The sequence below is a fragment of the Salvelinus alpinus genome, chromosome 5 (genome assembly GCF_045679555.1).
Source record: "Salvelinus alpinus chromosome 5, SLU_Salpinus.1, whole genome shotgun sequence".
Classification (NCBI taxonomy): domain Eukaryota; kingdom Metazoa; phylum Chordata; class Actinopteri; order Salmoniformes; family Salmonidae; genus Salvelinus; species Salvelinus alpinus.
The window spans coordinates 31,933,805-32,077,983 of NC_092090.1; the positions used below are offsets into that span (position 1 = coordinate 31,933,805).

At 42.9% G+C, this 144,179-nt stretch overlaps 2 protein-coding genes across 12 annotated transcripts; both read left to right on the plus strand.

Annotated features, from left to right (window-relative positions):
- Nucleotides 1–36,327: 36,327 nt before the first annotated feature.
- LOC139575925 (synaptotagmin-9-like) lies at nt 36,328–79,822 on the plus strand. The gene is made up of 7 exons (XM_071401385.1): nt 36,328–37,049; nt 51,165–51,669; nt 53,067–53,625; nt 73,048–73,168; nt 73,359–73,530; nt 75,095–75,224; nt 77,280–79,822. The coding sequence occupies exons 1-7, from the start codon at nt 36,902–36,904 to the stop codon at nt 77,346–77,348; spliced, it is 1,704 nt and encodes a 567-aa protein (XP_071257486.1). The 5' UTR covers nt 36,328–36,901; the 3' UTR covers nt 77,349–79,822.
- A 27,664-nt stretch (nt 79,823–107,486) lies between these two features.
- Nucleotides 107,487–143,842, plus strand: ppfibp2a (PPFIA binding protein 2a). Of its 11 annotated transcripts, XM_071401388.1 has the most exons (25): nt 107,487–107,580; nt 109,044–109,267; nt 113,479–113,565; nt 119,227–119,340; nt 121,776–121,907; nt 123,451–123,633; nt 124,104–124,196; nt 125,024–125,132; nt 125,355–125,387; nt 125,973–126,034; nt 135,355–135,430; nt 135,582–135,706; nt 135,973–136,040; nt 136,159–136,219; nt 136,367–136,408; nt 136,606–136,735; nt 138,239–138,374; nt 138,528–138,656; nt 140,423–140,573; nt 140,891–141,002; nt 141,177–141,265; nt 141,425–141,547; nt 141,683–141,808; nt 142,003–142,191; nt 142,385–143,842. In XM_071401388.1, the coding sequence occupies exons 1-25, from the start codon at nt 107,517–107,519 to the stop codon at nt 142,586–142,588; spliced, it is 2,862 nt and encodes a 953-aa protein (XP_071257489.1). In that variant the 5' UTR covers nt 107,487–107,516; the 3' UTR covers nt 142,589–143,842. The 11 variants fall into 11 exon arrangements, with proteins under 11 accessions (XP_071257489.1, XP_071257487.1, XP_071257492.1 ...); XM_071401386.1 differs by lacking the exon at nt 125,355–125,387 and having other exon boundaries at nt 123,451–123,738; XM_071401391.1 differs by lacking the exon at nt 123,451–123,633.
- The last annotated feature ends 337 nt before the right edge of the window (nt 143,843–144,179 follow it).

The window sequence follows — 144,179 nt, forward strand, 5'->3', positions numbered from 1 at the left end:
CCAAGGTAAACGGACTATTTCTCAGGTCCAGATCGTAGAATATGCATATAATTTACAGATTAGGATAGAAACCACTCCAAAGTTTCCAAAACTGTTAAAATATTGTCTGTGAGTATAACAAAACAGATTTTGCAGACGAAAACCTGGGGAAATCTAACCCGGAAGTGATTTTTCTTTTTTTAAATCTGTGTTTCATTTCCCGTCTTTCTTCCATTTAAAGGTGTATCAACCAGATTCCTTTTCCAATGGCTTCCTCAGGCTGTGACCAGGCTTTAGACATAGTTTCAGGCTTTTATTTTTTTAAATTAGCGAGATTTTTCAAAACTAGTCAGGTGTCCTTTGATTAGTTCCTGCGCGTGAGAGGGGTAGCTCTCCATTTTCTTTCTTTCTTTTATTGAATAGGTTACGGTCCGGTTGAAATATTATCGATTATGTATGTTAAAAACAACCTGAGGATTGATTATAAAAACATTTGATATGTTTCTACAAACATTACGGATACTTTTTGGAATTTTCGTCAAACGGAACGAGGCTGTATTTTTCTGAACATAACGCGCAACCCAAATGGCGTTTTTTTGTTATAAAAGTAATATTTATCGAACAAAAAGAACATTCATTGTGTAACTGGGAGTCTCGTGAGTGCAAACATCCGAAGATTATCAAAGGTAAGCGATTCATTTTATTGCTTTTCTGACTTTCGTGACCATGCTAATTTGGGGCTAGCTGTTCTAGCATTGATTGATACACTCACAAAAGCTTGGATTGCTTTCGCTGTAAAGCATATTTTCAAAATATGACACGATAGGTGGATTAACAACAAGCTAAGCTGTGTTTTGGTATATTTCACTTGTGATTGCATGATTATAAATGTTTTTAGTAATATTTGGCGCCCTGCAATTCAGCGTTTCCGCTAAAGGGATCCGTAGCGCAGAGAGGTTAAACAATACTTGCATGTTATGAATTGTATTCTCATAAATAATAAGGTAAACAGTAGGACAAATTACGTTGAAACTGATGCCATTTTCGATGCCTCAGTCAGGCAGATACGAGTGCACAGTTTCATATATTGTTATCACATGTTCGTTGCGCAGAAATGTCAATGTGATAATGGCCCTGTCATTGTCAGTTACAATTGTCAGTTACAGGGTAATCAGGGTAATTGACAATCAAATGGGTGGGTATTTAAAGGCATGCCATTACAATGTGTAATGATACACAATGGCTGCTTTGGCACTGTTGGAAGATTTGGCGAATGGAATAATTCGGAGAGAGTGAATTTTCAGAGACCAGCAAGATTTACTGGCCAATGATGATGAGTGGCTTATGAGCCGGTTTCGATTACCAAGAGCTGTTCTCTTGGATCTCTGTGCTGTAGTGGGCTCAGCTTTACAGCGAAACACCCGCAGAAACCAAGCCGTGCCTGTCCCACTTCAACTCATTGGCAACCTCTAATAGCACCGATGGTGTCTCTTTGCATTTGCAGGACTGCATCTGTGAGGACACGGCCGCTGGAGGGTTGTGGAGACGACGGGGCTGGGCGCACTCAGCTCCTGCTCAGCTGCAGCACCACCGACCCCGCTGGAACACGCAGCAACTAAAAAAACAAAAGAAAATGTCACAATTGTTTGTGTAAATAAATATTTAAATACAACTTGAATGCATTTGGTTTACTCTTTTCAAACGAGGGAATACTAATTACATACCTGAATCATCCGGTGCGTCTTGCATGTCCATGTCCCCTCCACCTCCGTCACTACTCCACTCAGGAGGGATTCCCCTATAATACCGGAAAGTCACTCATCAAGGGGGTTGAGCTCTGGTGTCCCCTTTCCCCCGCCCCTGGCACAAACCCTTTGTCTGTGTGTGACCATGTGCCTTTTGGCCTCCACTTTTATGTCGGAGAGGGTCCGACCTTCTGAGTCAGCAGCATTCACAGCGTCCGCCACATGCTGCCACTCTAACGCCTTTTTGGCATTTGTAATGCCCACACTGTGTCCACTGAACGATATATTTTTTCTTGCTTCAACCTCCACTACAAGAACTTTCATTTCACTCTGGGTGAAATTTCTTTTTTTAGCCTTTCTGTCGGGATTTGCCGTCATTGTTGTCATGCAGTCCGTATGGATTAATATTAATTAGGGGTGTTTCACTGACTATTTATAGGCAACTATGGGCGTTAAGAGGGTGGGGCAAGACACTCGCTCACGTGTGCCAAATTTCGAGTTGATTGTGATTTATAAAGGGAAAATGGCGTGGGACGTGCGTGCGCACTGTTATAAAATCTGAATATTTTTGTGCCTAAGCACTTTCTGTGTTTCGTCCGTAAGCCACCGTTTGACATGATTCCTCCTCACAGTTTTATAAATGAGGCCCCTGGCCATCTGATGAAGCACTCCATCACTCTCCTTCAAATATCCCTTACACAGGCTGGAGGTGTGTTTTGAGTCATTGTCCTGTTGAAAAACAAATGATAATCCCACTAAGCGCAAACCAGATGGGATGGCGTATCGCTGCAGAATGCTGTGGTAGCCATGCTGGTTAAGTGTTCCTTGAATTCTAAATAAATCACAGACAGTGTCACCAGCAAAGCACCCCCACAACATCACACCTCCTCCTCCATGCTTCACGGTGGGAACCACACGTGCAGAGATCATCTGTTCACCTACTCTGTGTCTCACAAAGACACAGCGGTTGGAACCAAAAATCTCACATTTGGACTCATCAGATCAAAGGACAGATTTACACTGGTCTAATGTCCATTGCTCGTGTTTCTTGGCCCAAGCAAGTCTCTTCCTTTAGTGTCCTTTAGTAGTGGTTTCTATGCAGCAATGAAGAACTGATTCACGCAGTCTCCTCTGAACAGTTAATGTTGAGAAGTGTCTGTTACTTCAACTCTGTGAAGCATTTATTATTTTATTTCTGAGGCTGGTAACTAATGAACCTATCCTCTGCAGCAGAGGTAACCCTGGTTCTTCATTTCCTGTGGCGGTGCTTGATGTTTTATGTGACTGCACTTGAAGAAACTTTCAAAGTTCTTGAAATTCTCCGGATTGATTGACCTGATTGTTGTTTTTCTTTGCTTATTTGAGCTGTTGCAATAATATGGACTTCATCTTTTACCAAATAGGGCTATCTTCTGCATACCACCCCTATCTTGTCACAACACAACTGATTGGCTCAAAAGCATTAAGGGAAAAAAAGCTGTCATCAAGGCAAAGGGTGGCTACTTTGAAGAATCTCAAATATAAAATATATTTTGATTTGTTTTACACTTTTTGGGGGTACTACATGATACCATATGTGTTATTTCATAGTTTTGATGTCTTCACTATTATTTTACAATGTACAAAATAAAGAAAAACCCTGGAATGAGTAGTTGTGTCCAAACATTTGACTGGTACCCCCCCCCCTCTCTCTCTCTCTCTCTCTCTCTCTCTCTCTCTCTCTCTCTCTCTCTCTCTCTCTCTCTCTCTCTCTCTCTCTCTCTCTCTCTCTCTCTCTCTCTCTCTCTCTCTCTCTCTCTCTCTCTCTCTCTCTCTCTCTCTCTCTCTCTCTCTCTCTCTCTCTCTCTCTCTCTCTCTCTCTCTCTCTGATGAATGTAAATGGAATGCATAGTTTAAAAAGTAATGATTGAACACTTGACCTTTCCTTGATGTATTAAACGTGGAGTATAACCCTTTCATACTTATTCGGAATGTGGTATATTTGATTGAACGCACCCCACATATCTCTAAATCATATTATGACCACTGCGCTATGTGTTAAGACAAATGACTCACTCAATTCAACTTGCCAACAAATCTACAATCACATAATCTGGACTGATATAGGAAAGGCATATGATCCATACTATACTTTCTCAGCCAATACAAAACAGTTCCCATCATGTGCCAACGTGTGTTTGCATCTTTATTTCCATCTAACTTTCATTTAACCAGGACTTTAAGGTCTTGACTGTTTCACAGCTGGTTAGAATGGTCTGGTGTTGAAGTGATTTATACATACAATTGGAGAGCTTTGAGATTCTGATCTAACATTTTAGCGGCAGGTTTTTTCCATGACAATATAACCTGTGTTATACTGTGTCATATCCATGTTATTAAGCACTGTACATGTCCCATGTGGCTCAGTAGGTAGAGCATGGCGCTTGCAATGCCAGGGTTGTCGGTCTGATTCCCATGGGGGACCAGTACGTACAAGTATGAAAATGTGTGCACTCACTACTGTAATTCGCTCTGGATAAGAACATCTGCTAAATGACTAAAATGTTATGTAAATATAATAATCTAGCACTCATCTGCAGTACTTTTCTAAGAAGAACCTGTATATTAATACAACTTCACATTTACGCATTATTCATAACAAGTGTAAAAGGAGTCCTGTCCAGAATAATTACATTTGAATGATTGGATCTAGCTACTCTATAACAAAAATGTAATCTTATGCAATATTGTGATTGCAATTGCAAATTGAGTCCAACCCAATCATGGTCTTTCTTTGATGGAGACTGAACATCCATTGTTATGAGACATTGCATCAGTTATGAAGACATTACACCATGCATCTCCCATCAGTCATCCTGTTATTTTGTGATGAATGTCTTCTTTTCCAACTGATTCATGTTCCTGAGAATCATGTTGTCTTGAGTGTACCGCACAATCAAACAAGCCCAGCTCTACTCTGCGGCTTGCACCCCTTGGTTTGTGTTTCCGTGGCAACAGCTTCCCTTCTGCCAGAAATTGCGGTGTGTGGGTGTGTCTAGTGGGTGTGGGTGGGCGTATCAATGTGCGTGTGTGTGGCATGTGTCCGTGGGTGGGAGTGCATGTGTGGGTGGGAGTCCGAATATCTGTGTGTGTCCAAACATGCATAGATGTGTGTGTGTGTGTGTGTGTGTGTGTGTGTGTGTGTGTGTGTGTGTGTGTGTGTGTGTGTGTGTGTGTGTGTGTGTGTGTGTGTGTGTGTGTGTGTGTGTGTGTGTGTGTGTGTCATTGAAGAACACATCTCCGTGTGCACTATTCCACACAGAGGGAGTGTTGGAATCCCACACACCCATATGGAGGCATCGATCAGCTGCTTCCTACGGGTCGGGCTGCCATAGTTCTGAGACAAGGTCACAGTGAATCAGCCCAGCTAAGAGTAGGCAGGAGAGAGAGAGGGAACCAGAACACACTCACGCACACACACACTCATCCATCAAACTGTGATCCACTTAAATGGAGCGGAAAAAGAGGGATAACCTCTTAACTGGCCCCCACGGCCTGTAGTGAAGCCATAAAAAGGTATCATCCGTCCTTCGATAGATTGCTGTTGCTGAGGAAGATTAACAATTTATAATATTGATACATTGAAGGAGGTGGAACTGTCTCCAAAGTTAAGTTACCCTAGGTCATTTGGAAACTTCAGTATTGGGATTTTGCCTACCCTTTCCATCTTTTATTTCCATTCATCTGTGTCACAAACTGCCAGGCTCAAGCTCACACTCTCTGTACTGTCTTTGTAAGTCACAGAACACTCCAACAGGGAACTAGCAACAGGACACTACAGAGACAGCCTTTGGACAGAATATCACTCCACCATGCTGTTACTGTACTATCTTCTATGAGTCATAAAACATACTCCCTATGCAATAGAACACGCTCCCCATGCAAGGCCTGTTTCTCCCTCTGTAAGTTCTCCCTGGTTGTGTTCCCCTGCTGTGGTGTTCTCTCCTTTAGGTTGCCTCTTCCAGTATCCCCTGTCTCCATAGTGTTTCCCCCATTAACCCATAGTCTCTGCATACTGCTCCCGACACCCCTAATGTCCCCTAGTCTCCCCTACTTTAACCCAGCCTTCCTCAGCCTCACCTTGCCACCCCAGCCTCCCTCATCCTCCCAGCCTCCCCAGTCTCCCCTACTGTCCTCCATCCTCCCCCGGTCTCCTCAGTCTCCCCTACTGTCCTCCATTCTTCCCCATTGTCCCACAAGCATCCTCCTGCCTTCCCCAGCACCCCAGCCTTCACCCGCCTACAACAGTCTCTCCCAGGCTGGGTAGAGACAGACGGATGAAACATGGGCCATGACAGCTCGTGCCAGATTACATCAAGGCTCTGTCAATGTGGCTGGCAGGCAGCACAGGGATGGGAATGGAACCACACACTCAGCAGGTAGTCTACTGAGTCTACTCCTTACTAAACTACCAGACAGCATAGTAGCTGATCGGAGCTGTGTAGGGAATGACAATGGCTGTGTCTCATCGATCACAAGATCACCTGAAGAAGGCTTTCATAGTGAGATGAGATATGTGCAAAGAGTTCAAGTGAGGCATTTTGGAGTTTGGGGATTTTGAAATACATTTCTTAACCAGTAGTTATACTGTACCTGGCAGCCTGTTTAGGTGATGGTACTTGATCACGAATGAACACGTGTGGGGTGCGTTTTCAGTAAATGTGCCATGGAATATCAATTATAACCCTTATTATGTGAACATCAATGGGGTTAAAGATCCATCCCTTTAGATTGTGTAAAGGATTTTTGTTTAATGTTTACGTACATGAGACTTAATACAAAATTACTTATAATAGGTTGGTTGCTATACAGTTATAGTACAGTCCTTAAGTTCATAGTCTGATTTGGAAAGTTCTGGATGTCTGACTACATGTGCTCCTGCAGGGAGGGAGTGGAGGGAGATTATCTGTAAATCAAGGTGCAGAGCTCTGTAAAGGAATGGACTATTTTCACAAGGTAATGGCTTCCTTAGCAGAGCCTGGGGACATAAAGCTCTCACTAATGTGTTACTCTCTACTGTGGATAGGTCACTGTCTGTCCATCTGTTAGTTCCACGCGATATCTCAGACAGCAATGGCACGATTTTTATGAAACTTGGGTGAATGATGCGTATTGCCATTGTATTTACAAAATTACACTGATTGGCCCAAGGCGAGAGCTATAGTAATTAACAGAAATGTGTGAGTCACATCAAAGAGGATGAGGTGAAGCGAGAGCGATAACTGGGCCCAAAGTCTGTCTTCTCCAGAAGGTGGCAGTTTTTTTGGGGCACATGACATGGAGTACAGTCAGTGGATTAGCTCAAGAAACTGCAGGGCTCGACATTCAGAGCTGCCTGCTGGCCCGGCAACATCTGCCAGTTAATCAAGCTTTCATATGGCCTACTTGAGCCAGTAGGCTACATTTTCAAACTCCAAAACAAATATATTTGTATTTAATCCTTCACAATCTTCCCGACATCTGACACTTCACACTTGTTATCAACCAGCATTCCCGCTCCCTCTCAAGTGAGCCCCACCTCACAGTATGTTTTGACCAGATCCGGCGCCTCCGCTTGACAACACCTCGCTCCAGAAGATTGACCACTTCGTGGGTGTGTGCTTAGGCGTGAACCTATTCAAGTAAGTAAATGTATTATTAGCTAGCTAGCTATAACAGGCCACTGTGTGTAGGCTAATGAGCTGCTAGCTAGCTAGCCAACTTTACATAATGTACTAAAGCTAAGAAAAATATCATCAGCTAGCTAACTACACATTAGCTTGTTATCTTGACATAAGCCGATTTATAGTTGTAAATTATAAACACATGATCCAAATGCATTTGTAGATAACAACAATGTAAAAGGGTGTAAGGATTTGCTGTTCGAGCTGTCCGAAAAGGAAGTAGGTGTACTAGTTAGATAGGGCAGGTTGTGGGATGACATTATGAAAAGATTCTCAAGTTCTAGTCCCTAGAGAAGAAAACTATGAAGACAGAGAGAGATAATAGTCAGAACTGTCTAATTGTAATTATTATATATATTTTTTACTTTTTACCCCTTTTTCGTGATATCCAATTGGTACGGATGGACTCAGGAGAGGTGAAGGTCGAAAGCCATGCATCCTCCGAAACACGACCCTGCCAAGCTGCACTGCTTCTTTACACACTGCTCGCTTAACCCAGAAGCCAGCCACACCAATGTGTCGGAGGAAACAATGTACAGCTGGTGATCGAAGTCAACGTGCATGCACCCGGCCTGCCACAAGGAGTCGCTAGAGCTCTATGGGACGAGGTCATCCCAGCCGGCCAAACTCTCCCCTAACCCGGACGACGCTGGGCCAATTGTACGCCGCCTCATGGGTCTCCCGGTCTCGGCCGGCTGCAACACAGCCTGGGATCAAACCCTGGTCTGTAGTGACGCCTTTACCACTGTGACGCAGTGCCTTAGACCGCTGCGCCACTCGGGAGGCCTGTCTAATTGTAACATAATGAAGCCTGTTTCTTTGTGATGTTGTCTGTTCTCAGACCTGGAGACCTGCGAAAGCCTGTCTGCAGATGAATGGGTCACAGTGAATGCCCCAAGAGACTGCTGGCACATCATTTTATGCAATGGGTTGTATGTATACTTACAGTGCATTCGGAAAGTATTCAGACCCCTTGACTTTTTCCACATTTTGTTACGTTACAGCATTATTCTATTTTTGTTTTAAATATACCTCATCAATCTACACACAATACTCCATAATGACAAAGCAAAAACAGGTTTATAGAATGAACATTTATAAAAACTTGTAACGGCTGTTGGAAGGAGAGGACCAAGGTGCAGCGTGGTACGTGTCCATATTTATTAGGAAGGAACACTGAAATAACAAAAATAACAAAGATAACGACCGAAACAGTTCTGGCTGGTGCAGACACACAACACAGGAAACAAGCATCCACAAACACAGGTGGGAACAGGCTACCTAAGTATGGTTCTCAATCAGAGACAACGATAGACAGCTGCCTCTGATTGGGAACCATACCAGGCCAAACACATAGAAATACAAAACAAGGACAACATAGAACACCAGACAGAATGCCCACCCAAACTCACGCCCTGACCAACCAAAATAGAGACATAAAAATGATCTCTACGGTCAGGGCGTGACAAAACTAAATAACCCTTTACGCAGTACTTTGTTGAAGCACCTTTGGCAGAGATTACAGCCTTGAGTCTTCTTGTGTATGACACTACAAGCTTGGCACACCTGTATTTGGGGAGTTTCTCCCATTCATCTCTGCAGATCCTTTCAAGCTCTGTCAGGTTGGATGGGGAGTGTCGCTAAATAACTATTTTCAGGTCTCTCCAGAGATGTTCGATCGGGTTCAAGTCCGGGCTCTGGCTGGGCCACTCAAAGACATTCAGAGACTTGTCCCAAAGCCACTCCTGCGTTGTCTTGGCTGTGTGTTTAGGGTCATGGTCCTATTGGAAGGTAAACCTTCGCCCCAGTCCGAGGTCCTGAGCACTCTGGAGCTTGTTTCCATCATGTACTTTGTTCTGTTCATCTTTCCCTCAATCTTGATTAATCTCCCAGTCCCTGCCACTGAAAAAGGAATGGAATGGTGCCAGGTTTCCTCCAGACATGACATTTTGCATTCAGGCCAAAGAGTTCCATCTTGGTTCCATCAGACCAGAGAATCTTGTTTGTCATGGCCTGAGAGTCCTTTAGGTGCCTTTTGGCAAACTCCAAATGGGCTGTCATGTGCCTTTTACTGAGGAGTGGCTTCCGTCTAGCCACTCAACCATAAAGGCCTGATTGGTGTAGTGCTGCAGAGATGGTTGTCCTTCTGGAATGTTCTCCCATCTCCACAGAGGAACTCTGGAGCTCTCTGAGTAACCATCCGGTTCTTGGTCACCTCCCTGACCAAGGCCCTTCTCCCCCGATTGCTCAGTTTTGCCGAGCGGCCAGCTCTAGGAAGAGTCTTGGTGGTTCCAAACCTTTTCCATGTAAGAATGGTGGAGGCCACTGTGTTCTTTGGGACCTTCAATGCTGCAAAAATGTTTTGGTACACTTCCCCAGATCTGTGCCTCAGCACAATCCTGTCTCAGAGCTCTACAGGCAATTCCTTTGACCTCATGGCTTGGTTTATGCTCTGACATGCACTTTCAACTGTGGTACTTTATATAGACAGGTCTGTGCCTTTCCAAATCATGTCCAGTCAATTGAATTTACCACAGGTGGACTCCAATCAAGTTGTAGAAACAGCTCAAGGATGATCAATGGAAACAGGATGCACCTGAGCTCATTTCGAGACTCATAGCAAAGGGTCTGAATACTTATGTAAATAAGGTATTTCAATTTTTTGGTCTAAAAACCTGTTTTGCTTTGTCATTATGGGGTATTGTGTGTAGATTGATGAGGATTTTTTATTTATTTAATACATTTTATAATAAGGCTGTAACGTTACAAAATGTGGAAAAAGGGAAGGGGTCTGAATACTTTCCAAATGCACTGTATGATAGCAAATGTTGTATACAACATAAAAGTCACACAATGTAGGCTACAAGCGTATTACAACTGTAGCAGTTCAGTCCTGCTCCTGGAGGTATGCTGGGTTTGCAGACTTCTGTTCCAGCCCAGCACTAACATACCTGATTCAAATAATCAAACCTAATGAGTTGACAATAATGTGTATTTTTGCTGGGCTGGAATAGACGTCTGTTCACCCATTAGATCAGGTAGTGGTACCTGAACCCCAAAAAATGATGTTCACCTGAAATTATATTTTAGTTATAATAGCCTTCTTACTAAGATGTTTAACGTTTAACTTATTTGTCCATTTTGAAATGATATGTTGATTCATTGAAGTCAAGTGTTTAAACTTGTTTTAATTGTTAACTTAAAAATAGTATTCAAGATAAACTCGTGTCAATGTTCATTAATCACAGATCACATTTCTGCTATAAAAAGGGTGAAGGAGATATGTCTCTAATTTGTCAGTTTTTCTGTGTTCCTTTCTCAAATGAACATGACCTTTTTGTCCAGTTGTGAGCTCTCCAATCTGTTTAATTGTGTCACTCTGTCTCAGGATATCAGCCATGTGAACCCATGTTGCAGCTTATCATAATGGCATGCATCACCAATGCAGCCATAGGCCTACAGTATGCTGGCATTACTGGCATAATAGTCATGTGCCATTGTACATCTGAAGCAGAGACTAGCTAAACTCACACATCATTTGCATATTGTTGAGCTAGCTGCTATATGTCCTCAATTTAAAATGATACCAGTAGATAATGTACATGAAGCTAACCATAAGCTAGATATTCTTCATGATCTTTCTGACATATTAAATTGTTTAGTGCAAATCCAACCCTTGTATTCTAGGTACAGTACTGTACATGTAAATAAGGAGCTGAGAATTTGAAGGATAACATGTCAACAAGGAAAATAATGGGGCGTGGGTAGCGTTGTAATTCTACCTCGTTTATTTGCTGAGAATGAATTTAGAATACAGACACAAAATCAGAAGGTCAATGGCCTGGAGGATGATTGCAAATTGTTAGTGTTGATGGTGTGTGAAGAGAGATTTCCACAACAATTTTGCAAGTCAAACCACAATTTCCTTTACCCAAAGTACCCATTCGTGTGCATTTTACAAACAGGCCTATGTATTTTACAGAAAGTGAGGTATAATCATCAATGTCATGACACAGGTATAATGAAAGAGCCATAAGATATAATATATGAGAATCATAATGTTAAAATACCATAATCCAATTGGTAGCATATTACATGGGAAATGTATGCTTAGTGTATAGTTTGCAATGTTATAATGTGTGCTACTGGTGACCTTTGGTGGTCAAATGTCACAATTTAATTTAGTCAACACATTCACAATGGTGGCTTTGATCAGAAGCAAATCTCTCTTCACACTTCATCAACAACAACAATCTCTGCAATCCTCCTCCATGTCATTGACCTTCTGATTTTGTCTCTTTATTCTAGCAAAGCGACATTGTTGCTTTTCATCAATATGGTTTTGGGCTCATAATTTCAGGAGGGAATATTACATTTTAAACGGATTAATATAAGCTATATGTCAACATTGAGAGGGGGATGGTTTAATTTTTGTTTTCCAAACAATCAGTGTAAATATCAGATTTGATGGTTGGATATAATAATATAATGTATTTGCCCAGACTGCAAATGAAACATGAAATCAACCACGATTGAAATTCTGCGTGCATAACTTGCCGTGATCTTGGCCCAGGCCAGTATTCTGTGGTCACACAAGAAAGTCACATGTGATATCTTAATTGGGGGGGGGGGGGGGGGTGCTGAATCCTTCGTGAGGGACGACACTTTACTTGTTATCTCTGTCTCTCTCTTTCTCTCCCTCTCTCTCTATTTCTCTCTCTCTCTCTCCCCCTCTCTCTTTCTCTTTCTCCCCCTCTCTCTTTCTCTCTCTCTCTGTTTCTCCTCTTCTCTTTCGCACTTCCCTAGCACGCATACTGTATTATATATAAACATATTACTATTATTATTGATATTTCCCTTGTTTATGTCCTTATTTGGTTGTGTAATGAAATGCAAAGGGGAAGTCAAAAGAAATGGAGGGGGTTTACGTGGGCTTATAGTCACATTCTTAATCTAATTTTTTATTGTTGGAGGTGTTTATATCCTAGAATAACGTTGAAGTTAATGCCTCTACATAATGGCCCCCAGCACCCACTCATTTGTTTATCTTTTATTTATCTGGAACTACGATTTGTCCCTTTGAGGGCTGGTTATTAACAGGAATTAAGGTGTGTGTGTGTGTGTGTGTGTGTGTGTGCATTCCACATGCATTCCACATGTGTCCAACGTCATGACACATGCATTCCAGTGGAGAGAATTCAGTGTTTGCCATCCTAGCCCAAGGGCAAACTATTTCCTACTATACCCCCTGGGGAGTCTGTCACACACAGGTCAATGTGAACTGGAGAGGTGTTAAGCCAGGGTGTTGGGCATCAGCAAAATGTCATACAGTCCTCGCTCCATCCACTGACTGTCCTCAGATCAGTTGTGATACAATATTAATGCCCTGTTCCTGTGTGTGAGGCATAAAGCCTAATGTGTGCTGTGTTCAGGAACGTGGCCAAATTATTCATAGGCCCATGTTTGTCTACAGAGATATATAGTGACATGAGATGTAGAGTATCATCACATGATAAGGGAAGTGCGTGAACCCTGGCAAAAAGGCGTCATGTAGCCTAGCGGTTAAGAGCGTTGTGCAAGTAACTGAAAGGTTGCTGGTTTGAATCCCAGAGCCGACTAGGTGAAAAATCTGTTGAGGTACCCTTGAGCAAGGCACTTAACCCTACTTGTTCCTGTAATGTAAGTGGCTCTGGATAAGAGCATCTGGTAAATGATGTAAATATAAGGACACAGGGAAAGGCTAGACATTAATTCAGTGTCAAACTCAAATGTTGCCTGACCGTTGTTTCATTGTTGCTTCAGTGTCACACTATGGTTGTGTTGAATTAATCAGACATAGCACATCATGGGAACGCCACCTGAACATACAGGCTGTCTTTGTTCGTCAAAGCAAACTGCAGTGGCCTTTTGTTAGCTAGAACAGATCTGTGAAGGTGGGTAAGGACAAGGACACGTTGTCTTCCCTTCATCCATATGGTTCTCTCATCTTTTGCAATGTTTTGAGAGGAGTGTGTATTTTTACATGCTATGTGATGTTAGAAACAGAAGGCTTGTTGTTTAGAGGTATGGTTCCTTTGGTTCCTTTATGAACATAATTGGTTTCCGCCAAATGTCTCAACAATGCTCTGAATGTCAAAATTCAATGTCCCTAATCGAATTGTGTTTCATGCTATTTCCATCACAGCATGTAGACTATGTCCTACTGTATGTGACTATAACTAATCCATTGGGCCTAACAATGGAAAACACACACAAACACACAACTCCCTAATCACATGACATTTTACATTTCGCCAAGCAGTCTCAATAGCAAGGGAGCCCAAGTAGCCATATTTTAAATAAGAAATTACACTGCTCACCTCTTGCACTTCTTACACAGCCAGACACGGCTTGTACCGAGCCCACACTACTCCATAACACCATGGTTGGAAACATATTATAGAGGCAATCTCAGAAAGTATGATTTTATCAGTCAACACCTCTCTACTTCAATCTCATATGGTGCCCATTCCTGAGCGTTCTGCATCAGTGGTAACCTGTGTCTACCACTTAGAGAGCGGGCCAACAATCACTTCAACTCGGAATGGAAAGAGACAGGCTTTACTGAGGGGGATCTGGGAGACAGACTTTACTGAGGGGGATCTGGGAGACAGACTTTACTGAGGGGGATCTGGGAGACAGACTTTACTGAGGGGGATCTGGGAGACAGACTTTACTGAGGGGGATCTGGGAGACAGACTTTACTGAGGGGGATCTGGGAGACAGACTTTACTGAGGGGGGATCTGGGAGACAGACTTTACTGAGGGGGATCTGGGAGACAGACTTTACTGAGGGGGGATCTGGGAGACAGACTTTACTGAGGGGGATCTGGGAGACAGACTTTACTGAGGGGGGATCTGGGAGACAGACTTTACTGAGGGGGATCTGGGAGACAGACTTTACTGAGGGGGATCTGGGAGACAGACTTTACTGAGGGGAATCTGGGAGACAGACTTTACTGAGGGGGATCTAGGAGACAGACTTTACTGAGGGGAATCTGGGAGACAGACTTTACTGAGGGGGGATCTGGGAGACAGACTTTACTGAGGGGGATCTGGGAGACAGACTTTACTGAGGGGGGATCTGGGAGACAGACTTTACTGAGGGGGATCTGGGAGACAGACTTTACTGAGGGGGGGAACCTGGGAGACAGACTTTACTGAGGGGGATCTGGGAGACAGACTTTACTGAGGGGGGATCTGGGAGACAGACTTTACTGAGGGGGATCTGGGAGACAGACTTTACTGAGGGGGGGAACCTGGGAGACAGACTTTACTGAGGGGGATCTGGGAGACAGACTTTACTGAGGGGGAACCTGGGAGAGTGAGTGAGGTGCCGATGGTGGTGGTGGTTGCTGGGTTGCTATGGCAACAAGAGTGTGGGAAACAACATACAGCGGTTTATGGAGTTTTACATGGGGTGTTTGAGGAGATGTGTGACTCCTCTACACTCTTAGAAGAAAGGGTTCCGAAAGGGTTCTTCGGCTGTCCCCATAGGAGAACCCTTTTGGGTCCAGGAGAACCTTATTTGGTTCCAGATAGAACTTTTTGGTGTTCCATGTAGGACCTTTTGGGGTTCTATGTAGAACCCTCTTTGGAAAGGTTCTCCTATGGGGACAGCTGAAGAAGCCTTTTAGGTTCTAGATAGTAAGAATTTAACGGTAAGGTCTACACTTGTTGTATTCGGCGCATGTGACAAATGGAATTTGATTTGAGATGGCACCTTTTTTTCTAAGAGTATAACTCATTGGTGGTAACAAACCCCCAAATGTGTAGAATTTGGCCAATATAGTTTTCAATTACCCCTTCACTGTTTCATAGGAGCTGAGGTCCAGGGTTGGAGAGGGACACTGTCACACTGTAAAACTAATCTCCCAAACTGAATAATAATTGATGCTGGCCATGGGGATACTGAATAATAATTGATGCTGGCCATGGGGATACTGAATAATAATTGATGCTGGCCATGGGGATACTGAATAATAATTGATGCTGGCCATGGGGATACTGAATAGTAATTGATACTTTTTACAGACAGTTCCAGCATACCTTAAATCCTGCGTTGACACTGGTGAGAAGATATAATTGTTTCTGAGGCTCATGGTAGCCTGTATCATGCAAGAACATGCACACTAAAACCGTCCATTCGATACGGCACATATTTTATATAGCCATTAGACCAACTGACATCAGCTTGATTAATGGGCGCTAATGGGCTATTCCATCCCGAACAAATCAAAACCACTAAATTAAAATGATGTGAATCTATATGAAATCATAATTAGTAAATATTAGTAATATAGTAATATACTCGTGCTGCCAAACATACCCTCCTAAAACTGACTATCCTACCGATCCTTGACTTCGGCGATGTCATTAACAAAAATGCCTCCAACACCCTACTCAGCAAACTGGATGTAGTCTATCACAGTGTCATCTGTTTTGTCACCAAAGCCCCATGTACTACCCACCACTGCGACTTGTATGCTCTCGTTGGCTGGCCCTCGCTACATATTTGTCGCCAAACCCACTGGCTCCAGGTCATCTATAAGCCTTTGCTAGGTAAAGCCCCACCTTATCTCAGCTCACTGGTCACCATAGCAACACCCACCCGTAGCACGCGCTCCAGCAGGTATATTTCACTGGTCATCCCCAAAGCCAACACCTTCTTTGGCCGCCTTTCCTTCCAGTTCTCTGCTGCCAATGACTGGAACGAATTGCAAAAATCACTGAAGCTGGAGACATATCTCCCTCACTAACTTTAAGCATCAGCTGTCTTAGAAGCTTACCGATCACTGTACCTGTACACAGCCAATCTGTAAGTAGCACACCCAACTACCTCATCCCCATATTGTTATTTATATTGTTGCTCTTTTGCACCCCAGTATCTCTACTTGCACGTCATCATCTGCACATCTATCACTCCAGTATTAATGCTAAATTGTAATTATTTCACCTCTATGGACTATTTATTGCCTTACCTCCCTAATCTTCTACATTTGCACACACTGTACATATCATTTTGTATTGTGTTATTGACTGTACATTTGTTTATGTGTAACTCTGTGTTGTTGTTTTTGTCGCACTGCTTTGCTTTATCTTGGCCAGGTCGCCGATGTAAATGAGAACTCAACTGGCCTACCTGGTTAAATAAAGGTGAAATTTAAAAAATATATAATGACAAACATCTAGTTCATCGTAGATCAGCAGGGCCAGTTTAAGGGACAGACAGTATTTAGCTGTGTACTCCCTAATTACACCATTATGTCATGTCCCAGAAGCTGAACTGTCTTGTTGATGTAGCTGTCTGTGTATCCTCCTCTACAGTATACTGGCCCATAGGGACACATAGCTTCGACTCAATGAATTATTACTGATACATCAACACACACACACACACACACAAGCATACACACAAGCATACACACAATTGTACATCTAGCTCCATAGCCCATCCCCATGAGGCCATTTAGAATGCTCTCTCAGTCAGAAGCCATGAGCCCAGTGATGTGGAGTTGGGAATGTGTCAGACTAACTGAGAGGAGTGTAACTGCACCACTCAGACTACTAACCATCCTTAGGATTAGGATCTTACTTTCTGTAATTAACCCCACACACACACACACACACACACAAACACACAAACACACAAACACACACAAACACACACACAGTGGGTGGCAGGTAGCTAGCGGTTAGAGCAATGGGCCAGTAACCGAAAGGTTAGTAGATTGAATCCCCAAGCCGACTAAGTGAAAAATCTGTCCATCTCCCCCTTGAGCAAGGCGTTCAACCCTAATTGCTCCAGGGTAGCCTAATTGTTCCAGGGTCGCCATCAATAATGGCTGATCGCTGGCTGTGTCCCCATTATCAGGGATATGCAATGTTCATGTCACACCACACACCTGTAAAGGTTACCTTTACTGACTTTATTGTCCCCATGGGGAAATTTTGTTGCAGTGTCATGTACACGTTTAAAGTGACATTTTAAATACAAAAAAATTGACAATACAACTTTCATAACAGTTACATACCAATAAAAAGAGACTCGCCTGCTGGCCTTACTGGGTCGATAGGAACATTAGCCTGAGCTATTTAGGAGGGATATCACACCAGGCACAAATGTTTGTCTAGTTGTGTTTTTCCTGATGAGGGGTGCCCTATACCTGCACCCAGAGGGGAGTAGTTCAAAGTCCGGGTACAGGGGGTGGCTTGGGCCTGAAATGATTTTATGAGCCTTGTAGTCTGACATTGTAACGGCTCTCTTTCGGTGAGTGAGTAGACCAAGGCGCAGCGGGTGATGAATACATAATGTTTTATTGACAAGACGGAAAAAACACGAAACGAAATACACTTGAATGATTAACAAAATAACAAAACGAACTAGACAGACCTAAACTATGAACTTACATGAAACGAGGAACACATGAACAGGAACGACCGAACGAACGAGACGAGACAGTACCGTGTGGTGCAAAATACACAGACACAGTGACAATCACCCACAAACAAACAGTGAGAACAACCTACCTTAATATGACTCTCAATTAGAGGAAAACGCAAAACACCTGCCTCTAATTAAGAGCCATACCAGGCAACCCAAAACCAACATAGAAACAGAAAACATAGACTGCCCACCCAAAACTCACGCCCTGACCATCACACACATACAAAACAGGTCAGGAACGTGACAGAACCCCCCCCTCAAGGTGCGAACGCCGGGCGCACCAGCACAAAGTCCAGGGGAGGGTCTGGGTGGGCATCTGACCACGGTGGTGGCTCAGGCTCCGGACGCTGTCCCCACACCACCATAGTCACTCCCCGCTTCTGTATCCCCCTCCCAATGACCACCCTCCAACTAAAACCACCTAAATGAAGGGGCAGCACCGGGATAAGGGCCAGCACCGGGATAAGGGGCAGCACCGGGATAAGGGGCAGCACCGGGATAAGGGGCAGCACCGGGATAAGGGGCAGCACCGGGATAAGGGGCGGCAGGTCCGGGCTGAGGGACTCTGGCAGGTCCGGGCTGAGGGACTCTGGCAGGTCCGGGCTGAGGGACTCTGGCAGGTCCGGGCTGAGGGACTCTGGCAGGTCCGGGCTGAGGGACTCTGGCAGGTCCGGGCTGAGGGACTCTGGCAGGTCCGGGCTGTAGGGCAGCTCATGACTGTTGGGCAGCTCATGACTGTTGGGCAGCTCATGACTGGAGGGCAGCTCATGACTGGAGGGCAGCTCATGACTGTAGGGCAGCTCATGACTGGAGGGCAGCTCATGACTGGAGGGCGGCTCTAGCGGCTCCTGACTGATGGACGGCTCTAATGGCTCGGGACAGACGGGCGGCTCTAATGGCTCGTGGCAGACGGATGGCTCAGAAGGCGCTGTGCAGACGGATGGCTCAGAAGGCGCTGGGCTGACAGATGGCTCAGAAGGCGCTGGGCTGACAGATGGCTCAGACGGCGCTGGGCAGACAGATGGCTCAGACGGCGCTGGGCAGACAGATGGCTCAGACGGCGCTGGGCAGACAGATGGCTCAGACGGCGCTGGGCAGACAGATGGCTCAGACGGCGCTGGGCAGACAGATGGCTCAGACGGCGCTGGGCAGACAGATGGCTCAGACGGCGCTGGGCAGACAGATGGCTCAGACGGCGCTGGGCAGACAGATGGCTCAGACGGCGTTGGGCAGACAGGCAGTGCAGAAGGCGTTGGGCAGACGGCCGACTCTGCCCTGCTGAGGCGCACAGTAGGCCTGGTGCGTGGTGCCGGAACTGGAGGTACCGGGATGACGGCACGCACTTCAAGGCTAGTGCGGGGAGCAGGGACAGGGCACACTGACTTCTCGAAGCGCACTATAGGCCTGGTGCGTGGTACCGGAACTGGAGGCACTGGGCTGGAGACACGCACCATAGGGAGAGTGCGTGGAGGAGGAACAGGGCTCTTAAAACGCACTGGAAGCCTGGTGCGTGGTGTAGGCACTGGTGGTACTGGGCTGGGGCGAGGAGGTAGCGCCGGAAATACCGGACCGTGCAGGCGTACTGGCTCTCTTGAGCACCGAGCCTGCCCAACCTTACCTGGTTGAATGCTCCCCGTCGCCCGACCAGTGCGGGGAGGTGGAATAACCCGCACCGGGCTATGTAGGCGAACCGGGGACACCATGCGTAAGGCTGGTGCCATGTAAGCCGGCCCAAGGAGACGTACTGGTGGCCAGATATGTAGGGCCGGCTTCATGACATTTGGCTCAATGCCCAATCTAGCCCTACCAGTGTGGGGAGGTGGAATAACCCGCACTGGGCTATGCACCCGTACAGGAGACACCGTGCGCTCTACTGCGTAACATGGTGTCTGCCCGTACTCCCGCTCTCCACGGTTAGCCTGGGAAGTGGGCGCAGGTCTCCTACCTGCCCTCGGCCCACTACCTCTTAGCCCCCCCCCAAGAAATTTTTGGGTAGTACTCACGGGCTTTTCGGGCTTCCGTGCTAGACGCGTCCCCTCATAATGCCGGTTCCTCTCTCCGGTCTCCTCCGCTCTCCGAGCTGCCTCCAGCTGTTCCCATGGGCGGTGATTCACCTCCACTTTAGCCCATGGTCCCTTTCCTTCCATGATCTCCTCCCAAGACCATAAATCCTGCTTCGTGCGCTGTCGTTGCTGTCCATTAACCCGCTGCTTGATCTGGGTTTGGTGGGTGATTCTGTAACGGCTCTCTTTCGGTGAGTGAGTAGACCAAGGCGCAGCGGGTGATGAATACATAATGTTTTATTGACAAGACGGAAAAAACACGAAACGAAATACACTTGAATGATTAACAAAATAACAAAACGAACTAGACAGACCTAAACTATGAACTTACATGAAACGAGGAACACATGAACAGGAACGACCGAACGAACGAACGAACGAACGAACGAACGAACGAACGAACGAACGAGACGAGACGAGACAGTACCGTGTGGTGCAAAATACACAGACACAGTGACAATCACCCACAAACAAACAGTGAGAACAACCTACCTTAATATGACTCTCAATTAGAGGAAAACGCAAAACACCTGCCTCTAATTAAGAGCCATACCAGGCAACCCAAAACCAACATAGAAACAGAAAACATAGACTGCCCACCCAAAACTCACGCCCTGACCATCACACACATACAAAACAGGTCAGGAACGTGACAGACATGATAACAAAAATCTGAGCAACAGGTAACTCCTCCAAATCGATGCATCCCCAAACCTTCCCACCACCTCATCTACAAAGGGCCAATGTGATACTTCAATAAGTGATGAGGCCTTTTTGAATGATGCATTCATTTGTTCAGTGAAATATACATAGGCAGAACAGTTTTGTTCGCTGTCGCATTTTAGCCCTGAAGAAAATGACTAGGTTGACATCCTGGATTTGTTCCAGTCTCATCCTCTCTAAATGGTTTTAGAGAACAGTAAATAATACATCTATAGAACTAGAGACCATGAGCTTCTAGTGCTTTCTATCAAACCTAGCTGCTAATTAGCTACAAATGTGTCCAACATAATGGTCTGTTTTTGACTAAATGTTTCTATCATGGACAATGATCATAGCTAGGGTTGCAAAAATCCGGTTACTTTCCCAAAATTCACAGGTTTTCCAGAAATCCTGGTTAGAAGATTTCCAGAATCAGGAGGGAACAAGAAGGGAATCCAAAATTTTTGGAAAACCTGAAGATTTTGGGAAATGTATTGAATTTTTGCAACCCTAATCATAGTCGTTGGTTGTTGGCGGGAATCAGCTTACTATGTAATCTATACATAAAACTCTAGCAACATTATCACCCAAATCAAAACTAACATTGAAAAATAGTCATCAATATATAGAAAAAAACAGAATCCCAAACACCAAGCATGATGTTCATAAATCTGAGTGTTGTGTAGAGTATACACTTATTATGTGTCATTTGAACATGTTTATTTGCTAATTGCAGTTGTACACAATGAGAGAATGAGACAGATCTGGGTGTCTGCTGTAGACATGAAACTGCCTGTAATTTGCATGTTTCATCATAGAGATACAATGTAATATATTGAACTATGTGGTTTTCATAGTAAAGTGCAGTACAATAATGATCAGTAATGCTGGCTTGTTCCCAGAAACCCCTCCCACTCCCATTCACATTCAAATTTCAGTTATTGTCCACAAATAAGTAACTTCATTTTCACAGCTTGAGGAAAACAACGAGACGCAGGAGAAACAACAACCGGCAATTTCCCACAAGGCATTTCAGAATTCCAAGTAGAAGCAAACAATAATGTTCCAAATGATTCACTGCAGTTGATCTAAAATTCCTACTTGGACCATATTGCATCAGAGATATCCATATTAAACCGATAGCATAGACTAGAAACATGTCTTCTAGCTAGGGTAAGACACTGATTTATGTTGTCATCTGGTATCCCAGTCTGTATCCAGTGTCAAGGATTACTTTTGTATTGACATATCGAGGTTCAGAGATCCACAGTTAAGACACTGAAGCCTCCAGCCAGCAACTCCTGGCTTTACAGGCTAAACTACTCCACTGCAGCCTTAGGTACCCCCACAGCGAGACTAAGACCTGAGTCAATGTGAAGAGATACAGTAAACAATTGGAAGATGATGTGTGAGCAGAATAACCTTAACTGCAATGTTTCCTCACTCCGTAAGAGAAGATTTCGTGCTGTTTGTAATCTGCTGTTTGTAGAGATGCCGTCAATCGGGGGAGGTGAGTTCCCTGAGACAGAGGATTGTTGCTTAATGCTTTGAGGTAGGGTATAGCAAAAACCTACACACACACACACACACACACACACACACACACACACACACACACACACACACACACACACACACACACACACACACACACACACACACACACACACACACACACACACACACACACACACACACACACACACACACACACACACACACACACACACACACACTCCCCCAACACAGCTTTATCCTGTATCCTCCCATGAGGGCCAGGTTTCTGCAGGTCTAACAGGTGTGTTCCAGTATCAGCAGGGTTCCCTAACCCCCATCAAGGCTGCTTCCCCCTGGGGTAACACCTAGCCTAGCGGAGCACCAGGTCTCATCCCTTCAGCAGCTCTCGTTCCGTCAATCACCTAGGTGGAGCCAGGAGACAGGCAGAGGGATAGGAGATGGGGGTCTTCCTCTCTCAGTATGAAAGCTGTGGGACTCCCAGAGTGGATGGGAGGTAAGCCAGTGGAACAGCATCAGTTTCAGCTCCTATTCAGGCTTTCTCATTAGCATACTCCCAAGCCAATACTGACAACCACACACACACCATGTGGGCTAGCAAGTATAAAGAGAGTACATAGTCATTATGGGTACGAAGATGCTAAATGTTTTGGGAAAACTCCATATGAGTGCTGAACAACTCATGTCTGTACAACTCACATGACCCTCAATCTGCTGGAACATGTGTACTTGTTGTCCATAGAGACAGGACAGCATCAAGGTTGGTTATTTTGATCTCTATGCAGATGCATCAGTTTTTGTATTACGCACTGCGGACGTGACCAAACTCATGAATTAAAAATGTGAATGTGAACACGAGCAAAGGGACTTTAACTAACATGAACATGATTTCCCTCCATTCAGCCTCATGTGTCTCCTTTTCATGTGCACATTACACGTCTGCATTCGCCGCTGTAATATGGATGGACACTCAAAAGGTTTGGGCCAGAGCCGAGGAAAGGAAGGTAAAATCATCCCCAGGGATAGGTTTCCATTGTCCTGTCTGCTGTTATGATATAGAGTTGAGTCCAGTACAGTACAGTTATGATATAGAGTTGAGTCCAGTACAGTACAGTTATGATGTAGAGTTGAGTCCAGTACAGTACAGTTATGATGTAGAGTTGAGTCCAGTACACTACAGTTATGAATAAAGGTGAGTCCAGTACAGTACAGTTATGATATAGAGTTGAGTCCAGTACAGTACAGTTATGATATAGAGTTGAGTCCAGTACAGTACAGTTATGATATAGAGTTGAGTCCAGTACAGTACAGTTATGATGTAGAGTTGAGTCCAGTACAGTACAGTTATGATATAGAGTTGAGTCCAGTACAGTAAAGTTATGATATAGAGTTGAGTCCAGTACAGTACAGTTATGATGTAGAGTTGAGTCCAGTACAGTACAGTTATGATATAAAGTTGAGTCCAGTACACTACAGTTATGATATAGAGTTGAGTCCAGTACACTACAGTTATGATATAGAGTTGAGTCCAGTACAGTACAGTTATGATATAGAGTTGAGTCCAGTACAGTACAGTTATGATATAGAGTTGAGTCCAGTACAGTACAGTTATGAATAAAGTTGAGTCCAGTACAGTACAGTTATGAATAAAGTTGAGTCCAGTACAGTACAGTTATGATATAGAGTTGAGTCCAGTACAGTACAGTTATGATATAGAGTTGAGTCCAGTACAGTACAGTTATGAATAAAGGTGAGTCCAGTACACTACAGTTATGATATAGAGTTGAGTCCAGTACAGTACAGTTATGATATAGAGTTGAGTCCAGTACAGTACAGTTATGATATAGAGTTGAGTCCAGTACAGTACAGTTATGATATAAAGTTGAGTCCAGTACAGTACAGTTATGATATAAAGTTGAGTCCAGTACACTACAGTTATGATATAAAGTTGAGTCCAGTACACTACAGTTATGATGTAGAGTTGAGTCCAGTACAGTACAGTTATGATGTAGAGTTGAGTCCAGTACAGTACAGTTATGATATAGAGTTGAGTCCAGTACAGTACAGTTATGATATAGAGTTGAGTCCAGTACAGTACAGTTATGATATAGAGTTGAGTCCAGTACAGTACAGTTATGATATAAAGTTGAGTCCAGTACAGTACAGTTATGATATAAAGTTGAGTCCAGTAGAGTACAGTTATGATATAGAGTTGAGTCCAGTACAGTACAGTTATGATATAGAGTTGAGTCCAGTACAGTACAGTTATGATGTAGAGTTGAGTCCAGTACAGTACAGTTATGATATAGAGTTGAGTCCAGTACACTACAGTTATGATATAGAGTTGAGTCCAGTACACTACAGTTATGATATAAAGTTGAGTCCAGTACACTACAGTTATGATATAGAGTTGAGTCCAGTACAGTACAGTTATGATATAGAGTTGAGTCCAGTACACTACAGTTATGATGTAGAGTTGAGTCCAGTACACTACAGTTATGATATAGAGTTGAGTCCAGTACACTACAGTTATGATGTAGAGTTGAGTCCAGTACACTACAGTTATGATGTAGAGTTGAGTCCAGTACAGTACAGTTATGATATAGAGTTGAGTCCAGTACACTACAGTTATGATATAGAGTTGAGTCCAGTACACTACAGTTATGATATAAAGTTGAGTCCAGCACATTACAGTTATGATGTAGAGTTGAGTCCAGTAGAGTACAGTTATGATATAGAGTTGAGTCCAGTACACTACAGTTATGATATAGAGTTGAGTCCAGTACACTACAGTTATGATGTAGAGTTGAGTCCAGTAGAGTACAGTTATGATATAGAGTTGAGTCCAGTACACTACAGTTATGATGTAGAGTTGAGTCCAGTACACTACAGTTATGATATAGAGTTGAGTCCAGTAGAGTACAGTTATGATATATAGTTGAGTCCAGTACAGTACAGTTATGATATAGAGTTGAGTCCAGTAGAGTACAGTTATGATATAGAGTTGAGTCCAGTACATTACAGTTCAGTAGCAGATGTAATAATAGTGGCCTGGACTTCCTGCTATGTCCCCTGGCTTGTTCACTCAATTATTTAAGAGAGCTCTCTATCTGTGTTTTGTCAAAGGGTCAGAGGACACACAGCAGCCTGACTACCGCCTGTTAATAGTGCCAGTCTCCTGTTTCACATAAGTCAGACAGGCGGCAGAGTGGACACACACATGCCCATATGCAGTTAGGCAATCAGACTGACAGGATGCACACACTCACACACACACACACACACACACACACACACACACACACACACACACACACACACACACACACACACACACACACACACACACACACACACACACACACACACACACACACACACACACACACACACACACACACTGAAACCATTATACAGGGTAACATTTGTTTGACTGATGGATGTTTATAATTCTCTTATCAGAGAGGGATGAACTATGCCATAAAACTTAGTCTTTCAGTTCCACCATGGAATGCTATTTAGCTCCTTTCATCACAGGCCCATTGATACTGTGTGGAGGTATCTTCCACCCAAGTACAGTAGAAATGGAGAGTCATCTAAATGGTGTCTATCGCTATCAGGTAATGGCATTGAAAGGAGAGATCTAAGGGAGATAGTGTGTAATATCAAATGATATCTAATTATCTCTGCTTGTTACACAGAGAATAAAAGACGCTGGGTCTATTTTTAGCATCATTCAGGCCCTTTCCTCCGCGCTGCGCCCTGATGACACTACTACCATGTGTGAAGAATGCATCCATTCAATTAGCATTGGGCTTTTCAGGGTTGACGGCTGTTCACGGCAAGTTAAAATTGCTTATTTTTTATTTGCGTCTTTGGTGCTTCCACGTTCCCGTGTTCCCATCCCATCCCCTCCCTCTACCAACCCCATTCTCCTGAAAATCTGATAATGAGGGTTTCATTTAAATTTTTTAAGTGGCCTAGTTTTTAGCAGAGAGCCGAGGAAATGGGGATGCATTGTGTTGCTCGCTCTAACACAAAACTACAGAATGAGAATGGTGGGGGAGGGATTCTGTGTGTGTAACTGTGTCTGTAACACTGGGGTATATCCACATACTTTCTTAGTGTTGAGTGTGGGTAGTGTGGGTCCAGCAAACCCCGGTCTGTTATGAGGGTATTGTGTCTGGTAAATGGCCAGGAGAGGAGCTGGCCTGGGGGACTCATAGATTAAGCCTTACAATACAGTGGTGGTCATCTCAGAATGTAAATGAGGCAGTTTTCACTCAATTTTCACAGCTATCTAAAGCCTGGGTTAGTTTGAGTCTCTTCTCTGATTTCTCAGCTCTTGTATAAGGTAGTAAAATGCCTGTTGGATATTTCAAGATGGTTGTGTGTAAGCATGTTATTATGCAATTAATATACAAATTTCACAATAGATATCTTCATTGTTTTACTATACATTATTCATAAATGTGTTATACATCCATACTGTACTGAGAGGTATGTATACCTGGTGTAGAAGCGTAAGCATTATATACAATGGAGTAAGCACATAAGCTACTGTGAATGGTGAAGGTTGTGAGATGAGAGAGTGTACCAATCTGCCACACCTCAGGAAGATGGGATAATGAGTGGGCTACAGGAAAGCTCAGGCCAGCCAGACGATTACTGATAGATCACAGGAGGCTCAGAGTGCTTTACTGTAGAACACAAGGGAGCCATTTTACATCTCTCAGTCTCCTGCTTGCTAAAAAGCCTAGCGCTGGAGATGTGAGTGAAATGCAAACAGGTTTGCTAAGACGTGAGGTGAGATGCTAGATAATGTTTTATAAAGAAATAGTCATCAGTTTCCACCAATGGAGGAACGACTCATACATGGAGGAATGTGATGGTGATGTTTGGTTTGCTGGAAGTAATAGACGTTTCATTCAAGATATGAACGCTAAAGTGAAAAGGTTATCTAAAGCTTTCAGGGATGCAGGTCTCTGCCATGCATACTAACTACAGACAATACAGCACAGTTATCACAAGCCAAATCAGTAACAAACAGAAACAGCTCTTGATGAAGTCTCAATGAGACAACAGTGTCTTTCTTTAGGGCTGAGACACAGAGAGAGGTATCTGCCTACTCATTTGCTTCAGATGTAAAAGAAATTCACGATTGTCTGGCACATGAGTTTGGATTGCCTCAGAGAAGTGCTCGATGTAGTGTTTTACACAAGGGGATTCAGGCAACCACAGAGAGAGAGGAGGAAGTAGAGCCTGCTATGCAATGCTCTCTCCCCTGGAGAAGATTGTGTTCCTCATCGCAGCTTCGCTACTCCTTCTCTCTGTCTCTCCAGGGAATACGTTGATGAAAAATATAAATATGTTTATGGCTAAAGCTCTTTGGTTGCGTGTGTGTATTCCCTGGGGTTCCCGCTTTAGCGTGCTGGTCTTCTGGAGGGAGAGAGCAGACGAGGCGGGTGGCGCCAACACGTGCTTGTCAAAACACCCTCAGGGCGACCTCTTAGTCCTAAACCACAACGCATGTTTCTTAAATCCACAAGCACACATACATACATACACGTAAAGACAAACAAACATGTCTTTTGAAATGTATTCCCATATAAATAGGGCATTAGCACCTCGGAAGATGGCATGTCCTGAAGCCTACTGTGTCTTTGTCCTTTATCAATGTAACTGATAACAGATGTTTGCACACTGGCCCAATGCATGTGCATAGCATAGAGTGAAGGCTCTGAGACCAGCAGGAATCAATGGTAGACTATATTTGTATAATTTTGCATTCCGAGCTAGGGAGATAGACAGGTGCGATGTCGGCCAGATACTCTGAATGGTGATTGGGAGCAAATCACTCAAATTAACTGCAATTACGGCACTGGCACAGCCAGATGAAGGTCTCATCTCCCTAGTTAATCAGGCAAGGGGGTTGTGGCGAAATGACCATAATGCCTCTAGCCAGTGGGCTCTGAGCATGGACATGGTCATGACCAGCTGTGGTCAATGGTTAATGACTGCCTGCTGCCAGACCAGTGGTCCTAGGCTAAGCAGAACAGGTTACCTGTGGAATTCTTCTTCACATATAATTATTGTGATAGAGAACCTGGTGGTTGTGTAACACCAACCTTTGTTTTAAGACATGGAGTTAAGAGGCTTGGGCACCGCTTGTGCGCTTCTGCTCCCAATAAACAGCAATGAATCATTTGAGTGATGAGATGCAGAACCTTCTCTCTCTCTCTCCTCACTCAACCCCCTCTCCCTCTCTCCTCCCTGCCTGCTGCAGATAGACCCTCTGCCAATGGGAGGCTTCTAATCCATCCTCTCTTTTTTAGAATGAAAGAGAAGAGGAAAGCCTAGTCAGGCTCTGACAGTGACACCTTTTCATGGCTTCCAGAGATGCTTCTCTTAGTCACTGCCATCCAAAACATTTCAATTTCTCCATTTGACATTTCAGAATCCCCTCACTCCGTCCTACCTTCTGACAGTGATGGCTTAATTGTGTACTGCACAGAACAGCACAGCAATTTTGGAAAAACGTTGTATTTGGAGGGATTTTAATTTTTTTTTAATTATCCTTTTTCTGCAATTTGCATATGGGTTATATCAAAGGGATATTTGTCATCAACTTTATTTTTGGTATTTTATGTTTATTTGATGCGGTGATGCATCAGAGTATTTAAGATTGAACACTTAAAACCATACAGACCAATTGCAACAGAAAAGAGCCAGAGGCACAATTCAGCCTAGCTTCCTAGCATAACACACCTTGAAATGGTTATAGTGCTCAATAGTGCTTAAACCCTATCCACCACTGGCCCACAGGATACGAGAGAAGGAAATAGAAAAGGAGAGAGATCCATAAAACAAGAGAAAAAGAGAGAGATCCATAAAACAATATCAACCACTCATTACAGAACGTCGCCATCACAGCCGAATCATTCAGAATGTGTTTAGAGATGGGCCTGGGGAGCCAGTCTATTGGATTAATGTTGCAATAATCAAAACACATGGTCAAAACACTACAGAAAGAGCCATATATCCTGGTTGTATTGTGGCACTGTTTAGTTTTGAATTGATCATGCCATATGCCCTTGTTTTAATAAACAAACACCAATTGAACTGCACAATCTGTACATTTATTTAATTGATACAGTAGGCTGAGCTTTTTATAATGTCTTCTTGGTTTCCCCTCATATGATTACAGCTTAGATCATCACTTTCTATAATGGCTGGAGCCAAATGCTTCCAGTGCCCAGAGTTAAATGTTCTCTTAAAATAGAAACTCCCGCTATCAGCCGAGCAGGGCTATCTCATAGCCTTTGAGAGACTACAGTATGAATGTGGGTTTGAAGGCTTTCTCCTCTATTACTCCATTTCTCATACCTTCCCCATTGCTGGGGTGGGCTGGAGGGGGTTAAGGGTCGGGGTGAAGCGGCGATGAGGATGGGGATGCAGGCTGTGTGTGCCCAGGGGCTCTGTAATGGGTGTGTGTGTGTGTGTGTGTGTGTGTGTGTGTGTGTGTGTGTGTGTGTGTGTGTGTGTGTGTGTGTGTGTGTGTGTGTGTGTGTGTGTGTGTGTGTGTGTGCGTGCGTGCGTGCGTGCGTGCGTGCGTGCGTGCGTGCGTGCGTGCGTGCGTGCGTGCGTGCGTGCGTGCGCTTTGCGGGTGCAATCCACCAGCCTTTTATCACTGTGATGCTCTGCCCCATTGAGCTGCTTCTCAGCTACAGACTGTAACACACTGCCATTACTGGAGCAGGAGAGAGAGGGGTGGAGATTGAGATAGAGAAATAGAGATATGGATAGAGATGGGATTATGGGTAGGAAAGAGTTGATGAGAAGAAAAGGGAGACAATGTGGATGATTGAGCCTTAGAAAAGCTGGAGGGGTGATGGGAGAAGGTGCAGAGGGATAGATAGAGTAAAGAGGAAGAGAGAGGAGGCAGGGTAGATATAGAGAGGAGGGAGATATGGGAGTATGGGATCAGGTGCAGAATATGCTGTAGAGGAAAAGAAGAGGAGGAGGAGGAAGAGAGGGTAATGGAAGATGGAAGGGAGAAGAGGTCGATGAGAGGAGGGAAAACAGAAAGTAGAGTGGGAAGAGGAGTGGGAGTGGGAGGGTAATTCCCCACTTGAGCTACCTCATTTCCCTAAACCCAACCATCATATTGGCTGAACAATAAAGGAGGATAAGTAGCTTACTGTAATAGACAGATGCACATACACATATTTTCTGTGAAAAAGAGAGAGGAAGAGAGAGTGAGAGAGACACTATAGAAGAGACAGACAGAGATTCACAGAGAGGCCCTAGTGTCTCTTAGTTGCCATGGACACCAAGAAAGCTGACTTGAGGCTGTGCAGAAAGAATGTCTCACAATTAACACACACCAACACACACACATACACACAGCACCATTGCCACCACCCACTTCTCTCTTCAGCTTTCTCCCCTCCTTCAATGGGGGATGGTGGAGTTTTGACACAGAAAAATACCTGTATGAGAAAGAAAAAATGGTATACAAATGATGTGCTTTTAACAGAACGACTGCGGTAACCGGCGTACAGTTCTCTGCTGTTGTTGTGTGATAAGTATGCATTGTATGATAAAACATTTCTTTATTGAATGCAGGAAAGCACAGCACGCCATTGGAGAAGCAGAGGAGGGCAAAAGTGGGAGTGCGAATACAAACTGTTTACAGTTTACTGTGAGTCGTGCATGTCTTTGATGGCATGAACACTGCTGGAATCTGTGTTCTTATTCGAGAGCAGGCAGAAAGCACATAAAGGCTCACTCATCTCTCCTATACTCCCTCAAATTCTTATATATTCTGTGTGTGATTGTGAGTGTGTGTTCACGTGTACGTGTTTGTGGGGTGGGTGTGGTATGTGTGTGTGGGTTGGGTGTATGTTTGTGTGTGTGTGTGTGTCTGTGTGGGGCGTGTGTGTGTGTGTGTGTGTGTGTGTGTGTGTGTGTGTGTGTGTGTGTGTGTGTGTGCGTGCGTGCGTGCGTGCGTGCGTGCGTGCGTGCGTGCGTGCGTGCGTGCGTGCGTGCGTAAAAAACTATTCAAATGTCACCATATTTGCAAAGCTTATACCTTCACTGTATATCCTACTCGACAAACGGGGGCCAAAAAAATCATAATTGAAAGATGATCATATTGTTTTCTCAATAGTGATACTGCAGTTAGTGTGGATAGACTGAGATGGAAGGCTCTGATCATGTGAACTTCATACAGGCTATGAATTGACCCCCTGATCATTCAGTCTGTTCTGATCTAGGCCTTGATTGGATCTCCTGATCATTCTGTCTAGTCTGATGTAGGTTATGATTGGATCTCCTGATCATTCTGTCTAGTCTGATGTAGGTTATGATTGGATCTCCTGATCATTCTGTCTAGTCTGACGTAGGCTATGATTGGACCCCCTGATCTCTCAGTCTGTTCTGATGTAGGCTATGATTGGATCTCCTGATCATTCTGTCTAGTCTGATGTAGGTTATGATTGGATCTCCTGATCATTCTATCTAGTCTGATGTAGGTTATGATTGGACCCCCTAATCATTCGGTTCAAAGTAACTGACATACCTGATAGTTATTTTTATCCTGTCAACCATGTTTTCATACTGGTGTTCAGACAAATGGTCAGCATAGTTGTTTCTTTGCAGCACATCATGTATAACAAAGGCAACCTACAAAGACACTATGTCAGAAGTGTAATCCAAATTAGTGCTGTGTCTGCTTCCTATACTGTGGACTGTTTCATCATGTCTTCCTTCATCTCCCAACAACCTCACTAAAGATGTGGTTTCTCTCCCTTCCTGTGATGTAGAAGAATTGTTTGATGCGCTGTTGCATGAGAAATTATTGCACATACTGTAGATCATAATTTTTCTATTTATTATCCCTTGTGGTGACCTATGTTCTAACCAAATTATTACAGTGGCTTAGTAAGTAAACTGTAGGTGTTGTATGTACAGTGCATTCGGAAAGTATTCAGACACTGACTTTTTCCACAATTTGTTACGTTACAGCCTTATTCTAAAATTAATTAAATAGTTTCAATCTACACACAATACCCCATAATGACATTTTTTATTTTTTTATTTCACCTTTATTTAACCAGGTAGGCCAGTTGAGAACAAGTTCTCATTTACAACTGCGACATGGGAAAGATAAAGCAAAGCAGTGAAATAAAAACAACGACACAGAGTTACACATGATATAAACAAACGTACAGTCAATAATACAATAGAAAAATCTGTATACAGTGTGTGCAAATGAAGTAAGGAGGTAAGGCAATAAATAGGCCAATAGTGGCGAAGTAATTGCAATTTAGCAATGTACACTGGAGTGATAGATGTGCAGATGAGGATGTGCAAGTAGAAATACTGGTGTGCAAAAGAGCAGAAAAACAAAAACAAATATGGGGATGAGGTAGGTAGTTGGTTGGATGGGCTATTTACAGATGGGCTGTGTACAGCTGCAGCAATAGGTAAGCTGTTCTGACAGCTGACGCTTAAAGTTAGAGAGGGAGATGTAAGTCTCCAACTTCCGTGATTTTTGCAATTCGTTCCAGTCATTGGCAGCAGAGAACTGGAAGGAAAGGCGGCCAAAGTAGTTGTTGGCTTTGGGGATGACCAGTGAAATATACCTGCTGGAGCGCGTGCTACGGGTAGGTATTGCTATGGTGACCAGTGAGCTGAGATAAGGCGGAGCTATACCTAGCAAAGACTTATAGATGACCTGGAGCCAGTGGGTTTGGCAACGAATATGTAGCAAGGACCAGCCAACGAATGCATACAGGTCGCAGTGGTGGGTAGTGTATGGGGCTTTGGTGACAAAACGGATGGCACTGTGATAGACCCCATCAAATTTGCTGAGTAGTGTTGGAGGCTACTTTGTAAATGACATCGCCGAAGTCAAGGATCGTTAGGATAGTCAGTTTTATGAGGATAAGTTTGGCAGCATGAGTGAAGGATGCTTTGTTTTGCGAAATTGGAAGTCGATTCTAGATTTAACTTTGGAATAGAGATGCTTAATGTGAGTCTGGAAAGAGAGTTTACACTCTAGTCAGACACCTAGATATTTATAGTTGTCCACATATTCTAAGTCAGAACCGTCCAGAGTAGTGATGCTAGTTGGTTGAAGAGCATGCATTTTGTTTTACTAGCATTTAAGAGCAGTTGGAGGCCACGGAAGGAGTGTTGTATGGCGTTGAAGCTCGTTTGTAGGTTTTTAACACAGTGTCCAAAGAAGGGCTCGATGTATGCAGAATGGTGTTGTTTGCGTAGAGGTGGATCAAAGAATCACCCGCAGCAAGAGCGACATCACTGATATATACAGAGAAAAGAGTCGGCCTGAGAATTTAACCCTGTGGCACCCCCATAGAGACTGCCAGAGGTCCGGACAACAGGCCCTCCGATTTGACACACTGAACTCCATCTGAGAAGTAGTTAGTGAACCAGGCGAGGCAGTCATTAGAGAAACCAAGGCTGTTCAGTCGGCCGATAAGAATACGGTGATTGACAGAGTCGAAAGCCTTGGCCAGGTTGATGCAGACGGCTGCACAGTACTGTCTTTTATTGATGGCGGTTATGATATCGTTTAGGACCTTGAGCGTGGCTGAGGTGCACCCGTGACCAGCTCGGAAACCAGATTGCATACCGGAGAAGGTATGATGGGATTCGAAAGACTTTAGAAAGGCAGAGCGGGATGGATATAGATCTGTAACAGTTTGGGTCTAGAGTGTCTCCCCCTTTGAAGAGGGGGATGACTGCGGCCGCTTTCCAATCTTTAGGAATCTTAGACGATACGAACCGATACGAAAGAGAGGATGAACAGACTAGTAATAGGGGTTGCAACAATGGCGGCGGATAAATTTAGGAAGAGAGGGTCCAGATTGTCTAGCCCAGCTGATTTGTAGGGATCCAGATTTTGCTGCTCTTTCAGAACATCAGCTGTCTGGATTTGGGTGAAGGAGAAGCGGTGGGGGGGGGGGGGGGGGGGGGCTCGGGACAGTTGCTGCGCGGTGTGCAGAGCTGTTGGCCGGGGTTATGGTAGCCAGGTGGAAAGCACGGCCAGCCATAGAGAAATGCTTATTGAAATTCTCGATTATTGTGGATTTATCAGTGGTGACAGTGTTTCCTAGTCTCGGTGTATTGGGCAGCTGGGAGGAGGTACTCTTATTCTCCATGGACTTTACAGTGTCCAAAAACCTTTTGGAATTGGTGCTGCAGGATGCAAATTTATGTTTGAAAAAGCTAGCCTTTGCTTTCCTAACTGACTGTGTGTATTGGTTCCTGACTTATTGTATGGGGTATTGTATGTAGATTGATGAGGGGAAAAACAACGTAATACATTTTAAAATAAGGCTGTAACGTAACAAAAATTTGAAAAAGTCAAAGGGTCTGAGTACTTTCCGAATGCACTGTATATGACAATGTTCCATTGAAATACACTTGGATCATGGGAATAACCAAACCCTGGTTCCTCTTCAAATGAATCATACGAAACAAAGACCTCTATGATTTCACTGGATGCCTATTACATACATTTTTTTGCCCTTTGGTGCAATTTTCACTCTTTGTACAAAACTCAAAACAGATCATCAAAAAGGCAGTTGTTTCAAAACTCTAAGCACAATTTCAATTGACAAAGTACAATACACAAAATCATACGTTTTTTTTTTTCACCTAGAAATACATGTTTGACGTTCCAATACATGTTAATAGAAAGTAATACATTTTTACAATGCAGTGATCACATTACTTTTGATATGATTATATTCTATTTTGTTAAAATTCATTTTACTATTACTTAATCCGACTGCTCTTAATTGATGATCACTTAAACGTTTGGTTTAAAATTGCATTACCATGTCGTCCAAAAAGTTATACGTTTGACTCATCTGTCCATAGAACATTCTTCCAAGTGTCTTGATGATTATCAAGGTGCTTTTTTGGCAAACTTGAGTCAGCATTTTGGACTAGATGGTTCCCATTATGTCTGGCGAAAACCAAACACTGCATTCCACAGTAAGAACCTCATACCAACTGTCCAGCATGGTGGTGGTAGTGTGATGGTTTGGGGATGCTTTGCTGCCTCAGGACCTGGATGACTTGCCTGTAGCATATTACATCCAAAGGGCAATTTATCTTAAAAGTTTTGCTGTTGGATGAACTGGTTCTTAAAATAACGACATTGAGAAGATATCATTATGTTGTGTTTTGGTGATTAAACCAATATACTATTTATATTTCACATTAAACATTATTTTGGATTGTTAAGTGTTAAGTGAAAACTTCTTAAGTGAAAATAGTACCAAAGCGACAAAAACAATGTGAACATGTATCCAATGGTGCTAAGCTGTGCAGGTCCAATTGTTGCTCTTTAGGAGGTAACCCTGCCCTCCGGCATGGAAAGGGTTTGCTCTCATTCATTATGGAGTCTGATTCTACTCCTGTATAAGGCTCTATGGGACTGGTAGCTTTACCTCCAGTGTGCTGCTTAAATAACTCTTTGGTGCTGTTTTCATTCATCTTTACAAAACTGTCTGGACAAGGGTTAGACAGGAATGCATTACATACACATCAATCCCCCTATAGTTCCATCTTTAGATCTATAGATCAAATACATATACTGTACATGCATGCACACACACGCGCACACGCACACACACGCACACTCATACAAACACACATTTCCACATGGTTAATACAGTGCCTGTCAATCACTGAAATGGATTGAGAAATTATTAAATTGACTGCACAATAAAAGAGGTGCATACTGATCAATTGTGCAAATCTATAATAGAATTAGTTATCAACCAGCCTCCCAGCCACCATGCAGCCCTTAATGGTATTGACATACTGTATATCCCAAGATAAATAGGTAGAACAACAATCCTACCTGGCCAAAGCGATAAACAGAACAGTATAGAATACAACTGAGAAAAACAATACGAATTAATGCAGTAGCAGAAAACATGCACTTCATACTAAACAACGTGCACAGTCAACACCACTAATTAGCTCGTTCTCAGGGCCAGTTGTATGGAAAGCCAGTTGGGCGTCACTCTTGACGTGCATGTTGATGCCAGCCCAGGGGTCTCGGCGCAAAGAGAGCATTGGGGGTTTAGTGTTGGCGGTGCGGTTAATAAGCGGAGCGCTTTGAACCGTGGAGAGTCGGGATCGCGCTCGCTCATTGCGTTGATGGTGAATTGAGCGACTGGCTGCGCGACGCCGGTCATTCACGCATCGAGAGAGCGCATGCACTTTTTCAGCACCAATTGAGTGTGGACAGTGCACGGCGCCTCATAGCCTCCTATGAGTGGTCGGACATTCAACCTGTGGCTAAATTGTACGATAGGCTACTTTTGATGGGAAAACCCCACAATTGAATACTACACACTCGAAAAGGGATGCAGACGTTTGGAAAGAAATACAGGAATATTATGTTTTTTTGACCTAGTATACTTATACCTGTTCATCCTCCGCTACCCTGGTTGGTTTTTCAGACAGCCAGAGTGGTGCTGAGCTGCTGGGTGTTGGTGACTCCGCTTCGGGTGGAGTGGTGCGCTGCTACTGGGGCTTTAGTTGACTCTCTGCCGGGAGGATTAGTGGTTTTCTGCGGGGGCTAGTCGACTCTCTGGTGGGCGGGGTGGTGTGGTGGTGCCATAGGAGCCCCTCCATTCAGAAGGATGCTGGTGGGAAATGCCTGGCGACAGAGAGGACGAGATTTGTCAAAAAGCACTAGAACTACTGTCTGATCTGTGCTCTAAAGGGGAAGTACAGAACGAGAACTGTCTGGATTTCATTTACCATTTCCGGGACCTCGCCAGACCACGCTACACAGACTCAGGTATTAATGCACCAGTCAATCCTATCCAATTAATCAGCCCTGAGAGCAGTGTATGTGAATGCAATGCGTGTGCGCTTTTCGGTTTGCATTATACAGATGTAACTTGCTCTGAAACACTTTGATCTGAATAGATTGTTTTCACACATTAGGTTTGGAGAGATAGGGTTCCATTTCTGTACAGAACTTGTTGCATGGAGAATAGGAGTGGGGAAATTACTTTATATAGGGTTTTGCAGGAACAAATGATTGATAAAAATAAAAGTCAGTAGGTTATATTCAACCTTGCCAATACATGTAGTGTGGGATATGCAGTGCTCACTATGGATTTGTTTTATGTGCATTTATTTCTGGTGCACCTGAAGTGGATGGGGTGTTGAGAGTGGGGGATGGGGACTGGCGCGAGTTTGCGTAATCCTTGGTCGCATTCATTGAAGCTTGAGCTCGCGTGATACCCAATGCGATCTAATTGTTTTGCATTGGCACATGGGATGCAACACTCGGCCACACTAAAGTTCTCAGCGGATTCGTTTTGACCCATTTACCAAGGGTGAGTGGTGAGTGCATGCATATACGTGCTAGCCTCAGCAAGAGAGGGAGGCAGTGCTTATAGTGGAACGGGAATTTGGGGAAGCTAGCACGAAGTGCTAGCGCGTCTGGTAACGAGGGAGACGTGCATTCTTAGTAATACAGTATCACACTAACCCAAGCGAGCTGTTTGTGTGTGTGTTCGTGCGTGCGTGCGTGGACGTGTTTTTCACTCTACCCACTGATCCATGGCTGCCTGTTGCAGACCCTGGTGATTACTAGAAGGTTCACAGGAGGTTTCTGTAAGGCATAAGATGTTACATATTGTGAACCCAATGGCCTGAGCTTGATCTAATAACCCAACCTTCTGCATTTCTCACATGCCCCTGATTGATGAATGGTTCAAGATGTGGCCTGTAACCCCACCCCCATCCTTTCAGTCAAAACCTCTCTTCACTCTCCCATCTCCTTGCTCCCCTCTCCCTTCTTCTTTCTCCTCTCCCCTCCCCTCCCCTTCCCCCTATACCCCTTCTCCTCTCCCTTCTACTTTCTGCGTACTATCCGTCCCTGCTCCTCTCCCCTATGCACCATTTCTTCTCCCTTCAGCACTATTCCTTGTGCACTCTCCCTTCTCTCTCCATTCTCCCCTCTGCATTCTCCTCTAGCTCAATTCTCCCCTCTGCATTGACAGCCAGGTGGAGTGTATGGTGGGGTTATTGAACTGCGATCAGAGGCAGATTCCCTTGAGTCCACAGTCCCTGGTTTTATTAACATATCCAGCTGAGCCATGTCATCCTGTCCTGGATGACTGGCACCTCAAAAAAAACAGAGAGAAATACGGATGAAAGAGAGAAGAGAAAAAGATATAGGAAGATTGACAAGTATTTTTGCGTTGGTCTCTGGCATTCAAAGATAATATGTGTCCCAAACGGAGAGGAGTGTGTGTGTGTCTGTTTCTGTGTGGTGGGTTAAAAACCAACCACGGCTAACACATTTGCAGTGTTTGTACAGGCCAAGCAACTCCCTCACACCAGATCAGGTCAGAATGAATGTCTGCACCATACTCAATGTTAATGCCACTGTGAAGCTTACTATTTTAAATCATCTGGAGAATGAAAAATATATATTACAATAGATCTCTCAACTTTACCAAAATAACTTCACAGACATCTGCCTGCTGTCTATACATTCATGTAGTGCTGAGCATGTTGCTAAGCACTCAGACCCATTATGCACATGGATGTGATTCTGGGCTATATGTATAACATATGCCATGTTGAGTCCTCAGTAATAGCAGCCCCGGGGGAAATTAAGCTTTTCTATCTTAAGCCAGATCATGGCCACACAGCGAGTGGCTAGGGAAAGAGAGTTTTCCAGCAACATGTCCCCCTGCTGTGCTCACCTTGTAGACTTGATAGATAGACTGAGAGCCGGACTCCCAGCTACTCAACACTGTTTAGGTGTCACTGCCACGGTATTATCAAACTCTACTTATACAGTTGAAGTCGGAAGTTTACATACACTTAGGTTAGAGTCATTAAAACTCGTTTTTCTACCACTCAACAAATTTCTTGTTAACAAACTATAGTTTTGACCAGTCGGTTAGGACATCTACTTGGTGCATGACACAAGTCATTTTTCCAACAATTGTTTACAGACAGATTATTTCACTTATAATTCACTGTATCACAATTCCAGTGAGTCAGAAGTTTACATACACTAAGTTGACTGTGCCTTTAAACAGCTTGGAAAATTCCAGAAAATTATGTCATGGCTTTAGAAGGCTGATAGGCTAATTTACATCATTTGAGTCAAATGGGGCTGTACCTGTGGATGTTTTTCAAGGCCTACCTTCAAACTCAGTGCCTCTTTGCTTGACATCATGGGAAAATCAAAAGAAATCAGGCAAGACCTACAAGAAAAATTGTAGACCTCCACACGTCTGGTTCATCCTTGGGAGCAATTTCCAACCGCCTGAAGGTACCACGTTCATCTGTACAAACAATAGTACGCAAGTATAAACACCATAGGACCACGCAGCCGTCATACCACTGAGGAAGGAGACGCGTTCTGTCTCCTAGAGATGAACGTACTTTGGTGCAAAAAGTGCAAATCAATCCCAGAACAACAGCAAAGGACCTTGTGAAGATGCTGAAGGAAACAGGTACAAAAGTATCTATATGCACAATAAAACGAGTCCTATATCGACACTTAGCAAGGAAGAAGCCACTGCTCCAAAACCGCCATAAAAAAGCCAGACTACGGTTTGCAACTGCACATGGAGACAAAGATCGTACTTTTTGGAGAAATGTCCTCTGGTCTGATGAAACAGAAATAGGACTGTTTGGCCATAATGACCATCGTTATGGTTGGAGGAAAAAGGGGGATGCTTGCATCATGAAGCACAGGGGTGGCAGCATCATGTTGTGGGGGTGCTTTGCTGCAGGAGGGACTGGTGCACTTCATAAAATAGATGGCATCAGGAGGAAGGGAAAATTATGTGGATATATTGAAGCAACATCTCAAAACATCAGTCAGGAAGTTAAAGCTTGGTCGCAAGTGGGTCTTCCAAATGAACAATGACCCCAAGCATACTTCCAAAGATGTGGCAAAATGGCTTAAGGACAACAAAGTCAAGGTAGTGGAGAGGCCATCACAAAGCCCTGATCTCAATCCCATAGAACATTTGTGGGCAGAACTGAAAAAGTGTGTGCGTGCAAGGAGGCCTACAAACCTGACTCAGTTACACCAGCTCTGTCAGGAGGAATGGGTTTAAACTTATTGTGGGAAGCTTGTGGAAGGCTACCTGAAATGTTTGACCCAAGTTAAACATTTTAAAGGCAATTCTACCAAGAACTAATTGAGTGTATAAAAACTTCTGACCCACTGGGAATGTGATGAAAGAAATAAAAGTTTAAATAAATAATTCTGTCTACTATTATTCTGATATTTCACATTCTTAAAATAAAGTGGTGATCCTAACTGACATAAGACAGTGCATTTTTACTAGGATTAAATGTCAGGAATTGTGAAAGACAATGAGTTTAAATGTATTTGGCTAAGGTGTATGTAAACTTCCGACTTCAACTGTAGATAATGCCTGTGAGGTTTTGGTTGGTAGCAGCTCACTCATATTCACATACAGTAGCTAATATACACTGAGTGTACAAAACATTAAGAACACCTTCCTAATTTTAGTAAAAAAAACATGTTGTCTTGCCCATTCACTCTCTGCATGGCGCACATACACAATCCATGTCTCAATTGTCTCAAAACGTAAAAATATTTTTAAAACCGGTCTCCTCCCCTTCATCTACACGTATTGAAGTGGATTTAACAAGTGACATCAATAAGGATCATAGCTTTCACCTGGATTCACCCGGTCAGTCAAACTATGTCATGGATAGAGCAGGTGTTCCTAATGTTTTGTAAACTCAGTGCATATTGACTGCTATTGCTGCTGATGACTTATTGAGGAGAGGTGTAGGTCATGTAGATTATTACATATCAGTTTGCTATAGGGGCACACTAATTCAACACCGAACAATCTGTAAGGCACCTTAGAGCAACACAAGGGAATACTACTGTAGGTCCAAGGAAATGCTTAAATCGGCAATATCCCCCTCTCTCTTTCTGTTGGATGTTTTTGTTAGCTATCGGGGTTATTTGAGTCTTTTCAAATATACTATGAATCTCTACCTCCTCAGGCAGTACCAGGGCAATGTGCCAAGCAAACCACCACTAGGCCTCTGGATCAATGTGCTCTCAGGCTACAGGGCTGCCCATGTCAGTCTATCACCCTCATCTCTGAGCTCAATAGCCACAGTTCGATCAGATGCCACAGTGTGGTCTCACCCTTGGTGTACCATGTCTTTGGCTGGTTGTGACATGGCCTGTGGTTTCACTGATTTACTTATTTCATCAGGAATAGTGACTGATGCTATAAGTAGCTTTGTGATTCAGAGAATGCGATTTATGTGTTCAAAGCCTCCTTCATTCATGTTCAATAGTCCACTGCAGGTCTGTGACGGTCACATGTGCTGTGTGTACAGAGGACATCAGGTGGACATATGGACAATGCTCTCTATCACTCAAGTATCTCTGCACATTATACATATTGTATTGGAACTGTATGTAGCTTACTTACGTCTTGGGTGTTCTACCTTATGTTATTTTCAATACTACGTTGATATTGATTACTGCATTGTTAGGTTTAGAGCTTGCAGCTAAAGAGGAGGTTCAGCACAATGTTCACCCTGCTTAGTGGCATTTCAATGGCATTACTGTCATGAAGCACTCAATCAACTGATTAAAATAATGCAGGTAACATACAGTATATGGACACGGAGGTACATTTTCACACAGTTGGTTCTCCATATTGCAGTATTTTGTGATCCTGGATCATGTTTATAACAGCTTGGAGGAGCTTGAAAGGAGGGATCAGCCCAAGAAGATTCACGATTGTTTCTGAAGTTTTTTGATCTTCATAATAGCCTAGAAACACAAATTGAGATATTATGTGTGTGGTATGTTGGTATGACATCATCAAAGCAAGACAACAAGTCAGAGTGACCTTGTCCCATTTACCACCATGTACAGTGTCGACTGTACACACGTTTTGATGAAGTGTTTGCATGTGCTCTGAGAAATGCAAGAGCGGTCAAGGCTCTGAAGATAATATTTTGGGACAGACTTCATCATTCACCTTCTTCACACTATCACAACGTAGGCCAACTCACTGCAATATTTGAAGTGACTCAATTAAGGGTGCATTTATTTTAGACTGCTGTGGACTATAATCGATTATTTTAATCAACTGTTTGATTACTGATTGACGTGAGAGCTATCGGAACAGTATAATTATTGACTTTGATGTGTAAAAGGTGTTCTATCCCTGACATATTACCGCTACAAGACCATGGTGCTTGCCTACGGAGCTGTGAGGGGAACGGCACCTCCGTACCTTCAGGCTCTGATCAGGCCCTACACCCAAACAAGGGCACTGCGTTCATCCACCTCTGGCCTGCTCGCCTCCCTACCTCTGAGGAAGTACAGTTCCCGCTCAGCCCAGTCAAAACTGTTCGCTGCTCTGGCACCCCAATGGTGGAACAAACTCCCTCACGACGCCAGGTCAGCGGAGTCAATCACCACCTTCCGGAGACACCTGAAACCCCACCTCTTTAAGGAATACCTAGGATAGGATAAAGTAATCCTTCTAACCCCCCCCCCCTTAAAAGAGTTAGATGCACTATTGTAAAGTGGTTGTTCCACTGGATATCATAAGGTGAATGCACCAATTTGTAAGTCGCTCTGGATAAGAGCGTCTGCTAAATGACTTAAATGTAAATGTAAATATCAGAGGGGGCAGCATGGGTGAGGTTAAGGAGGAAGAGGGGGAGGGTAATAGAAAGTTAGTGAAGGAGCATGTGGAGGAGGAGACAGCAATAAGAGGAGCAAGAAGAGGGGTAGGGGGTGTGCAATACTAGGCTCATTAAGGAAGCCCCAGACTCCCAGCTTGCTTTGCCTCAACATTCTGAGGGAATATGTAATGGAAGGGGCCATGTCAAAAACAACCCCTTTGCTTTTTACTGCAATCAAAGGTGGTCAGCCTGGCCTTTTACCCTGCATGTGATTTCCTTTGGTCCGCCCAGCAGATTCCACATCCATTAGTGCTGAGCGATTACTGCTTTTTGAGGTCGGTTTGGTTTCTGTTCTATTATTTTGGTGGAATGCTGTAACAACACAGAATAAAACAATTAATAAAAGTCCCATGATGGTAGTGACTGCACATTACTGCTTATCACTTATTAACCATCATTTAAGCACATTACTTTAATAAAATATTTCAGTTGTGTATATTACGTTTGTTTTATTTGATGACTTTATTATTTCATTCCAAGTCATCCTCTCATCTCTGTAGAGCTGCTGCCTATGCTGTCTGACAACATCACTATTTTAGTCGTTCTTCAAAATAAATAAGGCATACTTTTATGACTGCTGAATACAAACTATCAATCACTTTGATCATGTATTTTCAGGTAGAGATACCTGGCTAAGCAACAGCTGCGCTTTATATCACCTCAGATCGCACATTCTTCTCTCTTCCGTAGCAGGAGTAAAAGAAACACAGATTGGCTAAGTAGATTCACAATGGATTATGGTCAGTGTAGTTAATTACTACTGTTCAAACTGAGCAAACATATAAATGCAAATGTAAAGTCTTGGTCTCATTTTTCACGAGCTGCATAAAAAGCTTATTTCTTTCAAATTGTGTGCACAAATTTGTTTACATCACTGTAAGTGAGAATTTCTCCTTTGCCAAGATAATCCATCCACCTGACAGGTGTGGCATTTCAAGAAGCTTATTAAACAGCAGGATCATTACACAGGTGCACCTTGTGCTGGGGACAATAAAAGGCCACTCTAAAATGTGCAGTTTTGTCACACAACACAATGCCACAGATGTCTCAAGTTTAGAGGGAGCGTGAAATTGGCATGCTGACTGCAGGAATGTCCAACAGAGAACAGATCATTTAATGTTAATTTCTCTACCATATGACACCTCCAATATTGTTTTAGAGAATTTGCCTGTACGTCCAACCGGCCTCACCATTTTTAATTTTTTATTATTCTGATTAGCTGGGCCTAGCTCCCCAGTGGTTGGCCTAGCTCCATGGCTGCGCCCCTGCCCGGTCATGTGAAATCTATAGATTGGGTGATAATGCATTTATTTCTATTGACTGATGTCTGTCTATGAACTGTAACTCAGTAAAATCTTTGGAATTGTTGGATGTTGTCTTTATATTGTTGTACAGTATAGAATATTGGCCTGTTGGAAACTACAACTCCATACTACATCGCACAGTTCAGGCTGGATCTGATATATCTTTAGAGAAATTGTGCAATTTGCGCATTGAGCTCACAGACAAAAAAACGAACTAAATGGAATTAAAATAATTGAACCGATGTTGTTTAAAAAATGAAAAATAACCAACATTTTGATTAATCGCTCAGCACTAAAATCCATGAAACAGACCTAGCATCAGTAGCCACAGCTCTCGACCTGAATGGTAATTACATTTCAAGAGATTTGCCATGTTTGGAATTTTGTCTTTCCACGGCTGTGCATCATTTTTACTGTTACTGATGATTGCCAAACAGCTGTCTTCACTATTTTCACTTTCACCCCTGTGGAGGTACAGTTTGTAAAAGGTCTACGATAAGATTTCATTAAGATGTGGTCACTGAGATCCAGAGAAACATAGTATCTCACAAACCCAGACCTTGTTTAAGACAAGATAACATCCTGAGTGTTCTCTTGCATAGCCCTATCTGTGCTTAGTCATTTAGCATACATATATAATTAAACAAATAACTAAAAAAGCTTTCTCTCAGTGGATTAATTACACAAATCATAATTTCATAATTTCCTACGCCTCAGTTGATGTAAACCCACAGGGTTTCATTAACAATGGACAAACAGGGCTGGAGAATGGAACAGCATATGGCAAAATATGGTGAACTACACGGTACAATACTGTATGGTGCAAAACAATTTACAGTTGAGTGGGTTTGTTTTATAAATGCCTCTAGACAATCTGGCCATTTAACTCCTATAAAGATAGTTAGGGAAAATGCCCGGCCTCTGTATGTTTGCCATTATGTGCAGTAGTAATGAGTGGGGGAGTGCTGATTTTCTCTGCAGTTCGGAAGGTGTACGTTAGTTAGGTGTCATGCATTGTGTTACATTGTGTGACCCTAATCTCTGAGAGTTTGCTAAGTCCTCCAAGTTCAAGGGGTGACAGCTGTGCCAAAATGATGAATTCTCAATGACACTGATTCATGTCTTTGAAGATCTCTCTTTGGCGGAACTTCATCTTCTTCAGAAGAATTCCCAGAGAGGGATATCTCATCATCACTTCACTTCCTGGGATTGCTTTGGAGGCAAATGCCAAGATGAATCAGAAGGCTCTTCGTGATTGTCTTTCTGTCCCCCCCCCCCTTCCGCAGTGACTGGGGGACCCTGTGCCAGTGAGAATGAGCACACTTAATTATTCATCACAACACTTTGAAATCTTAATCTTTCATTTGTGATAATTGAGGCTGCATTGATATGGCCAAAAAGTGCCTGCAACCGATGTTGCATGGAAACATGGGAACACAGTAAACCCTAAACAGTCTCTCTAGCTCTCATCAATAGCATCATCAACATACAACTACACAACATGTTGCAAGTCATGCTGTAAAAGCTGTCACATGAAAATATAATTACAGGATTACTTGCAGCATTTTCACAACGCTTCTCACACTTGTAGTATCTTAGTTTAAACCGTGTAGAGGATGAGGACCAGCCTAGATATAGGGAGATTCTCCATTGGGCATAAATCCATCCTCTCCTCGACTCCTCCGTCCTCCTCCCCTCCTGACCCGGAAGATCGTTACCATATGTAGGAGAATATCATTTTGTTAATAGGTGAACAGAGGAGTTTGCAGTTCTCCTCGATAGCCTCTCCCGGCTGAGAATTCTTACGTATATCCTGCCAGAGTCCTACCAGGAAGAGTTTTGTAATCCGCCACACATCCTTTGAATCAACAGTTTTTTTCTCAGAGGAGAAAAGCACGCACACGTTTTAAACGCCCACCTTTAGTCTATAAAATGTCTGGTACAACTAGCAAAATGTGTTTGAGCCACTTTATACACAGTTTGCCTGATGACGAGCTTGTGGAGGGGAGTCTCATTTCATCAAGCACATTTGTTTCCACGTTTCCTCTCCTCGATTACATTGACATTTTTCAAAAGGAGGCAGGAGAGGACGGAGAGAGGATGCATCCTTGCATGATTCACAATTTCTTCAAAAATAAGTTGAAATTGAAAACGTTGGTGTTCACATGTGTATTTGTCTGATTTACAACTACACAGGACCAAACGTTTTTATTAAAATAAGAAATTTAGATTTTTCACTTCAAAGTCCAAAAACGGCATGGATAAATTATTTAAAATTCGAATTAACTTGGTTGGAGGCAAGTGATTCTCAGCAAGTGTAATTTATCTCACCTGCGGTAATTTGCAGGGCCAACGGGGCAAAAATAGCCATTAAACCAGCCATTCAACCAGTTGGGTTGAAATCTGGTGACAGAGACGGCCATGGCATATGGTTTACATCATTTTTATGCTCATCAAACCTTAATTAACTCAGTTACCACACCAGTGTGGAAGCTCATGCTTTCAATATACTTTGTATCCCTCATTTACTCAAGTGTTTCCATTTACTTTGGCAGTTACCTGTATGATGTGGTTAGTTGGTACGTAAAATACCTATCCAGGCGTAAGATCTGGCATGCGTCAGCAACGCCTGGGCAGAGTAGCGTGCCCTTTACCTGCACCAACAGCTCTCCTTGGATGAGGAGGAGATGTTGGGCATCGTAAAAGGACCTGGCATAAAACATTCAAACCTCTAAACAGGTATTCTGTTCACTATGAACATAGCCTTCGTTAGTGTAAACATTTATACTGTATATACGGTCAATCTCTATGGCATAAACATTAGAGTTTCCAAATACTAAGGCTAAACATTTCAAATGAAATAACATTATAAGAAGACATATTCACCGTTTGTTATTTTATATTACCCTACAAAGCACAATGCTTTATCTTGAATTAGATATACAGTTGAAGTCGGAAGTTTACATACACTTAGGTTGGAGTCATTAAAACTAGTTTTTCAACCACTCCACAAATTTCTTGTTATCAAACTATAGTTTTGGCCAGTCGGTTAGGACATCTACTTTGTGCATGACACAAGTAATTTTTCCAACAATTGTTTACAGACAGACAATTTCACTTATAATTCACTGTATCACCATTCCAGTGAGTCAGAAGTTTACATACGCTAAGTTGACTGTGCCTTTAAATAGCTTGGAAAATTCCAGAACATGATGCCATGGCTTTAGAAGCTTCTGATAGGCTAATTTACATCATGTAAGTCAATTGGAGGTGCACCTGTGGATGTTTTTCAAGGCCTACCTTCAATCTCAGTGCCTCTTTGCTTGACATCATGGGAAAATCAAAAGAAATCAGCCAAGACTGGTTCATCCTTGGGAGCAATTTTCAAACGCCTGAAGGTACCACGTTCATCTGTACAAACAATAGGACACAAGTATAAACACCATGGGACGACGCAGCCGTCATACTGCTCAGGAAGGAGACGCGTTCTGTCTCCTAGAGATGAACGTACTTTGGTGCGAAAAGTACAAATCAATCCCAGAACAACAGCAAAGGACCTTGTGAAGATGCTGGAGGAAACAGGTAAAAAAGTATCTATATCCACAGTAAAAAGAGTCCTATATCGACATAACCTGAAAGGCCGCTCAGCAAGGAAGAAGCCACTGCTCCAAAACCGCAATAAAAAGCCAGACTACGGTTTGCAACTGCACATGGAGACAAAGATCGTACTTTTTGGAGGAATGTCCTCTGGTCTGATGAAGCAAAAATAGAACTGTTTGGCCATAATGACCACGTTTGCTTGCAAGCCAAAGAACACCATCCCAACCATGAAGCACGGGGGTGGCAGCATCATGTTGTGGAGGTGCCTTGCTGCGGGAAGGGCTGGTACACTTCAGAAAATAGATGGCTTCATGAGGAAGGAAAATAATGTGGATATTTTGAAGCAACATCTCAAGACATCAGTCAGGAAGTTAAAGCTTGGTCGCAAGTGGGTCTTCCAAATGGACAATGACACCAAGCATACTTCCAAAGTTGTGGCAAAATGGCTTAAGGACAACAAAGTCAAGGTATTGGAGAGGCCATCACAAAGCCCTGACCTCAATCCTATAGAAAATTTGTGGGCAGAACTGAAAAAGCGTGTGCCAGCAAGGAGGCCTACAAACCTGACTCAGTTACACCAGCTGTGTCAGGAGGAATGGGCCAAAATTCACCCAACTTATTGTGAGAAGGTTGTGGAAGGCTACCTGAAACGTTTGACCCAATCGAACAATTTAAAGGCAATGCTACCAAATACTAATTGAGTGTACAGACCCACTGGGAATGTGATGAAAGAAATACAAGCTTAAATAAATCAATCTCTCTACTATTATTCTGACATTTCACTATTATTCTGACATTAAAATAAAGTGGTGATCCTAACTGGCCTAAGACAGGGCATTGTTACTAGGATGAAATGTCAGGAATTGTGAAAAACTGAGTTTAAATCAAATCAAATCAAGTTTATTTTATATAGCCCTTCGTACATCAGCTAATATCTCGAAGTGCTGTACAGAAACCCAGCCTAAAACCCCAAACAGCAAGCAATGCAGGTGTAGAAGCACGGTGGCTAGGAAAAACTCCCTAGAAAGGCCAAAACCTAGGAAGAAACCTAGAGAGGAACCAGGCTATGAGGGGTGGCCAGTCCTCTTCTGGCTGTGCCGGGTGGAGATTATAACAGAACATGGCCAAGATGTTCAAAATGTTCATAAGTGACAAGCATGGTCAAATAATAATCTGGAATAAATGTCAGTTGGCTTTTCATAGCCGATCATTAAGAGTTGAAAACAGCAGGTCTGGGACAGGTAGGGGTTCCATAACCTCAGGCAGAACAATTGAAACTGGAATAGCAGCAAGGCCAGGTGGACTGGGGACAGCAAGGAGTCATCATGCCCGGTAGTCCTGATGTATGGTCCTAGGGCTCAGGTCCTCCGAGAGAGAGAAAGAAAGAGAGAAGGAGAGAATTAGAGAGAGCCAAGATTTTCAAAATGTTCATAAATGACAAGCATGGTCAAATAATAAATCAGGAATAAATGTCAGTTGGCTTTTCATAGCCGATCATTAAGAGTTGAAAGCAGCAAATCTGGGACAGGTAGGGGTTCCATAACCGCAGGCAGAACAGTTGAAACTGGAACAGCAGCAAGGCCAGGTGGACTGGGGACAGCAAGGAGTCATCATGCCCGGTAGTCCTGACGTATGGTCCTAGGGCTCAGGTTCTCCGAGAGAGAGAAAGAAAGAGGGAAGGAGAGAATTAGAGAGAGCATACTTAAATTCACACAGGACACTGGATAAGACAGGAGAAGTACTCCAGATATAACCAGCTGACCCTAGCCCCCCGACACATAAACTACTGCAGCATAAATACTGGAGGCTGAGACAATAAATGTATTTCGCTAAGGTGTATGTAAACTTTCGACTTCACCTGTAGCTAGTATGTTTGTGGAAAACAATTTAGCAAACAATGAGTTCTGTGAGGAGAAATGAACGGCATCATCACATGTCATCACATCAATTTAAACTCTTACAGAGGATCCATCACGTACTTTAATCGCTCAAAATGGCTGTTAAATATCACCTGCACCCCAGGTATATGTAAATATTGAAGATTTAAGCCTGAAGAGTGGCTTGAAACTTGTTCAAGGTGGGTCAATTGATTCCCATAGAATGTTTCTCCACAACACATTGTCTTGCTCTTTTCCTATCAGTCAAGGACAGTGGATTACAGCAGCACTACAATCAGGACCCTGGGACTCCAGAGGAGATAATTAAACAACTTCGGATAATTCCTAATTAAGTTTGTCACGCTCTCTCTTTAAGAGAATATTAAGGGAGAATGAGAAAAGTTCCCGCAAAGCACACTTGTAATTAACCAAGCCATTTAAAAAAAAAAAATTGTGCACTGTGATTTAATCAGTCTTAGGCCGTTCCTTGTGGTGTGTCTTTAATGGCACACAGCTAGAGAAGCCCAAAGGCAAACTCTGACATACACTACATGACCAAAAGTATGAAGACACCTGCTCGTTGAACATCTCATTCCAAAATCATGGGCATTAATATGGAGTTGGTCCCCACTTCGCTGCTATAATAGCCTCCACTCTTCTGGGAAGGCTTTCCACTAGATGTTTGAACATTGCTGCGGGGACTTGCTTTCATTCTGCCACAAGAGCATGAGTGAGGTCAGGCACTGATGTTGGGCAATTAGGCCTGGTTCGCAGCCGGCATTCCAATTCATCCAAAAAGGTGTTCGATGGGGTTGAGGTCAGGGCTCTGTGCAGGCCAGTCAATTTCTTCCACACCTATCTCCACAAACATTTCTGTATGGATCTCGCTTTGTGCACGGGGGCATTGTCATGCTGAAACAGGAAAGGGCCTTCCCCAAACTGTTGTCACAAAGTCGAAAACACAGAATCGTCTAGAATGTCATTATGTGCTGTAGCGTTAAGATTTCCCTTCATTGGAACTACGGGACCTAGCCCGAACCATGAAAAAGAAAACGAGACCATTATTCCTCCTCCATCAAACTATGAATTGGGGCAGGTAGCGTTCTCCTGGCATCTGCCAAACCCAGATTTGTCCGTCGAACTGCCAGATGGGGAAGCGTGATTCATCACTCCAGAGAACGTTTTTCCAATGGCGGCGAGTTAAACATTTTGTTAAATGATGATGTGATGATTAATTCTCTCCCAAGCCTCTGTCTTGTACATGTGTCATTGATCTTTGTTTGTCTCACTGTACCTCTCACATCCTTGTATAAGTAAAATTACCCTACTAACTCTCTCCCTTTCTTTCCTCCCTCTCTTCCTCTTTCCCCCCCTCCCTGCATTCTGTAGATGTGTCGGTGAGCCTGCTGTCCCTGGTGGTGACAGCCTGTGGCCTGGCCCTGTTCGGGGTCTCAATCTTCGTCTCCTGGAAGCTCTGCTGGATCCCATGGAGGGAGCGTGGCCTCTCCCCCAGCATCAAGGAGCCCACCCATGGGCACCACGATTCCCCCATGGCACCTCTGCAACCCTACGTCCCAGCCAGGGAGCCAGTCTATACGGCCGTCGACCCCCCCGTCCCTGCCCTCGACCGCCGTGAGTCCCATCGCTGCTCCATTGTCCCTGTGGCATCTGGGACCGTGACGGGGCCGGTGACCCCCGTATCACCGCCCCCCATAGCGGCAATCATCCCCATCCCAGAGGCAGCCATGAAGATTAGCCACACGTCTCCAGACATCCCCCTGGAGTCCCAGAGTAAAGGCCGCGAGAACGGGGTCCACACCAACCCTCGTACGCAGAGGCAGACCACTGAGCCCTCACCCTCCGTCCGGTCAATGTCTATACACACAGAGATTGGGTGAGTACTATATCACAGTCCTCTACTATGATGAAGTCACTATTGTGCTATGTACTGTGCTTGTATACTGTAGTACCAACTTTACCAGGGTCCCTTACAATATAAGACTGCTACTAAGACTGCTACTTTGCTTTCATAATACATCGTATTTAATTAGTTCACCACAATGGTTATCAAAGTAGGAATAAAGATTTCAATACTGTACATTGCCAGTACATGAGTAACACAGTCCACCAGGATTGGAGTTAATTCCACAAATGTAATTCTAATTCAATTCTTTCTCCCTTTAAATTCCATTTAATTTGATTTGAATTCCAGGTCAGTCTTTGAATTCAGAGATAATGACATTCCTCTAAATTCCAATGTTAGGTTTAAATTCCAAGAATTCCACAAATTAAAATTAAATTCTCTCAGGCTTTCAGGCTGATCATGTCAGAAATATAGGAATGCTGGTTGAAACTATTGCAAATAAATCCTACAGTAAATGTGTTTATTTGTGATCATTCCTTTAACTGCGTATTGTAATAATACTGAATTCCAATTACATTCCAGAGGTTATATGTTTTTATAATTACAATTCCATTCCAATTAAAGAAAGTCCCAAAAATATAATTCCAATTCCGTAACTTGAAGATTTTTAACATTTCAATGTAATTCAATGTCAATTATCCACCATGAGTGAACTTGTAAATTGAATTGGAATTTCTAATTATATTGGAATTTACCCCAACCCTACTGTACAAGTATTTATACTGTCCTTCTGAAGTACAGGCGTCATAATTGGTTTGCGACTTTGGTTTGCACAATATTTTGCATGAGTGAAATATACCCCGACAGCCCATTCATTCATTTGAAATAATTTTCTCCAGATTCTTAATTTCACCTTCAAAACATTGTAAACTCTTCCACACATAGGTAGAAACCATGACTCACTTCGTTGTTAAAGCCCTGTGTGACACAAAAAAGGCAGTTGGGAAGTTCTAGCATTAACCAGGTTTAGAACATTGAACAGAAGCTCAGACATAGCAACCCAGCAGCTGTAAGGCAGCTATCCCATTGAGTCTTGTGGAGTCACGTCCTCTACAGCAAACAATGTTCTATGAGCAATTCTAACCACAGACACTCTTTATATCAATGAGTTTCACTTTAGTTTTAAGTAATTTGTTTGTGTTTGAAGGAAAGTCTATCCACTGCTCAGCCAAAAACCGAGTACAGTGAATTGTTATTTTTGTCGATTGTTGCTTGAGCCGTAATGGTCATATTTGCAGAAAGCCTTTGTCTATTATATTCAGGTACTCTGTTGTTGTATCAAATACACATTTGCGGTCTCTCTGTGTGTCTCCTCTCACTTATGCTGACAATGGTAATGTGTCTCTTTCTGTCTGTCCTCTACACAGGTCTGACTCTATCCGTAGATTATCCGTAAACAGGTCCAACCCGGACTTTAACGTGGCCCAGTTCCAGAGACAGGACTCTCTGACTGGGATGGGCCTGGGTCTGGGCCGTCTCAAACCAGAGCTTTACAAGCAGCGCTCCCTGGAAGGGGATGAGGGGGGCCGGCGGGGCGGAGGCTGTGGACGCCTACACTTCATTCTCAAGTTCGACTGTGACCTGGAGCAACTAATCGTCAAGATCCACAAGGCGCAGGATCTCCCCGCCAAGGACTTATTGGGGACCTCGGACCCATACGTCAAGATCTACCTACTACCGGACCGGCAGACCAAGCACCAGACCAAGGTTCACCGCAAGACACTCAACCCCGTGTTCGATGAGGTATTCCTGTTCCCCGTGGAGTACGCTGAGCTGCCGACGCGCAAGCTGCACTTCAGTGTCTACGACTTTGATCGCTTCTCGCGCCACGATATCATCGGCCAGGTGGTGGTGGACAACTTCCTGGATCTGGTGGACTTCCCTGCAGAGACAAAGCTTTGCCGGGACATCCAGTACGTCTCCACGGTGAGTCAACACGTTCTGTTTGATCACTTCCTGTTTCCAGCTTGTAGGGGAAGGATTGTTCTGCTTAAATGCTGTAGATTTACTAAAATAAATGGTAAATTATAACTATAGCAGAATATTAATTTCAGATTAGCCATTTTTACGGCACTTTCCTCTGGTTGAATGCCTCATATACATTTTTTAAGATGAGCCACAGTAAGCTATCAGTGAGTCGCTTCATCTGCAATAGAGAAAATGGGCTCTATTTTCGGCAGCGTTAAGGCGGCGCTTGTGTCAAACGTGTGTTAGTTTGCAATTTCGTCATGTAAAAACTGGCGCACTGGCATTTTCCAGCCCTAATGCCGGGTTCGGCAATTTACCTGCCTTATATCAGCTTGCTTGTGCTCCGATGGGAGGGGTGGAAATATTTGTGTCCTTAAAAACATGATCCAAAGTGCTAATTTGAGGCAGCACTGTTAGGTATATGTAAGACCAATCAAAAGCTGGATTTAGCAGTTGGTTATGGCATGTATTTTGACAGCAGAAACGCAGCCTATCCAGCTGTGACACACACTGCCCATATGCGCATGGCACAAGTTTAGCCTAATGTGCTTTTGGCACCTGCATATACTTCGTATTTAGAAACAGAAAAATAACATTTATACGTTTTTCTCATTTTATTTTGTTAGAAACCAAGCATAGCCTCACCTCCTCTCAATCAAGACTTTTTGTAGTCCTGCCTAATGCCATTGCGAAGTAGTCAAAACTCGATAAAGGGTTTGGCTCCTGGGACCGCTTGGTTATAAATCTTAATTACCAAAACTTTATTAAAGTATAAAGTTTGAGAGGAGTAAAACTGTGAACTGACATTCCCTTTTCATCTATGCATTATAGGCAAGCCCACTTTATTTTAGCAATGCAAGTCCCGTTTGGACATGTTAAAAAAGAAATGTATGATATAGGCTATGTGTCAATGCCCATCATGAATAGAGAGATGAGAACCTTGGTGAATACCGGTGAACCTTGTATTTAGAAGTTATCTATCCCTGAAAATTGCTTGTTTTCCATTTTATATGTTCAAAACCCAAGCCCTCCCTTAGGCCTACTATAATGAAGGCTGGTTCAACTGCAATGTGTGTCTTTTTTATCCTGGAGATTTTATGATATAATTACATTTTATATTTATTTATTGTTGTTGTTTAAAAAAACGGATTGCTGTTTTCATTTTATTCCAACCGATCTTATTGGAATGATTCACCTGTCTGGTTTAATGGTTACAATGTCTGTGGCACACCTGCAATGCAACTTCTGCAGATGTGTGAGTGGGACCTGATCTGTAAGATGGATCCGATTATGTTCATAAAGCATAGGCCGATTTGGGAGCAGTATGACGGTGAATGGACATTCTCCCTTTCGCTCTATATTGGATCTTTGTCCAGCTACTGTGAAAAGTTACGATGTTCCGTTAAACCCTCCATAGTCTTCTTTGTTTTAATATTATATGGCCATGGGGAGAAATGATGGTGCCTGTAAGTGTGACATAGCCTATTTAAAACAAGTTGTTATTTCATTTTGTTTAGAATTTGATTATAATTATGTGTTCTATTTTTAGGCCTTTTAGGCCTTGCTTATTGACAATATTTGGCATGTCCCTGCTCAGCCATAAAGCAATTTACAGTAGGCCTAGCCCGTATATCACTGTGAATGCTTTTGAAGCCAAGCAATAACCCAGAGCAATGTAGACTGCAAATGGGTTCAAGTTAACGTGTTTAGCAAAGATAGGTCTACATTTAGTTATTTAGTTTCTGTAAGCTATTTAAGAAGCTTTAATGGACTAACATTGGAATTGGAGTTGATTCCAAGGCAATACATAAAATACAGTAAATACACAACTTGAAGCAACCACATATTTCACCAGGGAGCACGTTCAGGGAGCACGCCAAGACTCAACACACCCATAACTTGTTTATTCATCAAAACACAGCCCTTTCGCACCAATGCCAGCAAGTGTGCCGATAATTGTGATCGTGATAACAGCAAAAATATTATGGACACACCACTGAACCTATAGTGCTTAGATTTACCATTGCATTAGGTTTGTTAAAATTGAGCCCAATGTGTTTCATTTGTGGGAGAAATAAGTCGGCAGGAGACGTCTGACAGTGAAGACCTACTGTTGAAGTCGGAAGTTTACATACACCTTAGCCAAATACATTTAAACTCAGTTTTTCACAATTCCTGACATTTCATCCTTGTAAAAATTCCCTGTCTTAGGTCAGTTAGGATCACCACTTTAATTTAAGAATGTGAAAAATAGTAGAGAGAATGATTTATTTCAGCTTTTATGTCTTTCATCACATTCCCAGTGGGTCAGAAGTTTACATACACTCAATTAGTATTTGGTAGCATTGCCTTTAAATTGTTCAAATTGGGTCAAACATTTCGGGTACCTTCCACAAGCTTCCCACAATAAGTTAGGTGGATATTGTCCCATTCCTCCTGACAGAGCTGGTGTAACTGAGTCAGGTTTGTAGGCCTCCTCGCTGGCACACGCTTTTTCCGTTCTGCCCACAAATTTTCTATAGGATTGAGGTCAGGGCTTTGTGATGGCCTCTCCAATACCTTGACTTTGTTGTCCTTAAGCCATTTTGCCACAACTTTGGAAGTATGCTTGGGGTCATTGTCCATTTGGAAGACCCACTTGCGACCAAGCTTTAACTTCCTGACTGATGTCTTGAGATGTTGCTTCAATATATCCGCATCATTTTCCTTTCTCATGAAGCCATCTATTTTCTGAAGTGTACCAGTCCCTCCTGCAGCAAAGCACCTCCACAACATGATGCTGCCACCCCCGTGCTTCATGGTTGGGATGGTGTTCTTCGGCTTGCAAGCATTCCCCTTTTTCCTTCAAACGTAACAGTGGTCATTATGGCCAAACAGTTCTATTTTTGTTTCATCAGACCAGAGGACATTTTTCCAAAAAGTACGATCTTTGTCTCCATGTGCAGTTGCAAACCGTAGTCTGGCTTTTTATTGCGGTTTTGGAGCAGTGGCTTCTTCCTTGCTGAGCGGCCTTTCAGGTTATGTCGAGATAGGACTCTTTTTACTGTGGATATAGATACTTTTGTACCTGTTTCCTCCAGCATCTTCACAAGGTCCTTTGTTGTTGATTTGCACTTTTCGCACCAAAGTACGTTCATCTCTAGGAGACAGAACGTGTCTCCTTCCTGAGTGGTATGACGGCTGCGTGGTCCCATGGTGTTTATACTTGCGTACTATTGTTTGTATCGATGAACGTTGCACCTTCAGGCATTTGGAAACTGCTCCCAAGGATGAACCAGATGTGTGGAGGTCTACAATTTTTTTCTGAGGTCTTGGCTGATTTCTTTTGATTTTCCCATGATGTCAAGCAAAGAGGCACTGAGTTTGAAGGTAGGCCTTGAAATACATCCACAGGTACTCCTCCAATTGACTCAAATGATGTCAATTAGCCTATCAGAAGCTTCTAAAGCCTTTACATCATATTCTGGAATTTTCCAAGCTATTTATAGGCACAGTCAACTCAGCGTATGTAAACTTCTGACCTACTGGAATTGTGATACAGTGAATTATAAGTGAAATATTCTGTCTGTAAACAATTGTTTGACTAATTACTTGTGTCATGCACAAAGTAGATGTCCTAACCGACTTGCCAAAACTATAGTTTGTTAACAAGAAATTTGTGGAGTGGTTGAAAAACAAGTTTTAATTAATGACTCCAACCTAGGTGTATGTAAACTTCTGACTTCAACTGTACCCAAGAAAGAGTGTTTTAACGTGGAGAAAACAGAAATGACTGCTAGCCAGCTCACTGAGCTGACAGTTGGGGAGAAATTAGAAGAGTTAGCTGGTGCGTGGAGCGAATGGATCACCACTTTTTCAAAGAGGATTTCTCTTATGATTACTTTGTTCTGTCTTACTGTAGTTCTGGTGCTGGTCAATAGAACGTTTCTTCAACCTGGAGTATAGTATCAGATCATTGTTACTACACTGAGCCTAATGAGAGACGCTGATGTATTATTCTGATAGGTCTGGGGCAATATGAAGTTCATATATTTGGGCAAATATTTAAATACCTAGTGTTGGAATCCCACAAAGGAAAATAGGAGTCATTAATCCATATGGGGCAAACATGTTATTAAGTTGAGTCTAATTTCAGTTAGCCTACACATCATTGTGTTTCTCCTCAGATTTTATGCTGCACATATGTGACTGGTTACAGGATCCTATGCATTTGACACTAGTTCCCTATACAATTGCATATAGGGAGAAATACAGGATTCTTCCAGGCTAGCCATGATTGGCTGAGATAGTGGACGGGATGGAAATCCCGAGAGATTGGTGTGTTATGTCACAGGCTTCTATGTAAAAATGATTGGGGGCTCCCCTGGTCAGTATATAGATAATCTTTTCTACTACAGATTTTTGGGACTATATAGCTTTTTTTAATTTAACCTTTATTTAACTAGGCAAGTCGGGTAAGAACAAAATCTTCTTTACAATGACGGCCTACCCCGGCCAAACCCTAACCCGGACGACGCTGGGAGAATTGTGTGTTGCCCTATGGGACTCCCAATCACGGCCAGTTTTGATACAGCCAGGAATCAAACCAGGGTCTGTAGTGACGCCTTTAGCACTGAGATGCAGTGCCTTAGACCGCTGCGCCACTCGGGAGAAGAGACACAAAATAAATAGGAAAAGAGACAAAAAATAAAACACCACCAAAATGGGCAGGTGCTCCAGCACCCCTAGGGCCCTACCTGTACTCGTGCTTGCTAGTATCTCATCTCTCAGTAGTGAAGCATTGTCTCCTTCAGGAAGATAACTCATAATCACGTTCTCTGCATTGTTCCATCCAGTGGACCCTGGTGAAGGACACAGAGGCATTTCCATTAGTATTAGCATTAAGCACTAATCTTACCAATTCACCGCATCTCAGCTCCTTTCCACCAGGTCCTAACCTCATTCAGCAGAGCTAAATGGGCCCATGGTGATGATGCCTGAGGTCGTCAGGAATGAGTGCTCATCACAGTGCCGCGCAAATTAGACAACTGACAGCTCTGTGTGTGTTTGTGTGATGGAAAGTTCAGTGTGTGTTTGTGTAAAAATACAATACCATTCAAAAGCAGCCAACAAGTGCTAAGCATATGTGGGAACTCCTTCAAGACTGTTGGAAAAGCATTCCAGGTGAAGCTGGTTGAGAGAAGGCCAAGAGTGTGCAAAGCTGTCATAAATGCAAAGTGTCTACTTTGAAGAATCTCAAATATAAAACATATTTTGATTTGTTTAACACTTTTTTGTTACTACATGATTCCATATGTGTTATTTCATAGTTGTTTTATGTCTTCACTATTATTCTACAATGTAGAAAATAGTAAAAATAAAGAAAAACCCTGGAATGAGTAGATGTGTCCAAACTTCTGACTGGTACTGTATGTCTGTCACTCTTAGCACTGGCACAACTACAAGTACTGTATAACCTTGTAACCGACAGTTATGGATGAAGACCATGAAAATAAAATAACTGTCTAAAGAAAAAAGAAAATGGGACCGGACAGCCGGGCATTTGTGCGGTCGAGTCCATTTCTGCTGTAACATTTTTATTTATTTTTTATTTCGCCTTTATTTAACCAGGTAGGCCAGTTGAGAACAAGTTCAACTGCAACCTGGCCAAAACAAAGCAAAGCAGTGTGACAAAAACAACAACACAGAGTTACACATGGGACAAACAATCGTACAGTCAATAACACAATAGAAAAATCTATACACAGTGTGTGCAAATGTAGAAAGGCAATAAATTGGCCATAGTGGCGAAATAATTACAATTTAGCATTAACACTGGAGTGATAGATGTGCAGATGATGATGTGCAAGTAGAGATAGTGGGGTACAAAAGAGCAAAAAGATAACAATATGGGGATGAAGTAGTTGGGTGGGCTATTTACAGGTTGTCTATGTACAGGTGCAGTGATCGGTAAGCTGCTCTGACAGCTGATGCTTATAGTTAGTGAGGGAGATGTAAGTCTCCAGTTTCAGTGAATTTTGCAATTCGTTCAAGTCATTGGCAGCAGAGAACTGGAAGGAAAGGAGGCCAAAGTAGGTGTTGGCTTTGGGGATGGCGAGAGAAATACACCTGCTGGAGCGTGTGCTAGGGGGGGGGGGGGGGGGGGTTGCTATGGTGACCAGTGAGCTGAGATAAGGTGGGGCTTTACCTAGCAAAGACTTATAGATGACCTGGAGGCAGTGGGTTTGGACTCTACAACGTGAAGAAATATTGTTGCTCTTTGCTGAAACAAGCAAGGTGTTGTAGCAAACAAGTATTTGGTTGCTTAGGCAATGCCCCCCTTCCTGCAGCAGCACATGCAGTCGAGGAGAGGAGAAAATGTGCATGTACATTTAAAAAAAACTTTTTTTCTTTCTACTTTTTTCTGTAGAATGCTGTCTCCTGCATTTTTTTTATGACACCCTCAAACCTCTTCTCCCCATTATGTCTTCTTAGAATAGAGATGTTTAATCATCTCCTCACAGCAATCCTTTTCAAAGCTGTGTAAGATCAGACAGACCTGTCTTGTTGTGGACAATCGCAGGTAGGTCCTGTCTTCAGTGATTCCATTGATTGACCAGCGCCTTTCTCAGTGTGTGAGTGTGTGAGCTACAGTAGCTGGGATGTGACCATTGATCCTGTCTGTGTTTTTCATGTCATATGGAACTGGCATTTATCAGAGCTCTCCCCTCCCATTGATTATAAAATACGATTCATATTCTTCCAGGGAGGTCAGTGCTGAATCAATGAGGCGTAGCTGATGAAGAGAACACCCTCACACACACTGATATATGATGACATTTGTCACAGATGATTTAACACCCACTCAGAGCACTCCTGTACACACAGGTTTGTGATACAGTCACAGTGCAAGGAAAGCATGCAAATGTTGACAGCATGCATAATAATAATTCATGAGCCGGTTATTCTGTCCTCTGTGTTGGGGTTCAGGTGATTCTGTACCTTTAATAGTGATACAAGTCTTGTAGTTTGTTTGAACAGCGACCTTTTTGACTTTCATGAGTTTGGAACCCAGGTGACCTGACTCTAGGTGACTCATTATTCCTTCAGGATGACTGTGTTAGAGCCCTGTGCCCTGTTGCCTGGAGAATAATAGGGATAGCTAATGACCTGTCCTTCCCTTCAACCCATATCAATGGAACTCAAAGGCACTTAGACCAGGGGTCTTTTGTTCCAGCCAATGTGGCTGGTTGCATAGTGTAAGTCAGGGCTGGCCAGCCCTACTCCTGCAAAGCTACGTAGAGGGTGTGCAGACTTTTCCAGCACTGATTCCACCAATGCCCTGCTGATTGGTAGAATCCTGTGTTAGTGCTGGGCTACATTCACATAGAGATCTTATATTGAGGTCCTGGGGTTTTGGATGTAAAGGTTGGGCTTCAGAGTGTACTCAGTGGTAATTATCTGAATGCAGGCCCTCTGCTGCCTTGTTAACATCAGCCGTCCTCTCCTGTCCCCCCTCCTACTCTGCTCCCTCTCTTCATTGCTCTACTCTCCTCTCCCCTCCACTGCTATCTTCTTGTCTCACATAATTGGTTGTCTAACATATTGACCATGTGTGTGCGTGTGTCTGACTGTCTCAGTGTGGTTTAATTGGATGCTCTGTGACACAACTGAACCCTACCTCCATCCCCTCACCTCCTCTGCCTCCTCTCTCTCACCTCCTTCCTCCCCTCAGCTCTGCCTCCTCCGCCTCCACCTCACCTGTCTGGTAATCAGGCAATTGGTTCTCTCTCTCTGGGTGATGATGTTGAGATGACGGTGTACCCACCATCTCTGATGAGCTCTACTGTAACCATGAATACTAATGTTCGACTAAATAATAATATGAATACACTCTTATAAAAACAGTTCTAACTGGAACCAAAAAGGGTTCTAACTAGAATCCCAAAATATTTTTTTTCTAGTAGTTTCTAGGTAGTAGGCTGGGCAGAGAAATAAAAGTATATAGTGGAAGGCAGACTCAGTGTAGGTAGTAATTAATAAATGGTCACTCATATTGAGTCTTTGATAAGTTCAATTAAACTTTTAAATATCTTTGCCACTTTGATCGAGCCGTTATTTAGGAAGATGACCTAAATAATGTGCCAGTGAGGGGTTGTCTGGTAACATGGCTCATTAGCTCTGAGTGTATCTATATTTGGGAAGGACAAAAATCTCAGTCTCAAGCTCATGGTATTTCATTTGACAGCAGGCACACAATTGAGAGCAGTGGTATTTGTATGTGTGTGTGTGTGTGCATGTGTGTGTGTGTGTGTGTTTGTGTGCGGGAGTGTGAGTGTGCATGCATGCGCCACATGTGCTTTTGTGCATGTTTATGTTTGCATACACATAGCAGGATGGAGAGCTTCATTTCAGAGGGGAGTGACCTAAATCTCGGCTGTCAGTGAGAGGGAGGCAGCTTTGACAGGTTGACACAGAGATGGTGATGGCATCCATTAATCACTAAAGCCTGTCTAGGGCTGGACTGGGCCTCCCACTAAGTCTGGAGCCCCAGCAACAACAGGGAGCAGCCCTACCCAAGACCAAGACCAAGAAATCATACATCCCTCATGACTAAGACCAGGAGTTTTCCTGACCATGTAACCTGACCAGGAAAACTCTGGGCCTAGTTATAGCCTGTAAGTTATACATTTATAGTTTTTTATCTTTATATTTTATTTTCACAATGATATTACAATTGGATTGCAATAGTCTTGTTTGTGTTGAGGTGCTTGTTGTTAGCGTTCCTTAGCCTGAGGGCACATAAAGCTCTCTGGAACAGTTCAAACCCAAACCAAACCACATGATATCTGTCTAAGATGCTCTGTCAAGCTAAGGACCCTGGGAATAAACACCTCCATCTGCAACTGGATCCTGGACTTCCTGACTGGCCGCCCCCAGGTGGTAAGGGTAGGTAACAACACATCCGCCACTCTGATCCTCAACAAGGGGGCCCCTCAGGGGTGCGTGCTCAGTCCCCTCCTGTACTCCCTGTTAACTCATGACTGCATGGCCAGGCACGACTCCAAGACCATCATTAAGTTTGCCGATGACACAACAGTGGTAGGCCTGATCACCGACAACGATGAGACAGCCTATAGGGAGGAGGTCAGAGACCAGGTTGTATGGTGCCAGGACAACAACCTCTCCCTCAGCATGATCAAGACAAAGGAGATGATTGTGGACTACAAGAAAAGGAGGACCGAGCACGCCCCCATTCTCATCACCGGGGCTGTAGTGGAACAGGTTGAGAGCTTCAAGTTTCTTTGTGTCCACATCACCAACAAAATATCATGGTCCAAACACACTAAGACAGTTGTGAAGAGGGCACGGCAAAGCCTATCCCAGGGGACTGAAAAGATTTGGCATGGGTCCTCAGATCCTCAAAAGGTTCTACAGCTGCACCATTGAGAGCATCCTGACTGGTTGCATCACTGCCTGGTATGGCCTCCGACCACAAGGCACTACAGAGGGTAGTGCGTACAGCCCAGTACATCACTGGGGCCAAGCTTCCTGCCATCCAGGACCTCTATATCAGGCGGTGTCAGAGGAAGGCCCTAAAAATTGTCAAAGACTCCAGCCACCCTAGTCATAGACTGTTCTCTCTGCTCCCGCACGGCAAGCGGTACCAAGTCTTGGTCCAAAAGGCTTCTTAACAGCTTCTACCCCCAAGCCATAAGCTAATCAAAGGGCTACCCAGAACCCTCTTTTACACTGCTGCTGCTCTCTGTTTATAATCTATGCATAGTCACTTTAACTCTACCTACATGTACATACTACCTCAATTACCTCAACTAACCAGTGCCCCCGCACATTGACTCTGTACCGGTATACCCCCTATATATAGCCTCGCTTGTTATTTTACTGCTGCTGTTTAATTATTTGTTACTTTTATTTTCTAATTTCAATTTTTTTATTATCTATTTTTTACTTAACACTTATTTTTATTTATTTTCTTTCTTAATTAACTTCTTAAAGCATTGTTGGTTAAGGGCTTGTAAATAAGAATTTCACTGTAAGGTCTACACGTGTTGTATTTGGCGCATGTGACAAATAACATTTTATTTTATTTTATTTGAGAACAGTTCACAGACCCAGCCCAGTGAAATGGCTTTCTCTTGACTTTCATAAGCAAGCACATGGCCTCCAACACAACAATTTACTGCAAATGACAACCCGCTCATACAGAGTCTAGCTACAGTTTATTATGTACACTAGTGTTAACCGCTCACTGTGTACTGTGACATGAATACACATGCATATCGGAGGAGGTTGTTAGGGTCTTGAAGGTAAAACTGTTGTGGCTGATGAGGGGGCTTGAACCAGAGATCCTCCAGTTATAAGTAACGCATTACCTCCAAAGCTATCATCTAGCAAGTCAGAGTCTAGACCCAGCGAAAAATGTCAGAGCACACTTATATTATCATAGATCAGAAGAAACAAAGAAACCTGACAGGACTACTCCCTAGTGTCTATAACACTGTGTCCACCCAATATATTCTATCTTCCCTCTCTCTGCACCACTACTCAAGGGGAAAAGAAAAAGAAGAAAAAACAGAGTGAGATGAAGGGTGAGACAGTATGAAACAACCCCGCTGAAGTGTTACTGAGAAAGAGGGAGGAGTGTGTCTCATAAAGCTGACAAGATCATTCATCTCTTCCTTCTTTCACAACCTGAGGCAATCATATCCACATCTCCTCACATAGCTGACAGAATCACACAGGCAAATCCTCACTGACCAGCTGTATCAGTGCTCGGTATAATGGGGAAGATATACATGGGGACGGAATGTTATTCTTTACAACATGCCAGTTGCACTGAAATGTCACAGTTATTGTAAGATAACAACACGCCTCAATTACTTTGGAAATGTAGCAGGTTCTCTGAAATGGAACAGTTATTGTAAGATAGCAACTTGCCTTGAATGACAAAATAACTCCTCATCCCTTTCATCATTAGCTAGACATAGTTGTATTGTAGAGTTGTATAGATCAATGTTATTTTCACAGCCTTTTGGATCTGTTGTAAGCTGCTGTTATGTTTGAATAAGTGTAGACAGAGTGTGTGTTACTACTGCACTCTGATACCACTGCACACCAAACATAGACGACGTCGATGACAGTCATGGCTCCCGAAATAGTAGAGCAGTGATGTTGTTCAAATGACATCCCAGAAAGCGTCAGAGAAACAGTGAAAGTACAGTTTTACTTGTAGCTTGGCCTATTTCGAGTACGTCAAACAACACATTGTCGGTTGGTGGATATAAAGTCTAGGATCTTTGATAGGCTGATGAATAATTTGTGCCAGGAAATAATCAATGCCACCTATTGAGGTTAGGATAGGGCTAACGTGTGCCATATTATCTGATGGGACCAGCTGTAACTTACCGTTCTGTGATGTGCAAGTAAATCGACAATTTTAATTGGCTGATACGCATTTTGTGTCGGAGAACCTGTTTATATTTAAATGGTTCCTTGTGGTCGCAAGTTGCACCCTGTGTGTTTGCACTTATGTGATGAGCATTGCTATTGTGATTTTCTAACAGTTGAAAAAAGTAATTTTCACAAATCCATCTTTCTTGGAGGAATAGCCTTGTTAAGGCTAGATTGTGGTTGCCATTTAAAGACTATCCAAGGTGGTTGTGGGGAACGTGACCTGTTATTTGTGTTGTTGTAGATGAGTTGCCCCCATTAACTCCCCTATGATGGTGGGGTAGCGTGATGTATCTGTCTGCCTGACAACCAATCAGAGGGAAGGATTCCTGATGGAGGTCAATAAGAGTGACTGACAGAAAGCTGGAGCAGAGATGGGGTAGGAGGGAGATTCAGGGGTTACATCTGACCTCTGCTTATAGTTTGAGTACACAAATTGTTACTCGAACAGCCTCCTGTGGGATACATTTATTATGTTCATATTGATCTGTTACCCTGGATATTAAGTTTACCTGGGATTTTAAAGCAAAGTCATTCGAAATACATTGCTTGTTGTGTGGCCTTAGTGGCATTTCTGTCCATTTCTATTCACTGTCTTGGGACCAGCCCAGTTTGACAGGGATGATTGCAGACTGTAGAGGAAAACCGTAACAGAGACTGTAAAGTCATCTGGATGTATCCCTGTGTCTTCCTCTCACTGGTTTTCCTCATCAAGCAATGTGAACAAGGGAGGCTGGTGGGAGGAGCTGTAGGAGAACAGGCTCGTTGTAATGGTTGGAATGGAATATGTAACAGAGTCCAAACTGGTTTCATTATGTAGCATTCCATTCTAGCCAGTATAAATTTGTCCGTCCTCCTATAGCTCCTCCCACCAGCCTCCTCTAAATGTGAAACATCCTGTATTTTAGTCTTTGGCACATTCATTCTTCCTTATTCCCTCCTTCAGGTTCTCTACAATCCTTTGGGGGTTGTCTCAACCAAGTCTGACCTTCTGTTGTTTGCCAATGCATACTTTTATATTTTAGTCATTGAGCAGACACTTATCAAGAGCAATTTGGGTTAAGGGACAGATTTTTCACCTGGTCAGCTCAGGGATTTGAACCAGCAACCTTTCGGTTCCTGGCCCAATGCTCTTAAGCGCTAGGCTACCTGCCGCCCCACACACACATACACGCACGCGGACAGGAATGCGCACACACACGCACACAGACACACTCAAACACGCACATTCACTCACACACACACACACACACACACACACACACACACACACACACACACACACACACACACACACACACACACACACACACACACACACCCACACACACGCACACACACGAACACACATACATACACGAACACACACACACAAAACCAATATCCGCTTAGTTGACGTATAACTGATTGTTAGGCTCGCGGGAGAGCAGCCCTGCTGGTTATAGAGTGGTGTTTGCTTATCTGCTGCAATATTGGCCATTTGTCAAAATCACGGCACAGCATAGGCTTCTGTTGATGGTGAATGCAGAGTCATTGTTCTAAATGAAACAGAGACAGCTTGCCTGTATAACTGACTGGGTGCTATTTCAGGTTTGTGTTCCTCTGCTCAGGGAAGATGCAGCACAAAGGAGGCAGCAGCATTGTCACATTGTAATGATTTAGAGCTATGAGCACACAATAAGAAGACGTCTCTGACAAACACAGGATCCAGTACACTTGTTTTATGTCTCTAGTGTGAAGGGCCTATACAGTTCAATGGAAGTGCAGCTATATTCCACATCTGTGCTGAGGCCATGACCATAGAAGAAATCCTTTTATATGTAATTTTGATGTACTGAAACAAAGAGGAATGACTGCACAATTGTAGGACTCACTTAGCTTCTCCTAGGCAGAGTAGTAGCTACTGTAAGTAGATTATGTTACCTGAAACCATGGCTATTTCTTTGATCATTGGCGTTAGCAGTGTATTGTCTCTACGAGGCTGTACTTTAGCTGGGATGTGTAAAGCCAGTGAGATTTGGGGCTATGAGGCGACGTGATGACCAGAGACTCTCAGTGGAGCACAGTCGTCACCTTCTCCTACACCCGCTGTTGCCTCCTACACCTACTGTCACCCCCTTCCCACCCCTGCCCTCTTAAAATGCAATTTCCTGCTGGCGAAGGCCCTACGGGGGTCCCCGGGTGCCTGGGACACGGATCTAACCCTTCTCATCCTGCTTGCACCCCTGAGCAACCTGATAGGAAGATAATTAGGGAGAGGCGTGTAAATGTCACAGGACGCAGGGACCTCATTACGGAACACCACAGGGGGTTCTGGGAGAAAACAAACGCCCCCCCCTCGTGCATGGTAGACGGCAGAGAGAAACCAGGAGAACACACTGCTATTAACAGTCTGAGGGGCATTCTGTTTGTGTTCACTAATCTAGTTTGGGAAGGAGAAAGTAACTGTAAAAAAAAAATGCTTCCAAGTTTTTTGATGGAGTGCAAGGCTGCATACGCATCAAGATGCCTTAGGAATGCCTAGTGATATTCATTAGTAGGACTACAGTACTATATACAGTGGTTCCACCTTTAAAAGTTGAGAGCTTACACCGCGGGATTTAGAGGTCATTTGTGGTTTAGTACGGTACCCTGCGTCACCACTTCATTGCTCCAGACCAGCACAAGGGGGAGTTAGAGCACTGATTATGTTTTTGGGTCCTACTGTGTCTCTAACTGACAATGAACGGGCGACATAAACCTAAATAGAAACTGATAATTGTGCACGACTTCAGTATTACTTAGTAAAACTATTGTTACACTAAGGTTTTTATTATTTTATTTTGTTAGGATTATTTTGCTCTTACTGTAGTACTGTATGCCCCTCCCGACCAGTCATGTTGTTCAGCACCTGAGTGTGCAATGGTCTAAGACACTGCATAGCTGTCACGCCCTGACCGTAGAGAGCGTTTTATGTCTCTATTTTGGTTTGGTCAGGGTGTGATTTGGGTGGGCAGTCTATGTTCTATGTTCTATGATTTTCTATTTCTATGTGTTTGGCCGGGTGTGGTTCTCAATCAGAGGCAGCTGTCTATCGTTGTCTCTGATTGAGAACCTTACTTAGGTAGCCTTTTCCCACCTGTGTTTGTGGGTAGTTGTTTTCTGTTTTGTGTTGTAGCACCTTACAGGACTGTTTCGTTTTCGTTCATTCACTTTGTTATTTTGTATTTAGTGTTCAGTTTTTTTCAATAAAGCATGAACATTTACCACGCTGCGTTTTGGTCCGATCCTTCCTGTTCATCAGACAAAGAAGATCGTTACAATAGCAGTGCAAGCTGTGTTGCTACAGATGCTGGTTCAATACCTGAGGTGGCCTTGACTGGGAAACGCATGAGATGACTGTAGGTTTTTGGTTTTTCTCCGTCTAAAAACAGAAATAAATAATTCTAAATAACAAACTGGCTTTATTTACAAATTAGAAATAATGTCCAACCACATGTTCAAGAATGGCCTTTTTCTCGCTCATGTTACGTTATTTGAAAATGAAATAATCTCCAAAATATTGTTATTTTTTAAACAAAGCGATTATTATTATTATTATTCATTTAGAATTATATAAAATCCTATATATATATATATATATATATATATATATATATATATATATATATATATATATATATATATATATATTATTAACCCTGTTATTAGCAGGACAATACAGTATATATTGGTCATGGCTCCCGAGTGGCGCACATTGGGACTGCCTTGCAGTTCTCCAGCTGTATCTATTGAAAGAGTGCAAGAGGGTTTTTCGTTTTCCTTGGAATAGAAACACCATAATATTAATCAAATTAACCCCAAACTCTAAAAGTAATTGGAAAGGTATATACAAATTATTTGTGACATTGTGGTTACAATAAAGAACGTAAACAAGATGTAAACAATATGCTGTGTTTTTATTTACAGTCGTGATGGACAGCTGGGGGCATTTTGAAAACAGGCTTTCAAACACTTGTAGCCCGATTAGCAGGACAATAGACTCTTTATAGCCCGGCTACTGTAGGTGTGAACATCCCCCTACCTGCAATGTATTCGATGCTTAAGTACTCTGAAGTGTTACATTTCTAACTCAAAACAGCAGTACAGTATTTCTTCATCAACATCTTTATGCTTTAGTTAATAAAATAATGATAAAAATACTCTTTCAAAATGCTGATGTTTATTTAGTTATGGATCCATAACGAATTACTATGGGAATAAATATCACTGAATGACAGAAATATTGGAACAAAGTTGTTTAATGAAGGTTAACAAATGGTTGCTTACTGAATACTCTTTCAAACCCGTTGTACAGCACCATTATGGCTATTAGCAGGGATATATTTTGTGTAAGTTTGGTAACGTTTTTAGGAAACCTTTCATTGGGTTAATCAATTAAAATCTTGCATAGAAAGTTATTGCTCTCCCATTAAAATGTTCCAGTGGAATTCTCAGTGTGTAAGAGAAGATCACCAGGAGGAGATCTCACCAACTCTACGGAGTTATTTTCAGAACAGGGTGATAATTGAGCTGTTGCGTTTTACAGCCGAACAGAAGTCTTCTCTCTCGCGTAGCATCAATGTTTATTATTGGAATATGAGAGGGAGTTTTCCAGACCAATGACTGGGAAGGGTTTCAGATAAATCTATCCTGACATCTTTGCTACTACACCGTTACCTGTGAGTGAGTTTTTCTATTTTTTATGTCAGTGATGAGTTCTCCTATAAATCAACAACATATTAGTTATAAAGAGAGTGAGGGAATTTGCCATTGTTAATCTCATAAGAAAAAGCTCTTCCTACCCTTCACCGAAACCAACTAGCGAGTTGCCATGATGGGGTTTTTGGTCAACATGTTGGCTCAAGTCCTTGTAAAATCCCAAGGCAATGGTTTGAGCTTGATATGGTCAGAGCTTGTTGTGATGGCATTCTATTCCATCCTTATTCTAATGATATTGAGGGTAAGAACGATAAGTATCTTGTCCTTGACCGATCCTTGACCGTGTCGTGTCTTTGCTATCGTTAAATTGAAGACTTATAGTTTTTATCAAAGATTCCTGTAATTAGGGATTACACGATCACTTGAGTAATAGCGTAACTAATTAACTATGAATTCGAGGGCACCAGGGAAAGTTATCAGATTACAAAGTTATAATTTCCCAATATAACCTTTCAGATATTTTCATATCTGATCAGTAGTCTTCTAATTAATGATTTATTTACTTTACCTCACGTTAGTCTCATTCCAAACGTCGTAAATTGTTGATTATCTGCACGAACCCAGTCTTCAATATGAGTCATCCATACATCAATTGTCTTAAATCATTTATTTATTACTAACTAATTAATTCACAGAAATGCATAAACAAACAAACAAACTTAAAAATAGTTACATGAAATGATGGGAGAAATATGCCCTAGTGGGCTGAACCGGCATGGCGGCTTGTTAGACAAAGGGAAAGTTGCGTTCGACTAAGAATTCACTACAGAGTCCATAATTATAACAATTGACATGCTAATCCTTACACATAAACGCTCACTCATTCGGGAACAATTGCAATCAATATATATATAGTTACGCTCGGTGTGTGTCGTCTTGATCGTTGGAGAGAAGTTCGTTTTGGTTGGAGTTCCTTCTGTCCCGGTTATTGTGGATAGTTCAGAGTGACATTCGTTATAGAATGGATGTTTCGGCGGTTGTCTTTCTTCGCGTTCAATGATACCGAATTCCTAGCTGCAGACTAGTAGTCAATATCAAAGACTTGTTATTATTCGGCTAAGAGTTTAACCACGTGGTATGGTTAAAGATTCAGCAATGGTACTCAACCTTCGTTCTCCCCATGGAGGATAAACATGGTCTGGTGGTAATTTCTCAGAGTTTACTTTTATTCAGATAGCAGGAAGGGGCTGTCCTTGGATGTCTGACCCAACTGGCTCAGGGGCGGGTCCTCGGGTTTAGTTCAAATCAAAAAGGGATTTATATTTTTCTTAATAAAACAGTCCAAAATCATATTGCACAATTATACAAACAGTATCATACTCACTCATTCATTTTATACAACAAACAGATGTAAACCTCATATCTGAGGTTATTATATAAACAGCGGTATGGTAATGTAGTCCCACAGTCTCTCATGAGTTTCCCCCGTGGTGACCAATTGGCATGTTAATAGCTGGACTCTCCACCGATCTTTTATACTTTTGCAGGAACATGAAATATGTTCGTACCTCAAGTTCTGTGAGGTGGGAGAAAATTCCTTTGTCCTGAAAGTTTACCCTCTGTCTAATACTGTTGGGCCATGAGGAGATTCTCAGGAATTTACGACCTCTCTGTGACCACAGCATGGGTTGAAGGGGCAGGGAAAGGCAGGGAGAGGGGGATGGGGTTTGCAATACCCAAGCAGGCGACGTCATGACAACCGTATGTTGATTATTTTTAGATTATTTATTCAGTGGTTGATATAGTGGTGTTGTGTTTACACCCTGCAGGATACAGTGGTTGATATTGTTGTATTATGTTTCCACCCTGCAGGATACAGCGGTTGATAGTGTTGTGCTGTGTTTCCACCCTGTAGGATACAGTGGTTGATAGTGTTGTGTTTCCACCCTACAGGATAATGTGGTTGATATTGTGGTGTTGTATTGTGTTTCCACCCTGAAGGATAATGTGGTTGATATTGTGGTGTTGTGTTGTGTTTCCACCCTGCAGGATAATGTGGTTGATATTGTGGTGTTGTGTTGTGTTTCCACCCTGCAGGATAATGTGGTTGATATTGTGGTGTTGTATTGTGTTTCCACCCTGCAGGATAATGTGGTTGATATTGTGGTGTTGTATTGTGTTTCCACCCTGCAGGATAATGTGGTTGATATTGTGGTGTTGTATTGTGTTTCCACCCTGCAGGATAATGTGGTTGATATTGTGGTGTTGTATTGTGTTTCCACCCTGCAGGATAATGTGGTTGATATTGTGGTGTTGTATTGTGTTTCCACCCTGCAGGATAATGTGGTTGATATTGTGGTGTTGTATTGTGTTTCCACCCTGCAGGATAATGTGGTTGATATTGTGGTGTTGTATTGTGTTTCCACCCTGCAGGATAATGTGGTTGATATTGTGGTGTTGTATTGTGTTTCCACCCTGAAGGATAATGTGGTTGATATTGTGGTGTTGTGTTGTGTTTCCACCCTGCAGGATAATGTGGTTGATATTGTGTTGTTGTGTTGTGTTTCCACCCTGCAGGATAATGTGGTTGATATTGTGGTGTTGTATTGTGTTTCCACCCTGCAGGATAATGTGGTTGATATTGTGGTGTTGTATTGTGTTTCCACCCTGCAGGATAATGTGGTTGATATTGTGGTGTTGTATTGTGTTTCCACCCTGCAGGATAATGTGGTTGATATTGTGGTGTTGTATTGTGTTTCCACCCTGCAGGATAATGTGGTTGATATTGTGGTGTTGTATTGTGTTTCCACCCTGCAGGATAATGTGGTTGATATTGTGGTGTTGTATTGTGTTTCCACCCTGCAGGATAATGTGGTTGATATTGTGGTGTTGTATTGTGTTTCCACCCTGCAGGATAATGTGGTTGATATTGTGGTGTTGTATTGTGTTTCCACCCTGCAGGATAATGTGGTTGATATTGTGGTGTTGTATTGTGTTTCCACCCTGCAGGATAATGTGGTTGATATTGTGGTGTTGTATTGTGTTTCCACCCTGCAGGATAATGTGGTTGATATTGTGGTGTTGTATTGTGTTTCCACCCTGCAGGATAATGTGGTTGATATTGTGGTGTTGTATTGTGCTTCCACCCTGCAGGATAATGTGGTTGATATTGTGGTGTTGTATTGTGTTTCCACAATGCAGGATAATGTGGTTGATATTGTGGTGTTGTATTGTGTTTCCACAATGCAGGATAATGTGGATCTGGGAGACCTGATGTTCTCTCTGTGCTACCTGCCCACCGCCGGCAGACTGACCATCACCATGATCAAGGCCAGGAACCTTAAGGCCATGGACATCACTGGGGCATCAGGTAGAAGTCAACACTACCTCACACCATAACAACACTACCACAAAAACACATAATATCTCACTGTGTATTTCTATTCAATACTACCTAACATCAACATATGCTGTATACAACAAAAATAGCACAGCAGACTCTTTCTCAGTCTCTATGTCTCTGTCTCAGTCTCAGTCTCTTCCTCTCTCTCTCTCTCTAGACCCGTATGTGAAGGTCTCTCTAATGTGTGACGGTCGGAGATTAAAGAAGAGGAAGACCTCCACTAAGAGGAACACTCTGAACCCTGTCTACAATGAAGCCATAGTCTTTGATGTCCCCCCAGAGAACATTGACCAGATCGGCCTTATGATCGCCGTCATGGACTATGACCGGTGAGTAAATGAGCTTTAACTCAGAGATCCAGTAGTTGTTAACTCAGTGACTCAGTAGCTTTTAACTCAGTGACTCCATAGCTTTTAACTCAGTAGCTTTTAACTCAGTGACTCAGTAGCTTTTACCTCAGTAGCTTTTAACAAGTGTGACTCAGTATCTTTTAACTCAGTGACTCAGTAGCTTTTAACTCAGTGACTCAGTAGCTTTTAACTCAGTAGCTTTTAACTCAGTGACTCAGTAGCTTTTAACTCAGTAGCTTTTAACTCAGTGACTCAGTAGTTTTTAATTTGTGGTTCTTATGCAGTATATACCTTTGTGCTACTTGTCAGTCTATCAGGCTTCTTATAGTCCCTTGAGAGAGTAGATACCTCCAGTCAAGACAATACTTATTCAGAATTGATGCAAGGCCTATAGAGGGTTAAAAAGCTTTCAATGCCGATGCGAGTGAAATAGAGAAGGTTACGTTACTCCAGGGCCTCCTATCTGTGGGTAGCAGTCCAACATCTCCTCGTCTTTATCTTCCTTCTATTCTTGCTCTTATCAATTCTCATTTTAGTACCGCTATGTTTTTGCACCAAGGCAAATGTATCATCATTACTGTGAAGGTAGACATATTCACACGATCACCTAGCTTTGCAACACCCACCCATAGCACGCGCTACAGCAGGTATATTTTACTGGTCATCCCCAAAGCCAACACCTGCTTTGGCCGCCTTTCCTTCCAGTTCTCTGCTGCCAATGACTGTAACGAATTGCAAAAATCACTGAAGCTGGAGACTTATATCTCCCTCTCTATCTTTAAGCATCAGCTGTCAGAGCAGCTTACCACTTATCACTGTACCTGTACACAGCCAATCTGTAAAAAGCACAGCCAACTACCTCATCACCATATTGTTATTTATCTTTTTGTTCTTTTGCACCCCAGTTCTCTTGCACATCATCATCTGCACATCTACCAATCCAGTGTTAATGCTAAATTGTAGTTTTTTCACCTCTATGGCCTATTTATTGCCTTACCTCCCTAATCTTCTACATTTGCACACACTGTACATAGATTTTTCTATTGTGTTATTTACTGTACGTTTGTTTATGTGTAACTCTGCTTTATCTTGATCAGGTCGCAGTTGTAAATGAGAACTTGTTCTCAACTGGCCTACCTGGTTAAATAAAGGTGAAATTAAAAAAAAGTTAAAAAATAATGACTGTTCTGTCACATCGTTATTGAAAAGATACTCTCATTCTGTCACATCATTTAGCTCTGTCACACCATTCATACAGACGCAATATGAATGTTCTTTCCTGACATTTCACATCCCATCATACATTTTGGTTGATGCCCTATTTTTCACTGAATTCACACATTTTCAATGAGTCATGTGATTCACTTTTAGATCCACACAGGGTTACTGTAATGTTACTTTAATGTTCTATCTAAAGGTAGGAATAAACTTGTAGGTTTATCTTACTACCCAAATAAACGTTAAGTTTAGGTAGAGACAGTACTCCTTCATCTCCAGTCCAAAGGCAGGAGTAATGAAGGCCTCTGTGTGTTTCCCTATCCAGTGTAGGCCATAATGAGGTCATCGGGGTGTGTAAAGTGGGCAACGATGCAGAGCACCTGGGCCGAGACCACTGGAGCGAAATGCTGTCGTACCCACGAAAACCCATCGCCCACTGGCACCCGCTCATAGAGGTAAAGCCGGTGTTCGTTTGTGTGTGTGTGTGCCCACATACAGTGGGGTGAACAAGTATTTGATACACTGCCGATTTTGCAGGTTTTCCTACTTACAAAGCATGTCTGTAATTTTTATCATAGGTACACTTCAACTGTGAGAGACGGAATCTAAAACAAAAATCCAGAAAATCACATTGTATGATTTTTAAGTAATTAATTGCAAAATCGGCAGTGAAAACCTGCAAAATCGGCAGTGTATCAAATACTTGTTCTCCCCACTGTATGTGTCTTTGTTTCCAAGTGGAACATTTTCAAGGTTTGTCTCAGCTGAAATAGGTTTGTATTGCATATTGTCAAAAATGACTCAAATACCCGACATCTTGAAGTTGACTAGTTTGACCTATGTCTGGTGGTTTCAGACTTCAGATGGTAGAGTGTCGTTACCTGCCACAGAAACTCATTCATCAAAATTATCCTCCTCTTTTCTAAGGCCTCATTCTTCTCAATAATCAATACCCTAAGAGGCTCTCAACCTCTCTACCTCCCAGCGCAAAAAATCCTCCATTGTCAAAAACAACCACAGCTGAGAATGCCAAGGCTTTCAGCGAGTATAACTACCTTGATTTTTTGTTGTTGTTGTTGAGCCAAATTTACTCAGGAAAAATATAATTAAAATCAGACTTTCATGTGTATGGTAGTTACTTCCCAAGCATGGCAGCAAGAATACCGTTTCTTCTGAAGAAGAATCAAGGCCTTTCTACATTTCATGTCTACATTGCGTTGTATAAGATGTTGCTATGTACAAGGTAGCTGAACAACGGTATACATACAAAGCTGACATTAATTGGAAAGATATAATAATACATCTATTTTTATTATTATTATGGAGGATAGATTGAGTGTTGAGGAGTTGAAGGAGGGAGTGTGTAACCTGTGCACTCAGCCTTGCGTAATGGCTTTATTGTGTTGGCATCAAAGGAGACTGTCTTCCTTTAGAACACAGCTGAGTGAACCACCAATGTTTAGAGAGGGATCGAGGGAGAGAAAGAGAGAGTGAGACAGACAGATAGGGAGAGACACTGTAGATTAAGTGAAAGAGACAGTGCGAGAGCAAGAAAAGAGGTAGAGAGACAGACAGAGCAGGATTTGAGAAAAGGAACAATTAAGCAGTCTATTCTGTTTGCTTCAGGGTTACTTACTTAGTTAGTTACATTATGTGACTATGCTTTGAAATCCTAATTTGAGCCCCCAGGAAAGCACATCTATTATTTAGCAGTCTGCCTCACCAGCCATTTGAATCAATGTTGTTCTGCCTTCACAAGGCCCTCCCCCCAAAAATCACATATTCAAAACACGCCCGGGACGCAAAAGGACTTCAAACGCAACTATGTTTGTTTGTGTTTGTTTGCTCTGTAACCCATCACTCTCTCCCTCACTCTCTTTCCGTAATGGCTTCTGTCTTTTTGCTTTTTAGCCAGCAAACAAAACAATTACTGTCAAGAAGAACTGACCCTTTCACTGGAAAATAGATCTGACCTCGATGAGATGAAAAGAGAGGAAGACGTTTTTCTGCTTGCTTAACTAACCGATTCTGAGCGGCTAGATTTCTGCAAGCGAAATAATCAATCAAGTGCTTTCATGTTGAAGTGCTGGGAGTTTGAGAGAATCTCTGTTTTCACTACGGGTGTTTTAGAGAGTAGCTCTGTTTGGCAGTCCTCTAAGGAGGATTCAGAGGCAATAAAGATTATTCCCAAAACAGATTTTAGTTTGGCACAGCTTGTTGCTTATCACCTACAATTAGTGAGAGAGTCTTGAATTAGTGAGCTCTTATTAGTGTATTTAGGTCACAATTGCTGCTATTAAGCTTTAACTACAGTGCAGTGAACTTCACCTACAAACAGAACTCACAATTTAATCGGTTTATCAAAGTAGCAGATTTGGTCAATACACTGACCCGAAATGATCTGTTATCTTCATCCCCTTTACAGAATGTCTCTAGGACTACTAATCTACATGTACACAGCTATCTTTATTGGAGGTTTATCTCATCTCTCTTCTCTCTCTCTCCCACAGTACCAAGGCACCACAGGCGGGAGCCAGGCAGGGTCCTGTAATTCCCTGAAGACTCCTCCGTCTCCATAAGCTTAACCGTCTGGTCCCTCCCGGAATACGACCACAAGGAGAAGAGCCAGGCAGCCCAGCCCAACCGTAGGAGTACCGTCCTGCTGAGTGGTCGACATACTGTTATACGTCACGACCGTGTGCGGTCAATCTCCTGGTTATCAGAGACCAATTATTGTCTGCTCTGCGTCTCTGGGAAAGGACGTTTGCATGGGGAGTTGGATTGATTCAGTTGCATGTTGAGTGACCACATAATATGGTTGTTTTCTTTTTATTCAGTTCCAAAAAGAAAATCGATGACAAAAACAACCAGGAGGTTTTAACAGTTTGATCTAAGCCTGAGTTTGAAGTAACCGTTTTTTACATTAGTCTTGCTCTACCTGTTTTTAATGGGGTGTGTCTGTATTGCACAGTGTACTTAAAAACAACCAGTTGAACTGACATACATATTTCATTTGGAAACGGTGCATGAGGTCATGGTTTTTGGTGGAATATCTTCTCCTCAGTTTCTTTCGGTTTCTGTTCTTGGAATAGAATGTTCTGTCGGATGATCACATGACATGTGCAGTGGCAGTTCATTTCTTAGACTTAGTACCTGTACGTAAAAATGTCCTTTCAAATGTTATCAATAAATATTTATTAATAAAACACAGCTGGATGGTCAATGTTAATATTCCTCACCTGTTGCTATGACAACCACAGATTATCGTGAGGCGATAAAAGGCAAGTGTAAAACCATATGGTAATGAAAACCAACATGCCTAATCTGATCATGTAAATGAATACAATTATTGTGTGTAATTGTGGGACGGTGATTCTATTAAGTTATTACAGTAAGCTAAATGTCAAAATAAAATAGGAAAAGGCACAAACTGAGTGACTGTGAAATACTGTAGAGAGAGGGGGAGAGACAACCAAGACCAGAGAGAAGGGCTATCAAGAGATAGTCATATGACATAAAAAAAAATAAACAGCGAAATGTGTATGTGTGTGTGTGTGTGTGTGTGTGTGTGAGTCTAAATGTTTTCTGAGAGATGTAGATGGGGTCTAGTCATTTGTTTTGTACCTTGTCAATGATCCGTTGTTTATTTTTGCATATTACAAATCCAATAAATGAGATTGCAGCCGAGTGGATAACCATGACAGGAAGAAACGGCTGTATTTGTGAGAAGGTTACTAATGAATCCACATAGAAACCAATGCCAAATGAACATCTGCTCAGAACATTCACAGATTATTTATCATTATGGTTTAGAATAATCTGGATACATGCCTAGTTGCTAACTACTGTTTTCACTTTATCAGCTGGGTTCAGCCAATAATACTGTGTGGCTATGCATACCTCTTGGGGATACATGTACTTGTACATTTGAGGCTCTGACAGAATATTGACTCCACTGTTTCCTTCAGTGTCATACAGGCTCGTCAGTTTTAGAGCAAGCTGATTGGCTATCGAACCATTAGCTCCTTATTGTGTAGGCTGCATGTTCTGGGTTTAAATTGTTCCACCGTCGCTCTCCATGGATTAGCTGCCTCCAGTGATGATGAGCTGTGCTTTGTCACTGTCAGAGACGGTGTTTTCAATTAGACATGCCTGCCCCTCACAAAGTCAGAAATCAGAGTCTGATGAAGTTGTACCTACTCCATATGCTGTTCTCAGGTCAATTTAGCATGTTCCTCCTAATGGTAAAGTTAGGGATTAGGAGGGTAAACTGATCCTAGATCTGTGCCTACTACCCGCAGCACTAGAAATGCGGTGTTCTAATCTAATCAATTGTACCGCGTGTATTGAGCCAGTTTATCAGATATACTGTAGATCAGAAGAGGTCTACCGTGACTGTCTGTTGAATATCCATGTTTCATTATCTTATGCTTTTAGTGATTAATGACTTTACATGTTGAACTCTACCTGAATGATGGCTGCCATTGTATTGACTTTAGTCATGGGAATTACGTAACGTCTGTTGTACTCTGGACTTTTACCATTTCTGGAAATCACTCTTATGGCTACTGTGAAGGTTAACCACATTTACCAGCATGACTTCATAGCTCCATACACATCTATAACAAGCCAACATTGTGTATGTTTTGAATATGACAAGATAGAACAGTAGGAACTGGAGCCATCTATTTCGTTTTTAGCTGAGTATGTCATCAGCAGTGGTGTAAAGTATTTGAGTAAAAATATTTGAAATTACTACTTAAATATTTTTGACAACTTTTCCTTGACTACATTCCTAAAGAAAATAATGTTCTTTTTACTCCATACATTTTCCCTGACACCCAAAATACTCATTACACACAAAATACAGTGCTCAGCAGGACAAGAAAATGATCCAGTTCACTCACTTATCTAGAGAACATCACTGGTCATCCCTACTGCCTTTGATCTGGCAGACTCACTAAACATACAGTACATGCTTCGTTTGTTAATTATGTCTGAGTGTTGGAGTGTGCCCTGGCTATCCGTAAATAAAATAAAAAACTAGAAAATGGTGCCGTCTGGTTTGCTTAATATAAGGAATTTTAAATGATTTATACTTTTACTTTTGATACTTAGGTATATTCTAGCAATTACATTTACTTTTGGTACTTAAGTATATTTAAAACCAAATACTTTTAGAATTTTACTGAAGTAGTATTTTCTGTGTGACTTTCACTTTTACGAAAGTCATTTTCTATTAAGGTATCTTTACTTTGAGTTTGACAACTGGGTACTTTTTCCACCACTGGTCATCAGCCGATGCATTCCCTCCCTGCATATGGGACACTTTAGAAGATGACGTGTGACACCGTTTAGATGATGATGATGATGCAATGTTCGCTATAAACAGGGCAATTTCCCCGTTGTGTGTAACCTACAGGATGCTTTGGAAATAGAATTCGGAATTAGAACTCTAGAATGGTTCTGAACCTTCTTATGACGGTCTAAAGAGTCAGCCATTTTGGTCAGGGAGGTGGTCAAACATGGTTTGCCAGTGCTGTGATAAGATAGTGTAAAACAATGAATTTGAAGATTATCTGCATTGTATGTTTGTTAGCTATAGCCAGACAGTTTTATAGCAATGATTCCATACATTTTTCAAATTATGCTAATATGCCAACATTCCATTTTAACAATGCAGTCAATCCACAGCTATGCACTGGCTGAAATCAGTTGATGATAGGATTTAGACAAGTTGTAAATGCAACATGTACTGATATTGTATAATATAATAACAAACACAGGGAACAGCAGAGGGAGCACCCTCCAATCCACATTGAAGGGACAGTAGAAGGTGGAAAGTTTTAAGTTCCTCGGCGTACACATCACAGACAAACTAAAATGGTCCACCAACACGGACATTGTGGTGAAGAAGGCGCAAAAGCGCCTCTTCAACCTCAGAAGGCTAAAGAAATTTGTCTTGTCACCTAAAATTCTGACAAACTTTTACAGATGCACAATTGAGAGCATCCTATCGGGCTGTATCCCCCCTGGTAGGGCAACTGCACCGCCCTCAACCACAAGGCTCTCCAGAGGGTGGTGCGGTCTGCACAACGCATCACTAGGGGCAAACTCCCTGCCCTCCAGGACACCTACAGCACCCGAGCCACTGCCTGTTCACCCCGCTAGCATCCAGAAGGCGAGGTCAGTATAGGTGCATCAAAGCTGAGACCAAGAGACTGAAAAACAGCTTCTATCTCAAGGCCATCAGACTCCTAAACAGCAATCACTAATTCAGAGAGGCTGCCGCCTCAAATCATTAACCACTTTAATAAATGGATCACTAGTCACTTTAAACAATGCCACTTTAATAACGTTTACATGTCTTACATTACTCATCTAATATGTATATACTGTATCTTATACCATCTATTGCATCTTGCCTGTGCCGCTCGGCCATCGCTCAACCATATATTTACACTACCCTTCAAATGTTTGGGGAAGGAAAGAGAGTTTCAGAAGAAAGTGCTTTGTTTCTGGCCCTTTTGAGCCTGTAATCAAACCCACAAATGCTGATGCTGCAGATACTCAACTAGTCTAAAGAAGGACAGTTTTATTGCTTCTTTAATCTGGGCAACAATTTTCAGATGTGCTAAAATAATTGCAAAAGGGTTTTCTAATGATCCATTAGCCTTTTAAAATGATAAACTTGGATTAGCTAACACAACGTGCCATTGGATCACAGGAGTGATGGTTGCTGATAATGGGCCTCTGTACGCCTATGTAGATATTCCATAAAAAATCAGCCGTTTCCAGCCACAATAGTCATTTACAACATTAACAATGTTGACACTGAATTTCTGATCAATTTGATGTTATTTTAATGGACAAAGAATTTGCTTTTCTTTCAAAAAGGACATTTCTAAGTGACCCCAAACTTTTGAATGGTAGTGTGTTCATTTTCTTATTCCATCCCTTTAGATTTGTGTGTATTAGGTAGTTGTTGGGGAATTGTTATATTACTTTTTAGATATTACTGCACTGTCGGAACTAGAGGCACAAGCATTTCGCTACACTCACATTAACATCCTGTAACCAAGTGTATGTGACCAATACAATTTATTCAATTTTATTTAATTTCTATAACACATTTTCTGATATTTGTTGTGCCTTTTATTTTCTTGCAGAAGTAAAAACAGGAAATGCATCACCGATGCCTCTACGGCCATTCATTCTAATTAGACTGGTTTGGATTTCTCCCTGATGAGAGTAGCTGCCATTATCCCCCCATTCTATAACTTTGAGTGATTATGACATAGCCCCCTTAGCAATTTAATAGGATCTCTATGGAGTTGACCGCCAGACGACAGGGGCAGATAAACTGTCTTTCTCTCTGTGTGTGTGTGTGTGTGTGTGTGTGTGTGTGTGTGTGTGTGTGTGTGTGTGTGTGTGTGTGTGTGTGTGTGTGAGAGTGTGTGTGTGTGTGTGTATGTGTGTGTGTGTGTGTGTGTGTGTGTGTGTGTGTGTGTGTGTGTGTGTGTGTGTGTGTGTGTGTGTGTGTGTGTGTGTGTGTGTGTGTGTGTGTGTGTGTGTGTGTGTGTGTGTGTGTGTGTATGCGTGTGTGTGTGTGTTGCATGTTGTATGGAGAGAGCACCACTTTACTCCACACAAAACATTAATAAATTAGAGTACCATCGTTGTAGTGTTGCATCTCGTTGTATGATGCCACATTCTTTACATCAGCTCTGCTGTCTGAGCACCTACATGAACTTTACCACTGTCCTGTCCACCACAGATTAAGATTTTTACATGGCCATTTGGGGCTTCTTCATGCTCCACCTCCCACACAGTGATGATATCTCTGTTATCTTATCCCAGCTAGGGAGGCCAATGGAAATGTATTTTTTCTTCCATGATTTTTACTGTATCATTATATCAAGGCAAAACATTGCCTTTTACTTCAGGTCCCACATCCCATGGGATATAAAACACACCATCTCATGGTCTTACTGCTTTAACGCAGCTCGTCAATACTGCTCTTTCACAGGTCATTAACATACGGCTTTTACACAGCCATACACTATGCTGTATAACACATAACACTGCTAAGCAGGGCATTGACATGGACCACCATAAAGAGAGATCGTGTATCACCACTACCACGAGTGCTGTCAACAGACAGACTGGTGCTACTGCACTGTAGAACATCCTCTTCCATATCTGCTTCCCATTACATTCAGCTAGCTGCAGTCTGTTTCTTTTCTATTGTCCCTCTCTTCTCCTCTGTCTAGCATATAGCATCACTCAGGCCGTTGGTTAGAGTTGCTGTGATGTAGATAAGGCCTCTCATCCCTGACTGATATAAACCAGGCCATTAGCTAGCTGCGCTGCTGTTGGATGTTGCCGCGCTACAGATGAATAATTTAGTTACCATTAGTATGCACAGTGTCACAGGTCTCACTGAGCGCCTTTATGACAGCCAGCCTGCTGTCGCCTCTCGTCTGGTTAACAACCATGACCCATGGTCCCGCAGTCCACCTACACCAACCATTACTGTATAACAACAGGGTGTGTGAGTGTGACGTGTCTGTCTGTCTCTGTGTGTGTGTGTGTGTGTGTGTGTGTGTGTGTGTGTGTGTGTGTGTGTGTGTGTGTGTGTGTGTGTGTGTGTGTGTGTGTGTGTGTGTGTGTGTGTGTGTGTGTGTGTGTGTGTGTGTGTGTGTGTGTGTATGCTTGTGTGTATGCTTGTGTGTGTGTGTGTGTGTGTGTGTGTGTGTGTGTGTGTGTGTGTGTGTGTGTGTGTGTGTGTGTGTGTGTGTGTGTGTGTGTGTGTGTGTGTGTGTGTGTGTGTGTGTGTGTGTGTGTGTATGCTTGTGTGTATGCTTGTGTGTGGTTGTGCATGCATACCTGCAAACCTATCGTTAGTGGTCTGAGGGAAGTGGATAAACTACTGTGATCCATCCAGGTGCCTACAGAGGTGTTAGCCTATCTTGTTTTGTGAGCTTTTATCACTAATCGTCTCAGCGGATGACACAGAGTATTTATCAGGCTGACATGTAGCACTTAAAAGCTGACACTAACAGGCGCTGAGCCAGGGAGGCTTGCTATCTCTTACGCTACATGAGGCGGCGATCTGCTTTTAATAGTGCAGACATAGAGGAGGTATGAATAGACGTGTTGCCATGACTCTTGCCCACTGGGCTGCATGTATTCACTGAGTCGACTCTTGGACTACAACAAGCATTTATTCTGATTGCCAACAGTAGTAGTCTGTTGAATGTGGCACTTGATAATCAACTGTATAATCATACTCATTGTGGAGTGATTGACCTGTGCTCAGCCACCCTCTCCTTGCAACATGATGCAGGCAAATGATGAGAAAATAAACTGCTGCAATAGGGTGAAGGCAGAGGTTGAAAATGAGTACAGGCAGAGAGAGAGAGGTAGAGAGAAGGAAAGAGAGAGACAGACATACAGTTGTAGGATCTTAACTTGAGCCTGTTTGCTACAGCAGGAAAATAATTCTGCAGCAACAGGAAATGTGAATTATTATGTGGATTATAATCAAGGAAGATTTTTTGTAGGGGTTGATACATTGTTTATTTGGGCAAATCAAGTCTGACATTTTAAAATGGAAATTACAAACTTACAAAGCCTTTTGTAATACAATACAACTTCGCATTTCTTGTTCTGCAGTACAAATCTCAGAAACAAAAGAGTGATCAAATTAATATCCTTCATCTGTACAGACAGACAGACATACAGACATACAGGCAGACTAGGTCTATAGAAATAGGCTGTTCCAGTGTTCTGGGTGGATATGTGGATAGGTAACTAACCTGATGATGTCACAATGCCTCTTTACCAGGGATGGAGCACTAGTTATTATAAGGGAACATTATGAGGTAACATGTTGCCACGGAAACACACTTATGTCATAATCTCGGACCACATTAAAACTGTCAGACAAGCTCAGATAGAGCGCATTAGCTACATTTGAACAATCTCTCAACCAATAACTGATTTGATTGATTACAACAGTACACTACCCTGGCGTGACATGGGTCAGAGACTCAGTGACCCTGTCCCTGAGGTATCCCCTAGCGAGAAACCAAAGGAGACCCAGGAACATATAGATAAACCCAAGGAGAAGAGGATCCCTCCAGCCCTGAACTTTCTTCAGATGTTTACACTGCTGAGCTGCGTCAAGGTGAAGAAAACCCCCTTTGATCCCTCCCAGAGTGGTGAGGGGAGAAAGGGAACAACGATACACGATACGAACAACAATAATGACTCTGATACGGGTGAGTGTTAGGAGGTGTATATTGATTAGTGCTGCTACATAGTACAATTATTTAGGCTTCACTTGGAGAAAAAAAACACATCATGTGTCTTAGAAATGTTTCACTTACAGGCTTGGACAACTCTGCAGGTGACATGAAAAGGATCAAGGACAAGAGTAAAGGAAAGGTTAGGGGAGAAAAATATTGTATTGAATCTCAGGACCACAAATGCAGAACGACACCGGAAACAGAAAAAGACATTAAACAAAGACCTAACTCGGTAAGACATCCAAACTTGCTTATTAATGAGGATTAACCAATGCATTTGACAATTTATAATGACCACAATCAGGAAAACACAGCATATTGTGTTGAATTTGATACATTGACACGGCTTGACAAATGTGATGATGTTACAATGCCCCTTCGGATGGGGTAGGCCCTAATAGTTATTAGGAAAAGTCTAAACGGAATCCATGGAACGTCCCAACTCTGACCTTACCCCATTGACGTTGAAATTGAAATGGTTAAGGTAAGGGTTAAGGTTAGGGTAGGGGTTAAGGTTAGGGTTTAGGGTAGGGACCCCCCAAGGATCACAGACAGCACTAACGCTAGTTATTATGGTGTAACATTTTGACATGGAAACACACTTATGAAATAATATTTGCTGCTAACCAAGCTAGCTCATTGGCTACATATATTCAACATTGATATTGTAGTTTGAAATATCAGTAGATTTCTAACTGATGTATTGATTGCGACACTGAGGTCTCCTCTGAGGATCAAGCAAAGGAGACCCAGCAGAAAGAGAAGAAGAAGAGCATCCATCCAGCTGTGGCGGCCCTGCAGATGTTCACTCTCTTCTGCTGTGGTGGGAAAGTCAAGCTGAGGAAGACTGGTCCCTCTCAGAACAGACAGAGTAGAAAGGACCATGACAAAGACAATGCATCTGATACTGGTGAGTGTTATGGGGTGTCTGCTGATTAGAAATAGAATAAGATTGGCTCCACTTGGAAGAACGTGTCTTCAAAATCAAAATGTCTAATCTACACAGGCTCGGACGTGTCGGGAGGTGATGTTACAATCAAAAGGGTCAAGGACAAGAGTAATGGAAAGGTGGGGAGGGAGAAAGACCGGACTGAAGTTCAGCTGTTGGAATCATCTCAAGACCACAAACCCAGAAGTACAACACCAGAAACAGACAAGGGAACTAATTCGGGACAAAGACCTAACTCTGTGAGACAACCAAACATGCTGTATCATATTTTACTGTGAGCAAAATAACTTTCTCATAATGCAGCATTATCGTTGGGTGTTACAATTGTCTTATGCAGATAAATCGAAGGACACCACGGCAAGTGAAGACCCCTGTGGAGGAAATTTACATAATACCTGACTCTCCAACTTTACCACGTGCCCACGTAAGTTACTGAAACCTTAATTACTATGCGGACAGACAGAGATTCAAACATCCAGACAGTTTCCCCCCTGACTTCAACCTAACCCCCCTTTTCCTCCGTGTAGAGCTCCCTCTCCCAGTTATCCCTGGCTAGGAACCTGGCCGTCCTCCCGCTGGAGTGGCAGCTACCTGGAGTCCCTCTGACCACCTCATCTATGGCAACTAGGACAGAGAGAAAGCCATCCTCTACCAACACTTTGACACAGGCACAGACGGAAACACAGACAACAGATATGAACACAGACACACAGACTACTGCCACCTCTCAGAGCCAGATCTCCATGGTGACCACCCAGTTATCGGAGACCATGACAGAGGTTCACACATCAGACTCCATTACCCAGACCTCCACTCCTGACATGGCTCTGACTCCTGAGAGCACTAAGGACATGATCATTACTGATGAGGATGTGAAGGATGACTCTGCTAAAGATTTGATCTCCAACCTAACAGACACCTCTATGGAGAAATCCATCAGTGAGACCAGCCTGAAAGACCTCATCGCTGAGGATGAGGAAGATGACAATGAGCTGAACGATATGGCTGCCTCCTCTACACCTGCTACTGATAATGCCAATGAGGATGCAAAGCCGCTGGAGCATGCAGCACTTCATGACTACTGGTGACAGTAGAGACCGAGCTGCCTTTGGATCTCTGAAGAGCCAGTTGGCCTAATGAACATTTCAATATAACAAAAGCTATACTATGATCAATTAATTAAAAAAATAATTCTGCAGCAAATTTTCACTACTGTTGATATGTGAAGCAGCTTATTTAGATTAAGCCTATTTGTTTGAGTTCACCAAAAATAATAAATATTACTGACAAGGGAACAATCAAACCACTACAGGTAGGGGAGAGTGAATACATCAGCATAGAGTTCATTTGGACAATAATGATCCATAGGCATAGTACATTGTAATGTATGAAATAACATTCACCCACAGCGAAATCAGACGTGTTCTATTTTCTCCCTCTGTCCTTCCCTCCCACGTCCTGATGAGGTTTAGATTGTCATGTTATCCAGCCCTTAAACTGTTTAGCATTTTAATAACACCTCGCAAACTCAGGGCCTAATTACCTTTGTTACACATGCATCAAATAGAGTCCTCCTATCACCACATATCTGGGCCACCTGAAGGTGCTGTGTTACTGGTGGGGTTCCAACAGATTACAGGGAGATTGGTTAAGTAAGTCAACCTAAATAAGGATGATGGGAACATCCTCATAATACAGCACGTCATTTTCTTTGCCTATATTGCAGGAGGGAGGACATATTGGTGTCATCAGAGTATTAGCACACATACTGTGGAGCAGGATCTTGTTGTTTTATCACCTTGAATGGTGACAGAATAGAGAGCTTTGAAACTATTGAATTAAGTGTTAAAATACCAGGTGAAAAATGCTCTGTTAGAAAATCACTTTGAGAGTTTAGGTATTTTACGAATTCTCGCAGGTAAGATTTCTGTCAAACTGCACTTTTCTGTCTCTGTCATGCCTGCGGTCGCCAGCTGTACAGCCTCCCCAGAGCTGCATATTCCAGTGGCCTACATGCATGGATAATGAGCTGAGAGAAGTAGTAGCAGCACATCGGTTAGGGCTACAGCCAAGCTGTACTTCACCTGAGAAGACCCCTAGTTGTACATGAGTGCACTCTCCACAAAAAAGATCAGCCTGACATCAACATACAGTACTGTTGACAAAGTAGACATGGAATTAAATCAACATAACATAGATACTGTACATGTATGTAATTAAACATTATGTTTTTGATGATTTTTAATCTAGAAAAGATGCAGAACATATTAACTCTGAAAGGGGAGGGAGAGAAGAGAGAGGGGGATGAATGGGTGAATATAGAGGAGAGACAGTAGGAGGGATGGTGAGATGTATCCATCTATGAATTCAAATATTAATCTATCCAATAAGGGGATCAAATGTACACAAAGACATGCATGTACACACACCTACACACACACACACACACACACACACACACACTCATACCCAGTCCTCTATCCAAATGAAGTGGTCAGGGCATCACAGTGATCTAGTTACAAGGATATTGAGAGAAGCCATTTCTTTCCTCTAGAGACTAACATTGATGAGGTTCACTGGACACTCAAACACAACTCCAACAAGTCCGTGAAACAAAAGATTACATAATTTTACAGTTTTTTTTTACAAACGCTTGGACCCATTTCTCAATACTTAGGTCACTTTTTCAAAACTCTTCACACAGTTCTCCTAACTAACTTTCAGCTTGGCACAGCAGTTAATTTCACGTTCAAAATGCCCTAAAACTACCAAAACACTTCATACACGTCTCAAATCAACTCTTCCATAACACTAGCAAAGGTTGTCACCCAACAAGCACACGTTGTCACTCATAAAACAATGACCTAAACAACACTAACAACAGCTAGCATTACACAATGTTTTCTCTACAAAACAAGAATGACACCTCTCTACTGTTTAGAATTCACTGCAGTATATGTTACAGGAATGTATCAGACATGATGCAATATGCTTCAATATGTTTTATGTCATTTTATGGCATTGAGTGATTCCAAAATACAATCATTCGTATATATGTAACGATTGTTCTCCTCCTTGTCTGAGAAGGAGCATGGATCGGACCAAAACGCAGCTGGTGATGAATACATGTTGATTTATTAAACAAGACGAACACGAAGCACACTTGAATAACTACAAAACAACAAAACGACGTAGACAGACCTGAACATGAGAACTTATAGAACACAAAGAACGCACGAACAGGAACCGACTAAAACAAACGAAACAGTCCCGTGTGGTAACAACACTGACACGGAAGACAAACACCCACAAAACACACATGAAACCCAGGCTGCCTAAGTATTATTCTCAATCAGGGACAACGATTGACAGCCGCCTCTGATTGAGAATCATACCAGGCCGAACACAAAATCCCAACATAGAAAATCACACATAGGCAACCCACGCAACTCACGCCCTGACCAACTAAATAAATACAAAACAAGGGAAAACAGGTCAGGAACGTGACAGAACCCCCCCCCCCTCAAGGTGCGAACTCCGGGCGCACCACCTAAAACTCTAGGGGAGGGTCTGGGTGGGCGTCTGTCTGCGGTGGCGTCTCTGGCGCGGGACGTGGACCCCACTTTAACAATGTCTTTGTCCGCCTCCTTAATCGCCCTCCATATCAACCCCACTGGACCAAGGGGCAGCACCGGACTAAGGGGCAGCACCGGACTGAGGGGCAGCACCGGACTGAGGGGCAGCACCGGACTGAGGGGCAGCACCGGACTGAGGGGCAGATCCTGGCTGGCGGGCGGTTCTGGCAGGTCCTGGCTGGCGGGCGGCTCTGGCAGCTCCTGGCTGGCTGGCTCTGGCAGCTCCTGGCTGGCTGGCTCTGGCAGCTCCTGGCTGGCTGGCTCTGGCAGCTCCTGGCTGGCTGGCTCTGGCAGCTCCTGGCTGGCTGACGGCACTGGCAGGTCCTGGCTGGCTGACGGCACTGGCAGGTCCTGGCTGGCTGACGGCACTGGCAGGTCCTGTCTGGCGGACGGCTCTGGCTGCTCCTGTCTGGCGGACGGCTCTGGCTGCTCCTGTCTGGCGGACGGCTCTGGCTGCTCCTGTCTGGCGGACGGCTCTGGCTGCTCCTGTCTGGCGTACGGCTCTAGCGGCTCGGGACAGACGGGCAGCTCTGACGGCTCGGGACAGACGGGCAGCTCTGACGCCTCGGGACAGACGGGCAGCTCTGACGGCTCGGGACAGACGGGCAGCTCTGACGGCTCGGGACAGACGGGCGGCTCAGATGACGCTGGGCAGGCAGGCAGCTCAGACAGCGCTGGGCAGGCAGGCAGTTCAGGCAGCGCTGGGCAGGCAGGCAGCTCAGACAGCGCTGGGCAGGCAGGCAGCTCAGACAGCGCTGGGCAGACGGGTACACCTGTAGGGAGGAGACGGAGAGACAGCCTGGTGCGGGGGGCTGCCACCGGAGGACTGGTACGTGGAGGTGGCACCGGATATACCGGACCGTGATGGAGTACATGCGCTCTTGAGCACCGAGCCTGCCCAACCTTACCAGGTTGCATGGTCCCCGTAGCCCTGCCAGTGCGGCGAGGTGGAATAGCCCGCACTGGGCTATGCTGGCGAACCGGGGACACCATTTGTAAGGCTGGTGCCATGTATGCCGGCCCGAGGAGACGCACTGGAGACCAGACGCGTTGAGCCGGCTTCATGGCACCTGGCTCAATGCCCAATCTAGCCCTACCAGTGCGGGGAGGTGGAATAACCCGCACCGGGCTATGCACACGTACAGGAGACACCGTGCGCTTTACCGCATAACACGGTGTCTGCCCGTACTCTCGCTCTCCACGGTAAGATCGGGAAGTGGGCGCAGGTCTCCTACCAGACTTCGCCACACTATCCTTTAGCCCCCCCCAATAAATTTTTGGGCTTGACTCACAGGCTTGACTCACAGGCTGTCACGCCCTGACCTTAGAGAGCTTTTTATGTCTCTATTTTGGTTTGGTCAGGGTGTGATTTGGGTGGGCATTCTATGTAAATTTTTCTATGTGTTGTATTCCTTTGTTTTGGCCGGGTTTGGTTCTCAATCAGGGACAGCTGTCTATCGTTGTCTCTGATTGGGAACCATACTTAGGTAGCATTTTCTCGCCTGTGTTTTGTGGGTAGTTATTTTCTGTTTTGTGTTTCTACACATGACAGAACTGTTCGTTGTCGTTTTGCTCTTCGTTATTTTGTTCTAGTGTTCAGTTTTTTAATAAACATCATGAACACGCACCACGCTGCGCTTTGGTCCACTCCCTCTTCTTCAGACGAGCGTTACAGCAACATAAGAGTTAGTCTATTACGGTAGTTTACATTATACCTAAAAACATGCCATTGTGTGCCTCTGCCCTGTTTGGTTTTGTTCAAAACCAGTTCTGTATTTTATAGTCATCTTACCTGGACATATTGGTTCCTGAGTTGCTTGACTCGTTCAGAGTTCCTCTCAAAGAGGACAGTGTACAACTGCTTCATCCTGACTTGATGTTGTTTCAGGACTCAAGAAATATTTGTTATGCTTACACTGTCTGCCAACACTCGTCCCAAATCTCTGTGAGTTTTATGCCATTGTTTCTGATGACCATACCAACGATTGCAGTTTCCTGCACAGCAGTGAAAATCCTACCTCTCCCGCCTGTAGGAGGTAACCGTTGGGTCCTGAGCAGAAATACAAAAACAATTACAATTACACACAAGTAGGTTTGGAAACTTTGCTCAATTTACTTCTGTAATGTGCAGTTCATTCAGATGCCCTTGCAGAATGCACATCTTACCTGTTGTTTTGCCGGAAATTTCTCAGAATAGATGCCACTGTTGAGCGTTTGCAGATTTGGCTGCACTCTCAGACCAGCCTCTCTCATTGATAGATCATGATTTATTACATGATCAATTACGGTAGCCTTAATCTCATCTGAGACTACAGCTCATGATCTTCCTCTCAGTCTTCTTCCACCACACATACGTACTCCTCTCCCTCTCCCAGCCACTCTTCTTCCTCTGTCAGCCACTTCTCTATCTCTGGCTGGGTCCATGTTTACATTACAGTACAGCATTATTCCTAAGATATCCCCTTTTGTATAGATGGTAATGTAATTGAAAGACTAACACCTGTGTAGGTGTTCCGCTACAATGGGAATCAGCTGTGGTTGGTCTAACTGTTTTGATAGTATTTCATTTTTTAGATTTGGAATATATTTCAATACGGTATTACTGTAGAAATGTAGCAAATTTATGTCTTATTCAATTTTGTGTTATTTTAGGTTTTGAACTTAAGTTTAACAATTTTGAAAAGAGTATGTAAACATGTGCAAATTGGCCTGTAGGTACATACAGTTTTGGTGGTGGTTGTGTCTGAGTGAGAAAAGAGTTCATGAAAATTGAAAGATGTAGTCATTGAATGCATTTTGTGCCAAAGCAATGAAAAATTATCCATAGTTTAGCCCACATAGACTGCTGTTATGCTCACTGTGTGAAGAGTTTAGAAAAAGTGACCAAATTATTGAGAAATGGGTCCTAGCGATTGTAAAAAACTGTAATCCAAGTACTTTTCATATGATTGCACAGTTAGATACATATTACTATAGTAAGTACCATTAATAGAGATCCACACTCTTTTCACACTTCGGTAGGCTATCTATGCCAGGGGCTATTCTAGATCCTGAGCTATGAGTATCCATTGACCTGACCCATCATGGCTTTAAGTGACCAGTCTATCCTCAGGGGGATACTACTGACAACACACTGACAGCCAGGCTCTATTGAGATCTGTCAGCTGCTGTTTTTGCTGACCCTGTCTTTACCCTGCTCATAGGACATTATGGACAGTGTGTGTGTGTCCGTGTCTGCATTAATGTGTGTGTGTGCATGCGTTCCTATGCATGCATGCATGGTTGCAAATACATATCTGTGTGTGTGTGTGTTTTGTAGTGTACAACTGAGGGTTGGAATGAACAGTCAACTGTTTCTCAGTTGCGCCTAGATGCAGAGGGAGAGCAATAAGACAGTGATGTATGAATATCCCCTCAGCAGTCAGAGACATTATGAGCCATCATGGGAAGAAACAGGGGAGAATATATACAGCTTGGTACAAAAAAAATGGAAGTTATACTCTACTACAGTGTTTCCCAACTCCGATCCTCGAGCACCCCCAACCAGTGGAGGATGCTCATTTTTTTATTATTTAACCTTTATTTAACTAGGCAAGTCATTTAAGAACAAATTCATATTGTGCAATTGTGCACCGCTCTATGGGACTCCCAATCACTACCGGTTGTGATACAGACTGGATTTGAACCAAGGTGTCTGTAGTGACACCTCTAGCACTGAGATGCAGTGCCTTAGACCGCTGCGCCACTCGGGAGCATAATAATGGCCGGAATGGTGTAAATGGAATGGTATCAAACGCATCTTCATCTGTTTGATACCATTCCATTCACTCCATTCCAGCTATTCCGCTCCATTCCAGCCATTATTATGAGCTGTCCTCCCATCAACAGCCTCCACTGCCCCCAACAATACACATTTTTGTTGTGGCGCCGGCAAGCACACTTGATTCTAGTTGTCAAATAATCATCAAGAACTTGACAAGTTGAATAAGGCATTTTTGTCCAGGGTGATAATACCAATGTGTACTGTTAGTGGTACTGGAGGACTGGATATGGAAACAACTACTTTACTACAAAACTATTGAACAAGTAAGTGATTGTGAAGCTGACTTCTTGTGATAATATGATACTGTTTGATACTGATACTCTCTCTCAGCTCTATCTTTCTCCCTTCCTCTGAACCATAGAGTTGTATTATTAATTACACAGACATTGCTCTGTCAGTGAGAGCGCATGGAACAGACATAGCATCTCTCCATCCCTACACTGGGGAGTGGGGAGCCCTGAGGACCTACTTTGAAGTTCTCCACAGACTAGTTCATTGGTGGAGCACACTGATGGAAGGTAGAAGGAGAGGGAGGAGGTATGGAAAGAGAAAGAGAAGGAGAGAGAGAGAGTGAGAGCGAGAGAGAGAGCAGCCAATGGAATGTCAGTTCATCACTATGATAGGATTATTATTGGACAATGATAGAGATATTAAAGTAATCCATAATTATTTTATTTAAAAAAAAAATTTTACCGTTATTTTACCAGGTAAGTTGACTGAGAACACGTTCTCATTTGCAGCAACGACCTGGGGAATAGTTACAGGGGAGAGGAGGGGGATGAATGAGCCAATTGTAAACTGGGGATTATTAGGTGACCATGATGGTTTGAGGGCCAGATTGGGAATTTAGCCAGGACACCGGGGTTAACACATTGGTAGAGCTAGTGTTTTTCCACACCTTCCACTCCTGTTACAGGAAGACACAGTGAGTGAGATTGAACAGGTTGGCAGTATTAACCCCCCATCTCTATAAATCCTCCTGATCAACAGCAAACAGCCATTCTGAGACACACTTAGATAATTCCTTTGATGATACAGCAGTAGCAATAGAAGGATATAACATCTATAGAAGAGAGAGGAATGCTTATGGAGGAGGTGTTGCTATATATTTTCAGAGCCATTTCCCTGGTCGTTTGTCAAGTGTTATTGAAGTGTTATGGTTGCAGGATCACTTGGCACATCTAAAGCCTTTCCTTTTGAGGTGCTGCTATAGGCCACCAAGTGCTAACAGTCAGTATCTAAATAATTTTTGTGAAATGCTTGATAGTGTATGTGATGTAAACAGAGAGGTCTACTTTCTTGGGGACCTGAATATTGACTGGTTTTCATCAAGTTGTCCACACAAAAGGAAGCTTCTCACTGTAAAAAGTGCCTGCAATCTGGTTCAGGTTAATAATCAACCTACCAGGGTGTTTACAAACACCACAGGAACAAGATCATCCACATGTATTTTAAAAATATATAGATATTACATTTTTACTAATACTGTAGAACTTTGTTCTAAAGCTGTATCCATACCCATTGGATGCAGTGGCTATATCCAGGAAAGCCAAAGTTCCAAAAGCTGGTCCTAAAATAATGTATAAGTGATCATACAAAAGATTTTGCGGTGACTATTATGTGGATGATGTTAAAAATATTTGTTGGTCTGATGTGATTAATGAGGAGCATCCAGATGCTGCACTTGATTAATTTAAGAAATTGCTTCTTCCAATTATTGATAAACATGCAACTGTTAAGAAACTGACTGTTAGAACTCTATGGATTGATGAAGAATTACAAAACTGTATGGTTGAAAGAGATGGGGAAAAATAAGTGGCTAATAAGTCGGGCTGCACATCTGATTGGCTGACTTAATGCAAATTGAGAAATTATGTGACACGTAACTTGTAGTGCTCTGATGATTGGTTACTGATCAAAATTACTGATGAAATTACTGATGATTGGTTTAAAGAAATTGATAATAAGAAGATTATGGGAGCTGTACTGTTAGATTTCAGTGCAGCCTTTGATATTATTGACCATAACCTGTTGTTGAGAAAACGCATGTGTTATGGCTTTTCATCCTCTGCCATATTGTGGATTCAGAACTATCTATCTAATTGAACTCAGAGGGTTTTCTTTAATGGAAGCTTCTCTAATGTCAAACATGTAAATTGCGGTGTACCGCAGGGCAGCTCTCTAGGCCCTCTCACCTTTTTCTATTCATACCAATGACTTGCCACTGGTGTTAAACAAAGCATGTGTGTCCATGTATGCTGATGATTCAATGATATAAGCATCAGCAACCACAGCTAAAGAAGTCACTAAAACCCTTAGCAAAGAGTTGCAGTCGGTTTTTGAATGGGTGTTCAGTAATAAACTGGTCCTGAACATCTCTAAAACTAAGAGCATTGTATTTGGTACAAATAATTCCCTAAGTTTTAGACCTCAGCCGAATCTGGTAATGAATGATGTGGTGGTTGAACAAGTTGAGGAGACTAAATTACTTGGTGTGTCCTTAGATTGTAAACTATCATGGTCAAAACATATAGATTTAATGGTGGTAAAGATTTGTAAAGGTCTGCTATTTTGACACCACACTCCACAAAGCAATTCCTGCAGGTTATAGTTTTATCTTATCTTGATTATTGTCCAGTCATATGGTCAAGTGCTGCAAAGAAAGACCTAGTTAAGCTGCAGCTAGTCCAGAACAGAGCTTGCTCTTCATTGTAATTAGAGGGCTAATATTAATACTATGGATGCCAGTCTCTCTTGGCTGAGGAAATACTGACAACATCACTTCTTGTTTTAAAAGTAACATTCATGTGTTGGAAATTCCAAATGATTTGTATAGTCAACTTACATACAGCGCTGACACACTTACCCTACCAGACATGCCAACAGGTTTGTTTTATACATTCCCCGGGTCCAGAACAAATACAAAAATTTGTACATTATCATACAGAGCCATGAGTGCATGGAACTCCTTTCCATCTCAGATAGCGCAGCTATAGTGATTAGCAAAACGGGTTTCAAAAAACAAGTAAAGCAAAACCTCTTGGGAGAACGCCTCTCCCCCATGTGACCTACTTGTTGTGTGTTTGTACTGACATGTATGTGTACTGATAGATGCACACACATATGACATGTTCATATTTCTAAATGTATTTTGTCTGTAATATCTTGTTCGTTATATGTCGGAACCCAGTAAGACTAGCTGTCGCCATTGGTGTCGGCTAATGGGGAACCTAATCAATCAAATCAAATCAAGAGGTGATACGCTGTGCTCAGTGCAGCAGTCACTGACCATGGTGAACCAGTCCACCTCCTGTCCTGACTGAGCAATTGATTTCTCCACTCTCTGGAAACTGCATTAGCCAGAACACATTTGTGGAGAGAAGGTCAGTGTCATCATGATGACGGAATGTCAAGTTCACTAAACCCAGCAGTCAATCACACAGGCAGACGCATGCACGTACACACACACAAACACAGGCAGACGCATGCACGTACACACACACAAACACAGGCAGACGCATGCACGTACACACACGCACAGACGCATGCACGTACACACACACAAACACAGGCAGACGCATGCACGTACACACACACAAACACAGGCAGACGCATGCACGTACACACACAAACACAGGCAGACGCATGCACGTACACACACGCACAAACACAGGCATACGCATGCACGTACACACACGCACAAACACAGGCAGACGCATGCACGTACACACACACAAACACAGGCAGACGCATGCACGTACACACACACAAACACAGGCAGACGCATGCACATACACACGCACAAACGCAGGCAGATAAGCAGGAATGACTACACACACACATACACATATATTTGTGCATTGATTCTGTTATTACAAAACCTTGCAACATTCACTGAGATAACACCTCTAGACCAAAGTCCCAAGGTACAGTATATGATTCCCCACCCTAACTAGTTCTGCTTGGTTTCATGTTTGAAGTTAAAATGTTGATCCTGTGACCACAGTGGTGGAGGTCGTAACACAGAGACATGGCCTTTATTTGTTTAGCTAATGGCCATCACTAAAAGGAATCCAATAAGCCATCAGGATACACCCTGTGGCCATACAAGTGTCTAGGGGTCTGAAAGGAAGACTGGTAGAGTGCATAAACACACTGACAGACACACATAGAAGAAAACACACATCGTCCCTCTACAAAACACTTCCTACCAACACACCCACATGTACATAAACCCTATGAAACACACACACACACACACACACACCCTGCAGTTATCTGGCTGCTAATGGTCTTGGCTGGAGGATGAAGGCATTTTTTATGGTCTTTAGGAGAGGCCAAGGTTTGTACATCATCACTACCCAGGAGGCACCACTCTGATCTCTCCACGCCCGTCTTTGTGTGCAGCTCTCTGAGGATTCACCCAGGCTCACTGCCCTGAGAAGCAATCTAATCTTCACTGGACTGTATGAGCCTTTCTGCCTTTACAGAGAGCTGCATGGCCAAACTGTAGCCAAACACTGAACTGGCAGTTTTGATCATTTTCAAATGAATCGCAACAATAATGATCTTTACTGTCATTGGATATAAAACATATTACACGTGTAACAGTCTTGGGAGGATAAAAGACTCTACAACCATTTAAGAGAGAGAGAGAGAGAGAGAGAGAGAGAGAGAGAGAGAGAGAGAGAGAGAGAGAGAGAGAGAGAGAGAGAGAGAGAGAGAGAGAGAGAGAGAGAGAGAGAAGAGAGAGAGAGAGAGAGAGAGAGAGAGAGAGAGAGAGAGAGAGAGAGAGAGAGAGAGAGAGAGAGAGAGAGAGAGAGAGAGAGACAGAGACAGAGACAGAGACAGATAAAGAGAGACAGAGAGAGAGAGAGAGAGAGAGACACAGAGAGACAGAGACAGAGAGAGATAGAGAGAGAGAGAGAGAGAGAGAGGGAGAGAGACAGAGAGACAGCGAGACAGAGAGACAGAGAGACAGAGACAGAGACAGAGAGAAACAGGAGGATTCAATGGATAAATGGACTGACATTTTTAAGCGAATCAATTCAGTTACCCCACTCCATCTTGCACTTGTGTGTAGCCTATGTTATGATGTGTAGCCTATGTTAACATGTGTAGCCTATGTTATGATGTGTAGCCTATGTTATGATGTGCAGTCTATGTTATGATGTGCAGCCTATGTTATGATGTGCAGTCTATGTAATGATGTGTAGCCTATGTCTTGATGTGTAGACTATGTTATGATGTGTAGCCTATGTTATGATGTGGAGTCTATGTAATGATGTGTAGACTATGTTATGATGTGTAGACTATTTTATGACGTGTAGACTATTTTATGACGTGTAGACTATGTTATGATGTGTAGCCTATGTGTTGATGTGTAGACTATTTTATGATGTGTTTTTTGCTGAACAGTATATTAGACAGAACACCATTCATGATTGCCATGCGTACAACATTTGGTCATTGACATACTGTATGTAGTGATTTGATGCTCTCTGGTGGCCTTGTAAGGCATAGCAGCACATCACTGCCTCCATGCTCTCCTATACAGATAGCAAAGATGGTGGATAATGAAGATGCTACATAAAGGCTGTTTACCATAAAAACAAATAGGTCAAGATTCCTGTCTGTGTAAGTGGGCATTCCCTTTCTTACGTGAGAATACTTTCCGGCGTGTATTCTCAAAGATGGTCACAAATGAGAGGCGCAGCCCACTTACACAGACAGGAACCCTCACAATTGTTTTCAACAGGAATCTACCCGATAACAGCTGGCTCTGGTCTACCTATTCCCCCTTCACCCCCGCTCACCCCACCCTGCCCAATCAGAAAGAAATTGCCCGCGAGATGTTTCGCTTTCTCTACCGTCTTTGCTGATAGGACACGTACACTATCAAAAGAAAACACAGGTGAATGCAAATGGAACAGAGGGGCAACAGTGGAACATAAACGCTCTATTACAAATTAATCTGCAACACAATACAATTCAAATTGGGTTATGTGAACACATTACACTACAGAAGATAAAAAGATCCACACATACGATATTGTGTAATGTAACATTAATTGTAGCAGCCCGCTGGCTAAATGTACATTATAATACTGTTAATGAGCCATCCTGGCCCCAACAGATGCTACCCATGGGCCAATAACACGGCGAGTGAACATTCTCCCAACGGCATATGTCAATGTAGGTCAAATCAAATAGAAGTTATGCATTTCAGTCAATACCAAAGACAGATTCATGGTTACAGTGTATGGAACGGGATTCAATTTAAAACCTGTACTTACTTGAAAGAAAGGAAACTCAACTTGAGATGTAACAGCAGAAGGTCTGTTTTGTCGAGCCTAGGGGGCCGGAGAGGGGAGAGGAGAGGGAAGGGATAGAGCAGGTGGTAGGGGAGGGTGTGTAGATCATTTCTCAAATACTCCAACTGTAGAACAATGTTATGATGCCTTCTTCCCCACTATAACAGCTATCTGAGCTGTGTTGGTCACTGGTCATCCAAAAGGTTATTTCTTTCCTCTTGGACTGTATTGAGCGGTGCAGACGTTTGTACCATATCATTAACGTGCTTTTGTAATTCCCTGGACAGAAATAAAAGCATTTATTTAGCCAACAACTGAATGGCTGTGACTAAAATAGTCCTACAAGTCAAAATGTTCAGAGTGGATGTCATTATACAATCTCAGAAAAAAAAGTTCAAAAAAGGGTTATTTGGCTGTCCCCAGAGGAGAACCCTTTTTGGTTCCATTATATGTAGAACCCTCTGTGGAAAGGGTTCTAATTGGAACATAAAGGGTTCTTCGAAGGGTTCTCCTATGGGGACAGCCAAATAACCCTTTTAGGTTCTAGATAGCACACTTTTTTTCCTAATGTACTAAAGACCTTGAATTAACTATAAGATAGGGTGATAGGATGATGCAGCACTCTGGTTCTGGTCAAGGACTTGATGAAATCGGACTAATCTGATAGATAAGCTTTGTTGTGGTGCAGTTCAGTTGGTAGGTTATCACTTCTCCAGTGATTGCATCTCTGCCACTATGGAGCCAGAGTGCTATGAAGTAACAACCTTATCTGTGATTCAGTAAGCAGTCAACATATCGACCCTTGGATGTGTGTGATTACAACACATTGGCAAATAACAGTACCAGTCAAAGGTGTGGACACACCTACTCATTCAAGGGTTTTTCTTTATTTTTACTATTTTCTAAATTGTAGAATAATAGTGAAGACATCAAAACTATGAAATAACACATATGGAATCACGTAGCAACCAAAAAAAGTGTTCAACAAATCAAAATATATTTAATATTTGAGATTTTTCACAGTAGCCACCCTTTGCCTTGATGACAGCGTGCACACTCTTGGCATTTTCTCAACCAAATTCATAAGGTCGTCACCTGCAATGGTTTTCAATTAACAGGTGTGCCTTGTTAAAGGTTAATTTTTGAATTTTCTTTCCTTCTTAACGAGCCAATCAGTTGTGTTGTGACAAGGTAGGGGTGGTATACAGAAGATAACCCTATTTATTAAAAGACCAAGTCCATATTATGGCAACAACAGCTAAAAATAAGGAAAGATAAATGGAAGTCCATCATTACTTTAAGACATGAAGGTTAGTCAATACGGAATATTTTAAGAACTTTGAAAGTTTCTTCAAGTGCAGTCGCAAAAACCATCAAGCGCTATGATGAAACTGGCTCTCATGAGGACTGACACAAGAAAGGAAGACCAAGAGTTACCTTTGCTGCAGAGGATAAGTCCATTAGAGTTACCAGCCTCAGAAATTGCAGCCCAAATAAATGCTTTACAGAGTTCAAGTAACAGACTCATCTCAACATTAACTGTTCAAAGTAGACTCCATGAATTAGGTCTTCATGGTCGAATTTCTACAAGAAAGCACTACTAATTATACAATGTAGAAAATAGTAAAAATAAAGAAAAACCCCTGAATGAGTAGGTATGTCCAATCTTTTGACTGGTACTGTATGTGTTTATTTAGTTTATAGTAGCCTACTGCAGTAGTGGATTTCACTCTGCAACAGGGTGAGGGATGCTATTACAAAATACAGTATAGTGCCAGAACAACAACCTCTCCCTCAATGGGATCAAGACAATGGAGCTGATAGTGGACTACTGGAAAAGGAGGGCGGAACAGCTCCCTATTCACATCGACGAGGCTATAGTGGAGCGGGTCGAGAGTTTCAAGTTCCTTGCTGTCCACATCACCAACAAACTATCATGGTCCAAACACACCAAGACAGTCGTGAAGAGGGCAGGACAACACCTTTTCCCCCTCCGAAGACTGAAAAGATTTGGCATGGGTCCCCAGATCCTCAAAAAGTTATACATCTGCACCATCGAGAGCTTCCTGACCGGTTGCATCACCGTCTCTGGTATGGCAACTGCTCGGCACCCGACCGTAAGGCACTACAGAGGGTAGTGCGTAAGGCCCTGTATATCACTGGGGCCAAGCTTCCTGCCATCCAGGACCTCTATACCAGGTCAGAGGAAGGCCCAAAAAATGTAGACTGATCCATTGCATTGCATTTCTGTTCATAACGTTGCATCAAGACTGCTCAAATGTGCTTAATTGGTTTATTAATACATTTTCAAGTTCATAACTGTGCACTCTCCTCAAACAATAGCATTGTATTCTTTCACTGTAATAGCTAATGTAAATTGGACAGTGCAGTTACATTAACAATAATTTAAGTTTCCTGCCCATATCAGATATGTCAATGTCCTGGGAAATGTTATTGTTACTTACAACCTCATGCTAATCACATTAGCCTACGTTAGCTCTACCATCCCACGGGGGGTGTTCACCTTGTTTTCACATTTTCAAATATATTTTTCAACGGGGCTGTACATTTGGGTAAGGTTTTTTTCCCACCTGAGTAGCCTTGTTTCACAGCCAAAAATAAAATTAAACCATCTTGTGTTCAGCAAAAGAACAACACAATGTCAAATATAGGTAGCCTAGTCAAATAATTAACATCCAATCACATTAACCGTTACTCTCTCGCGGGAATTCCACTAACGGTCCGTATGTAGCCAAACATAGCTGCTGCTCATCTGTACTGATGGCGCAAATGCCATGACAGGGAGACATATTAGAGTGGTAACGTGCGTGCAAGCAGTTGCTCTCTACGCCACTTGGGTACACTGCAGCATCCACCGAGAAGATCTTGCTGCCAAGGAAATGCCTGACAGCTTGAAAGACGTTTTGGACACTACAGTTAAAATGGTTACCTTTGTTAAAGCAAGGCCTCTGAACTCTCGTATATTTTCTGCACTATGCAATGATATGGGCAGCGACCATGTAACGCTTTTACAACATGCAGAAGTGCGCTGGTTGTCAAGGGGCAAAGTATTGACAAATTTATTTTAATTGAGAGACGAGCTTAAAGTTTTCTTTACTGATCATAATTTTCACTTGTATGATGACGAGTTTCTCACACGACTGGCCTATGTGGGTGATGTTTTTCTTGCCTGAATGATCTGAATCAAGGATTACAGGGACTCTCCGCAACTATATTCAATGCGAAGGAACAAAATTGAGGCTATGATTAAGAAGTTGGAGCTCTTCTCTGTCTGCATTAAAAGGACAACACAGGTCTTTCCGTCATTGTAGGATTTTTTGTGAGCAAATTAACTCAAGCTTACAGACGATGTCAAATGTGATATAGCTGTATATATAGATGTAAATGAGAACTTGTTCTCAACTAGCCTACCAGGTTAAATAAAGGTGAAATAAAAAAAATATTTAAAAAATAGCGAAGCACCTGAGTGAGTTGGGTGCGTAATTACGCAGGTACTATCCCTTTCATGCCCTGCCTCCAGTCCACTTATCGATATCTGAACAAGAGAGCCTCATCGAAATAGCAACAAGTGGTTCTGTGAAACTTGAATTTAATCAGAAGCCACTGCCAGATTTCTGGATTGAGCTGTGCTCAGAGTATCCTGTCTTGGCAAATCGCGCTGTTAAAACTTCTTAGGGCTGCAATCTCGTTAACGGGATCGATATGACAACAGCCAGTGAAAGTGCAGGGCGCCAAATTCAAACAACAGAAATCTCATAATTAAAATTCCTCAAGCATACAAGTATTTCACACCATTTTAAAGATACACTTCTTGTTAATCCCACCACAGTGTCCGATTTCAAAAAGGCTTTACAGTGAAAGCACCACAAACGATTATGTTAGGTCACCGCCAAATCACAGAAAAACAACAGCCATTTTTCCAGCCAAAGACAGGAGTCACAAAAAGCAGAAATAGAGATAAAATTAATCACTAACCTTTGATGATCTTCATCAGATGACACTCATAGGACTTCATATTTATATCCAAAAACCTCAGTTTACATTGGCGCCATGTTCAGAAATGCCTCCAAAATATCCGGAGAAATTGCAGAGCCACATCAAATAACAGAATACTCATCATAAACTTTGATGAAAGATACATATTTTACATAGAATTAAAGATAAACTTGTTCTTAATGCAACCGCTGTGTCAGATTTCAAAAAAGCTTTACGGCGAAAGCACAATATTCAATAATCTGAGAACAGCGTTCAGCCACAAAAGGAGTTTACAGTTACCCGCCAAATTGTGGAGTCAACAAAAGTCATAAATAGCATTATAAATCTTCACTTACCTTTGCTGCGGAATGCACTCCCAGGACTCCCACTTCCACAAGAAATGTTTGTTTTGTTCGGTAATGTCCATCATTTATGTCCAAATAGCTACTTTTGTTGGCACGTTTGGTAAACAAATCCAAAGTCACGAACCGCGTTCACTAAAAGCAGACAAAATGTCAAAAAGTTCTGTAACAGTCAGTAGAAACATGTCAAACGATGTATTGAATCAATCTTTAGGATGTTTTTAACATAAATCTTCAATAATGTTCCAACCGGAGAATTCCATTGTCTTCAGAAGTGCGATGGAACAGAGCTCCCTCATGTAAACGCGCATGGTCAGAGCATGGTCAGCTCATGGCAGACCTTACTCATTCCTCTCTCCTTCAGCCCCACTTCTCAGTAGAAGCATCAGACAAGGTTCTAAAGACAGTTGACATCTAGTGGAAGCCGTAGGAAGTGCAAACTGACCCACATCCCACTGTGTATTCGATAGCCGATGAGTTGAAAACCTACAAACCTCAGATTTCCCTCTTCCTGGTTGGATTTTATTCTCAGGTTTTTGCCTGCCATATGAGTTATGTTATACTCACAGACATCATTCAAATAGTTTTAGAAACTTCAGAGTGTTTTCTATCCAATACTAATAATAATATGCATATATTAGCAACTGGGACTGAGGAGCAGGCAGTTTACTCTGGGCACCTTTTCATCCAAGCTACTCAATACTGCCCCTGCAGCCATAAGAAGTTATTAAGACACTGATGCCCTTTGCAACCATGTACCTATGTGAGAGTGGATTCTCGGCCCTCACTAGCATGAAAAGTAAATACAGGCACAGACTGTGTGTGGAAAATTATTTAAGACTAAGACTACAATACAACCCAACATTGCCAAGTTATGTGAATCCTTTCAAAAACACCCTTCTCATTAACCTGTGGTGAGTTATTCACAATTTTCTAATAACAAATAAAGTTGTATTTGTAAAATGGCTAAATAAAGACCAAAATTGTTGATTATTATTGCATTATTATTTGTGACCTGGTCCTATAAGAGCTCTTTGGCACTTCCCACGAGCCGGGTTGTGACAAAAACTTACACTCATTCTTATGTTTAATAAATGTATCGTATAGTGTGTGTGTGTGGCAGGCTTACAATGATGGCAAAAACAACATTTGAGAGTGCGCTGATCCTGGTGCTAGAGAGGGTACGCAGATGGAGGTTGAATGTTTGAAGGGGTACGGGACTATAAAAAGTTCGGGAACCACTGTAGTAGAGGAAAACAGTTTCTATCCCCAAACCGTAAGACTGCTAAACAACGAATGAAATGGCCACCCAGTTATTTGCATTGACCCACCCCCCCCCCCCCCACACTGCTGCTACTCTCTGTTTAATATCTATGCATAGTCATGTTACCCTTACCTACATGTACAAATTACCTCGACTAACCTGTACCCCAGCACATTGACTCAGTATCGATTCCCCCTGTATATAGCCTCATTATTGTTATTTTATTGTGTTACTTTTTATTTTATTTTTGACTTTAGTTTATTTAGTAAATATTTTCTTAACTCTATTTCTTGAACCTCATTGTTGTTTAAGGGCTTGTAAGTCAGCATTCCACGGTAAGGTCTACACCTGTTGTATTCGGAGCATGTGACACATAAAACTTTATTTTATTTGTTTATAGACCAAATAAGATTACACGATTACATCTGTGAACAGAGGCAATGTGGCAATGTGCATTAGGTTTAAAGTTGTATATACATTTTCCTGTGAGTAGGTTTGTGTGTGTACGCGTGTGCGTGTAATTATACAGCAAATAGTCCAAAACAGGTTGTAGTGACAGAGATGATGACTCTCCATTCTGTCTATAGCATCCATACGGTTTTCACTTGGACTTTGTTATGACAGCCACTGGTCCATGTTTGCATTCGTTATCAGTATCCAACTGTCTGGCATCCTGTCCTCCTACTGTATGTCCGTCTGTCAGTACAAGGGTCTTATGTGTCCTCCAAATAATGCCTTGGCTGTGCTACCCTAGTGCAGCCAAGACTGACAGCTCTAAAAAGCATGGTATGCTGTGTTGTGTCTAACTGTCTGATTGACAGGGACATAAGGTAAACTGTGGATGCTATACAGAAATGATTGTGACTGGGTCCTGCTGGTCAGTACCATCTTTATACTGATTCAACCTTGTTTCCAGTAAGGCAGTATTTTATAACTTCTATATTCTCAGGCTGAGGGCAACATAAAGAAACACAAGACAATTAGGAAATATAGAAATATTATAACGAGCAATGTCAGTCCAGAATATAAGTCTCTAAGGTGTAAGTCTCTAAGGTGTAGGGTAGAGTACTGGGTGGTAACAGTGACTAAGGTTCATGGCAGGGTACTGGGCAGAAGCCAGCTAGTGGTGACTATTCAAAAGTCTGATGGCCTGGAAATAGAAGCTGTTTTTCAGTCTGTTGGTTCCAGCTTTGATGTACCTGTCTCCACCTTCTAGATGGTAACAGGGTGAACCTCAGCTCGGGTGGCTGAGGTCCTTGATGATCTTCTAGGCCTTTCTGTGACACTGGGTGCTGTAGATGTCCTGAAGGGCAGGCATTGTACCTCCAGGGATGCGTTGGGCTGACTGCACCACCCTCTTGAGAGCCCTGCGGTTGTGGACGGTACAGTTGCTATATCAGGCAGTGATAGGACAGTGTGCAGTGTGAATGTGCACCCGGCCCACCACAGGAGTCACTAGTGCGCAATCGAACAAGGACATCCCTGCCGGCCAAACCCTCCCCTAGCCTGGACAACGCTGGGCCAATTGTGTGCCGCCCCATGGGTCTCCCGGTCGCGGCCGGCTGCGGCAGAGCCTGGACTCGAACCCAGAATCTCTAGTGGCACAGCTAGAACTGCGATGCAGTTTTTCGGGAGGCCCACAAAAACACAAACAATGCCACGGTTGATATTCCATCCCAAGTGGATAGGACAGCTGACAATGGCAAGAACTCCGCCCACAAAATGAGAGGAACATTTAAAGCCAAAAGACACATCCATGGAGGATATTTACATGGGAAAAAGGGCTGGGGCAGCTGTTGTTGTTTTGCTGTAATTTTGATCTAAGAGGTAACGAGTATTCCCTAAAGCTCCAGTCATCTGAATGCTGATTAGAATCTCTTTGACTGGTTTTACATTTTAGTTCATGATTGAAAACTGTCCCATCTCTTACTCCCCTCCATTCTGCTCCTTCTGCCCCTCTCTGTCTCTCTCAAACCCTCCTCTCACCGGCTCTACTCTCACTCCCCGCATCCCCCTCCCCCTCTCTCTATTTCAATTTCTACTAGTGCAAGGTGATCCAGGGAGTAACAGTGTATGAAGTAGCCCGTTGCCATGACGTCAGATGCCAGCCACATGCTGGACGCAGCCTTGGAGCAAATGGATGACATTATCGCTGGTAAGTTTCCATTTTATTAAGACCTCCTCAAAGACAACCCGGCTTGCAATTACTGCTCTCTTTAGACTGATATTTGATAATGTCTTGAAGGTTTCATTGAGATTTAAATAGATTAATTTAGAGTAGGAATGTTACATTGTGTTCAGTTCTTTCTAAGCATAATCAAAAAAAAATTTACTTTAGATTTTACATAAAATGAGGAAAGGAAAGTTCCTCTTGTGATCTTGAAGTTTGAGATACTGGGATTGAGTTTGTTTTCATCTAGAGCAGATTTACTGGGGGAAACTCGCAGGTTTTGATTAGATGGTCCTTGTCAGTAGGCTACTGTATATCAACCTTTCTGCTAGTTTTTTAAGCTGCCTCTCTTCTTCCCCCACCTGATCTATTCCATTCATACTCTATCATTTTTATTACGTTTACATTTTGGAAATTTAGCAGACACTCTTATCCAGAGCAACTTAAAGTCAGTGCATTCAACTAAGGTCCATAAAACCACGTCACAGAATGTAAAAACGTTCCTCAATAAAGCAGCTGTCAGTAAGATCGGTGCTAGCAAGACAAATACAACAGTAAGGTTTGATTTATTTTCTCTTCATCCTTGTCTGTAGTTGTCCACCTTGCTCTATAATTAGCTCTCTCTCCATGTCGTTCAGCTCTCCCTGTTTTCTTACAGGGGTGATACATTTCAATCACCACTGTTTGTCACAACCACAGCAGTATATCTGATGACTCTGTTGGGGTTCCTAATAATAGAGATACATAGTGCTAATGACCTACAGCACACTGCTCTAAGACTGAGAAAACAATGACATCATCCATAGAGATAGTCAGATAGAGATAGTCAGACAGGCTAGCATAATGCTAATAATGAAAATTCTAGCAATTCCCATAATAGGCATGCATCTAAGGTGACATGAGGACATGAATATCTATATATGTGCAGACTGGTACAATATTTAAAAGACCATCAGAGCACAGCACTTTGACCCACTGCCTTTACTCATAGAGGCGGTCAATACAACATACAATGTCCTTACAATATCTCTATAGAGAACACTTTCAAAGCTGACAGCATTCAGGCACTGTAGAAGCTAGCATTGTAAGTGGGAGTGTGCCCTCCAGTGGTCTGGCTAGGTAGCAGTTGGATGTTTTCAATTATTTCACACAGTATGTTGATGTATTCAGTGACTCGCTTTGGAAATTCAAACTGACATGAGACATTCATCAGCACATAGTACTTTCACTCAGCAATCCTGACAGCCTGCTTGTGGAGCGGTCACATACAATATATTCAACTCCGAACAGTTTATAGTAATCCGATTTCAGAAAATCAAAACAAGTCAAAATGGATTGCTAGACTCTGGGATAGCTAGCGTTAAGGCTCTGATGGCTGTATCACCACTATGATCTTTGCCCTAACCCTAACTATAACTCTAACTTAAATGATTTCATTTAATTGGCAGGAGGGTTCTGCGAGGCCTTCTTGAAGTTTGGGGCCCAGGGTTACCCCTCCCAGGGTTCGGACTCTGCCCTCATTCCTGCCCTGACCTCAGCCATTACCCCCGACATCAGGGTGCTGCAGCTGGTAGAGGATCTCAGGGTAGCCCTGGAGGGCCAGGAGTCCATGAGGAGACAGGTCCCCATAGACACAGCACACGCCCTGTTAGAATGGCTGGAGAAGGGAGGGGTGAGTACCTTCAACACAGCCTAAACTCACTTCACACACTAAACTGGCTAGTGTGGTGTATTTTTTTCAGGAATCCTTGTTTCTGGGTTCCATTGTACAATACATGGCTACAATGATCAAATCTGTTCTGCAGTAACGGCAGCTATTGAATCAAGCTCACTTCCAACAGCCAGAAGGGCGGCAGGTAGCCTAGCATTTAATAGCATTGGGCCAGTAACTGAAAGGAGGCTTGAGCAAGGTAGATAACCCCCAGCAACTGTTCCCGGGCACTAGTGTCATGGATGTCGATTAAGGCAGCCCCCCACGCCTCTCTGATTCAGAGGGGTTGGGTTAAATGCCGAAGACACATTTAAGTTAAATACATTCAGTTGTACAACTGACTAGGTATCCCCCTTTCCCACACAGAGAGCCTATGATTTCTGAGAACTCTACCTGCAAATAATGTAAGGCACTGTAGGAGGCCAAGCAGAATTGCTGGGTGAACAACTATAGGTCATGTACAGTATTTATAGGGTACATGAAGGCATAAGGTCTGTTTTGTGGTGGTCTTTATTCAGGGGTGGATGCTCCCTCCCATCCCCTCTCCACCCAGCAGTAGGAGCCAGAGCAGGGGTCTCTCATCTGCCACTGGTAATGAGATCCAGAGGTAGCTGCTGCTCAGACTGGGAGCAGTTAGTTCCCCTCCTCCATCCCTTCCTCCTCTTTCTTCTCCTTATCCACTCCTTCCTGCTTGCATTTTGATGTTGGTTTTATTTGCACATAAACTTTATCACATACTTACTATGCACATTCAGGGTAAGGAAAGGAACATCTGATACTCTCCCCACCTAACTCCACTTCAACTACTCTATCCCCCTCCCTCCCCTTCCTATTCTCCCTTTCATCCTCCTCACCCACCCTCCATCCCTCCCCTCCTGCCTATTTAATCTCCTCTTTCTCTTCCTCCTCCCCCTCCTCTCTGTCTACCTACCTTTCCTGGTTTGTACCACATCTGTGACAAGCATGTGTAGCAGAATGCTCCCTCTCTACGGTGCCCCTTTAGAGAGATCACAAAAGTAGCTACATCGAGGGGTACTTCAGCGAGAGAGAGAAAGGGGGGGGAGAAATACAGACAAAATAAACAAAGTGATAATGTTTGTGTATGAGACGGAGAGGGAGAGCGATGAAAAGAGAGAGAGACGGAAAGCAAGAGAGAGAGAGAGAGTGTGTTTGTGCGTGCGAGAGAGAGAGAGAGAGAGAGAGAGAGAGAGAGAGAGAGAGAGAGAGAGAGAGAGAGAGAGAGAGAGAGAGGAAAAGAAAGAGAGGGAGACTAGCCACTTCTCAGCCTGCCTCTGTCTGGGCTCCAAACCGCACAGCCAGGGTCCGAACCAGACACAGCACACCATAGGGTCCCCACTACAGTCTCTCTGCAGCAAGAGAGAGGGAAGGAGGGGAAGAAGATAGAAGGATTCAGGGAGATTAACAGTGATAAAGTATCTTTCTTTCTGAGCTCTACTCTATTAATCAATCTCTTTTCTATCGTGCTCTCGCTTTCTTTTTTGCTCTCTCTCTCTCTCTCTCTCTCTCTCTCTCTCTCTCTCTCTCTCTGTCTCTCTCAGTCTCGGTCTCTCTCTCTTTGCCAGGATAAGTTACAGTGTAGAGTTTGAGGGAGGAAATAGTCAAAGCCACAATGGGCCAACAGAATGGAGTATAACATAGATTTTTATAAGCATTTTGCCTGGCTGAAAAAGGTAAGAGACTTTGAGGTTTCGCTTTCATGCATTTTCCCTGCTTATACATCTGTACTGCTTCTGTAAAGAGGAATCTGGTTATTGTTATTGTACACAGACAGTGAAATTCCTTGCATACTGGAGATGCACATGGAGAAAGACTTGTGTTGTGGAGTTGCTCATTGTAACACAGTTAGAAACATTGATAGTACAGACTCACCTGTTTTGACCGTAAGCTGGAAAGTTGTGCGTTACACTGTCCTAAAAAGCAAAAAGGCAGTAACTGCTCATAGCGTGGAACTGAGAAAATGGCTTTAATTTACCTTGGTTTCACAGTAACCTTATGCAGTTACTGCTAGCATGACCCCCATGTTCTCCAAAACACAATACAATAGTGGCAGGATACTTGTCCACATGATTAAGCATGTATTTAATGTAGCAAAAATACCTTATTTATTTTCTCTTGTTCATACTGGTCACCCATCGGAATCCAACCCTGGCATCTACCAACTGAGCCACACGTGACCCAACTCTCCCTGCGTTTCTTTACTGAACAGGAATAATATAATATTTTACCTATTTAAGTTTAGTTTATTTTTACAGGGACAGCGCACATTAATCAACGATTCAGTAAAAGTGTCGGTTTTAGCCAGCCAACTAATTTTCAACCGCAGTCACCTGGGCAGGTTCTTAAAACAATTACAATACAGACAAACAATGAGCAGTGAGCACATGCAGAGCAACATAGAACAAGCAACACGTAGCATGCAGGACAATAGCAAAAGAAGCAACAAAACAAAATACATAAAAGCAAGTGTTTCCACACCTCACACGCTACAGACAACATGGAAAGCGGCAATACACAGCTGGGGATTATGTTAACAAGTCTGATTGTCCTTTAGCCATGTCTTTGTTCTTTGTGAAGGTGGGATAGGTGGTGCAGTTGTGTGTGTCTGATGGCAGTGTGTTCCAGACATGGGAAGCTCTCACAGAGAAAGCAGATTGACTGATTGAGGTGCTGTTCCTTAAGGGAACTATACCCAAAACTCTGCAGGTGATTATGATTGGATGAGCTTCTACATAGCCTTCATACATGGTACGATAACAGGAAAACTTTAATTCCGTGTAGTTCTATTAGCTATATGGCTAATCTGTCAATCCATCTGTTGAGGAACATTTACTGAAGTTCAAGGAAGAATGTGTAGGCTAAACTGAGTCTGTGGCTAAATGGATGTTATCTAGGATAGGAGGAAAACATTTAAACGTGTCACTGAATGGTAACCAGATCTGGTATGGTGAGCTTGTGCACCAGGCTTAACCTGTTTCACGGTCCCTGCAGCCAATCAGCAATCAAGGTCCCAGTGACCAATCACCAATTAGGGGCAGGAAACATGTGTATACTGGGTTGCGTGAAAGGTAAACACCAGACAGGTCAAGAGGTCATAGTACCTGAGGAGAATAGATGAATGGATGAATGGATGGGCAACATGTGTTTTCACTTCAGACTTTGTACTTCCTCTGGGAGGCACAGTACAGGAAGCACCTGAAATAGACCTGATAGGACTAGACTGGATGTAGTTATCATCAGCCCATTCCTGAATTCTCCTTCACCATCTTGTTGTCATTAGGGAGACGTTTTTAGCTCTTTGCTGGCTTGTCCCATCTGGACCTCGTTGTCACGGATTAACTTGGACACAAAATGGCCTGATAGATGATAATATACGAAGGCTTTTTCTCTCTCTTTTACCAAACTGACTTGCTTATTTGGACTTGTTTACAGGATGTTTATGTTGCGCAAATATTTGTTATTTGAAGCACTTGAAATAACTGAAGAGATAATGCATTTGCATATTCTATTGTTCAAAAGATATATGCTATATGCATACTTTGTCTTCTTTTTCCTATGACTCTTGAAGGAAGTTAAACTCTGGCCACATGCTGTGGATTCTGAATCTTCAACAGTTAGATCTGCAGAGTGTTCTTACATAGTCTATTAAAGGTTTAATGGTATTTCACAATTACCTAAAACCACTTGAGCTGGCTAGCTCAGCCTCAATGTCGCTGTGCCACAAACTTTCCATGGTTGTGGTTTAAAAAAGTCTGGATTTCTCATCAATTTCTTCTAATTTGGTTTCATACATGAACGGCTAAGCCATTATTTAGGAAGGCCTGAGGTCTTGCAACCTTGGTCGAGAAGCAAATATCAAATTCTTAGAATACTAAAATATTCATCATCATTTGATGAAAGCTTAAGAAGCATAAACCTCTTACAGAATTCCACACTCACGACCTTCTCACCCCACGGCCACAATAGGTTATATGAAATGTGATACCAATGCTGTGTGTGTGTGTGTGTGTTCTTGTTGTTCTCTCCAGAGTCTGAGCTTTCATTTCAGGGAGCCCTGGTTCAAGGTAGAGCTGACACTGTGGGTAACTCCTCTCACTTCACAGTTGTATTTGTACTGACCACAAATTGACCAGTAACTGATCACACCTCTGTAGGTAAACCAGCGGTCCCCTGTGAACGGCGAGACTAACCAAGAACGATTGACACGCTTAGAGGGAGACAAAGAGTCCCTTGTCCTCCAGGTAAGATTACCTTATGTCATAAACAATGTATGCATGTGTATGTTTTGTATTTGCCATAATGCATTTGTGTGTTTGTATGGGAGAGAATTGTGTATTTGTAGCTATCTGTGTCTGTAGGCATGTGTGTCTCGCGGCACATTGGCATATAAAGGAGTTGTAGTAATGTTTATATACCCCTCACCTATAGCAATTATTATTTAAATTTAGCTGAAGTTGAATCCCCCGAGTTGAATATGAGCCTCCTGATATACAAGAGGATACATTACACTGCATTGGCCCCCTGGTGCCCTCAATAAAATATAAACAGTAGTAGCTCTATCATGTATCAGCCATTACAGAGGGAGGGAGAGAGAGAGAAAGAGGAAGAGAGACAAATAGAGAGAGAGAGACAGAGAGAGAGAGACAAAGAGAGAGAGAGACAGAGAGAGAAAGAAAGGGAGAGAGAGATGTAAAGAGAGAGCGAGAGATTTAGAGAGATGTAGAGCGAGAGAGAGAGATGTAGAGAGATGTAGAGAGATAGATGTAAGAGAGATAGAGAGAGAGGTGCAGAGGAGAGAGAGAGATGTAGAGAGATGTAGAGAGATGTAGAGAGATAGAAGTAGAGAGAGATGTAGAGAGAGAGATGTCTATGTAGAGAGAGAGAGAGAGCGAGAGAGAGCGAGAGAGAGCGAGAGAGAGAGCGAGAGCAAGCGAGAGAGAGCGAGAGAGAGCGAGAGCGAGCGAGAGCGAGCGAGAGTGAGCGAGAGTGAGCGAGAGAGAGCGCGAGCGAGAGAGAGAGAGAGAGAGAGCGAGAGAGAGAGAGAGAGCGAGAGCGAGAGAGCGAGAGAGAGCGCGAGCGAGAGAGAGAGAGCGAGCGAGAGAGAGAGAGCGAGAGAGAGCGCGAGCGAGCGAGAGAGAGAGACATAGAGAGACATAGAGAGACATAGAGAGACATAGAGAGAGAGAGAGAGCTGAGCAAAGAAAAGAGTCTCCTCATCCAGCTGGTCATGTTGCTGAATTCACAAACCTGTTCTACTAACACACTGAAGCCTCAGGACCAGAACATCCAATCAATCAGAATAAACTAAATTACAACACAGTCAAATCAAAACTACATTGCTTAATGGGAAACACAAGCACAACGCGAAATGCAGTGCTATCCGGCCCTAAATCGACAGTACACTGTGGCTAACTATTTGACCATGGTTACTGATCGAAACCGTGACAAAGTACAGGCTCAGTGAGCACAGACCAACCTGCACATGTCCTCTATATTGTTATTGTTCAACGGTTGACAATATTGATTATTATTATTATCTTAATATTGTAAATATCCAAAGTAAGCTTTGACAATATGTACATTGTTACGTCATGCCAATAAAGTACATTGAATTGAGAGAGAGAGACAGAGAGAGAGAGAGAGAGATGTAGAGAGAGAGAGAGAGAGATAGATGCTTCACCTGCTTTGACAATGTTAACATATACTTCCCATGCCAATAAAGCTCCTTGAATTGAATTGAATTGAGAGAGAGATAGGGAGATGTAGAGAGAAAGATTTTATTTTATTTATTTTATTTAACCTTTATTTAACCAGGAAGGGCTCAATGAGATTTAAACTCTCTTTTTCAAGAGCGTCCTGGCCAAGATAGGCAGCACCAAGTCATTACAAAAATGACAGACAACATGAAAAACTACAAGTAATCTAGTAAAAACCATTGAATTCACTAGAGTATAACAAAATCAAAAACAGCAAATTAAAACCATTGACAGGTCAGGGAATCAGCCTAAAAAATCCTTCATCAGTCATTTAAAAACACCAATCGGGACAAGTTCTTCCAGTTTAAAAGTATTTTGTAAGGTGTTCCAAGACAATGGCGCAGAGTACATAAAAGCCCTTTTACCAAATTCAGTTGGGACATTTGGAACAGTTAGCAGGATAAAGTCCAGCGAACAAAGAGAGTACCCACCACATTTCTGAACAATAAAAATGCCCAAATAAAAAGGTAGTAAACCTAAAATGGCTTTGTAAATAAAAGTATACCAGTAACTGAGCCTACGAGTGACTAGAGAAGGCCAGTCAACCCTGGTATACAAAGTGCAGTGGTAGAGAGAGAGTGATGTAGAGAGAGAGATGTAGAGAGAGAGAGAGATGTAGAGAGAGAGATTTAGAGAGAGATGAATTCTGCATGCAGAATTATCCAAAAATATCCTCAGTGTTCAACGTAGAACACCAAATAATGCATGCAGAGCAGAATTAGGCCGATACCTGCTAATTATCAAAATCCAGAAAAGAGACGTTAAATTTTACAACCACCTAAAAGGAAGCGATTCCCAAACCTTCCATAACAAAGCCATCACCTACAGAGAGATGAACCTGGAGAAGAGTCCCCTAAGCATGCTGGTCCTGGGGCTCTGTTCACAAACACAAACAGACCCCACAGAGCCACAGGACAGCAACACAATTAGACCCAACCAAATCATGAGAAAACAAAAAGAAATGACCTGACACATTGGAAAGAAACTGAGCAAACTAGAATGCTATTTGGCCCTAAACAGAGAGAACACAGTGGCAGAATACCTGACCACTGTGACTGACCCAAATTTAAGGAAAGCTTTGACTATGTACAGACTCAGTGAGCATAGCCTTGGCTACTGAGAAAGGCCGCCGTAGGCAGACCTGGCTCTCAAGAGAAGACAGGCTATGTGCACACTACCCACAAAATAAGGTGGAAACTGAGCTGCACTTCCTAACCTCCTGCCCAACGTATGACCCTATTAGAGACACATATTTCCCTCAGATTACACAGACCCACAAAGAATTTAAAAACAAACCTGATTTTGATAAACTCCCACATCTACTGGGTGAAATACCACAGTGTGCCATCACAGCAGCAGGATTTCTGACCTGTTGCCACAAGAAAAGGTAAACCAGTGAAGAACAAACACCATTTTAAATACAACCCATATTTATGCTTATTTGTTTTCCTTTTTGTACTTTAACCATTTGTACATTGTTACAACACTATATACAGTGGGGAGAACAAGTATTTGATACACTGCCGATTTTGCAGGTTTTCCTACTTACAAAGCATGTAGAGGTCTGTAATTTTTATCATAGGTACACTTCAACTATGAGAGACGGAATCTAAAACTAAAATCCAGAAAATCACATTGTATGATTTTTAAGTAATTAATTTGCATTTTATTGCATGACATAAGTATTTGATACATCAGAAAAGCAGAACTTAATATTTGGTACAGAAACCTTTGTTTGCAATTACAGAGATCATACGTTTCCTGTAGTTCTTGACTAGGTTTGCACACACTGCAGCAGGGATTTTGGCCCACTCCTCCCTACAGATCTTCTCCAGATCCTTCAGGTTTCGGGGCTGTCGCTGGGCAATACGGAGTTTCAGCTCCCTCCAAAGATTTTCTATTGGGTTCAGGTCTGGAGACTGGCTAGGCCACTCCAGGACCTTGAGATGCTTCTTACGGAGCCACTCCTTAGTTGCCATGGCTGTGTGCTTCGTGTCGTTGTCATGCTGGAAGACCCAGCCACGACCCATCTTCAATGCTCTTACTGAGGGAAGGAGGTTGTTGGCCAAGATCTCGCGATACATGGCCCCATCCATCCTCCCCTCAATACGGTGCAGTCGTCCTGTCCCCTTTGCAGAAAAGCATCCCCAAAGAATGATGTTTCCACCTCCATGCTTCACGGTTGGGATGGTGTTCTTGGGGTTGTACTCATACTTCTTCTTCCTCCAAACACGGCGAGTGGAGTTAGACCAAAAAGCTCTATTTTTGTCTCATCAGACCACATGACCTTCTCCCATTCCTCCTCTGGATCATCCAGATGGTCATTGGCAAACTTCAGACAGGCCTGGACATGCACTGGCTTAAGCAGGGGGACCTTGCGTGCGCTGCAGGATTTTAATCCATGACGGCGTAGTGTGTTGCTAATGGTTTTCTTTGAGACTGTGGTCCCAGCTCTCTTCAGGTCATTGACCAGGTCCTGCCGTGTAGTTCTGGGCTGATCCCTCACCTTCCTCATGATCATTGATGCCCCACGAGGTGAAATCTTGCATGGAGCCCCAGACCGAGGGTGATTGACCGTCATCTTGAACTTCTTCCATTTTCTAATAATTGCGCCAACAGTTGTTTCCTTCTCACCAAGCTGCTTGCCTATTGTCCTGTAGCCCATCCCAGCCTTGTGCAGGTCTACAATTTTATCCCTGATGTCCTTACACAGCTCTCTGGTCTTGGCCATTGTGGAGAGGTTGGAATCTGTTTGATTGAGTGTGTGGACAGGTGTCTTTTATACAGGTAACGAGTTCAAACAGGTGCAGTTAATACAGGTAATGAGTGGAGAACAGGAGGGCTTCTTAAAGAAAAACTAACATGTCTGTGAGAGCCGGAATTCTTACTGGTTGGTAGGTGTTCAAATACTTATGTCATGCAATAAAATGCAAATTAATTATTTAAAAATCATACAATGTGATTTTCTGGATTTTTGTTTTAGATTCCGTCTCTCACAGTTGAAGTGTACCTATGATAAAAATTACAGACCTCTACATGCTTTGTAAGTAGGAAAACCTGCAAAATCGGCAGTGTATCAAATACTTGTTCTCCCCACTGTACATACATAATATGATATTTGTAATGTCTTTATTCTTTTGGAAGTTATGTGAGTGTAATGTTTACTGTTTATTTTTATTGTTTATTTCACTTTTGTACGTTATCTACTCCACTTGCTTTGGCAATGTTAACATATGTTTCCCATGCCAATAAAGCCACTTGAATTGAATTGAGAGGGGGGGGGTTAATCCAGTGTTGTTGTGTTGTTTTGTTGAACAGGTGTCAACAAGGGTTAGGAACAAGGACAGTGCTTCTTAAGTTTGTGTGTGTGTGTGTGTGTGTGTGTGTGTGTGTGTGTGTGTGTGTGTGTGTGTGTGTGTGTGTGTGTGTGTGTGTGTGTGTGTGTGTGTGTGTGTGTGTGTGTGTGTGTGTACACTAGTTCTCAGGGCTGCTGAGTAAGGGTTTTTCTGCAGTCAGGTCCAGACTTGCTGGCTACAACTCACCTCTGTTTCTGGCAGATGTGATGTCTTGTTGTTGTGTATAGGTCTCATGTACACACTAACACATTCCTCCACTAAACTCCATCTGATTGGCTGGTTGAGCCCTGCCTGTTGTAGCTGATTGGCTCTTTCGGTAGTTTGTTTTCTCAACAGCTGTATCTATATCATGAGTAGTGCAGAGCCGGCCTGATGAGTTGATCTGAGAAAAACTCATGAAGGACAAAGAGTCCTTCATTCAGCTTTGGAAATATTTGTTATCTGACAGTGTGAAGGGTATATCAATTAAGGAGCTGATTTGTTGTGAAATGGGTGGCAGGCAGAGAGAGGTGATTTTAATGACTTTGAGAAAGTGCATGTGGATGTTGGGGTTAGATAACTTCCCAGGTGGAGGGTGGAGCCAGGAAAGGGGGAAGAGGGGAGGGAGGGAAGGCAGGAGCAAAGGGAGGGAGGGAGAAAGCGAGTGTGGGAATGAAGCATGAACAGAGGTCAAGGGGGTTGACAACATTGAAAAGAGGGTGTCAGAAATGTTGTATTGCTGCATAGTAGTGTGACTGAGTTTCTCCTTCATTCCACACACACACACACACACACACAAACACACACACAGGTGAGCGTTCTGACGGACCAGGTGGAAGCTCAGGGTGTAAAGATCAGTGATCTGGAAAGTTCTCTGGAGGAACACCAACACAAGCTAAACTCTACAGAAGAGATGCTGCAGCAGGTAAGGACCTCCCACACTGGTCCTCTTCCATTCATACAAACCTTTGAACCTCAACCTTATTCACAGTCTCAGTTTAGACTGGCTTCGGTATGATATCAACTTCCTCGTTTTGTATGGTTATCAGGTTCACTGCCATACAGTTCCTATTCACTTCCAAACAGTTCCTGTTTCTATTCAAACTGGGTTCTGAAAGTCTGCATCACAGCAGCACAAATATTATGCCTTCTCCCTTAGACTGACATCATGACATTTGCTTTATGTATGACTAGAATACTTTAAAATAATTCATGTGTGAGTAGGGGACATTTAGATTTAGACACTCTGTCACACAGACTGTCTAGACATGCTGAGTCTCATGGTAGACTGCCTCCTAGAGAGTCCAGTATCCCAGGAGGAAATTCCTCCCCGGGATTCCAGTGAGCCGGGCTCTAGATCTCTGCGGCAACCCAAATATTTAGTGTGGTCTGTTCCCATCCAGGACTGATTCTTGGAGTGGAGCGTCCGTCTGCTCTGGAAGGTTTGGTCATGGTGCTCTGCTCTAGGGCTGGTCTGTCTGGGCAGGTGTGCACAGGACAGAGAGCGTAGTCGGTCACACCCCTAACCACCCAGATGAGGTCGGACACATCGCCTCAGGCTGGGAGGGAGGGTTGGAAAGAGGGAGTGAAGGGACAGAGAATGAGAGAGAAATGGAAGAGAAGGTGTAAAGGGACAACGAGAAAGTAAATACACTGAGAGATTAAGCAGTGAGAGAGAGCAGGGGTGGAGGGAGTCGAAGGGAGTGCTCTGTCATCAGTATAGATGGTGTCCATGTCTTCCACTCCTGTGAGGTGCAGTGGAGTTCAAACTCAGAGCAGACATGGAAACTCAGTCAGAACCAAGGATCCTCTTTACAACTGAGCTAAGATAACTTCATGACAGCAACATCTTCAGCCTTCATGCATGAAAAGGACTATTGTCAGTCCATACAAACTGGAAACTGAGGTAGGACAAACTTAGCATAATAGTAAGTTGTTTTTGCTACAGTATATCATCCTTCCAAGGAGAGGCTTTCAACTGCTCCAAAGTTCCCCCAAATACATTCTGTATACTATGCAGACTGTGTTAGACTGTCTTCAAATGCCTTCAATGCATTTCATTTGGTAGCCATTGCAAACTTCAATTACGTTGCAAAAAGTTTATTAAACAGAAGCAAAAGGAATGAAACGAGAGGGACCTACTTGAATTTGTCCAATTGAAACTTTTGTTTTGCTCTGTTTGTTTCCATTTGGTTCTTAAACAGTAAACAGTTTTCGTAATGAATACACCCCTGGTTAACTCTGTACAGCAGGGTTGTTCTGAAGGGCCGGGTTTGTTTCCATGAGCTTTGGTCATTATGAGGCTTTGGACCTGAGCCACAAATCTCTTACTAGTGACACAGCTCTAATATTTTCCATGTGCACTCTCCCAGAAACCCAACCCTTTTCGCTTCAAAAAAGCTACATTTTTAAATGCCCATGGTTGGACTGCCTCAGTGCTTCAGATATTTTCTTTGGACCTTTCTAAGGCTGTGTTTACACAGGCAGCCCAATTCAGATATGTTTTCACTAATTGGTCTTTTGACCAATCAGATCTTTTCACATCAGCGCTTTTTCAGAGCTGCTCTGGTCAAAAAACAAGAGAGTGAAAAAAATATCAGAATTGGGCAGCCTCTGAGAATTTGCACCTGCCTGAAATCAACATAATTAGCTGTTGAGAGAAATGGGTACTTTCAAAGGGGACAGGTTTTCTGATAAAGAGGGATAATTAGTGTATCAAGCAAGGTCCTAATCAGCATGTTTGATTGATAGCAATCCTCATTCAAATAGGAAGGCATGTGCTGAGCCTCTACAGTACTTCTATTTGTTGTTGTATGGGATCTGTGCACGGTTCTGTGGGCTGTTTTACGCTCTCCTCTACATGCTTTGTGCTTGTGTGTTTGCCTTTGAGAGGGGCAGTAAAAATAGTGCACAGAAGCTGTGTATATTTAGCTGTGTGGACTGCGTCTGACAGCAGAGGGTTTACTCTGAGAGAACTGAGCAGACGATAGCTTCTTTAGTGTCCAGAATAGAAGTTCTGTTTGGGCTTGGTGTCTTTACTACTGTCTCTAACGGTCAGTGTGTGTGTGTGTGTGTGTGTGTGTGTGTGTGTGTGTGTGTGTGTGTGTGTGTGTGTGTGTGTGTGTGTGTGTGTGTGTGTGTGTGTGTGTGTGTGTGTGTGTGTGTGTGTGTGTGTGTGTGTGTGTGTGTGTGTGTGTGTGTGTGTGTGTGTGTGTGTGTGTGTGTGTGTGTGTGTGTGTGTGTGTGTGTGTGTGTGTGTGTGTGTGTGTGTGTGTGTGTGTGTGTGTGTGTGTGTGTGTGTGGGGTCTCTAACCATTTGCATGATTGGTGTATTAACACGTGTGTCTCCCTTGGTGGCAGGAGCTCCTTAGCAGGACGTCACTGGAGAGTCAGAAGTTGGATCTGATGGGAGAGGTGTCCTACCTGAAACTGAAGCTAGTGGACATGGAGGAGAAACAGATTCATGGAGTTGAGAGGCAGCACAAAGCAGAGGTAAGGACACACACACATAAGGAGGGGTGATGAGTAATACTAAGCTTAGGTATGACTGAGGCGGTCAGAGTTGAGTCCCTGAGACAGACTAGCATGTCTGTGATTACAACAACTGACAGGTTTTTATTTGTTTTTAGACTGTTGCGCTTAAACAAGTATAGGGAAGTTGAATTCTGTCAGGACTCTTTCTAAGGGGGTTTGTTTCACGTCCCTTGTGACATATCTGTTTAGTGAAGTGAGCTTTACCAGGAAATGACAGGAGTGCATGTAGAAGTCCTGTTCATGTTTTGGGAGACCCAACCATGTATTCAGCAGCTGACTTTATGACAAACATACTTTTAAAGACAGAGTAAAATGTATTCTACCCTCTTCCTGGACTACCTAGGAATGAAACCTCTCTCCAAGGAGTCCTAGCTCTGTTTTTAGTTCAACCTGAAATGTATGTTTGCTTAAGCCCATATGGTATGTTGGGTTACCTACACCCATCACCACATGAAGGTAAGGTCCAACATTTTCCTCAGAACTATTGCAAAACATGGCTTGTCAATGAGCCTTTGTGCCCCAGAGCACATCCATACTATGTGAAGCCGTGCTGGCATGATGGATGACTGGGTAAACCTGAGGGTGAGTAGAATTTAACTCGGCGACAGGTTTTACGTTTCAGTCTAAAGTCCTGATGTTGTTGAAATCATGACTGGCCTATTGTGTGAGCTGCTGAGGAAGGTGTTAAATGAGGAAACCCCACCCCTTTCAAGACCGAGTAGCATAACACTTTAGACAGGAAATTATCCATACCTGTGGTTTGTAATGTAGAGGATATTCAGTAGGTTTAGTAATTTAAGGACATGTGGTGCAATAGTCTTTCTGCTCTGGTCATGTACACACACTGCCTTCCCTATGACAGCTTTCTGGAGAGAATGAAACTTCTGCTTTGAACAATCCACTGATGTGCCATGTGTGACCATTCAAGCATGCATGTGAATACGCACACACATTGACACTCACTTTGGAGGCCTCCCTGCTCTGGAGCAGTCACTAAGCTCATGGTTATATATAGCTGTGGACAGCTCTCCATATATCTGTCATATCCTCTATACTGGACACCATGTGATACTTCCACAGTCCAGGCATAGCTCTATGGTTGTTTACGCTCTAAGTATGAGAACATGCCTTGCTCTAATGGACTAGACTGTTTCTTTCATGTGGCAGTAGCATACACGTGTGTGAGATTAGGTACCTCTTGTTCTCACTCCAGTAGGGCATAAGCATATTTACCCTGACAAAACTACTTCACAGGCCCAGAGTGTGTTTAGACCTCACAGAGCTGTGTTTCTCATTGTGGTTCACTCAGACATATAAACCCAAAACAGTGCATGGCTTTAAACATTCCATTTGTTAATTTATTAACTAAATGGGTGTAAAAAAATGGTTAGTATATCGTTGAGGAACTCCACACACAGTCCTTCCCTTTTTTCATTCTTCCTCTCATTCTGTGTTTGTTTATTTTAATTTTCCTTATTTCTCTCTTCCCTTTGTGTGTCAGAGTGTCGTAAACTTGATTAGTGAGCTGCAGGAGCAGATGTGTAGGTTTCAGCAGGAGATCAATTGCAGGATCCGGGAGAAAACAGGCCAGGCTGACAGCAGCCTACAGAAGGCCTGCGACACTGGGTCCACGGATGCTCAAAACCCAGACCAGGGGCTCGCCTGTGATGGTGGCCCAGAGGAGGTACACGACAGTGGGCTGGAGGAGCCTCCTGACGTGATCCCATTTTCAGGCGTGGAGAATAGCTCCAGTACTTCTGAGGAGCAGTGCTGCTGTGGAAGAGAGAGTGTAGGCAGAGAATGTCTGCATGACCTTTGATCCTAAGCATGTAGTTGTCCATCACTGTGTATGGTATGATCCCAAGGCTCTGACACTTAGATCTGTGCTTGCACTAAGGAACCCCTCACCACCAAACTTGCACATGCATAGTTCATGAGACCCAATGCAATCCCATTTAGTGTGTAGATAAGGGGGTTGATCCATGCACAGTACTGCATCATTTTTAAGAGGCATTTCATTGTGAGTATAGTTAGCAGATAGAACTCATGGACTAATTGACAGTCTCCAGACTATTAAAACAATCCATTATCTGTTGATGTACATTTGTGACAATGACATTTACAAGTTGTATATCCTCTTATCAATGTCCCCAGGTCATACTTCAAGAGCTCAGACTTCTCAAGGAGAAAGTAGACCATCTTGAAGACCAGAAGTCCCAGTATGAGAGGAGACTCAAAGCAACAAAGGTATAACAAACATACGTTAGCCTACCTCCTCTCCTGTTATGTCTAGACTGTATTAGTAGTGCCCAGATTCCTCTGCTAACTGCAGTTTTCCTAAACTCTGTCCAATCTGCTTTTCTGCCCAGTTAGATGAGTCATACAGACACAAAAGTAATTCACAAAAGCTTATTTTCTTTACAAATCTGCTGACCATTTTCTTTGTAGAAATAGATTTAAATGGTAGCACAGTCCCTTGGTGGTTTCTCTTGGCGGTTAACAATGCCTTGGTTAACACACCCCATTGCCATACCTCGCAGGCTCTCAACCTGGCTCTCTTTTGCTCACTCTTTCACTCCCCTGCACTCTCCACCCCTCAATTTCACCTTTTCCTGAACTTCTTCATTGAGGTACTTTTTACTTTCACTCGGGACAGACATGAATCTCCTTTTTGTTCATATGTATTTTAACTTTAATCACTGCTAGTCTAACACATTTTTGACTATTATCAGGCTATATATGGTCATGTTGGTTGTGGTTGCGTTACTATGAACTTCAGTCTGCCCTATATAAACATATAGCCTGCTCTGGAAAGATGAACCAGACAAATCATGTAAATATCAGCTTGAGTGTGTATTTATAAGCATTTTGCTGTACCTGCTATAACATCTGCTAAACAGTTTACGCCACCAATAAACATTGATTTGACTTAGTCTCCAACAGTTGTATGAGGATTATGTTATGAATGTGTTGACTTAAACTGTGTCAGTATGTTGTCTTTCTGAGAGCATAAGTGTGTTTTAGCTTATGCATGCTCCTGATTTCCCCCCCCCCCCCCCCCCTCAATCACACAGGCAGAGCTATCAGACCTCCAGCAGCTCCTGCTCAGTAAGAATGCTGAGATAGACAGCCTGCACACACAGCTCCTGGCCAGACCACTGTCCACTGAGACCTCAGAGAGAGGTAAGCACCCAAACAAACGCTTCTTCCAAACTGCGTAACTTTAATACAGGGTTTATTCTGTAATGAAGGCGCAATGAGTCCTTTCTTGGTGACTAGTCAACAGGTTTTTGTCAGCCATGGATCAATAACATGCTGCAACAGTGGTAGCAAAAGGTGTGCCTGCATGTGAGTGGTGTCTAACAATGGTTCTCTCTCTCCACATTGCATAATTTCCACTGTTAGAGGATATGTACAGGAGAAGGCTCAACAACAAGCGTAAGCCTTAACACTATTTAACAACTTTAACACATTTCTTTCAACCTCACCATCTTATCCCTTCTCTAAATGCACTCCTTTCACACTGTCGTGCATACCCTGTTGTGGGGCTCCAAGAAAATCAAACCCAGGAATGGACCTTGGCTTCCTCTGTCTGGCAACATTTTAATGAGCTCACATTTCTTCAACTGAGTATATTGAATCACTGATCAGAATACAGAATTTCCACTGGGAAGGAACTCTTGATCTGTTAATGTCAGCCAACTGGTGTCCAGTACCATAACCTTGATATGGCATTGTGCTCTTGCTACTAGTGGTATACTGTAGTTGAGTAAGTTTCATTTTCAGAAGATGTCTTTTCCATTGCACATGGCTGCCTGTCAACTTTCTCTGCTTCATTTCTACTTTATTGTATGGACCTCTAGCTCATACTGTTGACTTTCCCTGGCTAGATGAGACCTTTTCCATCTGAGAAAGGTTCTGCGCCATCTATTTTACATATGCCTAAATGAAAGATTGCAAATACATTGTCATATTATGGTACTGCATACATGCTGGCAACTGCAGTATGACTCCTTTCTACAGACCAGGAGCTCCAAAGGTTAAAGACGGGGATGGAGACACTGCTGGTTGCCAATGATGAAAAGGTGAGTAGGCGGCTGTCAAAAGTTACGATAAATGTATGTTTTTCTCTCTTGGTCCAGTAGTGAGATGTAATTTGGCATACATCACAAAATACAACATTGAACAGTGTGATCCCATTGCTTTGTATATAGTTGAGTACCATTGTCTACGTTAAGCGGTGTTGGCATACACAGCACAACCATCATTACTGTTTGGATGGCAGGGGCTGTTGGAAAGCCGATGGTGTATGTATCCGCTCATCAGTAGCACCACCCACAGGCATTAATGGCACAGTAGGGCTTTTGTACTCTTACAGTTGCATGCACGGGTGGAATCTTGGCTCTTGAAACAAATGTGCCTCATGCTCGCTCGCTCTCTCCACAGCCATCCATTTTAGGCAAAGCCACAATTAATGAGTCCTGAATATGCCCGACCTAATTTTGGAGTTTGGTCCATTAAGAGAAACTAGACCAGGGTACTGGCACCACTTCAAAACACACACACGCACTCTGTTACCACTACTCTGATTTCCAGCTGTTCCCATGTCACACTCCACACTTCTCAACTCTTATGTTAAAAGTGTATGGAGAAAACCATTTACAGTGCCTTGCTAAAGTATTCAGACCACTTGGATTATTTCACATTTTGTGTTTAAAGTGGGATTAAAATGGATCAAATCAAACTTTATTTGCCACATGCGCCGAAAACAAGTGAGGACTTTACAGTGGAATGCTTACTTACAAGCCCTTAACCAACAGTGCAGATCAAGCAGAAGAAAATATTTACCAAGTAGGCTAAAATAAAAAGTAACACAATAACAATAATGAGGCTATATAGCGGGGGTACCGATTCAGGGTACAGGCTAGTTGAGGTAATCTGTACATGTAGGTGGAGGCGAAGTGACTATGCATAGGTAACAAACAAACAGCGAGTAGCATCAGTGTACGGGGGGGGGGGGGGTTGGGGGGGGGTTCAATGTAAATTGTCCGGTGGCGATTTTTATGAATTGTAAAGCAGTCTAATGGCTTGGAGGTAGAAGCTGTTGAGGAGCCTTTTGGTCCTAGACTTGGCGCTCCGGTACAGCTTGCCGTACGATAGCAGAGAAAACAGTCTTTAACTTAGGAGACTGGCGTCTCTGACAATTTTATGGGCTTTCCTCGGAGACCGCCTATTTATATAGGTCCTGGATGGCAGGAAGCTTGGCCCCATGTACTGGGCCGTTCGCATTACCATCTATAGCGCCTTACCGAGCAGTTGCTATACCAGGCGGTGATGCAACCAGTCAGGATGCACTCTGGTGCAGCTGTAGAACCTGTTTAGGATCTGGGGACCCATGCGAAATCTTTTCAGTCTCCTGAGGGGGAATAGGTTTGTTGTGCCCTCTTCACGACTGTCTTGGTATGTTTGGACCATGACAGTTTGTTGGTAATGTGGACACCAAGGAACTTAACTCTCAACTCGCTCCATTACAGCCCTGTTGATGTTAATGGAGGCCTGTTCAGCATGCCCTTTCCTGTAGTCCACCATCAGCTCCTTAGTCTTGCTCACATTGAGGGAGCAGTTGATGTCCTGGCACTGCCAGTTCTCTGACCAGCTCCCTATAGGCCATCTTGTTGGTGATCAGGCCTACCACTGTTGTCATCAGCAAACTTAATGATGGTGTTGGAGTCGTGTTTGGCCACACAGTCGTGGGTGAACAGGGAATACAGGAGGGGACTAAGTACACACCCCTGTGGGGCCCTAGTGTTAAGGATCAGCGTGGCAGACGTGTTGTTGCCTACTCTTACCACCTGGGGTGACCTGTCAGGAAGTCCAGGATCCAGTTGTAGAGGGAGGTGTTTAGTCCCAGAGTCCTTAGCTTTGTGGACACTGGTGTTGAACACTGAGCTGTAGTCAATGAACAGCATTCTCACATAGGTGTTCCTTTTGTTCACGGGAGAAAGGACAGTGTGGAGTGCGATTGAGATTGCCCCAACATATGATGCAAATTGGAGTGGGTCTAGGGTGTCTGGGAGGATGCTGTTGATGTGAGCATGACCAACCTGTCAAAGCATTTCATGGCTACCGATGTGAGTGCCACGGGGTGGTAATCATTTAGGCAGATTACCTTCACTTCCTTGGGCACAGGGACTATGGCGGTCTACTTGAAATCTATTAGAGACTCAGTCAGGGAGAGGTTGAAAAATGTCAGTGAAGACACTTGACAGTTGGTGCACGCATGCTTTGAGTACACGTCCTGGTAATCCATCTGGCCCAGCTGCTATGTGAATATTGACCTGTTTTTAAAGGTTTTGTTTCCATAGGCTACGGAGAGCATTATCACATAGCCATCCAGAACAGCTGGTGCTCTTGTGCAGGCTTCAGTGTTGCTTACCTCGAAGCGAGCATAAAAGGCATGCAGGTCGTCTGTTAGGCTCGTGTCACTGGGCAGCTCGCGTTTGGGTTTCCTTTTTGTAGTCCGTAATAGTTTAAGCCCTGCCACATCCGACGAGCGTCAGAGCCGGTGTAGTAGGATTCAAACTTAAGAGGGTGTTAATGCTTTGCTTGTTTGTTGGTTCTCTGAGGGCATAGCGGGATTTCTTATAAGCGTATGGATTAGTCCTTGAAAGCAGCAGCTCTAGCCTTTAGCTCGATGCGGATGTTGCCTGTAATCCATGGCTTCTAGTTGGGATATGTACGTACAGTCACTGGGGACGACATCATCGATGCACTTATTGATGAAGCCGATGACTGAGGTAGTGTGTTTGTCAATGCCATTGGATGAATCTCGGAACACATTCCAGTCTGTGCTAGCAAAACAGTCCTGTAGTCTAGCATCCGCGTCATCTGACCACTTCCGTATTGAGCGAGTCACTGGTACTTCCTGCTTTTGTTTTTGCTTGTAATCAGAAGGATAGAATTATGGTCAGATTTGCCAAATGGAGGGCGGGGGAGAGCTTTGTATGCATCTCTGTGTGGAGTAAAGGTGGTCAAGGATTTATTTAAATTTTTTGCACGTGACAATTTGGTAAAACTGATTTTAAGTTTGCCTGCATTAAAGTCCCGGACACTAGGAGCAATGTCTATCTAGAGAAAATACGCTAATGTCAAAGTGGATTAATTATTTTATATATATACAGTGGGGAGAACAAGTATTTGATACACTGCAGATTTTGCAGGTTTTCCTACTTACAAAGCATGTAGAGGTCTGTAATTTTTATCATAGGTACACTTCAACTGTGAGAGACGGAATCTAAAACAAAAATCCAGAAAATCACATTGTATGATTTTTAAATAATTAATTTGCATTTTATTGCATGACATAAGTATTTGATCACCTACCAACCAGTAAGAATTCCGGCTCTCACAGACCTGTTAGTTTTTCTTTTAGAAGCCCTCCTGTTCTCCACTCATTACCTGTATTAACTGCACCTGTTTGAACTCGTTACCTGTATAAAAGACACCTGTCCACACACTCAATCAAACAGATTCCAACCTCTCCACAATGGCCAAGACCAGAGAGCTGTGTAAGGACATCAGGGATAAAATTGTAGACCTGCACAAGGCTGGGATGGGCTACAGGACAATAGGCAAGCAGCTTGGTGAGAAGGAAACAACTGTTGGCGCAATTATTAGAAAATGGAAGAAGTTCAAGATGACGGTCAATCACCCTCGGTCTGGGGCTCCATGCAAGATTTCACCTCGTGGGGCATCAATGATCATGAGGAAGGTGAGGGATCAGCCCAGAACTACACGGCAGGACCTGGTCAATGACCTGAAGAGAGCTGGGACCACAGTCTCAAAGAAATTCATTAGTAACACACTACGCCGTCATGGATTAAAATCCTGCAGCGCACGCAAGGTCCCCCTGCTTAAGCCAGTGCATGTCCAGGCCTGTCTGAAGTTTGCCAATGACCATCTGGATGATCCAGAGGAGGAATGGGAGAAGGTCATGTGGTCTGATGAGACAAAAATAGAGCTTTTTGGTCTAACTCCACTCGCCGTGTTTGGAGGAAGAAGAAGTATGAGTACAACCCCAAGAACACCATCCCAACCGTGAAGCATGGAGGTGGAAACATCATTCTTTGGGGATGCTTTTCTGCAAAGGGGACAGGACGACTGCACCGTATTGAGGGGAGGATGGATGGGGCCATGTATCGCGAGATCTTGGCCAACAACCTCCTTCCCTCAGTAAGAGCATTGAAGATGGGTCGTGGCTGGGTCTTCCAGCATGACAACGACACGAAACACACAGCCATGGCAACTAAGGAGTGGCTCCGTAAGAAGCATCTCAAGGTCCTGGAGTGGCCTAGCCAGTCTCCAGACCTGAACCCAATAGAAAATCTTTGGAGGGAGCTGAAAGTCCGTATTGCCCAGCGACAGCCCCGAAACCTGAAGGATCTGGAGAAGATCTGTAGGGAGGAGTAGGCCAAAATCCCTGCTGCAGTGTGTGCAAACCTAGTCAAGAACTACAGGAAACGTATGATCTCTGTAATTGCAAACAAAGGTTTCTGTACCAAATATTAAGTTCTGCTTTTCTGATGTATCAAATACTTATGTCATGCAATAAAATGCAAATTAATTACTTAAAAATCATACAATGTGATTTTCTGGATTTTTGTTTTAGATTCCGTCTCTCATAGTTGAAGTGTACCTATGATAAAAATTACAGACCTCTACATGCTTTGTAAGTAGGAAAACCTGCAAAATCAGCAGTGTATCAAATACTTGTTCTCCCCACTGTATATATATATATATATATAGTATATCATTTTTTATTTTTTTTTACTTAACTAAGACTGTTGCATAAGTATTCAGCCCCTTTTTGTTTAGATAAGCCTAAATTAGTTCAGGAGTAAAATATGGCCTAACAAATCACATAAATTACCTAACCCTGAAATAATAGGGGTTGACTGGAGTTTTGAATGACTAACTGTCCCCCATACAACATTTTAAGGTCCCACAGTCAAGTGTTGAGTTTCAAGCACAGATTCCACTACAAAGACCACAGAGCTTATCAAAAGCCTCATAAAGGGCAGTGATTGGTAGCTGGGTAACAATAACCAATCCGACATTGAATGTCTCTTTTAGCTTTAATGTCTCTTTTACCCCAATCTGAGGTCCTGAGTTCTCTGAAGCAGGTTTTCATCAAGGATCTCTCTGTACTTTGCTCCATTCAGATCCCTCAATGTTTTACTCAAATCTATACACAATACCCCACAATGACAAAGCAAAAAACAGGTTTTTAGACATTTTTACAAAAATTAACAGTTACACCGTATTCAGACCCTTTGGTATGAGACTCGAAATTGAGCTCAGGTATATCCTGTTTCCATTGATCATCCTTGATGTTTCTTCAACTTGATTGGAGTCCACCTGTGGTAAATTCACTTGATTGGACATGATTTGGAAAGGCACACCTGTCTATATAACGTTCCACAGTTGTCATGTCAGAGCAAAAAACAAGCAATGAGGTCAACGGAATTGTCTCTAGAGCTCCGAGACAGGATTGTGTCAAGGCACAAATCTGGGGAAGGGTACCAAAACATTTCTGCAGCATTGAAGGTCCCTAAATGGAAGAAGTTTGGAACCACCAAGACTCTTCCTAGAGCTGGCCACCCGACCAAACTGAGCAATTGGGGGAGAAGGGCCTTTGTCAGGGAGGTGACCAAGATCCCGATGATCACTCTGACCGAGCATCACAGTTCCTCTGTGGAGATGGTTGTCCTTCTGGAAGGTTCTCCCATCTCTGCAGCACTCCACCAATCAGGCGGTAGAGTGGCCAGAAGGAATCCACTTCTTAGTAAAAGGCACAACCGCCTGCTTGGAGTTACCCAAAAGAGTGCAGACTTGAACCAGATCGAACATCTCTAGAGAGACCTGAAAATAGCTGTGAAGCGACGCTCCCCATCCAACCTGACAGCGCTTGAGAGGATCTACATACAAAGATGTGCCAAGCTTGTAGCGTGAATACCCAAGAACAGTCAATGCTATAATCGCTGTCAAAGGTGCTTCGACAAAGTACTGAGTAAAGGGCCTAAATACTTATGTAAATGTGATTTTTATTTTTTTAACCTGTTTTTGCTTTGTCATTATGGGGTATTGTGTGTGTGTGTGTAGATTGAAACAATTTAATCCGTTTAAGAATAAGGATGTAACGTCACAAAATGTGAAAGTCAAGGGGTCTGAATACTTTTTGAAGGCACTGTATATACAGCAACATATCCCCCATGAGCATTTGTCTCTTCTATATATGTTTTTTCCTTGTATTGCTACTGCGCTATCATCAAATTAATTATCTAAGCAAGAGAAAAAAATATACATTCAGCAGTCCATTAATAAATTGAGGTGTGTGTGCTGCAGAGTTGAAGCTACGAACCCATAGGCTTGGCTCTCTCATCCCTTCCAGGCTTCTGGGAGGGAAAGTGGACAATGAGCCTGTCATAGTGGATGTAAGCAACGTCTCCAAGTGCTCTGGCAGCTTTCATGGCTGGGATAAGTTTGTTTTCCTCTTCTGGCGCACAGCTTCAGGATAGTCCCTGTGGAGGAAGATATATACAGTTGAAGTTTACAAACACCTTAGCCAAATACATTTAAACTCAGTTTTTCACAATTCCTGACATTTAATCCTAGTAAAAAATCCCTGTTTTAGGTCAGTTAGGATCACCACTTTATTTTATCACTGTGAAATGTCAGAATAATATTAGAGATTTTATTTCAGCTTCTATTTCTTTCATCACATTCCAAGTGGGTCAGAAGTTTACATACAGTCAATTATTAATTGGTAGCATTGCTTTAACATTGCTTAACTTGAGTCAAACGTTTCAGGTAGCCTTCCACAAGCTTCCCACAATAAGTTGGGTGAATTTTGTCCCATTCCTCCTGACAGAGCTGGTGTAACTGAGTCAGGTTTGTAGGCCTCCTTGCTTGCACACGCTTTTTCAGTTCTGTCCACAAATCTTCTATAGGATTGAGGTCAGGGCTTTGTGATGGTCACTCCAATACCTTGAATTTGTTGTCAGTAACCCTTTTTGCCACAACTTTGGTAATATGCTTGGAGTCATTGTCCATTTGGAAGACCCCATTTGCGACCAAGCTTTAACTTCCTGACTGATGTCTTGATGTTGCTTCAATATATCCACATAATTTTCCCTTCCTCATGATGCCATCGATTTTGTGAAGTGCACCAGTCCCTCCTGCAGCAAAGCACACCCACAACATGATGCTGCCACCCCAGTGCTTCAGGGTTGGGATAGTGTTCTTCGGCTTGCAAGCCTCCCCCTTTTTCCTCCAAACATAACGATGGTCATTATGGCCAAACAGTTATATTTTTGTTTCATCAGACCAGAGGACATTTCTACAAAAAGTACAATCTTTGTCCCCATATGCAGTTGCAAACCGTAGTCTGGCTTTTTATGGTGGTTTTGGAGCAGTAGCTTATTCCTTGTTGAGCGGCCTTTCAGGTTGTCGATTTTATAGGACATGTTTTACTGTGGATATAGATACTTTTGTACCTGTTTCCTCCAGCATCATCACAAGGTCCTTTTGTTGTTCTGGGATTGATTTGCACTTTTCGCACCAAAATATGTTCAACTCTAGGAGACAGAACGCGTCTCCTTCCTGAGCGGTATGATGGCTACGTGGTCCCATGGTGTTTATACTTGTGTACTATTGCTTGTACAGATGAACGAGGTACCTTCAGGCATTTGGCAATTGCTCTCAAGGATGAACCAATGGAGGTCTACATTTATTTTGAGGTCTTGGCTGATTTTCTTTTGAATTTCCCATGTTGTCAAGCAAAGAGGCACTGAGTTTGAAGGTAGGCCTTGAAATACATCCTCAGGTACACCTCCAATTGACTCAAATGACATCATTTAGCCTATCAGAAGCTTCTAAAGCATGACATAATTTTCGGGAATTTTCCAAGCTGTTTAAAGGCACAGTCAACTTAGTGTATGTAAACTTCTGACCCACTGGAATTGTGATACAGTGAGATAATCTGCCTGTAAACAATTGTTGGAAAAATACTTGTCATGCACAAAACGATAGTTTAACAAGAAATTTGTGGAGTGGTTGAAAAACGAGTTTTAATGCCTTTAATCTAAAGTGTATGTAAACGTCTGACTTCAGCTGTATGTTCCTCAAGTTCTTGGCTCTTTCCAGAACAGCTACCTTGTTCTTGAACCTTAGGAACTTGACCACTATCGACCTAGGCCGGTAGTGGGTGTTTCAGTCCCGTGGGCGCGCTCTACCTCAATCTGGTCCATCTTCAATTTCTCAGATCATTTCCCTCACTGTCCTCAGGCTCCGCCCAGGTCTCGTGGAGATTCTGCAATTCTGTCCACAACCATGTAGTTCCGCCTTGATATATTGATTTATCCATTGTTATCATGGATTCACACACCGAACTGATGTCCTCTCTCAAGGACCTACAGACTGCTTTCATCTTGCCGTTCTCCTGTTTCAACTCATCGAGCTGACCCTGGGAGAACTGAAACCTGGTCTTCAGGTCCTGGACCGGTTGACCATTATTTTATTAGTTGAATCCACCAGAATTTGACAAAACACAACCCAGTTTTCTTGTTTCAACGACTGCTTTTAGAACTCGTTTGTTTTAAAAGATCCTTCATGTGTGATGGACACCACTGTCCTCAACGGTGCTCACATAGGCTTTGGTCTTTGTCATGGTAGCTACCAACGTAGGCTACGCTGTTACTCCTCACAGTTCCAAACAAGGCAGGTCACAGGGAAGATTGAACATGACAAACAGCAGGGATCTAGACAGCCACAAACCCGGGAAATCCTCTGTCCCAGCCTACAATGGCTAACCGCGTCGCGGACTACATTCAAGCCCTCAAGAATACCCTGCTTGCTTGATAGGCAGCTAGGTAAATAGATCTTCAGACCCGGCCTTAGTTGGCAGGATCACTGGACAGAGACTAGCAGTCCCAGCAACTGATGCCAACTGCGTTGTGAGATCCAAACTAAAATGTTAGCTAGCTACTAAAACTTTCCAATACACTTTCAAAACAACACAACTGAGCTCTCCCTCGTTTCGTGTTCAACAGGAAGTGACAATGGTTATTGCAAAATAATGGACAAATATGTCCCAATCCAGTTTTGCAAAGCTGTTAGATTTACCCAAAACTCACAGCTGTAATCAATGCAGAAGGTGTTTCTAACATGTTTCGACTCGGGGAGCTGAACACTTACACAACAATGTTTTACTTATAATTTTTTTTCTTCCACTTTGGCATTTAGTGTTTCGTGTAGATTGACAATTTAAATTAATTTTAATCCCACGTATCACAAAATGTGAAGATACTTTTGCAAGGTACTGTATGGATTCATCTCCCTGTTACAGGACCGGCGTATTGAGGAGCTCACACTGCTCTTAGTCCAGTGCAGACAATTCAGAGATGTTGTGACCCCAAGACAAGGTAACAATCTCCCCTACCATACATTGTACTACTCTAGTTATTGATTGTTTTAATGAAAAGCCACCAAAAGGGTAAAACATTCCTTACATTCAAATGTATAATGAACTAGAGAAAGCAGAACATTTTCATTATGACACTCTTTCTCTGATAGCTCCACCCACTATCCTCTCAATATCCAATGAGAGTACTCCATCGAGCAGCAGTGAGGAACGGGAGCATGGAGTGGTGATGAGGACAGTTCCTCCCAGTGTACTCCCTGAGAACAAAAAGACTGAGGTGGGTCAGAGGAAGGGGAATGTTCAGATAGGGGGGAAAAAAATAGTTCTCTCAGCCCCAAGCATACACTGACAATTACTCCAGTTTTCAGTATCAGCACAATATGAAGGTAGAAAGTGTCTTTGGATTAAAACATGTTTTGATCCTGGCCTATATGGTTCAGAAGCCTCATTTTCACAAGTCTTCTGACTGTTGAACTAGAGGTTATGGCGCTCCCATCATATTCCTCGTTCCCTGCCCTCATCTCCGTCTCTCCTCTGGTCCAGATGTCCTTCAGCAGTTCATCCCCCCAGCTCGTGTCCCACCTGCCAGCCCAGAAGGAAAGAGAACTCTGGTGAGACTCTGGGAATGGAACACCTTTTATGGGACTTCTTTAAGAGATCTATGGGGCTGCACTAACCAATATAAATCATTGTGAATTGAATAATCAGATGATAATGCATTTTTATCAGGACACATCCCCGACTTTTATCAAGCAGTATGGACAACCTACAGAATGGATCTTCATCGAAGGTAGTGGGGACATTTTCACTTGACACCATTTACTGCCCAGAGTGAGAAAATCTGTCTAGAAAGGGCATTACACTTTTCTCCCCAATCTGTGTCACAGCACTAACTCCTTGTCATCTAATGACTGTTCTTCACCTTTCCTACCTCTAGCATGTAGTGGTGATTCCTGTAGAGGCTGAAGTGTCTACTGAGGTATTATTACTGTGAACAAAACTCTTCACTTTCATATCTAACCATTACTGTTCTCTTTGTGTTTGGGTCACACTTCTGACCACATGATTGTTTTGTGTCTTGTCAATCAATTTTATAGAAAATAAATGAATTAATCAAAAGTAAAATAAAACATTTTCTATTGGTCTAATTGTTTCATTTGTCTGTTTGTTCTCCAGAATGGGCCTGTAGATAACCGGTGCCAGACCCTGCCAGTGAAGACCGCCTTCCCAGAGCATAATGGAGAGGGAGAGTGCAGTGAGACACAGAGCCAGAGGTCTCCAGAGGGGAGTGAGGATGGAGACTCAAGTAAGCCTAAAGAAGCATTAATCCCCCCCCACCACACACACACTGTCTGTTAGTGCTTCAGACACCTTCACCTCAGAATATACTGTCGGTTTCACTATCATATGTTGCATGGTGGACAGACCTGCTCTGAGAAACCATATGTGCTTAGTTCTGGCCCCTTCTACACCACAGAGCACAAAGCCCCAGATAGCTGATCAGACCAAGACCTGGTCCTCCCTTTGAGACAGGGCACAGGACTCTGATCAGTGGATTGTGTCACTTTGATCAAAGCTAATAGCGGTGAGGCCGGAGCAAAGGTTTTCAGGGATATTCCTGACTGCCTGACATATACCATGTTCAGAACCCCACCCTCTTTCTGGTCGACCACACTGAACCCAACCCCATCCTCTCTCTCACAGACCACGCTTACCCCAATTCCACCTTCTCTTTCTAAATGACCAAGGTCCACACAACCCCACCCTCTCTCACGGACCACACTCACCTCAACTCCACCCTGGGCTTTGGAGTGGCAGGAATCAAGTCCATGAGTATATGATCCTCCCACAAAATTAATCTATATTGGCCTCCCAGCTGCAACTAGTGCCATATTATGGTTGCAGTGGTGGGATTTTGTGCTGTGCACATAAACAGGCACAGGCCCAGCAGCTGGAACCCCTTTCTATGTGCTCTCACTCCTTTTGGGTGGTCGGTTAGAGCCAAAGGCCTCCAATACAAACATGAGAAAGCAAAGCTCTACCAATCCCCTAGCGCCTATCAGTGAGTCTTACTGGGGTTCGACACATCGAAAAATACATTACAGACGAAATACTTTACAATTGACATACACATCATGTTAATGCTTTTCAATGCGTGCATGTGCATCTATCAGTTACATACATGTCTGTACGTGCACAAGTAGGTCACATGGGGGAGAGAAGTTGTGCCGTGAGATGTTGCTTTATAAAAATATATTTAACCAGGTTTGCTGTTCACTTGTGTTCATAAGATGGAAGGGAGTAATGCATTCATGGCTCATGGTATAATGCTGTACATTTCCTTTAATTTGTTCTGGACCTGGGGACTAGGAAAATGTCTGTTGGGGTGAATGTGTGCTCTGTGTAAGATGACAGCATACAACTTGGAATTTCCAATACATCCATGTTTCTTATATTTCAGGGATATGTGTCCATGGCACTAGCTATGAGTTAATTAACATGTTTGTGCTAGTTCTCTTCACAGGCTATTGGCAATAAACATAATTCTGTCATTAAGATTCAAGTCTTTTTGAAGGTTCTCCGCCTGTATGAAACTTTTTTCACCAAGATAACATCAGCTATTTGTTTTGCTGTCCTTGAAAGAAATGAATTTTTTGAACCAGTTGATTGCTTTTATTCTTGCATTGCACATTTTCACATTTAACCAGAACCTTCGCCCAGATGTAAACTTCAGATTTTAAATGTTTCAATGATAGATACACAACTAGAAAATAAAGAATTTTTGTTGATCTTTCCCCCCTTCTTACAGGAAAGACGGAGAAAATGGACGACACCTCATCCTCTGACCTTTCACCCCAGTCTTCAGGGGCGGAGTCGGGTCAACGAACTATTGGCTCACCAGAACACTTGAAGAACAATAACAGTATCAGAAAGCTCTGGGGAAAGTGAGTGGTATATATATTTTTAAATTAAAATATATACAGTAAATTGAGCATATACCTCACCTAAAATGGCAAGCTTAGGGGTGTGAATGACACCCAAGTCTTGAATATTATGTACAGTATGTCTATGAAATCAAATACGGTCCTCTCCTCCAGGATCAGGCGGACCCAGTCAGGGGGTCTGCATGGGGAGGACCTGGAACCAAACCAGTTTAGGAGAGGGGGGCTGCGTGCCACAGCGGGGCCAAGGCTGACCCGGACCCCTGAGTCTGGCAGCACTGTTCGGTAAGACTGGATTTGGGGGATAACTCCTTGACACCACCTAATTCCCCAACAGATTATGGCATGAATTAACAATGTAGTAACATTTCTACTAACCTTAACCCCTACCCTAACACTTATTCTACACCTAACCGTAACCTTAGCAAAGAGTTGCTTATCAACAGATGGCTTGTTGATAGTATGACCATCTATACAAATAAAGTGTGCCCAATATGTGACCAACCGCCTCTATTTGGTCTTATGTAGAACAATTTGAAATTGTGTTTTTTACATTAAATAAAAATAGCATAACTGGTGCCTTTTAACACCAATAAACTCATGCATTTAATATATATAAATCTAGAAAACCAGGGAATTAAAAGCAACTTTCTAAACAATGATTTTGCTTAGTTTCTAGCTTGTTAGGTGTAAACAGTAGAGTGAAATGGTTACTTGCATAGTGGATGGAGTCTTTTGTTTAGACATGTAGCTAGCTAATCAATGAACCATAATCCCAACTCTTAACATTGCTATCCTGCATGAATCTACAGGTAGCTAAAGCTAACAAATTAGCTAAGTTCAATGTTAGCTAGTCTATAACTAGCAATGTAAATAGCTCTGAAATATGAAAACAGTACTACACAGATTATACACACAATGTTAGCTAGCCAGCCAGCTAATGTTAGCTAGCTAGCTAACAGTACACTTTAACGTGCAATGAAAACGACGTTCTAACAAAATTAGAAATGTATAATATCTGAAAATGTAGCTTGCTAGACTCTCTAACCCGTATACATGGATGAATGCTTCTCCCTCTTTGTCACAAATGCCATGGTTGCCCTTAGTTTGAAAATGTAATCCAGACACGTGTTTTTATTCAACAGCCTTCCGTGTTTTCTTTTTGACTCCCTCTGCATTTGCAATCAAACGCCTTCCCCTTAGCTATCATACTCTGCTTCCACCAGGCATTCCACTGATTTCAAAACTCAGAAAGTGGAGAGCCTTAGCAACACTTATGCAGTTTTTTGTGATATCTTTCAAAAAAGCCACTTTAGAAAGGATTACCTACACATATTTAGCAGCTTATGTAATAGACAGAAGAGTGCAACATGGCAGAACAATCTGAAATCATCTCAGCATGTCCAGCCCAACCATTCTCTCAGCCAATCATGGCTAGTGGCAGGTAGCCTGGCGGGTAGGAGCGTTGGGCCAGTAACCAAAAGGTTGCTGGATTGAATCCCGAGCTGACAAGGTAATTCCGAAGCGCCGAAGACGTGGATGTCGATTTTTAAGGCAGCCCTCGGCACCTCTCTGATTCAAAGAGTTGGTTATATGTGGAAGACACATTTCAGTTGAGTGCATTCAGTTGTAAACCTGACTAGTTATCCCCCTTTCCCTTTACTGTCTTTTTCCATGGTTAAACCAACTAGGCTCGAAATGTAAAAAAAATATTTTTTATTTACAGACGGCATACAAGTTTGTTTTTAAGGCACATAAAAGTTCACATGTTCCAGAAGGCATTTCTGCCAAAAAAAAGCTTTTTGATGAGAAAATATATAAATTAGATTCAAATGCCTCTCCTGTGAAGTAGTGACGTGCGAGATACGCCTAGTTTCCTGAAATGAGTCATATGTTTGCTACTGCACCTGTTTCAATATAGGGCATACTGTTCACATCGTATAGATGTTGAATAGGCCATATGCAATATATGTAGACAGAACCTTGTTTTGCTTCAGTGTTCTCGCTCTCTCAAGCATTCTTAATCTAACTTCTCTCATTCTGTCTATCAGGGATATGAACACTCCATTCAGCCAGTGGACCAGAGAGCAGGTGTGTGGTTGGCTGGAGGACTATGGTCTGGGCCAGTACGTCAACCTGACCCGGCAGTGGGTCGACAACGGACAGACGCTCCTGTCCGCAAGGCCACAGGACTTTGAGAAGGTTATTGAGGGAGAGAGAGTTGCTACTCTGATGAACTTAAAAACATACAAAATGGTTGCTTGTATGGTGTCTATATTAGGACAGCCTCAGGGTCACAATTAGGTTGTCAGTCACTCAGAACTTTTCAGTCTCAGCAGGATTCGATATGGACACTGCGTTGTCATAATACTCTCTGGAGAACATGTAACACTGCAGGAATCAGGTTCATGTTGTTCTGAACTTATAAACATAGTCATTGATTGGTTTTGGGAAACCACAGTAAAACCTTGCATGTGTTTGGGAACTTTATTTTAATGTAAATGTTTCTGTGTCCACAGGAAATGGGTATCAAACATCCGCTACACAGGAAGAAACTACAGCTGGCTCTAAGGGGGTTCAATACTAAAGCCATGGAAAAGTCCTCTGAACTGGACCACATCTGGGTTACACGTACGTCTACGACTTAAACTGTTCTATCAAAATCTACTATATTCAGACATTGCCAGAAATGTGGTATTTGAGGTGCACAATGAGTCAACTGCATTGTCTGTAGGATATTTTGATGGAAAATGTTCCTTGTTTAAAAGGAAGTTAAAATGGTTAGCTCTGATTGGTCACATGCAGGATGGTTGGATGACATAGGCCTTCCTCAGTACAAGGACCAGTTCCACGAGGGGCGAGTGGACGGCAGGATGCTCCAGTATCTCACCGTGGTAAGCTAAACAATGAGATGTCTTTTTTAAGTGAATCGTACAATAAATGTTGAGTGTAAATGCTCACATTTGATATCACCATTTAATATAAAAGCGTTTCCATACATTGAATACGCCCTAGCTTTCCTACTGAGCTACAGTATCTAAACTGTTTCCCAGAATGACCTGCTTTTCCTGAAGGTGACCAGTCAGCTTCATCACCTCAGTATAAAGTGTGCTATCCACGTCCTCCACGTCAACAAGTTCAACCCACACTGCCTCCGACGAAGGCCTGGAGAGGAGGTGAGAGGGTAGGGACCCTAAGGTGGGGGGAGGAGGGAAATTATTGACTAAGGGGAAAAGTTGGAATGATGGATGAGAAATTAGTTAAACAAATCTTAACGAGGAACTCTCTCATTTCGCTCTCTCCCTGGGCAGAGGAACCCCTCTCCCTCAGAGGTGATCCAATGGTCCAACCATCGTGTGATGGAGTGGCTTCGGGCAGTGGACCTGGCTGAGTATGCACCCAACCTACGGGGCAGTGGGGTCCATGGAGGTCTCATTGTGAGTGGACTGCACCTCAGAACATGCATGCGTCCCAATTCCCCAAACTTTTCTGAAGTGTGCAGCTGCACACCCCCTGTCATCTGCAGGAACACACTTTGGAAGAAGACAGGAGAATCGGGATGCAGCACTTAAAAATGGTTGTGTTCCTACCTGAGTGAGCTCCAGCCCTCTCCTCTACCCCTGTACTTTAGATTCTGGAGCTGCGGTTCAGCTCTGATACCCTGGCCATGCTGCTGAACATCCCCCCTCAGAAGACCCTGCTCCGCCGACACCTGGCCACCGCCTTCACTGCCCTGGTGGGGACGCAGGCCTCTCTGGAGAAACGGGAGTATGCCAACGCCACCGGCCATGCACCCCTCACTACCGCCGCCAAAGTCCGGGTACGACTGCTGTGTGTCCATGGAAGAGGGCCTGTGATTACCCTATAATGTGTGAATACTGTGTACATGTAATGACATCTGCCTAATGTTCTTATATTGCGTTTTAGAAATAATCCACAGTAGTTATTGTTCAATGTACATACTGTGTATAGAGACCCCTAGCTTAAGCTCTTGTCTTCCTGTATTATTTCAGCCCAAGAAGCTTGGTTTCACCCACTTCAGTCACCTGAGGAAGAGGAGGCCGGATGACTTGGCGGACTACATCTGCCCAATAGACAGTGGGGGCCTTTCAGCCATGAATGGGGTTTCCCACCGGCCGTACACAGGGGTCCGAGGCCTTAGCCCCATCCTGGACAGAGAGCCAGAGAGGCGGGAGCAGGTGGGGCCCAAAAGCTGACACTGACACTCCCCTCAGCCAATGACTGCCAATCTTATGACTTTTAACCCTGCCCCACATGCCTATGTGAACACGCCCCCGCTCTCCCTGAATCAAGGTGCTGATTTTGTGATTCGGGGGAAATTCTAACATATTGATTTTATCACCAAATGGTTATTTGCTGGACAAGCTACAGTGTGTGAGCATATAATGATGTGTATGTACTAATTGGGTATTAGCTGGACATCCTGTATGATAATTAGCTGGATTTACTTACTTATTTACTGGATATGCTTATCAAGTAATTGACCTGGATACGTTGAAATCATGACTGACCTGACCGGCTAAATGAGGATTCATAATGATACGGTTGTATAATGGTTCCCTTTGAAAGCCGCTCTCTGCATTCCTGGAAAAATTAGATGGATTCAACTTTCCTATCTTCTGCCATTGCTTCAGAACATGACCTCTATGTGTTACTGACCGTTGTAGCCTTCCTCCTGACCTTGCTGGATTTACTGTAGCTTAGCTATCAACAGCCTTTCTTGAGTTATGGTACAATGTACAAAAATGAATACAAACTATATAAGCTTGTTTGATTTATTTTGTGTTTTATTTAATAACTGGTAAATTCACAAAATACAAGGTGCTCATGATAATTCAGGTTTGCACACAATACCCAACTCGGTTAGCCTCTAATTTATATATTGAAAATAAAAATAATTTGAAGGCGCTTGCTTTTTGTAAGCTGCATGTTGGATAGTTCATTTTAATTCTAGTCCTAAATGCATTATTTATAGTGGTGGAAGATGATAGGGGTACTGGCCAAACTAAACAATGTTGACTCTTTGAAGCAAAGTGCTCTTGCTGACTCCACTAACACACATCATGGATAATAAACAATAATAATGCTACAGCGGCTTCAAATAATTATTCCATCAATGCACACCTGAATTTACAGCATTGTTACATGTATACTATCATGTGACTGCTAAGCCATGAATGCTGAAGTTTTCAGATTGCTGATTAATGTTCCATCAGGCAACCACTGAGGACAGTTCTGTCTCCAGCTCAGACTCTGAGGACAACCTGGTGAGTTTCAGCATTGTTTTTCAGATAACTGAAGATATGTTATTTATCATACAGTATGTCCTTTTCCCTCATGGTGTTTGTGACACTATGGCTCAAGTTAAAATGCTACAGTAGGTATCGTTGCAACATTATGGTGTTCATTGTATCCTCAGGTCCATCATTAAAGTCATGCTTTAACATCTGTATAGTCTACATATGTGTTATTCCAGTGTAAAGAGACAACGCTGTGACCAGATTCTGCTTTGGAACTTGTGAGAAGCAAAAACCAAACCAGCAGAAAGCCCTCTGTGTACTCACCCTGGTGAAGATCAGAAGTGGAGGATGGCTCTCTGAACTATATTTTTAGGTCAAAACCCCACACCATTTTTTCAGCTATGATACAGGGAAATCAGTGGCTGTAAAAAATATATATATATACAGTGTATCAATGCAACTTCTTTGATCAAAAGTGTTATTCCGTTAATGATGAAATTGAGTGACTTATGTCAAAAATAAATGAATACAAAAAGGCAGACGTATC

Bases quoted from the DNA above. Each gene is read 5' to 3' on its own strand.
- LOC139575925 (XM_071401385.1), top strand. From the start codon at position 36,902: ATGCCTGGCGACAGAGAGGACGAGATTTGTCAAAAAGCACTAGAACTA. The intron at 37,050-51,164 runs GTATTAATGCAC...TGCATTCTGTAG, and splicing joins ACCACGCTACACAGACTCAG to ATGTGTCGGTGAGCCTGCTG. The intron at 73,531-75,094 runs GTGAGTAAATGA...TTCCCTATCCAG, and splicing joins GCCGTCATGGACTATGACCG to TGTAGGCCATAATGAGGTCA.
- ppfibp2a (XM_071401386.1), top strand. From the start codon at position 107,517: ATGACGTCAGATGCCAGCCACATGCTGGACGCAGCCTTGGAGCAAATG. The intron at 136,736-138,238 runs GTAAGCCTAAAG...CCCTTCTTACAG, and splicing joins GAGTGAGGATGGAGACTCAA to GAAAGACGGAGAAAATGGAC. The intron at 138,657-140,422 runs GTAAGACTGGAT...TCTGTCTATCAG, and splicing joins GAGTCTGGCAGCACTGTTCG to GGATATGAACACTCCATTCA.